The sequence below is a fragment of the Pelophylax lessonae genome (assembly GCF_965119305.1).
Source record: "Pelophylax lessonae genome assembly, chromosome: 5".
Lineage (NCBI taxonomy): Eukaryota > Metazoa > Chordata > Amphibia > Anura > Ranidae > Pelophylax > Pelophylax lessonae.
Window position 1 is genome coordinate 225,208,417 of NC_138772.1, and position 144,179 is coordinate 225,352,595.

Genomic DNA, 144,179 nt, shown 5'->3' on the forward strand with positions numbered 1-144,179 from the left:
TGTGAAGCCAGGAGCCTGCATGGATGTCCTCTGTAAGTTGTAAGCTGTAGTTGCTGTTTTGTAGCAAAACTGTGAAGTTTTCCAAATGTAGGGAGAGGATTTGGGACGGGAGAAAACCTTTGTACTGGGGGGTACATAGCACACCCCTCAACCCTGCACTCCGTGCACAGTGCACACCCTCACCCCTGCAATCCTGGTATATAACGATGCCTCACTGTTAGTGCAGTTTAGCCACAATCCCACATCAAACCTACAATTTCATGCAGAGGTAATGATGTGCAGTAACCTCTAGAAACCAATCAGTGAGCGGCAAGGATGTGTAGTAATCTCTAGCAACCAATCAGTAAGCAGTAATGATGTGCAGTAACCTCTAGTACCCACTCCAGAAGCAGAAATGATGTGCAGTAATCTCTAGCAACCAGTGTGCGGCAATGATATGCTGCAACCTCTAGCAACCAATCGCAATCGCTGCCTGATCTGCTGCAGTAAACTGATTTCAGGCTAATTATTATATGTCTCAGGAGTGGGGGGGGTCAAGAAAAGGTTTACCCAGGGTCCAATCAATATTAGAGACAGCCCTGACTGAGTGTAGGATTATGTATATGAAGGTTTTCTATTTTTGTGTTTTCTTCTATTGGTTGAACTAGATGGACTTGTGTTTTCTTCAGCTTTTGTAACAACATACCGTACTGTATAAGTGAAAAAAATATATAACTAAATCGGTGCAACCCCAAGCTACACTGTATAAATGCAATGGCAGCTTACCTAAATTGTTTTTCACCGAACACAGAAATCCAATTAAATATCATAAAATGCAGCACCAATAACTCAGTGAAAAATGAGCGTATGATAAGTAATAAATAACCAAAATATATTCTGGTGCATTAAATGAGTAAATAATCTCACAATAATGTTAATAACCAATCCATATAATTTAGTGCATTAAATAAATCTCACAATACTGAATATCTGTATAGATAAAAATCATATAATTGTGTCATTAAAATTGATCATGTACATAATTAATCAAAAAATAAAGTCCATAAAAATAAGTGCCAAGAAGCATATATCTTGAACGAAATCCCACCGTGCCGTGCCAATAAACAAGAATTGTGCTGGTGCATCAACCCACATGAAAAAGGTGACAAAGTGCACTCCAATCTGTGCTCACACACAGCTCACCTTAATATTTGACTCATATATTCCAATAAGTCAACACACACTTTACATCTAGGAGGTGTTAATTAGATCAATCGCCACTCCTCTCCTTTCCTCCAGGATATAATTGCCCATTATGTATCCGAGAATATGGAGAGAAAAAAAAAAAAAAGGGGCAGATACCTCTAGTGCTCGCAGTATAATAGTTTATTGAACATATAGTGCATGAAATGACACTCACATACACGGTACTTCAGCAGTGCGGGCTTAAACAGACTCCTCTCATGGACTTCTGTAGGCTGATCAGGATGTGGCGTCCGTGCGCAGGCTCTACCTCCGTACGCGTTACGTCAACCAATGAATTAGTCAGCAGGGGCGGCATGCATCCCACATCATTGGAATATATGAGTCAAACATTAAGGTGAGAAGCATGTGAGCACAGATTTGAGTGCACTTTGTCACCTTTTCATGTGGATTGATGCACCAGCACAATTATGTTTTATTGGCAGGGCCCGGTGGGATTTCGTTCAAGATTTATGCTTCTTGGCACATTTTTTTTTATGCACATTTTTAGGGACTTTATTTTTTGATTAATTTATTATGCACATGATCAATTTCAATGACACAATTATATGAATTTCATCTGTACAGATATATTTACTATTGTGAGATTATTTTTAAATTAAAAACGCACTAAATTATAGTGATTGGTTATTAACATTATTGTGAGATGATTTACTAATTTAATGCCCCAGAATATATTTTGGTTATTTATCATGCACTAATTTTTCACTGAGTTATTGGCGCTGCATTTTATGATATTTAAATACCGTACTGTATAACAGTTGCATTTAGGCCTATGTCAAACTTTTGATCCTGTTGCTGACAGTAACATGCCAGCAACAAGATCACTAGGAGAACAAAGAAACCACTTACCTGCTTCTACTCATGCTATTCTTTCAGTGGAAAGCAAGGTCCTAAAGCTTTTGGGCCAAGAAGGAAGCAACACCATATTAATGCATCATCCCCGTGGCTGGCAAGGTGCCACTAATAATAGTATTGCTAGTCTGGCAAGAACATTAGAAGCAAAACACAGGAAGTATTTTTTTTTTTTTCTATATCTATTATTCACATAAATAGTAACGTAACCACACAGGTCTTGTGATGTAAAGCAGCCAAACTAGAATCTCTTGGATATATACACTTGATCTTTTGTGAGTCATCTAGCCCTATACCTGATGTCACAAAATTCCCTAAAGCTAAACTCCAGGCCAGATACACGGCAAAATACACAGCTCAAATACATATATGTGAACTGCTTTACCTGCAAACTAATTTGAATTAGGATAATCAGTTTTTGATCTAGGCAATTAGCAGTCTATGCCAGACAGCATAACCATGGCCTGTCCTCCCATGTAAGCAACGCAGCCTGGCCCAGGATCAAATCTAGACTGTGATTGGCCAATAAAACAGTACATTAGTAAAAAAATATTGATTCCCTCCGCTGCTCTCAGCTCAGCCAGCGTTAGACTGGCAGCATTTCGTACAGCAATAAATACCTGATAGGCGGGAAGTGCTCAATAATAGGCTCAACATAGACGTTAAAACCAGACTATACAATCTACTTTAGATCTACCAAAACTTTTCTTTTCCTTTATTAACTTCCTAAACTATTTAAACAATTTGTATCCAGGCAGGCCCTCCCATTACAAATGTGCTGGCATATGTAAAGGAGATTGTACAAACAGATTGTAATGTCTGTGGCGAGTCATAATGCACAGGGAATTACAGACAGATATCAAGTCTGGGTAGCACAGTGGCTAAGTGGTTAGTAATTTTGCCTAGCAGTACTCGGGTCATTCGTTTGAATCCCAATCACAGCACTACCTGCATGAAGTTTGCATATTTTCCCTGTACCTGTGTGGGTTTCCTCCCATACTCAAAAAACATGCTGGTAGGCTTACTGGCTTGTGTCCAAACTTGCCCTAGTATATGTATGAATGGGAATTAGGGACCTTAGATTGTAAGCTCCATGAAGACAGGGACTGATGTGAATGTACACTATATATGTAAAGTGCTGTATAAATTGACAGTGCTATATAAGTATCTGTAATAAAGAAGATTCATTTAGGCAATATACTGATTCTATGTGAAAATACACCTCATTATTTTAATAAATTTGTAACTGGATTAAATAGTGACTTTTATATATTTGCCTGGAGTTCAGCTTCAAAATATACAGTGGCAGTATCCTGTATTATGGTTAACTAACCAGATCTGTCAATAATGATGAGGATGAATGATAATTAGCTGGTGTACCAGTTTTTAAAGTAACATGCTGTTAATACATCAGATCACTGTTGATAGAGCAGTCTAACTGTCGATCAAAACTTTTTTCATTTCCTACTGAACTGGCTAAAAGAGAAATAAATCTAGTGCTTCCAGATTAACTATTAAGAAATGTTCCAAATATGCGATTATTTGTGCTTTTGTAGCAATGCAGTAGGCAAACTATGAAAAACAGGAATGTTGTCGATTCTTCATACATTCTTTCAGCCAAAATCTGAAAAACACAAAATATCAAAAGAAATAAATGGATTATAAAATGAAAGTAATTAATCGGATTTATATATTTAAAAATGTTGTTTGTTATATTAAAAGAGACAGTGACAGAGGGGTTTACTGAGAGGGCAACATTAGTCACAATGCTGTAGAGTAGTGGTCCTCAACTCCGGTCCTCGGGGCCCACTAACAGGCCAGATTTTAAGTATTACCTTGGGGAGATGCAGACTAGAATACTGCAATCACTGAGCAACAAATTATATCACCTGGGATGTATTTCAGTTATCCTGCAAACCTGGCTGTTAGTGGGCCCTGAGGACCAGGGTTGAGGACCACTGCTGTAGATAAACCAATCAGCTTTCAGGTTTTATTGCTAAGGCCTAATTAAACAAGCTGAGGTTAAAAGCTGATTGGTTTCTCTGCAGAACTGTGACTAATTTTCCCCACTCTAGCTTTAGTAAATAAACCTTGGAGTTTCTTTATAGTACAGCCTCCTCACCTTCCCTGTGCTTCCTCAGGGGTGTGTTCCTCTACAGTTCTAACCCTATATAAGCTCTCTGTGTGGGATGGGGGTCACCTCCTACCTCTCAAGACATTTCCCAGGCCTGATAATTGGCTGCCCTATTCCTACAAGTCGCCTTAATCGGAGAAGAATGTAAGTAGATCTTGGTTTGAGGGATGGGCATTAAAGAGTTTGTCACTTTGCCCTAAATATGCAGACCTTTCAGGTAGGGCTATTCCCAGCTAACCTAAAGCCTAAAAACTTTTGAAAATTTTCCCTAAATTTTTTTTTTTCTGTTTGGATCCTCTGATTTTCAGCTTTAATTAAATTTAAACAAAAAGAAAATTCTAATAATAAAGTTGGTTATAGAAGCCATAGCATAATTTACTGAATAGTAATACTAGTATTATGCTGGATAGCTAAGGGATGTGACCACTATGCAAGGTTGAATGGTTCTGGCCCATGTGGTCCTTTACGAGCCTATGTGTTTGGCTAATTGGAAAGAAAAGCTTTCCTTAGGATTCAATGAAAGGACCTTTGGTATTTATGAACACTATGGGGCTGTTACAATTACTTCTGTATAGGAATCCTAGTGGACCCTCACCCCTTAGGAAGAATAAAAAGTTTGAAACGTGTTGAGTTAAGCCCCGTACACACGTACTGATCGTCGGCCGAACGATCGGCCGTCTTTTGTCCAGGGCTGTTGTGTCTGTTGAAAACTGCAAAAGACTGCACACGAATTTTGTCGGCCAACAACAGCCGACTGCAGAAGTGATGTCATGTGATGGTTAACTTTCCTTGTCTTTTTTCTTTTCTGAGCATGCCCAGTCTTGCAAATCTGCTGTCTGTCGGCCAAAATCTGTACTGACTGGCGAACAATCGGCCGTTCTGGTGACGGCCAACAAAAATTTTAATGCCTGCACGACAGATTCTGTTCAGCCGAAAATGCGCTGTCGGAAGCATCGTACTAACAAGCCTACAATCGGCCGATCGGTCGCCGGCCGAATATTTACGGCCAACAATCGGTACGGGGCTTTACCCAGCACACAGACTTTTTGTTTACGATCCTAGTGACTACAGGCTAGAAGTCTGATCTGGGTTGGAGTGTAAACCCCACAAATAAATAGTGTGTTCAGCCATCTATTACTTGGTTGCCTTAAGGCTGGGTTCACACTATGTGCAGAGCGGCTCACAACAGGGGTCTGGTGCTTCCCTTTTCACCGTTTTGGGTCCCAATTTTTGGCTGAATTCTGACCAGAAGACGCACAGGACCCTTCTGCAAACGGCTCCGTAGCCATCTCAGGTCTGTATGAACCGGTCACAGTCTCCTGACATGCAAATTGAATGCAGGGAAACCCTCATCCAATTCGCACCAGTGTGAACACTGATAGAAGTTATCAGTTGGAATTACTTCACCTGGTAATTCTGCAAGCAATACACTTCCTGTCCTAGGGGGGGGGAACAACACTTTCTGAACTATCTATGGAGGAGCAGCCTCGTTACCTCAGGCTGTTCTCCTGGCCTGAGCTGCAAGCACCTCCCCCTCTCTGTATCATAGGGAGGTGGTGTTATTTCACAAAAAGATAGCTGAGAAAGCCAATTCTGTACTTGCAAAACATATACTTAGCCTGAAAAGGAAAACAAATGTAGCCACCAACATCTAAGGAATGGTAAGCTTTCAACTTTTAGAACTTTTTGTTCTTCAGTTTAGACATAATTAAGTTCTAGGACACTTACTTTTGAATGTCTTGGACTTCGGTGTAGCCTTTGCCTCTTGATCATCGTGATGACGAAACCAATCATCCCCATAACCATTGCTAAGCAACTTGTTAAAATTTGTGTCGTTTTTATTTCCTGGCCTTTAGCATGAACAAGAAAATAAAAAAGAAAAGAAATTATTGCACTAACCATACGAAAGCTGCTGCACAAAACAACTGGCAAAAAGATTGTGGTAACAAGATAATCTATACAAGTGCAGCGCTAGTGAGCAATACATGTATTGAAATGATAAAGAACACATGAAAGTGATTAATCAAAACATATATACATATAAATAAAAAAATAAATAATGAATAGGGAGTCCCAAAATAACAAATCCAAAAGGAGTTGAGGTGAATGTGAAATCAACAATCCCAAGTGTAAAGTGACATAAATGTCCACTGCGGTGATAATCAATTGCTCACTGGGTTCCAACACCAACAAGATGTGGAGATATATTAAGCTCACCAGAACCGTAGGACTCAGAGTGCCATATAGCACCTGGGTCAAACCAGCTTGTTAAACTATGGATGGATGATCCGAAACAGGTAGGCAAACCACGGATGTTGAGGTGAAGATGTTAAAGCAGATAAACCGTCACACTAGAAAGGCTCCTACTCTGCTGACAGCCTACCATTTGCATCTTTATACGCTTCTTATCACAAGATGTTTGTAAGGGCTCTTTCACACGGCCGCTTCGTGTGAAAGCTCCGCTGCGGGACTTTTTTTTTTTCACGGAGCGGATGACATTTGTGTCATCCGCTCCGTAAGTCCGCATATCATCCCATCCGTTTGCGGATGATATGCGGACATAATGCAAGTCTATGGGGATTGCGGATGTCAGCGGATGACACCGCTGACATCCGATTTTCCTTCCTTTCCGTTTTTTGAACGGAGGAAAAATAGGGTTCTGTTAAGTTGCAAAAAAACAGAACAGAACTGAAAGGAGGAAAATCGGATGTCAGCGGATGGTATTACGCTGACATCCGCAATACCATAGACTTACACTATGTCCGCAAAAAAATAGGATGATTTGCGGACACAGGGCTCTTTCACACGGCCGCTCCGTGTGTCCGCAAATCATCCTATTTTTTTGCGGATGATTTGCGGACATAATGTAAGTCTATGGTATTGCGGATGTCAGCGGAATACCATCCGCTGACATCCGATTTTCCTCCTTTCAGTTCTGTTCCGTTTTTTGGAACGGAACAGAACCCTATTTTTCCTCCGTTCAAAAAACGGAAAGGAAGGAAAATCGGATGTCAGCGGTGTCATCCGCTGACATCCGCAATCCCCATAGACTTACATTATGTCCGCATATCATCCGCAAAGTGCCAATACTGCCGGTTTGTTATGGGGAGCTAGGAATTTAGTTAGTTTTGATTGTTTTATGCTTAGAATTTGCTGTACAAATCTTACCTGCATTGAAACACATACTGCGTAATAGCTAAAAAGTCCAACTCTACTCCAGCTCAAACACTATTATAGTTAGAATGGGAAAAGGTTCAATTAAGAACATGGTTTTATTTAGGTTTTCACAGTGGGGAAAAAAAAAAGAAGAAGGAGGTAAACTCTCCCCAGTAGGGTTTACAGCAGGGGTGGGGAACCTGCGGCCCGCAAAGTCATCTGATCCGGCCCCCTGTACTTGGGTGACCAGATGTCCCCAGACTGAAGACACTGTCCCCGCTTTGCATGGCCGATCCTGGGTGGGGGCGCCCAGGATCGGCCCTACCATCAGTGGCGTAGCGTGGGGGGGTGCGGTGCAAAATTTAGGGGGGCGAAATCCCACGCCGCCGTGTCATCCCGAGCCGCTATGTCTCCGCACTCCAGGCCGCCATGTCCCCGGTCAGGCTGCGCCCTGTTATTGGGCGAATAGGGTCATGTGCAGCAGCAGGGGGGCCTGGCCTGTCTCAGATCCTGCTCCTGGAGTCCCACCTCCGCATCTGTAAACCGCGAACGTCTCTTCTCCTCCTCAAGCCTGGATCTCCGGTAAGTCAGCAGCCACACAGAGTGAGTTAGGGGAGAGCAGTTTCGGTCACGCTGTGTAGTTCAGTATAGGAATATTGTAGGTTGGGCAGTGTAGTGTAGTGCAGTGGGCAGTGTAGTGCAGTGGGCAGTGTAGTGTAGTGTAGTGCAGTGGGCAGTGTAGTGTAGTGTAGTGCAGTGGGCAGTGTAGTGTAGGGGGGGGGGCACCAATCACTCTGCATTAAGGGGGGGGGCACCAATCACTCTGCATTAAGGGGGGCCATTAAGCACTCTGCATTAAGGGGGGCCATTAAGCACTCTGCATTAAGGGGGGGGGGCACCAATCACTCTGCATTAAGGGGGGCCATTAAGCACTCTGCATTAAGGGGGGCCATTAAGCACTCTGCATTAAGGGGGGCCATTAAGCACTCTGCATTAAGGGGGGCCATTAAGCACTCTGCATTAAGGGGGGCCATTAAGCACTCTGCATTAAGGGGGGCCATTAAGCACTCTGCATTAAAGGGGGGAGGGCACCAATCACTCTGCATTAAGGGGGGCCATTAAGCACTCTGCATTAAGGGGGGCCATTAAGCACTCTGCATTAAGGGGGGCCATTAAGCACTCTGCATTAAGGGGGGCCATTAAGCACTCTGCATTAAGGGGGGCCATTAAGCACTCTGCATTAAGGGGGGCCATTAAGCACTCTGCATTAAGGGGGGCCATTAAGCACTCTGCATTAAGGGGGGCCATTAAGCACTCTGCATTAAGGGGGGCCATTAAGCACTCTGCATTAAGGGGGGGGCGCCAATCACTCTGCATTAAGGGGGGAGGGCACCAATCACTCTGCATTAAGGGGGGCACTAATCACTCTGCATTAAGGGGGGGCACCAAACACTCTGCATTAAGGGGGGGCACCAATCAATCTGATTTAAGGGGGCACCAAGATCCAGCAGTACCAGCCAGAGCCAGCAGTACCCACATCAGTACCAGCCAGAGTCAGCAGCACCCACAACAGTACCAGCCAGCAGCACCCACAGCAGTACATACAGCACACTATCAGCCAGCAGAACCAGCCTGAGCCAGCAGTACCCACAGCAATATTAGCCAGCAGTACTAGCCTGAGCCAGAAGTAGCCACAGCAGTACCTACAGCACAGTAGCAGCCTGAGTCAGCAGTAACCACAGCAGTACCAGCCTGAGCCAGCAGTACCCCCAGCACAGTACCAGCAGTACCCACAGCATTACCAGCCAGCAGTTCTTTTCAAAACTTACCACCATAAAGAGTCGACTGCGCTCAAGACTGACTAACGCAAACCTGGAAAACCAGTTGCCAGTAGCAACATCATCAATACCAGTTAACATCACACACCTCACCAAAGAGAGGCAGTTGCAGCCATTACATTAGGGGTGAGTTAATTAAATGTTTGACAAAATATAATAGGCGCATTTTTAAGTTGATAATTTTGTGCGGCCCCCGAATGATTTTATAAATACCAAAATGGCCCTTGGCAGAAAAAAAGTTCCCCACCCCTGGTTTACAGCATTAAAAAAAAAAAAATGAACAGACGTTTTCGTTTTTTCCTGCTCTATTCCAATTCTAGTCTAGGGTTGGGTTTCAAGGCGCACACACACACACACGGCAAAAAAGAAACCATGTCTGTCCCCATTACATAAATTATGTACATTGCCGGCACTATACAAGTACCAGTAATAAATAAAATATCCCTGTGACTTCCAATTACCCAATCCTTGTCCTCATCTAATAAGTTGTTACTACTTGCACTATGGCATTCACTGGATGAATATCATACCAAGATTCATTCATTTTCATCTCCAGTTAAGGCTCATTCACACCAGCCGACACACACTAAAACAATACAGGGCTGGTGTCTATTGTGTAGGGGCGATGTGATGAGTTATTGCAGACAGGAAAAAAACCACACAAAGATGAATGACCAGTACCCAGTCCTGGCACATGGCCTATTTCGGTCCCTAGTTCAATTTCAAACTAATAATAAAGAAGGTTAATGAATAGTTCCACACAAAAGAAAGAATTACATTTTTACTACATTTTTACTACAATAATGTGTGTCATTTCCCCTTTTTTTTTTTTTTTTTATAAAAACACAAAGGCCAAAATACCGGGACAATTCCAAATATACAAGTCCAAAGATATTTCATGTGCCAAAAATGTAATTTTACTGTTATTAATTAGCTAGCATTTGTTACAATGGCAACAAGAATAACGCACCATAAATTTTTTGTAAAATGTGCTTCATGTTAATCTTTTTTCCATATCTACACGGACATCAAGATTTTGGTAATTATGCACATCAAGTAAAAGCTAAAATGCATCTAAAATACTTACATTGGTGGAAAGAAACATTTTTTCCCAGGCCTATCATGCCCGGTTTTTGTGGGAGGAGGTCCTTTACCAGATGCAGTCACATTGTTGTCATGCTTTATTGCTGGCAGCGTCACCTAAAGAATGACATTTATAAAATGTAAAAAGTGAGTTGAATGGCTAGGCAAACTTTTTTTAAATGTATGAATGGTCTGACTGGTATCCAATATTAATAAGCAAGCTCTGCCTACCAACCTCAAGTAGAAGCAACCAAGCCGTGCTGATGGGGAAGGAGTCAAGCAGCTCTCTGTTACATGCACAAAAGCAGATTTCTGATCCCAGGGTAATTAAAATCTTTGTAGCCAGACGTACACATTTTGACACATTTGTACACAGTGGTTTGCTCAGCACAAAAAATACATTTTTTTTTTAACACATTTAATCTTTTGGTAATTCGTTTTAAAAATAACCCTATTTTTTTTTTCAAATAAGCAGAAAAAAAAAAAAAAAAAAAAAAAAAAAAAAAAAAACAGAAAAAATGTAAATAAAAGAAAAAAAAAAAAAAATGTATGTACAATTAAATAATGTGGGTGGCATTACCTATTTTGTATAATTATTTCCAAAATATTTCCTAAAATTATTTTCTCATTTATTAACCTGAGTACCATGACCCCAAATAAGTGCAAGTTTTGATAAAATGGCTGTAATTCACTTACTGGTCTGAGTTAATGTTAAAGATAAGAACTAAAATCGAAGCTAAAAGTTGTGAAAAACAAGTACCCAAAGTTATAAATGAAGATGCTGACCATCAATTTAGTGTTAAACTAAAATGACAGCCTGACATTATCATATCTCTCTGTGGTAATGCATAACAAGTGTGTAAGTCTACATTTTATTTTTTGTTTATTACATTAGCCGCCTGTTATAATAGTGACAGGAACTCTGGAACTTCTATTAGACCTTTAAGGTCTTCCATGTCACTAGTAAAAACAGAAGACCCTTGAGGTCCTCCATGTCACTAGTAAAAACAGAAGACCCTTGAGGTCCTCCATGTCACTGGTAAAAACAGAAGACCATTGAGGTCCTCCATGTCACTAGTAAAAACAGAAGACCCTTGGAGGTCCCCCATGTCACTAGTAAAAACAGAAGACCCTTGAGGTCCTCCGTGTCACTAGTAAAAACAGAAGACCATTGAGGTCCTCCGTGTCACTGGTAAAAACAGAAGACCCTTGGAGGTCCTCCATGTCACTGGTAAAAACAGAAGACCCTTGGAGGTCCTCCATGTCACTGGTAAAAACAGAAGACCCTTGAGGTCCTCCATGTCACTAGTAAAAACAGAAGACCCTTGAGGTCCTCCATGTCACTAGTAAAAACAGAAGACCCTTGGAGGTCCCCCATGTCACTAGTAAAAACAGAAGACCATTGAGGTCCTCCATGTCAATAGTAAAAACAGAAGACCATTGAGGTCCTCCATGTCACTAGTAAAAACAGAAGACCATTGAGGTCCTCCATGTCACTAGTAAAAACAGAAGACCCTTGAGGTCCTCCATGTCACTAGTAAAAACAGAAGACCCTTGGAGGTCCCCCATGTCACTAGTAAAAACAGAAGACCCTTGAGGTCCTCCATGTCACTAGTAAAAACAGAAGACCATTGAGGTCCTCCATGTCACTAGTAAAAACAGATTGGGACAGAGTCCTAGTCTACTTGTACACTCTATATCTGTGCTGGTAGTTTGAGATCTCTGACCTATACAGTAAGTGCCTACAGCTGAGCACTTCTGGGTTCAGTCATAGCAGAATATCAGGAGTGAACACTATCATTATCATAGGGTTTAATTTTGCCCTTTCATTGCATTTAGACCAGCAAACAACCAGAGTGATAATACATAAAATGTCTCAGAGCCCCTCCTTCCCCACACTGTCTGCAGCCCCCACCTGGAGATTACAGTGATCTCCTTGGGGTGCTGCTGTTGTAAACACAGGACTGTAATTATTAGCCTACAGGCACTAATTACTTCTTGCATGTACATTAATTTACAGTAGGGGTCAGGAAGGGCTTAATGACTTGAAGGCAACAAATTGGTAGATTATATTGGAATTCATTTAATTAGCGCTGAGCAGAGAAGGGTTAGAAGCTCTGTGGTTTTGATGGTCATGTGCACATTGGAGAGTCCTTTGACAATCGGACAGAAAGTAAGAAAATCTAGAACTATGCAGATGTCACAGAGTCAATAGGAATAGGAGAAATCTCTGAAGGGGATACATATTTTGTTGAAAGCTTATAAAGGCGATACTTTCTCTCACCTGGTGTCTCAGGGACATGAAATTATGGAAAGCTCAGGCAGCAATCACGACAGGGTCTAGTCTAGTATATTATATAAGAACTTTATTTAGAATAAAAGATAAACTTTAGCAAATGGTATTTTTTCCAAGACATTATTATGGTTATTCTAGATGACATTAACCAATTATTTAATTCAAAAAGGATCTATTAACCACTTCAGCTCCGGAAGATTTACCTCCTTTAGCCTTTTAGAATCAGGCCAATTTTTGCGATATGGCACTGCATTACTTTAACTGACAATTGCGTGGTTGTGCACTACTGTACCCAAATAAAAAGCATGTCCTTTTTTCTCCACAAATAGAGCTTTATTTTGGTGGTATTTGATCACCTCTGCGTTTTTTTACTTTTTGCGCTATAAACAAAAAACGGCCAAAAAAAAAAATAAAAAATATACACATATACATACACACATGTGTGTGTGTGTGTGTGTGTGTGTGTGTGTGTGTGTGTGTGTGTGTGTGTGTGTATATATATATATATATATATATATATATATATATATATATATATATATATATATATATATATATATATATATATATATATATATATATATATATATATATATATATATATATATATATATATATATATATATACACACATATATATATATACACACACACACACAGTATTTTTCAATACTCCAATAAGCGCATATTGATTGGTTTGCGCAAAAGTTATAGTGCCTACAAACTATGGGATACAGTTACATTTAATAAAAATGGAGTTTATTTTCTTACTAGTAATGGCGGCGGCAATCAGCGGGACTGCGATATAAAAAAAAAAAAAAAAAAAAAAAAAAAAAAAAAAAAATCGGAAATTAGCACTTTTTGGGGAATCAGTGACACAAATACAGCGATCAGTGCTAAAAATATGCACTGTCACTGTACTAATGACACTGACTGGGAAGGGGGTTAGACATCAGGGGTGATCAAAGGGTTAACTGTGTGCCTAGTGTTTTAGTGTAGTAGGGGGAAGGTACTTTTACTTGTGGAAGCCATGAATCGGGGGTTCCTGCTTTACACTGGCAGCGTACACTCGTGCCCGCTACCCAGAAGTGCAGGATCACGTATATATATACACATACATACACACACAATCCTGCGCAACTGTAAAATTGCTATAGGATGGTCTGCAAGTGGCTAAAGAGCAATTTTGGCGAGACTTCTCTTGTGGGTCACAGAGGTGCACTTACTTTTGCTCTCTTGTAAGTTAGAGTCAGCTAATAGCGGGCTATTGCCTGTCATCAGCTGATATGGCAGAGCAGCTTCAGGATCTACAAGGAGTGGACAGTATTCCCGGGTTCCACCCAGATGCCTGATCAGAAGCTAGCTCAGCCCATCGCTGCAAACTAGGGCCAGCTGCTCCCTCCCTCTGCAGCCTGGCTTCAGTAAGCACTGGAGAAGCAGGGCAAAGAGTGATGAATGACACTCACTCTCTCGGCACTATGCATACCAAGAACGAAGCAATCAGTGATCATGTGGTCGCTCAGTTATCAGCATTAGAGCCAACGTGGGATAGCTGCAGCATCACACAGATGTTGCAGCATGGAGGTAAGTATGCATGTTTGTTTTTATCAAATCCCACACTGCTTTAAAAAAGAAAGAAAGGGGAAAAGGGTTGTACAGAGGAACTGTTGCAAAAAAAAAAAAAAAATAATAATATCCACAATATGCAGAGAACAACCTGGGCCTGAAATAATAATGTAAAGGATATAAAAAAAAAAAAAAAAAAAGGGCGATTCATTTTGAAAGAAAAGAAGAAGAAAAAAAAATAGATACTAGTGGAAGATTATAAGGAGAATCTTGAATTTAAAGTACTTAGAATTAACTCAAGTCAACACTGCATATCCATATTAGAGACTGTCAGCCAAGCTGTCCACCCACACTATTTAGTGTGTAAAATACGGTTCGTTAAACCCTGACACTGATGATTTTGTAGAACAAGCCTGAGCTGATTAACTGACAGGAAAAATAAGCCCTTTGTTTAATATTTGTACCTAGAATTATGCGGTAAAGATGTCAATGGTACACTGTGTAGCATGCAAATATCACCAGTATAAGAAGAAGTTAGAATTGGCTGATAGCTCTGTACCACATTATCAGACATGTTCTGTTTTATAAGAATTAACTTTATATAATCCATTTTAAGTTTGCATATTAGTTTTCACAAAAACATCCAATATTTAACCGTTACATCAATTCTTCTGAGTGTAATAGAAATAATAACCGCGCTAATGGAAAAAATATAAAAAGCTGCAACTTCAAGTGTGACCACACCCCAGTGAAACAAATTATAACTCAAGTCGCGCTAAAGCAATGAAAATGGAACAACTTAAAGTCCATATAAAGTCCATAAATTCGTACAATCCTTGATTCTCAAATTAGGCTCCTCATGGATGTATGCTTACCAGAGAGGTAAAATTTGAAAGCAGGTTCTCTATAACAGAATCTTTATCCACTTGATGGAAAACTGGAACCAGTAACCCTCCAGAACGGTTCTTGTGGCCTGAAAGCTGCGGACGTGCAGAGGATCAGATCCGGCTAGGTGTGATTATTAGAGCCCGAGGGAGACTGGGAGGACCAGGGCATGTGAAGGACATCGGCGGGGACAGGTGACAACACACGCAGCAGACGCCTCCAACACTGAGCGTGATCATCTTGGGGTTATTTCCTGGAGGAATCTGGGTCGGAACTTGGGGTCATCTCCTGGAGGAATCTGGGTCAGAACTTGTCTCTAACTAGAAGAATTAGATACCACTGTTCCTATTTGGAGTCTGATCTACCCGCAGGCGTATTTATTACCTTTGTTCGGTAAGAGGCGACCTCTTCTGGTGAAGGATAGCACTGTTGGGTGTTATAAGTGATTGCCTTGATATACTTTGGTAAGGAGTACCTTAAGGTGCCTGTCTATATGGGATTTACGGTTCTTCATTAATCTTTTTTTTTTGCACGCCTATTTTATACACATTTTTAATTTTTTAAGCAGTTTAATTGGTGGTGGTCACACCATTTCTATTATTTTTGAGCACCTTTTCTGTGTCAACCACCGAAAATCACATTGGTGTCCACAGTCACAATTTATCGTTTGTTGTTGGGTTTTATGCTATTGCGGTTTTTAATTTTTTCATGACCCAACGACCAATTCTCCATCACGAGTCTACTGGTTACAATTCTTCTGAGTGCCTCCATTAAATTTGAACTCCAAGCAAACTGCTAGATGCATGTATGAATTACATAAATGGGAGCGGTTTACCTTCCAAAAAAAGTTTACATTGCTGTTTATTCCTTCTTGAGATTTACAGCTGTTTGGCATCTTCTGCAGCCTGTGGATTGTGAAAGACCCGTGTAAAGGTGGATACAACCTATTTCCACATGGCTGTCAAGTGTGGGTGGGATCCTCATATATATATATATATATATATATATATATATATATATATATATATATATATATATATATATTTTACACACACACACACACACACACACACACACACACACACGTTGCAGGGCGTCATAAATTATTAATTTCAAACCATATACAGTCACATGCACAAATGAAAGGCCTAGACCTATCTCCCAATTCTCCTGGTCACTTCACCATTAACCCCTTCCTGCATGGAGTACTCACGCATACAGGCTTATTGTGACGGTACTCACCACCACTGGGAGTGAAAGACAGATACTTAATGGACGCTGAGAATATGGTGTGGTTGCGTCAAAATCGGTTGCGTTTACACTTATAATAATGTGTATTGTACTTCAATGTCAGAGACAGACAAATCTGTCACTGGCGGTCACTTCCTATTGTCTGTGTATTGAGGTGTGATGTGTGTTCTGTTAAGCCTCTCTGTCCAATTGTTAATGGACTCACATATTGTCTGTCCAGATGGCTAGATAATTAGTTCAGATTATATTTCTGTATACAATTTCATCTGCATATGATAATGTAATCAGACAACTCCTGACCAGATGGGGGTAATCTGATCAGGAGGGGAAATGTCCATGCTGTATATAAACTGTGTGTCTCAATAAAGGAGAAGGTTCCAGCACAAGCTAAGTTGTTGGCTAGCTTTGTATGGGGGGGGCGGCTGGAATATTTGATATATATGTTCAAGACTGAAGGAACCCGTATACTGACGGAAGTACACAAGCATAGTGAGGGTCGCGGATCCGTTACATTGGTGGCAATGGTGGGATGCTTCCTGCAGTCTGGGACATCCAAACCTCCACCGGGATCCAAGGTCCGGATAGCAGAAGAGGGTGCTTTTGGGGAGACGCAAAAGGAATGGAAAGCTGAGTTAAGCAGGCTGGTCCAGGTGGAGATGCAGTTGGACGAGAGCTACAGAGCCCTCCGCTGGTATTTAACCCAAATGTGCCCATGGACAGCGGACGACAGCCCAACGGAAGGCTTTTGCTACGGTGGCCCCGGGCTGTTATTAGAGAGGCTGTCCAAGGACCCCGACATTGGAAGGGATTTGGAGTGGCAGTTAGAGGACATTGAGGACTACAGAGAAGAGATCCTGAACATCTCAGAAGTGTTCTGGGCACTGGAAGATTTGGAATTTCTAGCCAATCAGGAATGGGAGCTGGAGATCGCCTACAGACGACTAATAGACTCTGCTCAGCGATGGGCCTGGGCTCCCCTTGCCTGGAAATATCCAGAAGTACCAGCTGACAGTCCAGAAATCCTGACTGAAGAATCGACAATGTGGCACTGTACTACTGTGCTTTGCTCACCTGCACCCACGGTTTTGGATGCAGAGGTCTTATGGTGGATGCAGCAAGTGCTGACTCAGCTTGACGAACCTGTTTCTGCACAGGATGAGCTTGGATGGAGGAATGCATCTGTTCAGCCGCTGGATAAAAGGTATGGGAAAAGAGGAAGCCATCTTCATTCCCCAACCACGGATGGATGATCTGATAAATCACCCGCCAAAGTGTCAGCATTGGGCCTGAGTGCCACCAGCCTGTGCTCTGGACTTTTAGCATTTCCAGAGGCTGGGGATTTAATAGACTTTTTTGCTGAGGAGGAACATCCAAGTGAGCCTACAGCAGAAGAGCGGCATCCAGGCATAGTGCTGCTGACCACTGCCTGCAACAATTGGTGACCCAGGAAGATGTGTGCAAGGCCACTGACTTTTTAGTTTACTTTCCTGCAGAACAGCTGGCATCAGGGCCCAACATCACTGAGCGCTGTCCAACACCAACAGCAGCTTCAGCCTTCCTGAGAGAAAAGAGGCAGCTGGCCTTTCTCCTACACTACTGACATGGACATGGGATTTCCTGCCAGCAGCATCTGTGGAGTTACAATAAACTTCTCCAGCTCAACAGAGGGCCCAAGACCTCTGCCCCACACCTGTGGCAGTTCCAGAGGCCCAGGGTGAGAAGGTGTTGATCATTCCCCAACAGCAGCTACACAGTTCGAAGAAGGTGGTCATACTTCCTCCCCCAGCGAGAGATCCACAGTCTTCCTCCCCAACATTTAGCCGGAGCGGATTATGTGGAGTCCCCAGCAGAAGTGCTGGCAACAGGGCAGAGTGTTACCAACCTCTGCCCAGCATCCGCAACAGCTACAGAGTTCCAGGAAGCTGGGAAAAAAAAAAAAAAATTCGGCCCCTTGCCCCAGCGACAAGCTGATAAGTGAAGCAGTTCCGGAGGCCCAGGGTGAGAAGGTTGTGGTCCTCCCTCCCCAACAGTCAGTCAGAGCGGAGGAAACTGTCTTCCCTCAGCAGCCAGGATCTGTACATCTGGGAGACAGTACCAGAGAAAGGTTATCCCAACTGCCAGATGAGGGCAAGGAAGATGGAGCAGCTGACTCCCCTTCCCAGCAGCAGACGGTGCCCCAGAATGAGGACACCAACCCAGCAGAAGAGCTGGCAACAGAGCAGAGTGCAGCTGGCCTCTGCCCTCAACGTACAAAAGATGGAGTTCTTGTGGTAGTGGATGGGACTGTGGTCTTCACCTCTATATCCCAGGGATGCTGGGCAGTCAGCCCAGGTCCCCAACATATTGGTATTTATGTTCAAGACTGAAGGAAGCCGTATACTGATTGAAGTCCACAAGCACAGTGTGGGTCGTGGTTCTGTTACACTTATGTTTGACAGAAGCTCCAGAAATGCAGCTGACCCATGAAGCCACCTGAGGCTTGCTGCATAACGGGGTTCTCTCTCACTTTCAGGCAGGGGACTTTCCTCCGCCACCATCCACTCCAGACCCAGCCAGGAATGTACCAGTAAAAGGATATTACTTATCTTTCTCTGCCCAAAGTACTGACTGAACTTAAAAAGAAGTTCCGCCTTCCCCTAACAAAAATTAAGTCAGCAGCTACACATACTGTAGTACTGGAGTCCAGCGGTGTTGGCACCCGAATCCAATTTTGGTATCGGCTCGCCACCATTCTGGGAAAGGGAGCGCGCTTCACATTCCTATTGGGTCAGTGGCGGGGGGGGGCAAGGAGGAGGGGGCCGAACTTCCGTAGCACTGCACCGCGGAGAGGGGGAGGGGAACCTGTCAAAAACGGGTACCCGTTCCCCCCTCCCCCCTGAAAGGTGCCAAATGTGGCATCGGGGGGGGGGGGGGGGGGGGGGGGGTGAAGCAAAATAGCGTAAGTTCCAATTTTGGGTAAAACTCCGCTTTAAAGTGGTTGTTAAGGCAGAAGGTTTGTTATCTTTATGCATGAAGATAATAAAAAAAAAAACACACACACACACACACACACACACACACACACACACACACACACACACACACACACACACACACACACACACACACACACACACACACACACACACACACACACACACACACACACACACACACACACACACACACACACACACACACACACACACACACACACACACACACACACACACACACACACACACACACACACACACACACACACACACACACACACACACACACACACACACACACACACACACACACACCTTTTATAATCACGCCCCTCTGTTTAGTATTTCATGTTTGCAAGGGCCCTTACTGCACAGAGGTAAGAAAGTATGTATTGCAAAGAATATAGTGCTCAAGAGTGTACCATGGAGAGGGCAGGAGTCAGAAGCGTGTGTGTAATTCGCAGAAAGCCGGGAGTGCATAATGCAGTGTCCAGGAATCAGGAGTGCGTAAGGTACAAACAACAGGTCAGTAATGTGTAAATTACAGACAGTAGGGATCAGGAGTGTGTAACACCCGAGTGCAAGAGGTCTAGAGTGCATAAGAATGTAGAATGTGGGGGGGGGTGGTCAGAAACACACAGGCCAGTGTACAACTCCCAATACAAATCACTTACCCGCCCACTTCCTCACAATCGCCAAGTACAGATTCCCACCCCCCATATCTCTCCTAGCATAAATCTCCCACAACCCCCGTATTTCTGCCCAATACACATCCGTATTCCCCCCCCCCCCTTCAAATTACCCACAGTGCAATGCCCCCAATTGCCCCCTTAGTACAGCCTACCCCCCCCCCCATATCAAGATCTACCCTACCTCCCCAGTATAGAGATCCATGCCATGCACATCAGAATTGTGGAAGGAGCTTCGCTGTACTTCCACAGTATCTGCAGTCTGAAAGGCAGAAGCAAGCAACTGTAATGCAGCGACACCCATGGCTGCAGTATAATAACTCTTACAGTGTGTGACTAGACAGAAAAGAACAAAACAATACTCTGATGAGCGCCTCCCCCCCACAGTTAGAAAGCACAATTTAGGAACACACTTAACCCCTTCCCTGCCTGTGTCATTTATACAGTAATAATGCGTATTATTTAGCACTAATCACTGTATTGGTGTCACTGGTCCCCAAAAAGCGTCACTTAATGTCAGATTTGTGCGCTGCAATGTTGCAGTCCCGAGATTGGGGGGGGGGGGGGGAAACACCATGCTGATCGCCGCCATTACTAATAAAAACAAAAAAATAAAAGCCCAAAAATCTATCCCATAGTTTGTAAATGCTATAACTTTTGTGCAAACCAATATACACTTTTTAAGATTTTTTTTTTTTTACCAAAAATATGTAGCCGAATACATATTGGCCTAAATTGATAATTCGATTTTTTAAATTTTTTTTATTGGGAATGTTTTAAAGCAGAAAGCAAAAAATATATTTTTTTCAAAAGTGTCGCTATTTTTTTGTTTATAGCGCAAAATCTAAAAACCGCAGAGGTGATCAAATACCACCAAAAGAAAGCTCCATTTGTGGGGAAAAACAAAAAAAGGACAACAATTGTACATGGGTACAGCATCAGCACGACTGCGCAACTGTCTGTTAAAGTAACGCAGTGCCGTATCGCAAAAAAAAAATAAAAAAAAAAATGGCCTGGTCATTAAGGGGGGTAAAACCTTCAGGGGCTGAAGTGGTTAATGAATTGCATTTATTTTCACATTATACAACTGCCTAGAACTCCCCTTTGGGAGGCTTGTTCTCTTTTCTCTCTGGGAATGTGAAAATTCTTCAGGTATTTTATGCTGAAAAATATATTTCACTGCAAGTGTGTGTTGTTTCTGGTTTTCAGTCTTTTGTCATCTACCATCAATACTAGTGCTAGGAATCTGTTGAATCACTAGCAGAAATCACACATTATATATATATATATATATATATATTTATTATAAAATATAAATATTTATTAATAAATATAGTATATAAATAATACAATTTATAATATTTGATATTTTTCTGATACTAAGGTGATACAGTGTAATCCTCTTAGATTACACTGTATCACCACCTTTTTTTGAGTGTGTGTGTTTTGTGCAACATTTGAATTTCCTGAATTGCTGCTGCAGGGAACGGAACCAGGAAGTCAGAGCGACGAACGAGTGGCGGGGATCTCGGCAGCGATCACAGCAATGGGAGATCATCGCTGGATCGCCAGGAGAAGGTAAGGAACCCAGCTGCAGGCTCTGCACATCTACCCCGAGCGTGACTCGGGGATACCGATAGTAGCATGAAAAAACCACCCCGAGTCATGCTCGGGGTTACCGCTAAGGGAGTTAATGGCACTCTCAGTCTTCGTTCGTAGGGTTCAATATGGAGTTGGCCCACCCTTTGCAGCTATAACAGCTTCAACTCTTCTGGGAAGGCTGTCAACAAGGTTTAGGAGTGTGACTATGGAAACGTTTGCCCATTCTTCTAGAAGTACATTTGTGAGGTCAGGCACTGACATTGGAAAGAAGGCCTGGTTCACAGTCTGCATTCTAGTTCATCCCAATGGTGTTGTCAAGTTGAGGTCAGGACTCTGTGCAGGCCAGTCAAGTTTCTCCACCCCAAACTCGCTCATCCATGTCTTTATGGACCTTGCTTTGTGCACTGGTCCAAATCATTGGGTGGGTATGGTGTGGGGTTGGGCTTGGCCCCTTAGTTCTAGTGAAGGGAACACTTAAGGCGTCAGCATACCAAGACATTTTGAAAATTTTTATGCACCCAACTTTGTGGGAACAGTTTGGGTCTGGCCCCCTACCTGTTCAAACATGACTGCGCACCAGTGCACAGGTCAAGGTCCATAAAAGACATGGATGAACGAGTTTGGGGGTGGAGGAACTTGACTGGCCTACAGAGTCCTGACCTCAACTTGATAGAACACCTTTGGGGTGAATTGGAGCGGAGACTGCGAGCCAGGCCTTCTCCTCCACGTCAGTGTCTGACCTCACAAATGCTCTTCTGGAAGAAAACATTCCCAAAGACACACTCCTAAACCTTGTGGACTTCTTTTCCAAGAAGAGTTACAGCTGTTATAGCTGCAAAGGGTGGGCCAAATCAATATTGAGTCTTGATAGTATTGTTTCAATTTCTTTACAAAAAGTTGTACCAAAGCAGTGAAAGTGCAAACTTGCAAATAAGTGTTTGAAATCTGATGTATATTAAACTTAACAGATAGCCATTTTACTTTAAAAGTAGTATTAGGCCTTTAATTTTAAAATGAAGCACCTTTTTGTTAGGATTCTCTTTTTCGGTTTCCTCAGATTCACGTTGCCAAATGGTTTTCTGATCAAAATCAAATGGGCCTTTTCTTGCCTCATATGTCTGCTCACTTTCTTCCTTGTCAAATTCTTCATGGATCATGTAGTCTGGCACATTTCTCAGGGGCGCACTGTCATGGCAAGATGCAATAAAAATACCAACATATGGATTATTGCTATACGTTTAAAAAAGAATATTCAAGCAATCACAAATTAAATCTTAATGTATTCAACTTTTTGGGCAAAAGAACATGAATTATACTTTTTTTTTTAGGGTAAAGCCTCCATCAGATTTATATTGCAGTTTTTTCCACATTAGAGAGAGCCCCCCCTTCCTGTTCTAGCGATGTCAGTGGAGCAAAAACAACCTTAGCAGATTGATCAGAACTGGATGAACTGTCTGGAGGATCCTTCAAGGTTACCACTCTGTTCTACATGGAACAAAATTATAAAAACGCAACACTTTTTTTTTATGCCCCATTTTTCATGAGCTGAACTTAAAGATCCAAGACTTTTTCTATGTATACAAAAGAGCTATTTCTCTCAAATATTGTTCACAAATCTGGCTAAATCTGTGTTAGTGAGCACTTCTCCTTTGCCGAGATAATCCATCCACCTTACAGGTGTGGCATATCAAGATGCTGATAGGACAGCATGATTATTGCACAGGTGTGCCTTAGGCTGGCCACAATAAAGGCCACTCTAAAATGTGCAGTTTTACTGTATTAGGGGAGGGGAGTCTGAAAACCAGTCAGTATCTGGTGTGACCACCATTTGCCTCAGGCAGTGCAACACATCTCCTTCGCATAGAGTTGATCAGGCTGTTGATTGTGGTCTGTGGAATGTTGGTCTACACCTCTTCAATGGCTGTGTGAAGTTGCTGCATATTGGCAGGACCTGGAACACGCAGTTGTATACGCCATTACGGTGCATCCCAAACATGCTCAATGGGCGACATGTTCGGTGACTGGTCATGCAAGACCTGGGATGTTTTCGGCTTCCAGGAATTGTGTACAGATCCTTGCAACATGGGGCTGTGCATTGCCATGCTGCAACATGAGGCGATGGTCGTGGATGAATGGCACAACAATGGGCCTTAGGATCTCGTCACGCTATCTCTGTGCATTCAAAATGCCATCAATAAAATGCACCTGTGTTCGTTGTCCATACCATACGTCTGCCCATACCATAACCCTACAGCCACCATGGGCCACACGCCATCATACACGCTGTCTGCCATCTGCCCTGTACAGTGAAAACCGGGATTCATCCATGAAGAGAACACCTCTCCAAAGTGCCAGACACCATAGAAAGTGAGCATTTGCCCACTCAAGTCGGTTACGACAACGAACTGAAGTCAGGTCGAGACCCCCGATGAGTAAGATGAGCATGCAGATGAGCTTGCCTGAGATGGTTTCTGAGAGTTTGTGCAGAAATTCTTTGGCTATGCAAACCAATTGTTGCAGCAACTGTCTGGGTGGGTGGTCTCAGACAATCTTGGGAGGTCCTGGGCTGGTGTGGTTACACGTGGTCTGCGGTTGTGAGGCCGGTTGGATGTACAACCAAATTCTCTGAAACGCCTTTGGAGACAGCTTATGGTAGAGAAATGAACATTCAATTCATGGGCAACAGTTCTGGTGGACATTCCTGCAGTCAGCATGCTCCCTCAAAAAACTTGCCAGATCTGTGGCTTTGTGCTGTGTGATAAAACTGCACATTTTAGAATGGCCTTTTATTGTGGCCAGCCTAAGGCTCACCTGTGCAATAATCATGCTGTCTAATCAGTATCTTGATATGCCACACCTGTGAGGTGGATGGATTATCTCAGCAAAGAAGAAATGCTCCTATTCAAAAACCCTGTTCAGCAGCATTGTCTCCTGAATACATGTCAGCAATGCCTGCAAAGCTCTCTGAAAAGCAATCCCTTGTAAAATTTCAATGCAAATCTATTAAAAAAAATAAAATAAAAATAAACTTACGTAGTTGGTTCAGGTGGGGGAGATGAATCCTCATAGGTGTACCAGTCAGGTGCTGCATAGGACGCTGGGGGATTCTTCTTTGGTACAGGTGTCATGTGCTTTAACAGGTCTTATAGGTTTGGAAAATATTTGTCAAGAAAAAAAAAAAAAAAAAAAAAAAAAAAAAAAAAAAAGAATTTACACAATTTTATTATGTAGTTTTAAATTTAGAATCTGATATGTAAATCACACAACCGATTATTTTCAACATTAAAAGCAAATCAATCTTTCAAATGTTTTACTACTGTAATATCTGTAATTTTGGCAATGAATAGTTAAAACTGCAATAAGTTATTAGTAACCCCAACCCATTTTACTGCCCATGGCTCAGCCTTACTACAACAGTATTTTTATTTCCCGTTTTTTTCTTAAGACATATATTGCCAATTACGGGATTGGGCCCCTTTCCCACTTGTGTGACTTGTCCTGCGATTTGGGACTGCAAATTCGCATGACAAGTCGAAATCTATGATTTTCAATGAGAACCGTTCATATCTGTGTGACTTCAAGTCCCTGCACTACTTTGGGCTTTGAGGTCCATAGACATAGGCATTGCTTCAAATCCAGTCAAAAAAAATCGTGTGACTTTTAGGTCGCATAAGTGTGAAAGGGGCCTTAAACTGCTACACAACCTGCTCATTACATTTGATACAGTTAAATTACCCATGTGAACAAATGCAGATTTATAGCCAATCTTCTGTTCTCCAAGCATTTTAAAACATAAGGATGTGGCTCCCACTCATCTTCCTCATATATCAAAAATCTGCATAATAATATGTCAGTGGAATATAGACCCATCTGTACACAGCCTAGACATGTAAAAGATAATTCACTTTCATACACACAATTCATAAATACAGTCATCAGATATTATACAAACCTTTTTTTACTCACAGCAAAAAATAAAAAAAAAGTCTCTACCACTGATTGGCAGACTTTCTGACCTTGATAACCTTATATTATGGTTGTGTATGTCAACCGTCTCCCCCATTACATTACAGTCCCCTATGACATCAGAGATCCCCCCATCTAAGAATCCTCTCATCACATCAGATGCCCACCCTTTCTATCAGAGTATAACCAACACATCAGAGCCTACCCCCCCAAATACATGATTCCCTCATTACAGAGTCCCCTGTTCCCATCAGAGCTCTATCTTATGGCTCCAATAGCATGGCAGAGGCCGGGAGACAGAGCAGGTCTGGTCAGAGGTGCACTTCTATCCTCTCCTGATTGCGATCTGCCCTGGATCAGTGTTACGTGTTGCCATGGTTCGGGTGGAATGCCATGCATCCAGGCCCTGGGCCCAGAGCTTTATATATTGTTATGGTGCTGGTGGATGGCCAGCTTGCATCGTCACAATGCATGATGCTGATCCAAGGCCAACTGTGTCCCATTTTCATAGCAACCTGGGAGAACCCAAAAAGCACCCCAGGGCACCATGCCTACTGATTGATGTGATATTCCTATAATGCACTGTATATAGTAACTATATAAAGACTAAACTATGGGATTAGATATTTTGATCATGTTCCTAACATCACTATAAGCCCAAATGTGGTCCTTACCTGGTCGACCTCCTTGCTTGGCTAGTTTGACATAGTCAGAATCAGTATCTCTGATCCATTTTTTGCGGCTTCCAGTCATTAAATCATTATGAGGTTCCGCAAGGTCACTCAAACCGGGTATTTGGGAAGTAGGGGGATGTGGAACTTCACTTTTCTTCTCATGTGTCGAAGGCCCATGGTAATACCAATCTATGAACATGAATCATGTGAGGTGTTAATCAGATTCTACAAACGAACAATGTTTTGGCACGCACACACACACTTTTTCAAAAAGAGCATTTTTGTAACGGCTATTAGAGAATATTTTTTTCCAAAAACTTTTTAATTTTTTGGAGGGAAAAAAAAAAAAAAAGTTCAAAATGTACAACATAATAAAGTAAAGTATACAGCGTACAAGAAAACATTCTTCTGGTATACAAATGTTGGGGTCTTTAGAAATACAACTAATGAACCAAAGAAGAATAATGAACTGCTAGATACATTGTATAGTGATGTAGCTCATGGAAACTATGGATGGGGGTTTTGAGATCCTAAAGGGGATACTGTAGTATGTTGGAGTAAGATAGGATCTTCTAAACAGGGAAACTGATGTAACTTTGAGCAAGTATATTAGTACCCCCTCTGTCATTACGATGCAGTTCTACCTGCTTAACGAGTCTTGGGTCCCCGGAAGAGAATTTTAGACAGGAGCGTAGTACAGTATGGTGAATTATAGGTCTCTGCAGGGGACATGTCTCGAAGAGTGGATAGGAAGGAGTGGCTGTTCTTTTGTTTTTAGACAGCTGTAAAATTATGTTGCTGTGAAATGTCTACAACATTAATTCAGCTATACCTTTGGCAATCATTTTAAGTATTTGTTGACGAAGGCTTGATTGGGGTTAAGGAATGAGGGGGGGAGGGAAGGGAAAAGAGAGAAATACAAAAAAAAAAAAAAAAAAAAAAAAAAAAAAAAAAAGGGGGGGGGGGGGGGCGCGAAATTGTAATCTCCTGCTAAGTTCACTTTTATATTAAAACCTAACAATAGCTCTACCTTGGCCTCAGCATTGTCAAGTGTAATATACTAGTGAAGAGCTGGACAGTTGACTGGAGAAACTAGGACGACTGGGTGATTGAGAGCCATTGCTAACCAAAAGAAACACAAACAATCATATACATCAAAGCATAAATGATAAAGTCCGTGATGTGACGATAAATGGATGCTGGTGCCAAAGTGTAAGTTGCACAATAATGGAACAAGTGTAAATCAATACATTTGAACAGAAAAAACAACCGTGTATCTCAAACAATAATGTCCATCCAGGTAAGTGTCAAAAACAGTCCAAATGGAATGGGAGCGTTGAATCAAAAATTTAAATCCAAAACTCTCCGGTGAAGAAACAGGAAAACTGAAAATGTGCAGACCACGTGAATAAAGGTTCAGCGTCCCACCACCAGCTTTACTCTTACCAAAAGGTTGGAGTTTTAAGGGCATAAAGAAAGAAACTCTGCTCCAGAGATCATGCAGCAAAACGGGAAAGCTCCACGTAAATTAGGTTAACACTGTTCCCCGAAGAGAGTAGCTAGACTCTTACCAGAAGGGATGTTAACTTGAGCCTTGAGTAATCTTATAATCCTGTCCTGCACGAAATCAGTATGAAATGGTTCTCTGGTATAATCTCATATATCTTGTCCTCCTTGCTGCTATTGCCTCTATCTTGCCACCCTTCACATGTGGTGTTTGGCTTCTCAGCACACCTGATTTTTAATTTACCCATTATATTATTTACTACTCTAAGGTAGCAGCTTACCTACACTTAATACCAGCACACTTTTTTCATACACATTTCACGATTGAGAGCCATTGCCAGTGGGGAACCAGGCACTCTGTTGTCACTTTTGGGAGCTACTGCTACTCATCTTGCGGTCCATAACACTGTGGGGATGTGCAGCTTGGTGTGGAGTTAACATGCAGAGTCTGATTGGAGAGAACAGAACTTAATGCAGAATGCAGAAGTTCACAACAAACCCAGTGGGGAGGCACCCAACTGAAAACCCTCACAGTAATATCAGCAATGTGTATCAGAGCTGATCTTGGATGTGCTGACAGCATCTGTCTTGAGGGGTGAAATGCAGCCTTGCCAGTCCAAGCCCACATCTGGGAGGTCCCCAGAAGGAATAGCCTTTCCCTACCTGTCTGAAACCTCTCCGTGCCATTAATCACTGTCCCTGTCAGACAGGTGACCTGTTCCTTCACTGCCCACATGCAAAAAGCGAGCCAAGCCTGGGAGCCAGGGCCTTAAATAGCCTCTGCCTGAACCAAGATGGCTGCTATGGTAACATGGGGGGGGGTGACAGCATCCAGTTTGATAGCTTCCCCAGTGACCCAGGAAAACCATAGAGGAACCATGTTCCTCTCCCCCTGCAGGTGAGCGCCACCTGCAGTGCAGAAAATAGACTGCACCTGCCTACAAGTCTACATCAACAAAACGAGAACACAACTTCTTCTTTCAAGTATCATTAGTCCCAGCAAAACTAAAGGAAAGAGAAGGCCAAGTTCAGCCAGGAAGCTTTATTGCAAGTGCGTCTAACACAGTGGCACCACATGGCTCAGCCAGGTGTGGTGCATTCTCCCATGTGTGTCCAACATCCAAACAGGTTCTACCCATTATCCAACATGGAGGTGGAGGCACCAGTGGAGCACCGGCTTATCTGGGAATTTGTCATTTTATGCTGTTGCATTAATGTGAACGTTGCATGGTTGGAAACCAGTGGAACTTCCTTTCCAGTAGGTAGTATTGTAGAGATTCTAAGGTTCACTTAATGACCAAACATTCCTACTGTACCACTGAAGTTAAAAGGATAAGTTCCTAAAAAAAAAAAAAAAAAAAAAAATGTGCTCTTATTTTTTTCTAAGAGGCCTGCAGAGCATTGCACCCGTGAACAGCAGATAACAGGTGCAATCTCAGTCTTCTGCAGACTCTCAGTGTAACTGTATGCCATACTTTGTACGGGCAGGCAGTAACCTGAGAGAAGGAAGATCAATGGACTATGAGCCACGCATCGGCCGCGCAGTTTTTAAATAGTGACAGAGGATGCGGGGAAAAGATCATTGGCCTGCTGTCACAGGGGAGGGGGGTTGGAGGGATGGGACATGTAACATGTTCCAAAAGTGAACTCATCCTTAAATTTCCAACTAAGAAATAAAATGAGGTTGCTCATTATCAGGGATGTTCAGTGAGAAAACAGCTCCAAGTCCCAAATAAGACGCATCCATTTGAACAACAAAATCCTTTGAGAAATTTGAAGCTACAAGGACAGGATGTTGGCACAGTGCCGCCTTGAGTTTCAGGGATGCATTTGAGTTTCAGGGATGCATTTTCTACATCTGTGTTTCATTCAACCAAAGACTCTAAATTAGGTAAGGCTCCCAGAAGCTTTTACTAAACCAAATCAGACTGGCTCATCCAAAATGCTGGCCCATAACCTCTGAACACTCACAAAAATAGTCTAATGGCCACAGATGCATTCATAAGAAAGTTACATAGGTCCCAGTGTGAGATATATAGGAAATACATTTATTGTACAAAAAAGTTAGAAAAAACATCCACAACAATATAAAAATGACGCTGCCACTCTAAAAACAGCATGGATGTCCAGACCACACTGACTACAAAAACGGAATTTTTGTAAAATCTTACCTGTAAAATTCCTTTCTCTGAGTCCTCCGACAGTCGCCGCCTCTTCATATTCGTCACATATGGGGTATTAGACTTTGCTCCGAAGGAGTAGCTAGGCAACAGAATATGTGAACATTAAAGCTTTTAACATATCCCACCCTCAAGGGGTGGTCCCCTCAGTCAATACCCTCCTACTTCCTGCAACCATATCTCAGTTTTAGTGGAATAGCAGTAGAGTATACAACCAAACCCCAAAAGAGGGGCGGGGGCGGCGACTGTCGGAGGACTCAGAGAAAGGAATTTTACAGGTAAGATTTTACAAAAATTCCGTTTTCTCTTACGTCCTCCGACAGTCGCCGCCTCTTCATATTCGTCACATATGGGGACGTCCCAAAGCAGTGCAAACATGAGGGGTGGGAAACGCATCCGCGCCGAAAAGGCAACGCAGTCTCCGCATCAAAGAAAGGAACCTTACCAAAAGAAGGAAACCAGCTGGGCAACAGGAAAAACAAGTGCTCAACAGGAGCAACAACCCAGGAAAAGACAAATAACCAGGAGATAAAAAAAACTTATCCCAACAGCCAGTGGTCCCCAATAAGGGACCCTAGGGAATTGCCGCACTAAGAACCTTGCGGCCAAAGGAAGCATCCGCCGATGCCTGAACATCTACTTTGTAGAATTTTGTGAAAGTGTGTACGGTCGACCAAGTCGCCGCCTTACACACCTGGGCTACAGAAGCCCCATGACGACAGGCCCAAGACGTACTCAGAGATCTAGTAGAGTGCGCCTTCACAGGCACAGGGGGAACCTTCCCCTGCAAGGCATAGGCCTGTTCAATGGTCTGCCTGATCCATTTGGCGATGGTAGAGGCCGACGCCGCCATGCCCTTCCGAGGACCCTCTGGAAGAACAAACAAGGAGTCCATCTTTCGAAAAGACTCAGTCGAATTAAGGTAAACCCTTATCGCCCGAGCAACATCCAGAGAATGTAATCTCACCTCCTTTGAATGTTTAGGCTTCGCGCACAGCGAAGGCAAGACAATATCCTCATTAAGATGGAATTCCGAAACTCGTTTCGGAAGAAAAGAAGGATTAGGTCGCAAGACCACCTTATCCAAATGAACAACCAGATACGGAGACTTGCAGGACAAAGCTGCCAGCTCCGACACTCTGCGAGCCGAAGTGATCGCCACCAAAAAGGCGACCTTTTTGGACAACATAGACAACGAGATCTCCCTGATCTGTTCAAAAGGAGCACGTTGCAACACAGACAGAACGAGATTCAAGTCCCAAGGGGGCAAAGGATCCCTCCTAGGAGGAACCAGATGCCGCACACCCTGAACAAAAGTGCCAACCAAGGAGTTGGAAGCCACGGGACGTTGAAACAGAACGGCCAGCGCAGACACCTGACCCTTTATCGTAGCCAGCGCCAAACGCTGATCGACACCCGTTTGAAGGAAGGACAGCACTCGGGAAACCGAGTACGTGCGGGGTGAAAACCCCCTGGACTCACACCAGGCAAAATAGGCCTTCCAAGTACGGTAATAAACCTTCCCCGAGGAAGACTTCCTCGCGTTGATCAAAGTATGAACGACCTCTGGGGAGAGACCCTTCTCCTTCAGGACCTCGGTCTCAACAGCCAGGCCGTCAAAGCCAGCGACTGTAAAGCAGGATGGAATATTGGTCCTTGAGACAGGAGATCGTCTCGAAGAGGCAGACGCCACGGGGCGTCGACCGCCAGATTCACGAGGTCTGCGTACCAGGACCGGCGAGGCCAGTCCGGTGCCACAAGAATCACCGTGCTGCGTTCCGAGTGTAACCTGCGAAGGAACCTGGACAGCAACTGAATCGGTGGAAATGCGTACATCAGCCTGTACTGATGCCACGGGGCCACTAACGCGTCCGACGCGTCTGCCCGAGGATCGCGCGTCCTTGCCACGAACCTTCTCACCTTGTTGTTGAGACGAGACGCGAACAGGTCCACATCTGGAAGACCCCACTTCGCGCACAACATCTGGAAGACAGCCGGGTGGAGAGACCATTCCCCCTGATCCAGGGTCTGGCGACTCAGATAGTCCGCCTGCCAGTTCTCCACCCCAGGAATGTGAACCGCCGTTAATCGCCGGGACATGAGTCTCGGCCCAAGACAGAATGTCGGCCACTTCTCGAGCCGCTCGGGCACTCCTGGTGCCCCCTTGGTGGTTGATGTAGGCCACCGCCGTGGCATTGTCCGTCTGCACCCGAACCGGGCAGCCCTGCAGCCGGTCCGTCCAGCGATGAAGACAGAGATTTATCGCACGCAATTCCAGAATGTTGATCGGAAGGGAAGACTCCCCCTCTGACCAAGTTCCCTGGGCGGACAGAACGCCCAGAACACCACCCCAGCCCGACAGGCTGGCATCCGTGGTGATCACCGTCCACGAGATAGGACGAAACGACCTGCCCCCGGACACCATCGGGGACTGGAGCCACCACAGAAGGTCTCTTCTGGTGCGATGACTCAACGAGATTTGAAGATCCAGAGATTGAGGTCGCCCGTCCCACATGGACAGGATCTCCGCTTGGAGACCCCGCATGTGAAACTGGGCGAAGGGAATCGCCTCGAAGGCCGAGACCATCAATCCCAGACATCTCATGCACGTCCGCAGAGACGAGTGCGGAACGTCCCTGAGGGACCTGACTTCCTCCTGAAGAGTTCTGAGTTTGTCTTCCGGCAGGAAGACCTTCGCCTGCACCGAGTCCAGAATCATTCCCAGGTAGGGAAGATGAACCGACAGACTCAGTGTCGACTTTGGAAAATTTATCGTCCAACCAAACTCCTGCAGAGTTTGCATCGTGACAGACAGGTCCTTCTCCAGACCCTGGCTGGTCGCAGACCGAACCAGAATGTCGTCCAGATACCCCAGGACAGAAATGCCCTGGGCCCTCAATAATGCCAGAACCGGTGCGAGCACCTTGGTGAAGACCCGCGGAGCCGAGGCGAGACCAAAAGGCAACGCCACGAACTGGTAGTGATCCTCCGCAATGGCAAATCGAAGGAACCTCTGGTGACCCTCGAAAATGGGGATGTGAAGATACGCATCCTTCAAATCGATGGAGGCCATGAATTCCCCCGGAACCAGGGCAGCCACCACCGACCGCAGGGATTCCATGCGGAACTTGCGAACCCGCACAGAGCGGTTCAGAGCCTTCAAGTCCAGAATTGGACGAACCTTGCCCTCCTTTCTGGGCACGGTGAACAGATTGGAATAAAACCCCCGAAACCTGTCCCGATGAGGCACCGGAACTACCACTCCCTGAGCCCTCAGGTCCCGCACCGCCAGGTGCAGGTCCCGTAAACGCTCTGGAGACAGCTGAAGATTTGAGGGAAAAAATCTGCTCTCCGGCCGAGAGAGAAACTCGATCTTGTAACCAGATCGAACGATCTCCTGAACCCATCTGTCCCGCATGCGGGTCAACCAGGGCTGAAGAAAACCGAGCAAACGTCCCCCCACCCCAAAACTGGGTGAGGGCGCCCCTTCAGGCCGCACTGTTATGGGCTGCGGATCCGGATTGACCGGACTTCTGTTTTCCAGACCAGGGCTTCTTCTGAGAGCCTTGACCTTTGAACGGTTTGCCCTTGTAGTGCGACCGAAAGGCACAAAGGGACCCCTGAGGGGGCCGAAAATTAGCATGCTTCTTCCCAGAAGCCCCCTTAGCCTTGGGGAAATGGGGCAAGAGAGTGCTCTTACCTCCGGTGATCCCCTAATCAACACATCCAAGGACTCCCCAAAAAGGCGAGACCCATTATAAGGCAGATTGGCTAAGGTCTTACGCGAAGACTGGTCCACCGACCAACATTTCAACCAAACCAGGCGGCGAGACAACACCGCCACGCTGTGCACACGTGCAGCCAACGGGACTAGGTCCAAGTCCGCATCACACAGATACATGACACCCTGGTGGATTTGATCCACCATATCCAGGGTCGCCGGCGAGGCCGAATCGGCCACTAGGACGCGCCTAAGCATCTGCGTCCAACTTGCGACCGCCTGGGCCGCCATGAGAGAGGCAAACAGAGCCTTAAGCATAGAACCCGTAACAGAATAAGTATGACGGGCAAGAGACTCCAATCTCCTATCCGTGGCATCACGGAACACAGGGGAATCCTCTGCAGGAATCGCAGTGGATTTGTTTAAAACCGCAATAGCGTGATCCACCGCGGGTGGCACACACCACCTTTCATCAGTGGAAGGCGAGAAAGGATAACGCAGCTTGAACCTACTTGGTACAGCAAAAGGTTTGCGTAGATTGCGCCATTGTTCCTTAACAGCGCGCTGAAAATCATCAGCGCGTCCTGCGTTTTCTCTGCGTCCCATAAGCCGCCAAGGCAGCGGGGGGACACACTTCATCCTGCAAACGCAGCGTTTGTTTTATGGAAGCAATCAATTCATCCATGATTGCAAGCTCTTCAGGCGAGCCAGGGGGAGAATTATCAACCCCTTCAACTTCAGCCTCCACCTCGGACCCCACTAGATCCAGGGAGGAGCGGGACCCCGATAAGGAGGCCCCCACCATAACAACCCCATCACCTTCACCCTCAGAATCAGAGGAAAGAGCAACTCTGGGTCTTTTAGTAGATTGAGCAGCCACCAGCATCTGCACCTGAGCAGCAAGGCCAGCCACAATAGTGGCTAAATCCCCCCCTGGGGGGGAAACAGCGGTCCCCTGGCTTTTCACCAAGGCGGTAGGAAATTTGCCCTCCTGAGAATCCATTGCCCCTATAACAAATGCCGGATAATAAAGGGTTAACTGCCCCTTTAACAAGCGCGGCGAGCGCAGCCCACCGCACCACACACAAGCACAATGAGACCCCCACAGGGACAATAAAACTGACACAGGCAATGGATAGGAAGGATATAACCTGAGGAGACCCTCGCCGCTGCTGCTGCCTCGATCGGTGTTCCTGGAGAAGAGGAAGTGATGCTGCCAGGGCGCTCTATGAACGCCTATGGGAGGCTACAAGAAAATGGCCGCCATGCATGTAGAACATGCGGCCGGAGCGAGTGTAGGCAAAATGGCGCCGTTTGGCACCGAAACCGCCGCTCCACAGTACAGTAATGCACACATGTCAGATCGCCGCAGCGATCGCTGTATAATGCCCAAACATGCCCCACAGCACACAGCTTTACACACTGACAAGGCTGACACACACAGTGTCACACAGCTCCCCCCCCCCCCTTGCAGCCCACAGCATGCAGCCGAGAGATAGGGAGACAAACAGTGTGAACAGAGGCAGGTTACACAGTCCCAGACTGACACCCCCCCAGACAGACAGGTCCCCACATAAATACACTTACCTCACAGTGGCGTGGGGGACCCGCACAGGCAAACAAGCCGCTGCACATGAGGCAGGGAGAGTCGCATACAAGACGCACAGAATGGGGGTTAAGAAACCGCACAGCGTCCAGTGAGGTAGCCACCTCACCAATCATCCCTGCACCGAACAGGGATGGGTCGTTCACTGTGCCAGGAGCGTTACCTGGCTGAACGCTCGATGGCAGGCTGGGAAGCCACTGACCCACGACCTGCGACCAGGGGGATCAGCCCGAGACCCAGCCCGCATGATCCTCTTCATCCGAAGAACTAACTAATGCTGACAAAAAGAACAGCTAAGTAAAGGTAGAGAGAAAACTCAAACAAAAAATCAAAAAAGAAGAAAGAGTCTGGGGCACAAAGCCCCAGCACAGAGAGAGCCAGCCACTCCTGACAAGCTAGACATTAAAACTGAGATATGGTTGCAGGAAGTAGGAGGGTATTGACTGAGGGGACCACCCCTTGAGGGTGGGATATGTTAAAAGCTTTAATGTTAACATATTCTGTTGCCTAGCTACTCCTTCGGAGCAAAGTCTAATACCCCATATGTGACGAATATGAAGAGGCGGCGACTGTCGGAGGACGTAAGAGAAACAGGCTTTCCATTTGCACCATTATACTAATATAAAATCTATAAAAAAATCAAGATGCCCAGAGATCACTGCCAGTAAAATGCCTAAACTTGATCTCATATCCTGACAGTCACGTTGAATCTCCTTTCAGGTTCCAAAGGCAACGTTGGGTTCCATGCATTTTCCGGTCTTTATTTGTATAGACACACACACCTACATACAGCAGTTTAACACCAGGGAACACACAGTATGCAGATTAAATTTAACACAGGCACCCTCCATCACCAGATCTGTCTTATTATTGCATAAGAGTCCTAATATTCATTAATATTACAGCTCTGATGATGAATTGTGGCAGCAGGTAGAGGTGGCGATTTCAATCTACATACTCTGCAGTTGAACTGGTATGTGGATAGATAGATGGATAGAGAGACATGAAAATGCATGGAACTCAACCCAATGTTGCCTTTAACCACTTCAATACCGGCACTTTTCCCTCTTTCCGCCCAGGCCAATTTATAGCTTTTAGCGCTGTTGCATTTTGAATGACAATTGCGCGGTCATGCAACACTGTACCTAAAACAAATTTATGTCATTTTTCCCCACAAATAGATATAGCTTTCTTTTGATGGTATTTGATCACTGCAAGGTTTTTTCTTTTTTGCTAAACAAATAAAAAAAGAGCAAAAAGTTTGAAAAAAAAAAAAAAAAAAAAAAAAAAAAAAAAAAAAGTTTTATTTAGGTTATACAATTTTGTAAATAGAAACGTTTTTTCATGCACTGATGAGCACTGATGTGGCTGCACTGACAGGAACTGATGAGGAGACACTGATAGGCAGCATTGATGGGCACTGATAGGCAGCATTGATGGGCACTATTGATAGATGGCAATGATGGGCACTGATGGTGAGGGCACTGGCGGGCTCCCTGAGCCCTGATTGCCATCCCTGCTGGCCATGGTGGGCATCCCTGGGGTCATGGGTGGGCATCCCTGGTGGTTCTAGTGGCACCCCCCCCCCCCAAGGGTCTACACTGGTAATCAATGCTCTGATTACCAGTGCAGACCCCCCCCCCTCTGTCAGGAGATCGCCTCTACTCTACTCGTTCCTGTTAGGCATGAACTGAGGAAAGACGATCAACGGCACTTCCTATTACTATGTGACCAGCTGTGATTGGACACAGCTGGTAACATGGTAAAGAGCCTACGTCAGATCGGAGATGCGGTGTGTCAGAGTGACACTCCGCATCACCAATCGGGGGGCACGCAGAGCGCATTATCCTGCCGCCATCATATGACGTCCGGTCAGGATAATGTAACTACCTTCCCACCGTCATTTGCCTATAGGGCGGGCGGGAAGTGGTTAAAGTAGAACTATAAGCAAAAATGTTTACCCCCCCCCCCCCCCCATCTGTCCCATTGTGGAGATTTCCCTTCACTTCCTGTCCAATAGCCAAACAGGAAAGGAGAGGAAATCCCTGAAAGTTATAGGAATTTCTTGGGGACCCAAAGGCCATCAGAACTAGGGTCCATATTGGAAAATGTATCCCATATTACTTTTCTGGGGATAACCCAAAATTCGGGGGATTTTCTTTTACTTTCAATGATGATAGTAAACAGGACAAATAAAGAGGGTAATCTCCAGAACAGGGGCACAGACAGCAATAAAAACTGACACTATCCAAACCTAAAGAATCCTGCAAGGAGATGAACAGAATATTCTATGCAGCTATGAGGATATGAACTCAAACATTACCCAGATTTTGAAAATAAATCCTGCTGAAACCTAACTAGGATATTGGTCAGCCTGAAGGCAATGACTGAACTGAAACAGACCAATATGGACTATGAATACAGTCTTGTGTCTATCATTTTGTGCCCCACGGGTTTGCCATCAGCCAAAACCATAGAGTGGAAACGGGTTTGCCATCAGCCAAAAACCATAGAGTGGAAGTACTGCACCTTGCACTTCCTCAATTTGTTGCAGCGTATATATATATATATATATATATATATATATATATATATATATATCTATATCCTTCATAGAGTCTACATTTAAATTGAAGTAATCCACTGGTGATCACAGAGAAACCTACAGATTTCTTTTAATACAGGATTCGTTTGAAGGGTAGCTCCTTTCCAATGGAAAGTAACAAATGCCTGTCTTCCATAAAGCGGTAGTATACTCCACTTTTTACCTACAGGTAAGCCCTGTTGGGCAGATTTAAAAACACAAATCATGGCAAAAAAAAAGAAGAAAATTTGCAATATTTGCACTTTGGATGCAGGTCCATTGAAGTCTATTATATGCAAAAGGCTGCATTTTGCAGGGGGGGGGGGGGGGGGGGGGGAAAGTCCCTCACCCTTTCCGAAAATGCAGAGGCACAAAAAAAAAAAAAAAATGCATTGATGTGAACATGTTCCATGGGAACCTGTGTTAAAAAAAAATGAAATGCATTTCTACAAAAAAACATGAAAAAACACAGTAGTGTGAATCCAGCCTAAAACAAATACTAAGATAACTGTGCAATGGTTGAGAGGGGTAACTGCATATCATATCTGTGCCTAATAACATTTTTAATGATGGTGTGCTGTATTTTAAAAAACCCTACTCCAGCCACAGACAAACATATAACATGATGCAGCACTTACCTTCCATTGCAAAAAAAACCTTTAGACCTAATTGACACGGGTCAAAAAACACTCCTGTGGCTATTATATGGTGAAAACTTGTGACCAGGATCCCAGGTGTTCCAATCATCATCATTCAGTTGTACACGCCGCCAATGATCCTGACTGCAGGAATCCTCAGCAGGGCACATTTCTCCCAAATGAATGAGACCTTTGTGTTTTATGTGCAGGTTGCCTATGTAGCCTGTAATCCATTGTTTAATACAGCCTTGACACTCATAAAGAGAGCCTAAAGCTGGATACACACTATCCAACTTTTGTGGTTAGATTTCCTTCAGATTTACCTTTTCTATGTAGTGCAAGGGCCTGCCAGATTGCATACAAATTGAAAGTGTTTAGGTTTGACCTCATATTATATGGTTTTGGTAAGTCTAAAGGAAAAAGTCTTCAGAAAATCTTATAGTGTGTATGGCCCATTATTCCTGTTCAGGGGACCAGTATCCCCGGCCAGCTACCGGTGAGCAGGATGCCCAATCACCGTAATACCCCCACTGTCTCAAAGTTAGGAGGAAAGCTACATTTATAAAGGTAAAGTCTCTCCTATCCCTGCTCAGCTTCTCCCTATAATCTATGCTGTAGCAGTGTGAGTAGGCAGTAGTAAGCAGGGGGGAACATGACTTATTTCAAGTTTCAGAAAGTAAAAAGCTACAGCAACGCGGGGCCTGAACAGAAGAGGTTAATGAGAAAAAGACATCGTGGTGTTGATTTACTTAAACTGGAGAGTGAAAAATCTGGTGCAGATCTGCCTTGAAACCAAACAGCTCCCAGGTTTATTTGTTAAAGCTTAATTGAACAAGCTGAGATTAGAAGCCGATTGGCTACCATGCACAGCTGCACCAGATTTTGCACTCTTCTGTTTTAGGGCCCTTTGGCCTCTTTCACATGGTCCGCCTCCGTAGGCGGATCCGTGTTGCTCAGCTGGGATCGATCCGCGATCCCCACTGAGCCGGCGGATGACAGCTCCGTCTCCGCTTGCAGAGCGGAGAGGGAGGTGTCTCAGCCCCCGCTGCCCTCTATGGGGGATCGGATGAGAGCGGACCGCCTGTCCGCTCTCATCCGATCTGATTCCTGAACGGATCCGTCCAGATTTCACGGACAGGATCGGATACGGATGTCAGCGGAGGTGTCTCCGCTGACATCGGCTGCCCCATAGAGCTGCATGGAGGAAAGGGCCCTTTCACAGTTCAGTTCATCAGTTCAGTCAAGTCAAAATGTACCAGTTTTTCATCCGTTTTTCGTCAGTTGTCATCTGTTTTTCGTCAGTTGTTATCTGTTTTTCGTCAGTTTTCATCCGTTTTTCATCCGTTGTCATCCGTTTTTCGTCCGATCCGTTTTTTTGACGGATGAAAAATAGGGCATTAATCCGTTCAAAAAAAACGGACATTGACGGAAGCGGATGAAAACGGATGTTAATGGATGATCATCCGTTGTCATCCGTTTTTACATAGAGATACATTGATGTCCGTTTTTCATCCGTCAACGGATGGATGAAAAACGGACATACGGACCGTATGTGTGAAAGGGGCCTATGTAAATCAACCCCTGTTTGTCATTTGAGAACTGCTGTAAAGCTGGATACACACTATACCATTTTTTTTAGATTTTTTCCTTTAGGCCTCTTTCACACATGCGGACCGTTCAGATCCGCTTGTCAGTTTTCCAGGTCGATCTGAACGGATGACTCATGCATCTCTATGGGGCATCAGATGTCAGCGGAGACATGTCCGCTGACATCCGATCCGATCCAGTCCACCAAATCCGGACAGATGGAAACCCTATTTTCCATCCGTCTGGCGGATCGGATGGGAACGGACAGGCAGTCCGTTCTCATCCTATTCCCCCATAGAGAAGAGTGGGGACCTGGCAGCTCTGTCTCCGCACACAGCGCGGAGACAGAGCTGCCATCCGCCTGCTCAGCGGATCGATCCCCCGCTGAGAAAAACAGAGTCTGCCGACGGATCGTCAGGTGTGAAAGGGGCCTTAGGCCCCTTTCACACATGCTGTCCATTTGTCCGTTTTTCATCCATCCGTTGACGGATGAAAAACGGACATCAATGTATCTCTATGTAAAAACGGATGATCATCAGTTTTCATCCGCTTCCGTCAATGTCCATTTTTTTTAACGGATGAATGCCCTATTTTTCATCCATCAAAAAAATGGATCGGACGAAAAACGGATGACAACGGATGAAAAACGGATGACAGCGGATGAAAAACCGATAACAACAGACGAAAAACGGATGAAAAATGGATGGAAAACTGATACATTTTGACGACTGAACTGATGAACTGAACGGACCGTATGTGTGAAAACTTTCACACAGGCGGAATGTTCAGATCCGCCTATTAGTTTTTTGGCGGATCTGAACGGTCCCCCCATGCATTCCTATGGGGCATCGGATGTCAGCGGAGACATGTCCGCTGACATCCGACCCGATCCGTCAAATCTGGATGGATGGAAACCCTATTTGCCATCTGTCCAGCGGATCGGATCGGATGAGAATGGACCGGCGGTCAGTTCCCATCCGATTTCCCCCATAGAGATGCATGGGGAACTGACAGCTGTGTCTCCGCAATCAGGCAGGCCCTTGCACTACATAGTTGAAGGTAAATGGAAATCTACCAACAAAAGTTGGATAGTCTGTATCCAGCTTAAAGTCTTCAGAAAATCTTATAGTGTGTATGGCCCATAAGGCTCGGTTCAAACTGGGGTGGCTTCAAAGTCGCCCAACTCTGAAGCCGCCCCGTGCAGTGTGACTTCAGCGGGGCTTGCAAACTACTTTTCTAATAGAAGTCAATGCAAGTCGCCCCCAAAGTAGTGCAGGAACCTTTTTCTATGTTGGAGCAACTTGAGTTGCCCCGCCTAACAAGTTGCCCCAGTGTGAACTGGGACTAACAGCAGAGGAAAAATGCACTTTATCCCCCTCATTAGCAGATCTGCTATGGTGGGGGGGATGTATACACCAGAGAGAGAAGAAAATAAAACCTTTAGCCTGCGTTCACACTGAACCGGGGTTAGAAATAGAGTTCCGCTGAACTTGCACAATTTCAGTGTGAGTTTGGAGGAGATTTGAATGATATCTGTGCAGGTTCATGCACAGATGTATATTGAAATTGCCCCTGAAGTCGCCAAAAGTAGTGCAGGAACTACTTTTGGAAATCCGTGTGGCACCGCAAAGTCGGCCTTGCACTGACTGGGACAGCGCTGTTGCCGGCAATAGGCTGTGATCTGACATGTCAAATAACGCCAATGTGAACGGGGGCTTAAAGGGAGAGTAAATAATGAATCTTCCCAAGTACAGTAAGGGCTCTTTCACACGGTCCGCCTCCGTAGGCGGATCTGTGCTGCTCAGCGGGGATCGATCCGCCGATCCCCGCTGAGGCGGCGGATGACAGCTCCGTCTCCGCTTGCAGTGCGGTGAGGGAGGTGTCACAGCTCCCGCTGCTCTCTATGGGGGATCGGATGAGAGCGGACCGTCTGTCCGCTCTCATCCGATCCGATCCCTAAATGGATGGAAAAGTAGGGTTTCCATCCAGATTTCACGGACAGGATCGGATGCCGATGGCAGCGGGTGTCAGCGGAGGTGTCTCCGCTGACATCCGCTGCCCCATAGAGCTGCATGGAGGATCCGATCAGATCCACCTAAAAAACTGACAGGCGGATCTGATCGGACCGCCCGTGTGAAAGAGCCCTAATTCTGCATGCTGTCCTGAGTTCCAAAAGATAAAAATGTATTCTTCCATTAGCAAACAGTAAACACAAGACAAAGTCCTGTAACAGATTTCTGCTTCCTGCATATGGATGCTGATAGTCTAAAGTACAAGCTATTGGGAATTGAGCACAGGTATATCTTGTCTCTGTTGAAATGCAGGTCAGTGACCAGAACTAAACCGGGTGGTTCTCCCCCACCTTCTGTCTGTATGCCCATGTTGGCATTGTGTCCACTGTAGCACTTGCATTACTTTCACATAGTTGTCTGGCTTAAACATGTATTGCATATGTTTTTTATAGCATAGTTTGCTGGAAAGGGTGTATAGCGGTGTGCAGAAGGTTTATCCAGAATTTGTAGTGTTAACATGCGGTCACACCGCTTTAGCACCTGATAGTTTAATGTATAAACTATTGGGATTTGAGCACAGGTTTAGGGCTCTTTCACACAGGCGGACCGTTCAGATCCGCCTGTCCGTTTTTTTGGCGGATCTGAACGGTCCCCCTATACATCCCTATGGGGCATCGGATGTCAGCGGAGACATGTCCGCTGACACCCAATCCGATCCGTCAAATCTGGACGGATGGAAACCCTATTTTCCAACCGACCAGCGGATGGGATCGGATGAGAACGGACTGACGGTCTGTTCCCATCCCATTTCCCCATAGAGATGTATTGGGGAACTGACAGCTGTGTCTCCGCACACAGAGCGGAGAACAGCTGTCATCCTCCTGCTCAGCGGGAGATGGGCGATCCCCTGCTGAGATAAACGGAGTCCGTCTGACGGACGGACAGTGTGAAAGGGGTCTTAGGCCCCTTTCACACATGCTTTCTGATCAGGTCCGCCTGTTGCTCCATGCACATCTATGGAGCAGCAGATGTCAGTGGTGATATCTCTGCTGACACTGTACTGGCGACCCTAGCATAAGGAACAAACTATTCAGAGAAAGGAGATACAATAAGACTCGTGGCCACTCACTAAAACTAGAGGAAAGGCGGTTTAACCTTAAAGTGCGTAAGGGGTTCTTCACTGTAAGAGCGGTAAGGATGTGGAATTCTCTTCCACAAGCAGTCGTATCAGCGGGGAGCATTGATAGTTTCAAAAAACTATTGGATGGACACCTTAAAGACCACAACATACAGGGGTACACAATGTACGGTTAAAAGCAAACACACACACACATCATAGGTTGAACTGGATGGACTTATGTCTTTTTTCAACCTCACTAACTATGTAACTATGTAACTATGTAACTATGACACCCGCTGCGATCTGATCCTGTCCATGAAATCCAGATGGATGAAAACCCTATTTTCCATCCGTCTGGAGGATCGCATCGGATAGGATTGGATGAAAACAGACAGGCGGTCTGTTTTTCATCCGATCTCCCATAGAGGAGAGCTGGGATCTGACAGGTTGGTCTCAGCGCAGAGAGCAAAACGGAGTCCAACGGATGGAAAGCCTGTGTGAAAGGACCCTTATCTTTTCTCTCTGCATATGAATAGAGATTAGGTCCATGCAAAAGGCAAACTTGTTACTAAACCCAGGACCCTGCATTCACTATATCTGTTCTCCCACAGTACGCACAACATGGAATTTCAATTATTATAGTAAATATAAACTGCCTTTTCTTATCAGAGACACAGCTGTCAGAGCCCCATACATCTCTATGGGGGACCGTCGGTCCATTCTCATCCGATTCCGATAGACGGATGGAAAATAGGGTTTCCATCCGTCCAGATTTGACGGATCGGATGTCAGCGGACATGTCTCCGCTGACATCCGATGCCCCATAGGGATGCATGGGGGAACTGTTCAGATCCGCCAAAAAAAACGGACAGGCGGATCTGAACGGTCCGCCTGTGTGAAAGGGTCCTAACAGCTAAAACACAAAAGTTAATCCACTCAGACATTGTGCAGAGATGCACAAATTTGAATGACTGCCAAAATAGGACAAACAGATGTACCAGAAAGCTCAAACTGATACCTTAGGACAGAGTCTAAGTAGAAATCAGTGAAAACCTCTTTGGTTATATGTTTAAGGTGGGATACTGGATCGCCCACAGTAAGCAGAAGCCACTGGTCAATAAATTCTCCTTGGAAAGAGAAAAACCTACTCTAGATCAGGGGTCCCCAAACTTTCTAAGCAAAGGGCCAGTTTACTGTCCTTCAGACCTTAGGGGGGCTGAATTGCTGCCAGTTGAATATCCCCCGGCATCAGTGGGAATAGACATGTGGTTTGTAGGAGGAGGGATAATACATTGGCATAGTGGAAGAAATAGCGCCCCATCATTGGTGTCAGTGAAGTAAAATAATGACCCACTACTGGGAGTCAGTGGAAGGAATTGTGCCTCAACCAGGTTGACAGTGGGAGGAATGGTGACTTAAGGGCCAAATAAAGGCAAGCAAAGGGCCAGATCCGGCCTGCGGGCCGCAGTTTGGAGACCACTGCTCTAGATTACCTACTTTAGTACCACTAGATCATCAGTTATCAATTCTAAGATACTTTGACTTACAATTACTAGGTAATGCAACTCCAGTGTTAATTTCGTCGACTAAAATATTTTCATCTACTAAATTAACACTATTTTAGTCTACTAAAATACGACTACAACAATTCAGATGACATTTTAGTCAAAAGACTGTGACTAAAACTAAAAATTTGACGTCAAATTTAACACTGCAACACTGTATCCAAATTACATTTTATTTCCTTTTTTATTGACAGAGTTTTCTTTTGGTGGTATTGAATAACCACTTTTTTTTTATTCAGGTTTACTATAAAAAAAGGGAGAAAAAAAAAAACTTTGGAAAAACGGATTTACTTACACCAGAGCGGATGTGCCATTGCTCTGGATTTGGAGACTATGCTTTGTGGATAACTGACACAGAAATTAAAGTACTGTACGGAAAGTGTCATAAGGCAGAGATCACTGTCAAAGATGCCCTACCAGGTTTATCTTGGTCACACCCAAAGTTTCACTCACAAAGCGAGATTTGTAGGGACCGGGCACACCAGCAGTTATGCCATTGCACTGGAATTAGAGACTATGCTCTGTGGCTAAACCACATATCTGGAAAGCACCACAATGCAGAGCATAGTGCCTGAATATCACTTACTATGATCACCGGGAGGCACATTGGTGTAGTGGTTAGCACTTTTGCCTAGCAGCAAAAGGGTCACTGATTCGAATCCCAACCATGACACTACCTGCCAGGAAATTGCATGTTCTCCCTGTGCATGTGTGGGTCACCTCCGGGTACTCAGGTCTCCTTCCACACTCCAAGGACATGCTGGTAGGTTAATTGGATCCTGTCTAAATTGGCCCTATTATGTGTGTAGCACTGCCCCCTAGAGTGCTGCTGAGAATTGCACTTTCTGGATTCCCCTGGGTTACCCGTAGCAACAGTCTGTAGAACTTATCCCTTTAGACACTTGGCTCAGACAAACAACAGTCCAGGGGATTTGATTTTCGTGTTTTATATAGAGTTGGAATGGGAGAAGGGATGAGTGGGATACTCCAACTATGAACTATCCACAAATCTAAAAGCACAACTGACTGTAGTGTGTGCGGCAAGGCCGCTGCTTCACCTTTGCCACTGAATTGAAGATAATGAATATGATCCTGATTTTAGTTTCTCTTCAGGGTCCTAACTTGGCACCCCCTTTCTCACTTGCTGTGCATGCTAGCCCCTGTCCAGTGACTCTCCACTGGAGTGGTCCCCTCCCTGGGCAGACCCCTGGCAAGCTTCCCGGTACTCACGGACACGGTTTTTCCCAAGGTTGCTCTGCCTTCAGTTCAATCCCTCAGCATACACTGGACCTCCTGGCTCAGCACCGCACTTCTGACTCACTAGGCCGACCGACTGTGACCACCTTCCATACAGACTGGCGGAGAGACAGCCGTCATACCCCCTCCTGGGACCTGGCTTCCTGCCCAAAGACACCCTGTCACATGTGCCCTTGGCTTTTATAACATATCCCAGGATGCACCACTGTCTGTGCCAACCCACTGGGATAGTTACAAAAGCCTGTGTGTCACTGGCTGGGTTTCCTTCACTGTCCAACAGGCTCCCCTATTGGATACAGTGGGGACACTCCCTCAGCCCAGATGAATCACAGATGGACACATGCAACAGACATAACTATTGATCAGGCTCCCCTGATAAGCAGGCAGAGCAAAACTATCCTCCCTATGTAGCACCTATCTAGGAGGGTGCTACATGTGTATGTATGAATGTGAGTTAGGGACTTTAGATTGTAAGCTCTTTGAGGGCAGGGACTGATGTGAAAGTGCAAATGTACAGTGGGTACGGAAAGTATTCAGACCCCCTTAAATTTTTCACTCTTTGTTATATTGCAGCCATTTGCTAAAATCATTTAAGTTCATTCTTCTTCCTCATGAATGTACACATAGCACCCCATACTGACAGAAAAACACAGAATTGTTGACATTGTTGCAGATTTATTAAAAAAGAAAAACTGAAATATCACATGGTCCTAAGTATTCAGACCCTTTGCTCAGTATTTAGTAGAAGCCCCCTTTTGATCTAATACAGCCAGGAGTCTTTTTGGGAAAGATGCAACAAGTCTTTCACACCTGGATTTGGGGATCCTCTGCCATTCCTCCTTGCAGATCCTCTCCAGTTCTGTCAGGTTGGATGGTAAATGTTGGTGGACAGCCATTTTTAGGTCTCTCCAGAGATGCTCAATTGGGTTTAAGTCAGGGCTCTGGCTGGGCCATTCAAGAACAGTCACGGAGTTGTTGTGAAGCCACTCCTTCGTTATTTTAGCTGTGTGCTTAGGGTCATTGTCTTGTTGGAAGGTAAACCTTCGGCCCAGTCTGAGGTCCAGAGCACTCTGGAGAAGGTTTTTGTCCAGGATATCCCTGTACTTGGCCACATTCATCTTTCCCTCGATTGCAACCAGTCGTCCTGTCCCTGCAGCTGAAAAACACCCCCACAGCATGATGCTGCCACCACCATGCTTCACTGTTGGGACTGTATTGGACAGGTGATGAGCAGTGCCTGGTTTTCTCCACACATACCGCTTAGACTTAAGGCCAAAAAGTTCTATTTTGGTCTCATCAGACCAGAGAATCTTATTTCTCACCATCTTGGAGTCCTTCAGGTGTTTTTTAGCAAACTCCATGCAGGCTTTCATGTGTCTTACACTGAGGAGAGGCTTCCGTCGGGCCACTCTGCCATAAAGCCCCGACTGGTGGAGGGCTGCAGTGATGGTTGACTTTCTACAACTTTCTCCCATCTCCTGACTGAATCTCTGGAGCTCAGCCACAGTGATCTTTGGGTTCTTCTTTACCACTCACCAAGGCTCTTCTCCCCCAATAGCTCAGTTTGGCCGGACGGCCAGCTCTAGGAAGGGTTCTGGTCATCCCAAACGTCTTCCATTTGAGGATTATGGAGGCCACTGTGCTCTTAGGAACCTTAAGTGCAGCAGAAATCTTTTTGTAACCTTGGCCAGATCTGTGCCTTGCCACAATTCTGTCTCTGAGCTCTTCAGGCAGTTCCTTTGACCTCATGATTCTCATTTGCTCTGACATGCATTGTGATCTGAAAGGTCTTATATAGACAGGTGTGTGGCTTTCCTAATCAAGTCCAATCAGTATAATCAAACACAGCTGGACTCAAATGAAGGTGTAGAACCATCTCAAGGATGATCAGAAGAAATGGAAAGCACCTGAGTTAAATATATGAGTGTCACAGCAAAGGGTCTGAATACTTAGGACCATGTGATATTTCAGTTTTTCTTTTTTAATAAATCTGCAACAATGTCAACAATTCTGTGTTTTTCTGTCAGTATGGGGTGCTATGTGTACATTCATGAGGAAGAAGAATGAACTTAAATGATTTTAGCAAATGGCTGCAATATAACAAAGAGTGAAAAATTTAAGGGGGTCTGAATACTTTCCGTACCCACTGTATATGTAAAGTGCTGCATAAATTGACAGCGCTATATAAGTACATGAAATAAATAAATAAATACTAGTTTTATCTGCCTAATGGTTTTTGTATTAGCGTCCAAATCATCCAAGGGCAGCAGAAGAATGTTTTCAAATCCCTCAACCGACTTTAAAAAAAAATTGCATTTACAATAAGGCCAAACATGCTTGTCCTACCTATGAAAATTAAAAATCTAGATTAAGGGTTTAATTATGTTTTTATTTGTGTAGGAAGTGTGACCCCAAAACAGGTCGCTTCTGATAAACCCCTCTTTTGAAATCCCTTAGTAAAAACACCTGTTTGTTAATTGGGTCCATAAACATTCTACATTTAAATATATTTGCTTCATATGAAAAAAAAAAAGTAAGACTATTACAACAAAATGAAAATCCATAAAACAGACAAGGAAGAGTTAAAAAATGAATGTAAGAAATTCTGAAAGTAAGATCATGCTATAAATGAAAAATACATGTGAATTATGAAGCCGGAATTAAAGGCATTTAATGATGTGAAAGGAAACCCAGTAATCGGGCAGAAAGGGAACGATACAGCGAGTGTATTAATGCATTGAAGATAATGAACTGTGCAAACTTAAGTCATCTTAATTATTTATGCCTGTGAAATAATTGTGCAGTATGCATCAAGATATTTTTAGCTGTAAAAGTTCAAATTCCCACACTACTGACTAGTTGCTAGAGACAGATATTTAAACTCTATGGTGAGTTTTCCCTGTGCATGATATCCCTAGAGAATGGCCTATTCTGTTTACCACAATGAATCCAGGCAACCGAGAATCCTTAATTTTTTATATTTATATTTTTCCAGTGCGGATATTCTTTATTTCCAGGTTATTCCTTCTTTAAAATATATATTTTGTAGTGTAACATTGCACAATGAGTGCATCTGAAGAAAAATAATTGATGGGCCTAATATGATCACTGTATTTTATTTTCTTACTTCAATAAAAGTATGAAATGTCCGCAGCACAGTATGTTGTGTTCATTGATTGCTGTTTCCCACACCCAAATTCTGAATGACACTCTTATCCTCAATGCAACTCTGTCCCTACATCCAAAACACGCCACAGGCGACTTTACAGTGCGTTTACTCTGCGCTTGCGGTACATTTCAATGGAAGTGAATGCAGGCCGTTGCAAAGAATCAATGTCTTCCAAACTGTGCAGGCAGCATTATTTTTTCCTCACCTCTATGCGAGGTAATACAAATGTCGCTCAAAATTGTTAAAATAGGGAGCGGATGGAGGTGTTCACACTGCAGCATTTGTATTACTCCAAACAAAATGTGGTGAATGAACCACCTTTCTCCTGCGCTCAGAAAACGAGGCTTCCCCAACTGCTTTTCCGACTGGACTTTATAAGTGGCGTCTCGGATGGCTAAGGTCTTGCTGCCCTAAAGGACTGGGGCAGTCCATCAATACTGCAAACAAAACACAAAAAAAGGGCGCACCGACCTAGCGCATTATCCTCAATATAGGCTTTATTATTAAAACCTAAAAATGGTTAAAAAAAAAAAGTAGATCATGCCACAGTGGCCTGGAGGAAGAGGCATATGCCTCGAAACGTGTCAGCCGTTACCTAATGAGACTATGGACACCTGTATAGACTACTTCTGATACTCAAGTTCATGAGTCTGATGTGATTGATTTTCACCTGCGTTTGTGAGTAGCCATTTTTATGTTTTAATAATACAGCCTATATTGAGGATAATGCGCTAGGTCGGTGCGCCCTTTTTTTGTGTTTTTGTTTGCAGTATTGTTGGAATGCCCCAGTCCTTTAGGGCAGCAAGACTTTAGCCATCAGAGACGCCATTTATAAAGTCCAGTCGGAAAAGCAGTTGGGGAAGCCTCGTTTTCTGAGCGCAGGAGAAAAGTGGTTCATTCACCACATTTTGTTTGGAGTAATACAAATGCTGGAGTGTGAACACCTCCATCCGCTCCCTATTTTAACAATTTTGAGCGACATTAACCACTTAAGCCCCAGAGGATTTGGCTGCTAAACGACCAGAGGGTATTTTGCGATTCGGCACTGCGTGACTTTAACGGACAATTGCGCGGTCGTGCGACGCTGTACCTAAACGAATTTGGCGTCCTTTTTTTCCCACAAACAGAGCTTTCTTTTGGTGGTATTTGATCACCTGTGCGATTTTTTGATCACGCGCTATAAACAAAAAAAGAGCGTAAATTTTGCAAAAATAGCAATATTTTTCCCTTTTTTTTATATGAAATTCCCCCCAAAAAAAATGTAAAAATCAAAATTTTTTAATATTTTCGGCCAATTTGTTTTATGCTACCTATGTTTGGTAAAAAAAAATCGCAAAAAGCGTATTTTGATTGGTTTGCGCAAAAGTTATTGCGTTTACTAACAAAGGGAAAGATTTTTGTCATTTTTGTTGTTTTTTTTTTAACGCGTAATGGCGGCGATCTGCGATTTTTTTTGCGGTACTGCGACATTGCGGCGGACAGATCGGACCCTTGACTGACATTTTTGACACTTTTGGGGTTACCAGTGACATTTCTACAGTAATCAGTGCTATATATATGCACTGTTACTGTAAAAATACACTGGTAGTGAAGGGGTTAACTTTATTTGAGAGGGAGGGGCTGTGTGTGTCCCTAGGGGCGTGATTCTAACTGTGATTGGCTGTGGCTTCAACTGTATGCAGAGTGATCAATGGATCTACATAGTAGATCCATGTGATCATCTCTCATACAGAGAGGAGAATGACAGGCAGCTTGTTTACACAAGCTGCCTGACTTTCTTCCTCTCCCCCGCCAATCGCAGAGTGGCCGGCGGCGATCGGGTCCGCCGGTCACACGCGCGGGGGGGTCCGTGACCACGCGGGAGCGCGCCTCCGGCAGCGCGCGCTCGCTCCCTAAACCCTCACAGGCGAGCGACGTAGACCTACGTCACTTTGCCTGTGAGGGGCTGACCGCCGCCGTAGATAGTCGTGCGGCGGTCGGCAAGTGGTTAATAGGTGTTGGGGAAGCATTAAAAACACAACCCAGCTGCCTATTTTTAATGCCTGTGTGAAAGAGCCCTTAAAGTGGTAGTAAACTGCCACTTGTACCTACAGGTAAGCTTATAATAAGGCTCACCTGTAGGTACTGTGAATATCTCCTAAACTTGCACAGTTTAGGAGATATTCAGAGTGCATGCAGCCGATGACATTATCCGTGAATGCGCTCTAAAGGTCCGGCTTACAGTGCCAGACATTCAGAGCCCGTGCCAGAAACGGCAGCTCCTGCACGCATGTGGGAAAGTGACGTCATCGCGGCTCTGGCCAATCACATAGCCAGAGCTTGTGAACCCGGAAGACAGACAGGGGGAACATGTCAGCCCTCTCAGCGGTGACTTTAAGGTGCTGGAGAGGGCTTCATTCCAAGGTGAGTATTTTATAATATTCTATTATGTTGGCTGTCAATCACAGCCAGTGAGCCAATCAGGAGATGGAGGGGGCAGGGCTGAACCAAGGCTCCGTGTGTGAATGGACAGACAGAGCCGCAGGTCAGGAGTGCTCCTGCTTGGGTGCCCCCACAGCAAGCTTATTGCTGTGGGGGCACCCGGCAAGAGGGAAGAGCCAAGAGCGATCAGCAAGGATTCAGAGAAGAAGAGGATCGGGGCTGCTCTGCAAAACCACTGCACAGAGCAGATAAGTAACACATGTTTGTTATTTGAAAAAATAAAAAACAAGGCTTTAGTATCACTTTAAATCTAGAAGCTGATTGGTTACTATGCACAGCTGTACCAGATTCTGTTTGCAACAGTTTTAGTAAATCTCCCCCACTGTCTGCTATGTGCTATGTGCTGTTGTGGTCTGGATGACAACCCCCAGTGGATAAAGTTCTTGACAGGAGCTTTACACCTTATCAAATGTGAGTTTTTTTTTTTTTTTGTTTTTTGTTTTTTGCCCTTAGATGCTCCCTTCTCTGTTCCTTTTTGTTTTAGAGGAGTTATTGTTTGACAGCTTGTGCCACAATATAGTGTGTTTAACCAAGGCAAATCTGACAGGGCACTCAAGTAGTTCTTGGAGAAATCCAAACTGTAACCAGGACACCTGATAGCTATACAGGAGGGCTGGTCCAAGACATTGTGCTGCCTGGGTCCAAGAATAAAATGCTGCCCCCCCCCCCAAAAAAAAAAAAAGGCCCCCACATCCATTATTTTATATCATGATAATTAAAACCTAAAATTAAATTTATTAGGAAGTCAGATTTACATGCGCACACCACGATCACGCGATTGACGTTCCCTGAAGGAGACGCTCCACCTCCTCATACTTATCACTTTGCACTATGGGTGGCAGTATGAGATGGGGAAATGCCTCCCGTAACGTGCCGTAAAAAAAAAAAAAATCTTGGGCTTCAATTTGTCGCCCCTCTCAAAGTGCTACCTGGGGCAAATGGACCCAGTGGGACCGATGGCAGGGCCTGCCCTGCTATACAGTATCTTCTCCAGCATTTTCTGAGAATGCCCAGAGCTTACAATCAGTGGAACAGTTTAGACAGAAGCAGCATCACCTAAAGGGATCACTCCTCCTAGTTTACATAAACTAACTGCAAAGTTCTCCCAAACAAAACAAAAATTTGAGATTTTCAGTGTTGAATAATCTGGGATCCTAAACTGATTTACCCCATGTATAAAGGGCGTTCAACATTTTGCTGCTAACGAAGCAGAAACCTTTGCCTGGAGGTAGCCCTTGCTTATTCCCTGAAAAGGGATCTGTATTTATTCGCTTTTAACGGGGCAGTTGATCGGCCTCACCACCTGTTTTAACCCCCGAAAATCATGCACCAGCACACCGCAACCCCATACATTGCATGCAGTTGCAGGGAGAATGTTGAAGCTGCCCCATTCACTTGAATGGACTGCGTTCAGTGGGTGTACTGCCTGCCAAATGTAACAGGGGGTATCATTTTTGCTATGGCATGTTTACAACCTCCTTTAAAATGTAAAACCGCGACTCATATGCATATGTTTAAAGCCCTCCGGCCATATGCGTGGCTGGGTCTATACAGTATACTATTATATATTGTCTATAAAATATGTGGCAAAAACACTATGTCTTTTAGAACCCATTCACACTGTGTGCAGTTACCTGAGATGAAACATAGAAAAGAATAGTTTTCTATGTGTCACAGTCACACAACGCTGTGTTTCTCTTATAGCAGTGCCATTTTATGTAACGTGTGCAAAATATTGCAGCATAATGCACAGGAATGCAGGCAAATGTGTGTAAAACACGTCAAAATGCACCTCAATGCAACCCTCACCTACTGTAGGAAACATGACTTTGAAAAGTGCAGAAAAACATGCATGGAGACGCATGTAAACACACCAAATTACAATGCACTGAAGGAAGTATATTTGGAGGAGGAGGGTAGTATACCTCCTGCAGGGTGCATATTTATGTTCATTGTAGTGTTTATTGGCCCTTACACTATCAAACATACAGTACTTTGTGTTCCCTAGAGCTAGTGTAAGCAATTTACCAAATATAACATCGCTACAGGAAAAAAAGTTTTGGAGAGTGGTGAAGGGATAGAGGCCACTGTCAGGATTTATTGCTGTCTGTATCCCCACTGGGGAGCTTCACCCACTCTATTTGTCCCCGTCACCATTGCGACTGGGAATGAAAGTGATGGGAAATCCAAAATTTTGAGTCGTCTCCATAACAGGATGGTAAAAACTTCCACTGGGGTCATTTTTTTTTGTTGACAGCTGTCAGAGGGGATACGTCTCACATTGAAGACATTTCTTCTCACTTTATGTCTAAAGGTCAGGAAGCGAATGAAAATCTCCCCCTTGGGACACAGACGGCAAGAAAAAAAAAAACTCAACCATTCCCTATTCTATCCAAGATAAAAAAAATGATGGCTTTAGATATAAAGTACTTATCCAATATATAAAAATGAATAAATGTGCATAATAAAAGGTAAAAAGAAATCCGGCATTTCTTTACTCCTCCAGGATTGTGCATCACTTGGCTTACATAATTTTGGAGGTTTGGCCAACAGATAGTTGAAGATGCGATTTCAGCAATTTCTTTTGTCTGTCTTAAATCCAAAATATAAGGTAATTTCAAGGAGAGCATCTTAACTTATTGCTGCAATATCTGTATAATTTTTTTGGTTGCCTGTGCCCTATGAGCAAAGATTCACTATACTCCGTGCCCCAGAGGCACAACAGGAATTGAAGAAAAATTTGTCACTGGAGCAGGTAACCCCCAATGGAAACTTCATGCTTGTTCTGGTAACAACCGTAAGATGCTAGATTTCCAATAACTTGCTGTTCAAATATCAGTAAGGGTCCATTCACACGTGGGCGTTCCGGAATTACAGGAAGAATTGAGCGATTCTGACCGCGATTCCTAAAACACGGAGCACATTTGCGAAGCCATTACTTCTTAATGGCACCCCAACAGCAGTGCAATTTTGCAGTGGTTGGGATGATAAATGACGCTGCAATTGCAGCAAAATCGCAACGTGCGAAGACTGTCGCTCAAAAAGGAGCAGTAGCTTCTTTTGGGCAACAGCGGCACGCGTTGCAATTTGCCGCGATTGCAGTGCAATTTATCACACGTCAACCACGGCAAAATAGCACCGCGATTGGGGTGTCATTAAAAAGTAATGGCATCAAAACATGTCTATCGTTTTGCCGCAATTCTGGAACGTCCAGGAATGAATAGAGCCTAAAATAGAGAGAATCTCCCCTTTCTTTAGCAATAAAAACCTGACAGGGATTTCAACACTTCCCCCAAACTGTCCAAAGCTAGAAGAGAAAATGTTTTGGCTTTAGATATATTTCAAAGTTTATGCTCATACTTCATATCGCTTTCACATTTTCAAATGCTTGATCTCTCATGTTGTTTTTCTTTACATTTAAGGCTCCATTCACACCCGGGCGTTTTAGAATCGCGGCAAAATGCGGGATGTGTTTGCGATGCCATTACTTCTTAATAGCACCTCAATTGCGGTGCTATTTTGCCAAAGTTGTCTTGTGATAAATCACACTGCAATTGCACCAAATCGCAACGCGTGCCACGGTTGTCCAAAAGAAGCTCCTACTTCTTTTTGAGCGATAAGCTTTGTGCGTTGCTAAATTGCCGCAATTGCAGCGTGACTTATCGCGTGACAATGGCAGCAAAATAGCACCGCGATTGGGGTGCCAATAAAGGGATTTTAAAGTCTTGTTTTTTTTTTTTAAATAACAAACATATTATACTTCCCTCCTCTGTTCAGCCTGGACCCTCCTCGTCTCTGGCCCCTTGTTGCTGCTCCTAGCCCCTTGCTCCTATGGAGTGCCCCCCACAGCAAGCAGCTTGCTATGGGGGCACCCGAGCCAAGCTGCAGCTCCATATGTCCATTCAGATTTGGGGCTGCCGATTGGCCCCTCCCCATCTCACTCCTGATTGGCTAACTGACTTTAATTGACAGCCATGGGAGCCAATGGTGCAGCGGCTGTATCCCAGCCAATCAGGAGGGACATTGCTGGAGAGAGATGGGGCTCAGGTAAGTATTAGGGGGGTGCTAGGGAGGCTGATACACCCAGAAGGTTTTTTTATCCTAATGCAAAAAGCATTAAGATAAAAAAAACCTTCTGACTTTACAACTCCTTTAAGAAGTAATGGCATCACAAACACATCCCATGGTTTGCTGCGATTCTGGAATCAAAGGCAGAATCGCCCAATTCTGCCTGCGATTCTGGAACGCCCAGGTGTGAATGGAGCCTTGTAGATAAGCTGCCTCAGGGAGCAAGCATTACATGTGCAGAAGATTTCATCCACACAGGGAGTGCATTGTTTTTAATGAGTTATCTAGTACACAGACTGCATTGTGAAACGGAGCAGTAAAGGACAAGCTTTATGTGGCAGTGAAAATTAGGAAACAGAACCTGCATTTGTAGTGAGAAAATATGGCTGTACCGATGTACCAGGGGAATAGCTACAGGGATTCAGTCATCCCCCTGTACACTTGGAACTGGGAGTTGGTGGAATATATGCAATATTGTTTGGGGAGAATTTTGGCTTGAAGATGGAATTTATGTATGACGGAATGTTTGTGTCCACTAATAATGATTGTCATGTATTTTTTGTGAAAATATAGTTTTGACGTTTTTGTAAGGGGGAGGGGTAGGGTGGTGGTGGCAGCTCCTGGGGGGGGGGGGGGTGGTGTCCGAGAGGGCGGGGGGCGTCAGGTAGGCTGTACAGGGCCCTGTGATTTCTAACAGCTGCCCTGCATGTACTGTACATATACTTTGATCAGCCATAACTTTATGACCACCCACCTAATACTAAGTAGGTCCCTTTTTGCTGCCAAAACAGCACTGACTCTTCAAGGCAGGGATGTCACTAGACCTCCAAAGATATGCAGTGGTATCTGGCATGAAGCCATCACTAGCAGATCCTTTGGGCCCTTTCACACCTATGAGCTTTTGCCACGCTAGAAGGCATATTTCCAGTGCGACACAATCGCATCAAACGCATTTCGCATGAAATCCTATGTAACGTTTCACGCTGCTGCTCTGCGTTTGCGATGTGGTTTGAAAAGTCCTGCATACAGCATATTTGATGCACTTTTCAAAAACACACCAAACATGCACCCTCTATTAAGTCAATGGGAAATGCACTAAAAAGGAACCAAAAATGCACCAGGGTGTTTTTAAGTGTGTTTTTGGGTTCACATAGCACGAAGATGCTGGTTGTTAAGGAGCGGGCACCCGCCAGGGTCCTTAACAACCAGTAAATATCTGATTGTAAACAATCAGCAGATATGTAAACAATGCCGCCCCCCCCCCCCCGCACTCCCCCCATCCCCTGCCAGAGTAGTGTGGGAGTTCTGCAGCTCCTCCAGTCTGCCCGCCCCCTCTCCTACTCTCACATTCTCCTAACTAACTCTCCCGCTGTCTTTCTGGCTCCTTCCCCTAAATGGGGTAGCACGGCTCCTGCACAAGAGGAACTGGAGCATGCTGACCACCAAGGAAGTACTGGGGGAGGCAATAACACTGGTTGTTAAGAATGAAGACGGGTTCTGGTTCCTTAACAACCACCTGTTGGCATCCTTGACAACCAATGAATAGCCAGTTGTTAAGAAGTGGGCACCTGACTGTGTCCTTAACAACCAGGTATTCACGCATATGTACTGTAGTGCAACGCTATTAAAACTTGCTATGTGTTTTTTTTTTTAAAACCCATAGTGCTTTTAAGAAGCGCTGCTATGTGAAAGCAACTGAGCTGTGGTGTGTAAAGGCCCTTTCAGTCCTGGAGGTTGCAATCAGATTTTTTTCCCAGAACATCCCACAGATACTTGATTCGATTGAGATCTAGAAAATTTGGAGATCAACTCTACACCTCAAACTCCTTGGTGCGTTCCTCAAACCATTCTTGAACCATTTTTGCAGTGTGGCAGGGTGCATTATCCTGCTGAAAGAGGCCATTACCATCAGAGAATTCTGTTTCCAGTGTACTTAGTCAGCGACAATGTTTAGGTAGGTGGTACATGCCAAGTAAAATCAACATGAATGGCAGGACCCAAGGTTTCCCAGCAGAACTTTGTCCAAAACATTATACTGCCTCTGTTGGCTTGCCTTCTTCCCATGCTGCATCCTGGTGCCATCTCTTCCCCAGGTAAGCGATACACATGCACCCGGTAATCCATATGATGTAAATGAAAACGTGGTTCCTCAAGCCTGGCCACCATCTACTATTGCTCCAGAGTTCAGTTCTACTACTCAGGTGTCCATTATGGCACTTTTAGCTGTTGACACGGGTAAGCATGGGCACCCTGACTGTGACTACGCAACAAAAAACAAACTGCAATGCCCATTTTATCTCTTTTCAGTACATCAACTTTAGAGACAATATGTTTACTTGCTGCCTTATGTATCCCACCCACTTTCAGATGCCATGTTAACAAGATAGTTTGTGTTATTCACTTTACCTATCAATGGCCATAATATTATGGCTGATCTGTGTATATTCCTAATAAACAGTACCTCTGCAAAAGAAGACCACTCTGCCAATAAGAGTTATTGCTTCTTCTCAGAGGGTCGAAGATATCATCAATGCTACATAGTTATAGTACATAGTTAGTCTGGTTAAAAAAAGACACAAATCCATCCAGTTCAACCAATAATGAACTTACCCTTACTTGCTAGCTATTGTAGATTAAACAAGACTTTTCCATTGAAATGACTTACCACAAGTAGCAAATCTGCTGGGGGGAGCAGATGGTTCCTTTGGTCGCATTGCGTCTTTTCCTGAACAAACTAGATTAAAAATAGACAATGAATAACGTAAATAGGAGGACAAGATTGGAGAAAGCTTACAGCATATAGTGAAAAAACAAGCATAGACAACAGGAAAAATCAACGGAGTCAATCCACACTTGCACTGAGATCAGATGGTCAGGGGGACTGTTTTTCAGATGGTCAGGGGGACTGTTTTTCATTTTTAACAATTAGTTACAATTGTTTCACAATCTTAGAAGAACAGTGCACCATTATATTTTTTTAGACAAAGTAGAAAATGCCCTGGCATCAATGTGAGTAAACTTTGCTCTATCATTGGCATTGGTGGGAAGAATAATGCCCCATTGTTGGTATCAGGGGAAGGAAAAGTGCCTCTTCATTGGTGTCAGTGGCAGGAATAGTGCCTGCCCAAGGGCCAAATAAAAGAAAGCTAAGGACTGCATCTGGCTCCTGGGCCGCAGTCTGGAGACCACTGCTCTATAGGATCAATAGTTAGGGGAAACACCTACCTCTGTCCTTGAACAACTTTATTGAGCACCAGGATGAAGTGTGATAACCTGGTAGCAATACACGTGTGGTTCTCTAAAGTAAAAGGTCTTGACTACATGCAGGTAACAATGTGCATTGCTTTCTTTTTTTTGAGCTGTCTACGACCAGCAGGCTCTACTTTAGATATTGCAAAATGTTTAAAGCTGAAATTTATCTAAAATATGTTTTTTCTTTACAGCTTTAGTTATATTGCTTATCTGTAATTAAGTATGTCCTACTATGTACGGGCTTCTGAACTCTCTAGAAATCTTCACTGCAGAGCTGCCCTGTCCTCTTCTTGCTGTGAATGGGGGAGAGGATCCTGTGACTCATCAGACTCTCCCCCATTCACATCACAAATGTGTTACAGGCAGGTATCAGTGAAAGAATTTGTAGAAAAGGATAGGAGGGGGATGTATCCCCGTCAGATCATCTTTACTGCAGCTGGCCCGGGGACCCAAAAAAGTTATTAGCTCCCAGAGTGCCAGAAGTATGTAATGTAACTAAATTTAGTAGAGAATACTGTAAACGTTTTTTTTTTTTTTTTAAAAAAACAACTTTAGTTTTAATTGTATTAAACACGCAAACATTTTTTTTATTCTCATCTATTCATAGACGGTTGGGTTATCCTACTGGCTACTAGGGATGATCGAACGGTTCGGGTCGACCATCGGTTCGATCCGAACATTGACTGTTCGAGTTTTGGCCAAATTTAGAACTTTTTGCTGAAAAAGTTCAGAATTCGGCAACCAGAACCGACCAAAATGCAATGGGACAGGAAATGGGCTTTAAAAGCCCATGATTTGACCAGAACCATTAGCCAAAAGCCAATTGAGGGGGCAGGAGAATGCTAGGAATTTGATTGGAGTGACTAGGGGGTCCAGAGGCCAATCATTAGTGAATACGCCCCCCCAGTATATAAGATAGCCCCGCCAAATTCCTAGCATTTTAATACAGAGACATGGAAGAGAGTGGAAGCAGTTTTGTTACTTCTGCTTCAAAAGTGTCATTTAGCAATTATTAGTGTGAGGAAAGGGATATCTAGTGTAGTTAGGGTGCTATTTTCCACTTTAGTTAGCTTCAAAAATCTAGTTTCTGTAGGGAAAGTGTTAAATGCCAGGGTGACCGTAGTGTAGTGTAGGGTGAACTGACACTGACTGCTATGGCAGGGTGACAAAACCCTTCCATGTCAGGGTGACCGCTATAGAGAAAAGATTGTTTCTCTTATGTGACTTACAGAGCAGCGATATGGCTTCTCGCCGGTCAGCCTGCTTTTTGCTGCAGGCGTTTATAGGGCTTTTTTGAGGACATGTTTGGAGTCAGGCATAACATCTGAACTTGTGTATAGGGGTATATATACACACACATGTATGTATATATACACCTACACATATATAGGTGTGAAAAGAGCAGAACACTATGCTTGCGCTAATGAAATAATTAACAGGCATATGTCTCCGCTCCTATCACACCTATATGGTTGTATGTGTATAAATACATATAAGTGTGTGTATATATATACCCCTATACACAAGTTCAGATGTCATGCCTGACTCCAAAGACCCCCAAAAAATGGCCAAAAAAATGCCTGCGCCAAAAAAAAAAGCCCAGGTGTGTTATTGCAGGCGTTTTTATGGGCATTTTTTTGGGGTCTTTGGAGTCAGGCATGACATCTGAACTTGTGTATAGGGGTATATATACACACACACACTTATATGTATTATACACATACACACATATAGGTGTGATAGGAGCGGAGCCATATGCCTGTTAATTATTTCATTAGAGCAAGCATAGTGTTCTGCTCTTTTCACACCTATATATGTGTAGGTGTATATATACATACATGTGTGTGTATATATACCCCTATACACAAGTTCAGATGTCATGCCTGACTCCAAAGACCCCAAAAAAATGCCCAAAAAAAAACGCCTGCAATAACACACCTGGGCATTTTTTTGGGGTCTTTGGAGGCAGGCAAAACATCTGAACTTCTGTATAGGGGTATATATACACACACACTTATATGTATATATACACATATATAGGTGTGATAGTAGCAGAACACTATGCTTGCGCTAATGAAATAATTAACAGGCATATGGCTCCGCTCCTTTCACACCTATATATGTGTATAAATACATATACAGTAATCCCCCGCTCCATCGCGGTTCAGTTTTTGCGGTCCCGGTAATTCACTTTTTTTTGTAATGTTATTTTACTATATAAATCATTAAAAATGAAATATTTTTTGTGTTTTCCATAGCTCTTGCTATGTCTCTTAGTATCTTTTATGTGTTTAAATGAGTTTCTATTGTTTTAAAAGTGTGTTTAAAGACCTTAAAATGCTTCTACGCATACAGTGACAGTAAAATAAACATGCCTACAATGCATTTTAATAGGGTTTTTCTATTTCGCGGAATTTCACTTTTCGCGGCTGGGTCCGGAACGTAACCCCCGCAATGGAGGGGGGTTTACTGTAAGTGTGTGTGTATATGTATATATATATATATATATATATATATACCCCTATACAGAAGTTCAGATGTTTTGCCTGCCTCCAAAGACCCACAAAAAATGCCCAAAAAAACCCCTGCGCCAAAAAAAAAAACTCCCAGGTGTGTTATTGCAGGCGTTTTTTTTGGGCATTTTTGTGGGTCTTTGGAGGCAGGCAAAACATCTGAACTTCTGTATATATATATACACACACAATTATATGTATTTATACACATATATAGGTGTGAAAGGAGAGAAGCCATATGGGTGTTAATTATTTCATTAGCGCAAGCATAGTGTTCTGCTACTTTCACACCTATATATGTGTATGTGTATATATACATATAAGTGTGTGTGTATATATATACCCCTACACAGAAGTTCTGATGTTATGCCTGCCTCCAATAACCCCCAAACAATGCCCAAAAAAACGCTTGCTACAAAACCGGCAAGGTGTGAAAATAGCGGAGCCATATCCCTGTTCTATAAGTGACCTAATAGAATTGAGTTTTTTGATTATCGAAGTTCGGGTCCCATTGGTTTCAATGGGGTTCTGAAATCCGGGCCGAACTTTTTGGAAGTTCTGGTGTTCTGGTCGAACCGAACTTTTGAAAAGTTCGATCATCCCTACTGGCTACATGAGAAATGAACACTGGCAACACAAAAAAGTTGGCCAGCACAGGATAACCTCAGTACCATCATGCCTCAGTTTTTTGCTAGTGTCCTCAGGCAAGTGCGTGTGTTTTGCTCAGCTCTACCGTTCTCTGTTATTTGGAAGATTTTTCCACTATCAATAGCTGCTGGTAGATTCATGCTGGATATTGAAATACTTCAGGTTTCTCCATTCAGCCATCGAATGCAGGTAGATCCATGCTGGATAAGTGAAATCCTGGAAGTCTCCCCTGTCAACCACTAAGTGCAGGGTATGCTCCATGACAGCCCTGAATTAATGGAAACTTCTCCAGTCATCTACAGCATGGATTCCCAAATCATTATTTATGCTGGTGTTGTCTTTGTGACAGTCATGTGGTCAGCATTGACTACCCGTTTATGTTACAATTCACATAGGGCTCTACTATTCAGGTCAGGCCAGTTTGTCTGAGGATTGCTTATGGAGTTATCAGTCTAGAGTGGAGGCAGTTTTCTTGTCCCTATCTCTGCAACTCACTGCTGTGAATTTCTATCAAGCTTAAGCTAGATTAGGGTTCCTCTTAAAATTCTGAGGCTACCTATTTGGTATTTTCTACAGTAACATCTGTAGTTATTTAGCCATTTTGTGAGAGGGGAGTTAATGGGGCTGACTTATTAAAAGAAAAAACAGACCCGAATCAACCCTCCTTTTTGCGGCAGTCAGCTCTACCCTCCTATTAGTGCTAATAATGGCTCTTGCTTTTATTTGGACCTTGTTAAACCATGGCTACCTGGATAAATTCCCCTTAGTGAGATTTTTCCACTACTGCAACTGATCTCTTGCTTATAGCATGCATTGATAAATGTCTGAAATGTTTTTATTTCAGCTGTGCTAGTCTGCTAAAGCTTCCCGGTCTTATTATCCCATGGTTCTCCTAATGAGTGTGCTCTTTGGTCAAGGTGCTCATTTGAGGAATTCTTGCACAAGTAAATTTTGATCTACATAGTCTTAGGGGGACAATGTCTCCTCAGATTGATTCTAGATATTAGTTACCCAGGACACTACCACAAGCAAGGGAATCTATCTTCCTCAACACAAGAAGCCCAAGGAATAGACTGATGAGTATTCCCTCTCTCTTACTGTTTGCAAACATTCCTATGTTTCTCTACTTTTCTAGCCTAGTTTCAGCTCAGCCGGCAAGGTCTGGCACTTAAAGACTGCCAAAGTCACTATAAACATTCCCCAGCATGCAGGTGTGGTGGCCCCACTTTCTAGAAACAACTTGCTTCTTTACTGCATGGGTGCAGGAGGGTTGCAAACGAGAGTTTTACTCCCTGCCTTCACCTTATTTTTCCCACCTCCAACCATCCAGTATAACTGCACAGATTAGCAGATCTCCATAAAACTCTTGTGTCTTCTAGGCCAGGGTGTTATTGCCTCAGTTCCTGTGGTGGAATGGTTTAGGGGGATTTACTTTACCTTGTTAACCATTTCCATAAACTAAGGGGAATTTTCCCCCATTTTGTTCTGAATGTCCTCATTTGAATCCAGGAATTCTACATGAAATCCATCCGTCATCTCCTCCCTTCACCAGGGAGATTTTCTGACTTTTGTGGACATCAATAAAGCATACCAGATTGTCCTCTTCTTTCCGGCACATCTACATTTTCTACATTTTATGGCAGGATCTCTACACTACCAATTCATGGCCATGACTTCTTGTCTGCCTCTTGGGTGTGTACCAAAGTGCTAGCTTTTCTTCCACAGCATTGCCATTTTGGGACAAATTGTTTGGAGTATCAGGGTCTAGTCCTGGACACAGTTCAGGCCAGAATATTTCTCAATGGGAGAACATTTACACTCCTCAGTCCCAGATTAGAGCATTTCAGATAAGGACTCGCTAGACTCTCTGCTTTTGTAAAAGAGCCCTGGGCCTTATGGTAGCCTCCTTTGAGGCAGTTTCCTTTACCTCTACAATGAAATGTTCTATTAATCAGGTCCCTGGACACATTAATCAGTTTGGCACGGAGGACCAGGTTGTCCCTTGCCTGTTGGCTCATGACAAATGTCAGCCTATCAGGCTGGGGAGGAGAGGAGTCCATGCAGAAGATGTCTTGTCTCCTGATCAATGTACTGGAACTTTGCGTGATTTGGCTTTCTCTGCAGCATTGGATTATCCTGCTGGAAGGTCATCTGTACATCTCCCATCTTAGAGGAAGCTCAAGACATTTAGTTTCGATCCTGTCCTGAGAAGAACTTCACATTGCTGCTTTTTATGCCACTTACATCCCAAGAATAGATAATTATCAGGCAGATTTCCTCACCCAGAAGGGGAGTAATTAGGGGAGTAGTCCCCATACCCCAGGGTGTTCCAGAATCTGTGTCGCAGGTTGCCTTTCCAATTTATGGTGAAGGGAAACACACCAGATGTTGACCTCCTGGCTTCCAGGTTCAAGAACAAACTGGACAGGTTTGTATCCAGGTACATGAATTCTCTAGGGCAGTGATGGCGAACCTATGGCATGCATGCCACAGCTGGCACGCAGAGCCCTCTCTGTGTGCATTCCAGCAATACTGGGAAGCTGCCGCCACTGCTACCTGCGCTCTCTAATCCTCCCTACCCCACACGGCGGTGGTGCTGTGACAAGGGGAAAAGCGAGCGCGGGCTGTCTGTATTTCCCTCGCTCGTCCCCCTTCTGTCAAGCAGCGCTGGACAGGGACAGAGTGGCACTTTCGGAGATCGCCGCCCACTGTGATTCCTCCTGCCTCCCCATTGGCTGCAGCCAGGGACCAATGAGGAGCTTGACAAGAGCACCATGGGACATGTAATCCTGGAAGACCATGGGTCTATTTTAATGTCCAGCCCAGCTCCACCCGCACAGCAAAGCTGCTGGAGTTTGAAGTGCAGCGGCGCTGTGACAAGGGGAGAAGCAAGTGTGGGCTGTCAGTGTATTTTCCCCGCTCGCCGCCCTTCTTCTGTCAAGCAGAGCTGGACAGGGACAGAGCGGGGCTTGCAGAGATCGCTGCCCGCTCTGATTCTCCTGCCTCCCCATTGGCTGCAGCAAGGGACCAATGAGAAGGTTGACAAGTGCATCATGGGACATTTAGTCCCAGAAGACTATGGGTCCATTTTAATGTGCAGCCGAATATCACCACCAGGAGAGAGAGGAGTCATTGCTGCAAGGGAGAGAGACTGGAGCAGCACACTGTGAGCCAGGGGACAGAGAGGCTGCAAGGATACTGCCCCTGCAGTGTCAGTTGCGGGCGTCGCCACGGGCAACCGAGAGTGAGTGGACATCTATTCGGAGGAAGCGTTGTTGCTGTGTCGCTGGAATTGGTGAGAGGCCCTTGCAGCCATTATCTGTGGCTGTTACCAATTGCAGTGTTGGCACTTTAAAAAAATAAGTTGGTTTTGTGTGGCAGTTTTGACATTCGGGCTCAAAAAGTTTTGCCATCGCTGCTCTAGGGGAAGCACTGTAAGCTTTGGCGGCTTTGTGGGACCAGTACACCCCGATCTATGCCTTTCTTGTATGTACAAAAAAATTACAATTCAACTGATGCTGTGTTAAAAAGCCTAAATAAGCACAAATATAATAGCAAAATAACATACAGTAACTATGCAATAACAGGATCTAGACTTCAGTCTCTAGAAAGGTGGATATTAATGGCTGTGTTGAGTTATTTTGAGGGGGCAGCAAATGTACACTGTTATACAAGCTGTACACTCACTACTTTACATTGTAGCAAAGTGTCATTTCTTCAGTGTTGTCACATGAAAAGATATAATAAAATATTTACAAAAATGTGAGGGGTGTACTCACTTTTGTGATATACTGTATATGGTTTAGCAGTATTATGGCATGCAATCTTTCGTTCCTTTCATGTTCCCTGGATGTCTGCCCGCCAAGAGAAATGAGCGGCTGTGAGGAGTTCACTATTGTGAAGCAGCCGATTCCTATCATGAGAGTTCAGCGCTCTGTATGTCGATCTTGAGAAAGATAGGCATTTTGTAATGATGAGTGGCTGTCCAATTTATGGTGAAGGGAAACACTGAAAACGTGGAGACACTTTTCAGTATGAAGAAACACAGAGGCTCCATTAGCACTTCACAATATGGAATCGAGTGTGGAATCGCTGTGATTCTGCCCGTTTGGGTACCATTCATTCTAAATGCAGTGTGATTTTAGCGTGGCTGTCGCATAGCAGAATCGCACTGTAATCACAGCAAAACAAGACTTAAAAAATTGCGTAAAGTGTGTCGCCCAAAAAAAGGAGTAGAAGCAGGAGCTTCTTTTGGGCGACAAAGGTGCATAGGGCAGGCCATTGAAGTGAAGTGAACTAGACCATTACTAGCAAATAAATAAATAAACATAAATTCCAGTATATATCCCCTTGTTTGTAGACGCTATAACTTTACTTTTGCGCAAACCAATAAATATATGTTTAAGGGCTCTTTCACACGGGCGGTCTGATCAGATTCGCCTGTCACTTTTTTAGGCGGATCTGATCGGATGCCCCATTCAGCCCTATGGAGCAGCGGATGTCAGCGGTGACATGTCTGCTGACACCCGCTGCCATCCGCATCCGATCCTGTCCGTGAAATCCGGACGGATGGAAACCCTATTTTCCATCCGTCCTGGGGATCGAATCGGATGGGATCGGATGAGAGCGGACGGGCGGTCCGCTCTCATCCGATTCCCCATAGAGAGCAGCGGGGGCTGTGACACCTCCCTCTCCGCACTGCAAGCGGAGACGGAGCTGTCACCCGCCGGCTCAGCGGGGATCGGCGGATCGATCCCCGCTGAACAGCACGGATCCGCCTACGGAGGCGGACTGTGTGGAAGAGCTCTAATAGGATTTTTTTTTTTTTTTTATACCAAAAACATGTAGCAAAGTACATATTGGCCTAAATTTATCAAGAAACTAGATGTTTTACATTTTTTTTAATTGGATATGTTTTATAGCAAATAATAAAAAAGATTGTTTTTTTTTTTTTTTTTCCAAATTGTCGGTTTTGTTTTTTTTTGTTTATAGCGCACAAGAATAAAAAATGCAGAGGTGATAAAATACCACCAAAAGAAAGCTATTTTTGGGAAAAAAAAGACATAAATGTTATTTTGGTACAGCGTCGCACAACTGTGCAACTGGCCCCTTTTGCAGGTATAGCTATAAGAAACATTTAAGTGACTGCCTATACTGTAAAAAATCCAGGGAAACTCTGTCTCACCCTGTTCTCTACATGCTCAGTTTCTCTTGGCACTGTACCAAAAATCAGAGCTACTAGAGGCTGATCTGCTGGCAGCCTAAAGATTTACTTCTGCTCAGGGGCTCTTAGCTTCAGCAAAGTAGTACAGTCAGAAGGTTTTTTTATCTTAATACATTAAGATAAAAAACCTTCTGTGTGTAGCAGCCCCCCTCGGCCCCTCCTAACACTTACCTGAGGTCCGTCTCTGTCCAACAATGTCCACGAGTGTCTCAGCCGCCTGAAATTCTCCCTTCTGATTGGCTGAGACACAGCGGCGGCACCATTGGCTGCTGCTGCTGTCAATCAAAGTCAGCTAGCCAATCAGGAGAGAGAGGGGACGGGGCTCTGTGTCTGAATGGACACAGGGAGCTGTGACTTGGCTCGGGTGCCCCCATTGCAAGCTGCTCGCTGTGGGGGCACTCAACAGGATGGAGGGGCCAGGATCACCAAAGAGGGACCGGAGAAGAGGAGGATCCGGGCTGCTCTGTGCAAATCCAATGCAACAGATCAGGTAAGTATAACATGTTTGTTATTTTTATAGGAAAAAAACCATACATTTTTTCTTACCATAAAATCCTTTTCTCTGGTGTTCATTAACGAACACAGCTTCATATCTTCTTTGACAAATGGGTTATGCTGCTCTTCCTAGGAGTAGGACATGTCAAAGAAGATATGAAGCGGTGTCCGTCAATGAATGAAAGAGAAAACTGGATTTTTGTCTTACTGTAAAATCCTTTTCTCTGATGTTCATTGACGGACACAGCTTCATATCTTCTTAGACACGTCCTACTCCTAGGAGGAGCAGCATAACCCATCTGTCAAAGAAGATATGAAGCTGTGTCCGTCAATGAACGAAAGACGAGACTTTACAATCGCTTTATTGAGGAATGTTTGGTACTTGCTAAAGAAAATTATTTTTTATCAAGTTGTTATAGGGGAAGTTCCCCTTAAAGGGGGCAGTTTAGGGCGTGGTATAACTGCAGCCCAACTGATTATTTTTTCACCTCCTGACCGCAAATGTAAACAAGTCCTAAAAAAAAATTAAAATACTGACAAAAATGAAGGTTTTAAAACAAAACTATGTGAAACTTTCACGCAGATGGAGAGGTGCAGGGTTGTGTTGCGCATGCATGCATCTTTCTGTACATCCACATACGTTCATTCGTCTATATAAGTATGGAGGTTCCAAAAATAAATACTCAAACATACCTTGCTTTTTCTGCTCTCGGCAACAAGGCATATAGATTTTTTTTAAACCTGCTACTTTCCATAATGAATACAATAAATACATACATTTCAAATAAAACTATTATTATACAGGATTTATAAAGTGCAATCAGTTTTCGCAGCGCTTTACAATTTGAGGGAAGACAATACAGTTACAATACAATTCAATCAGGGGCTGACTGGCAACGTTCAGCCCAGGGGGCAAGTACAAACCAGAGGCCCGTGGTGCAGTGACTCAGCCCTCCTCACTCTCCCTTTTCCCAGCCTCCTACTGACCCCCATTCCAGGCTGAAGCTTTGCTCCAGGTACTCTCTACTCACTGGGTTCCCAACCTGGTCAGCAGGGGGCAGTTGGGTGGAGCTGGGACAGCTCGGCCAGGGCTGCCTGGGCGAGGAGAGTGTCCAGTGGGGCATGGAACCGGCCTCTGCTCAGACACAGTTTACACCATCCATGCTTAGGGGGAGTCCTGCTCTCTGTCCTTGTCTTCATCCCGCACTATGTAGGTCAGAAGTGGGGACTTTTTACTTCTCTTCACCAGGAAACCTTCAGGCATGTCTGTGGCAGAAGCGGTGCAGCCTTTTTACGGAGCATCCGAGTGGCCCGGGGGGCATTTGCCCCTCTGCCCCTGGCTCAGTCCTCCCCTGAAATCAATGCAGGAGGAATTAGAGGGCCTTGCTCGTTAGAGCTTACAATCTGGAAGAAAAATGTTGATGCATGCCACTGTGCACTATTTTGGAAAAGAGGGCACAAAAGCAGCAATATTTTGATGCATTGAATGGTAAAATCGGTTCAGGGATTGCGAATGCTGTGCATGCATGCTCGTGCGGACCGGCAATGCAAGTGTATTGCATTTTTCCCTGTTTAGTAAATTAGGCCTACTATATTTAACCACATCCCGCCCACCCTATAGGCGTTTGACGTTGGGAATGTGGCTGCATTATCCTGACCGGACGTCATATGACATCTCCGATCTCTAACGTAGGCTCTTTACCATGTGATCAGCCGTGTCCAATCACGGCTAGTCACATAGTAAAGACGTTGATCAGCTTTCCTCAGTACGTGCCTGACAGGCACGAGTAAAGGAGCGCCGGTCGGCGGCTCCTCTGACAGGGGGGGGGGGTCGGCACTGGTAATCAGATCATTGATTACCAGTGCAGACCCTCGGGGGGGGGGGGGTGCCACTAGAACCACCACGGATGCCCACCCATGACCCCAGGGATGCCCAACCATGACCCCAGGGATGCCCACTATGGCCACCAGGGATGGCAATCAGGGCTCAGCCCCCCATTGCCCTCCCCATCAGTGCTGCCCGCCAGTGCCCTCCCCATCAGTGCTGCCCACAAGTGCCCATCATTGCCATCTATCATTGCCGCCCACCAGTGCCCATTATTGCCCACCAGTGCCGCCTATCAGTGCCCATTAGTGCCCATCAGTGCCGCCTGTCAGTGCTGCCTATCAGTGCCCACCAGTGCCGCCTATCAGTGCCCATCAGTGCCACCTATCAGTGCCCAGCACCAATGCTGCATGTCAGTGCTACCTATCAGTGCCACATATCAGTGCCGCCTATCAGTGCCACCCCATCAGTGCCTCCTCATCAGTGCCTGTCAGTGCAGTCTCATCAGTGCTCATCAGTGCAGGAAAAAACTTATTTATTTACAAAATTGTATAACATAAACAAAAAAAACTTTTTTTTTTTCAAACTTTTCTGTCTTTTTTTTATTTGTTTAGCAAAAAAGAAAAAAATTTTTGCAGTGATCAAATACCACCAAAAGAAAGCTCTATTTGTGGGGGGAAAATGACATAAATTTGGTTCAGGTACAGTGTTGCATGACCGCGCAATTGCCATTCAAAATGCAACAGCGCTAATAGGGGAAAATTGGCCTGGGCAGGAAGGGGATGAAAGTGCCCGGTATTGAAGTGGTTAAGACCCAACTTGTTAATCAGTACAAAAGGGGGGTTGATCCGAAATAAAAAAAAGGAGAAAAGACAATGTGAACAAAAACAATGTATTAAAGGCAATCCGCATTTATTTCATACAATGAAAAAAACGAAACAATTACATAATGGTTATGGGCAACAACTCCTATTTTCATGTCTGCAGTTTTAATGAATCAACCACCAAACAGCTTCTTTTAATAAGTGACTGATTACAAAGGTTGTTTTCCTGATTAAAGTGAGAGTCTGCATAGAACATGGAGTACAGAAGGGTTTGATTGACAGACAGCGTTCTTTGCTGCCTGTTCCCCCTTAAGTAAATAACCACTCACCTTTTTTCTCAGTGACACCCAGGGCATTGTAGTGAACACCCCCCCCCCCCGACCTTTCCCTGCTTTGACGTGCATTTGCTATATATTGCTATGGATGACAGTGGCACGGTTACTGATCCCTAGTGAATAAAGTACCCCAGAGGAAGCTCATCTCATAACAATGTCTTGGTTGTCACAGGAACAGGAAGTGAGGGGCAGAAATAGACCAGATGAAAGATCTAATGGAGGATCCACTTTAACATCAAAGAAAAGAACATGACTAAATTCTCTGTAATTTTCGGATGCCAGTACATAAAGGGATTTGGTGGCAACCCTTGTTGTAAACAATTAAAGTATTTGTACTAAACAATACAGCTGGGATTTTAAACTTGTAAACAATGTTTTCTGGTTCATCCCCTGTGACTTCCTAAATAAAAATCTTTTTTTTTGTTTATGTATTCTGTTGCTTGTGCTAGTCTAGATCAACAAAATAAAACGCCAAAAAATAAACTGTATATATAAAAGTGATTGTAACAATCACCTTGTAAAACAACCCATTCCGATTAAAATAGAAATTAATGGCAAAACATTTTTGTATGGATAAAAAAAAAAAAAAAAGAAAACACTATATAGTAAATACCTTTTTTTTTTTTTATAAAGGATCACATTCCCTCTATTCTCAGCTGCATAAGAGCTGGAGGAGGAGAAGCAACAGCACACTGAGCTTCCCTGTGAAAGGCTGTGCAAGGGGGGGGGGGGTGTCAGGACAGGTTTGATCATTGAAGGAGAGCATGATGAGTTCCCAGCAGAGCTAGAGAACTGACCACGATATGTTCTCCTGGTTAGTGTGGTCAGTTTTTGATAGGAAAGCAGAGGGACTGGCGGGAACACCCAGGATTTCACATGAAGAAAGCAAAACAAAGAGAACAGGATACTTTTTTATACAGATACTGTACATGGCACAGCAGGCACATATCAGGAATATGAGATGTTGGCGTAACAAACTCTTTAACAAGATTTCAAAAGCGGATCACCACAAAAACAAGCGTCTCACAGACAGAAGTCTAAAGAAAGGATTTCGATTTGAAAATTTGTTCAACTAAGAAAAACTCCTCGTAAAACATTTTTGGCTGTTGGCTCACCTTTCCATTTAAAGTGACCACGCAACACAAAGGGCCCCAGAAGGTGGAAAAAACTGATCAGATTGCATAGAATGCATTAAGATAAAAAAAACCCTCTGCGTTTAGAATGACTTTAAATTGTATTGTAACTGTACTGTCTTTCCTGTATAATAATGATAATAATTGTGGGATGTTGCTCCGCTCATCAGCTATCTGCTGTGTGGGAAGGATTAGCTGTGCTAAGTGTGCTGTCAGCAGTGTCAGTGCCTATTATAGATGCCAAGGACCAGAGGCGTCTGTTACACAGTGACAATGAGAGATGCAGGAGGATGGAATGGAGGGGCAGTGCTGGGGTTTTCCAGCCAGGGCAGTTTGCATTTTTTGCTGCCTTTAAGGGCCAGTTCACACCATAGAAACGCAGCCTGAATGCTTTTCTGCATGTGCATTTTTAATGTGTTCCAGTCTGTTTTTGATGCCTTTTTGGTGCGTTGATGCATTTCAGTGCATTTTTTCTCCCTCTTTTTTTCTTACCTTAAATAACCATGTGTTCCAGTGTGTTTCTGATGTGTTTTACTGTCTTCCAGTACAGTCCAGTGCAGAAAAAATGCAGCACGTTCTACTTTTTATTTCTGGAACTGACCACACTGGTGTGAACTATGCCATTGAAAACCATATAACCTATTATCCATGCGTTTTTGATGCAGAAAAAAAGCACTGGACTGCATATGGTGTGAACTGGCCTTCAGAGTTTTAACCCTGTCCATAAACATTGGCTGCCTCTCCACTAGCAATTACCACTTCACCTGCAAATACAGCAGACGGGATTTACTTTCCCAGGCTGTAATGTGCAGTGTGTTCATACATGCCGGCTCGCCCTCCAGCACTGTGCATTGGCATGGCTTAGGACAGTATTGTGAAACGCTCATCCTCCAGCACTGTGCATTGGCATGGCTTAGGACAGTATTGTGAAACGCTCATCCTCCAGCACTGTGCATTGGCATGGCTTAGGACAGTATTGTGAAACGCTCATCCTCCAGCACTGTGCATTGGCATGGCTTAGGACAGTATTGTGAAACGCTCGTACTCCAGCACTGTGCATTGGCATGGCTTAGGACAGTATTGTGAAACGCTCGCCCTCCAGCACTCTGCATTGGCATGGCTTAGGACAGTATTGTGAAACGCTCGTCCTCCAGCACTGTGCATTGGCATGGCTTAGGACAGTATTGTGAAACGCTCGCCCTCCAGCACTCTGCATTGGCATGGCTTAGGACAGTATTGTGAAACGCTCGCCCTCCAGCACTCTGCATTGGCATGGCTTAGGACAGTATTGTGAAACGCTCGTCCTCCAGCACTGTGCATTGGCATGGCTTAGGACAGTATTGTGAAACGCTCGTCCTCCAGCACTGTGCATTGGCATGGCTTAGGACAGTATTGTGAAACGCTCGCCCTCCAGCACTCTGCATTGGCATGGCTTAGGACAGTATTGTGAAACGCTCGTCCTCCAGCACTGTGCATTGGCATGGCTTAGGACAGTATTGTGAAACGCTCGTCCTCCAGCACTGTGCATTGGCATGGCTTAGGACAGTATTGTGAAACGCTCGTCCTCCAGCACTGTGCATTGGCATGGCTTAGGACAGTATTGTGAAACAAACTCCCTCCTCTCTTACTTTTCCTTATATACACAGACCTGACCCTGGTAAAGCAGATGACCCTCTCCTTCCACACAGTTTATTGCAGGTAAACATACTGTGGGCTGCTGTGCTGCGTTAACTACTGTATGTCAGTGACTGTCATCTCTGTGTATTATACATAGAAAATTATTTATAGGGGATGCTACAGAAACATAGAAACTACCTACCGTACACCTTTTCTGGTTTAAAAAAAATACCAGTATTATGATTCATTCACACATGTGGTGCCCTCTGAAGAGCAACTTGCATTGGATCACTTTTCAGGGGACACCTGACAGGCGTGAGAAGCCCATTTGTCACCTAATCACCGCCTGATTTAACCCAATAAATGGCACACTACCGTGCTGCATGAACTGTAGGCGATTGTGGCACGGCCCCATATACTTGCATTACTTGTGTTCAGTAAGAGCAACAATCCTTGCCTTGGTTGCGAAGCACCACATTACAGTCATGAGCAACTGCATGTCAATATTCAAAAGAGTGGTTGGGGGGGTGGTAAAACTGTGACTCAAGCACTAGGTTTTACTGCACGTGTGAACGAAGCCTTGTTGTTTTTTTGTGTTTCGGTTACTTTTATAACTGACTTTTATGGCTCGTTTCCACTGAGCTTTCTGGTACGGTTCGGTTCGGTACGGTACGCTATTTATGCTGTTTACATCATGAATGGTACCCTAATTCCGAACCGTACCGTACCACTTTTTGGTACCCTTTCATTGGGGTACCAAGCACATTAGTACCGTACCAACAGGGTGGAGCTACACTCTGCAGAACTTGATTGGTTGACAGAGAATCGTCGATCACAGCTTTCTTGCTACACCACGCCTATCATGAAAGGGTACTATTGGCAGTGAAAACGCAAGGTGTACCGTTCCACTGCATGGTACCGCATGGTACGGTGTTGGAACGGTTCGGTACGGTTTGGTATGGTTTGCTTTTCCACTAAAGTAGTACTAAAGTAAGTGGGTGGGATAACAACGATTCTCTGACCAATCAGTGGCTAGTAGTGACTGCATGCAAAGGATTGTGGGATATGGTACCAGTATGGTACCTCTTGGAACCACAATCGAGGTGGTACTGTTTTAGAGAGCCGTACCGTTTGGTTCCATGTAGTGGAAAAGCGCCGCCGTACCGTACCGTTCCAACACCATACCATGCGGTACCATCAGTGGAAAAGCACAAAAGCGAGCCGAACCGTTCGGTTCCATGCAGTGGAAAAGCCCCATTAGTGACTGTAAACATAGCTCTAAACTGTCCCTTATTTGGAACCAAATCCTTCTGACCCTCTTTCCTCTGTTCCAGGAGGACTGGAATTTGGAGAGACAGAAAAGTGGAAGGAGAGGGGCTGGGCTTTGGAGAGACAGAAAAGTGTGGGGGGGGGGGGGTCTGGACTTTGGGGAGATAGAAAAATGGGGGGGCTGGACTTTGGAGCGACAGGAAAAAAGGTGGCGCTGGACATTGGAGAGACAGAAAAAAAGGGAAGGAGGACTGGAATTTGGGGAGACAAAAAAAAGGGGGGGGGGGGCTGGACTTAGGAGAGGCAGAAAAATAAGGGGTGCTGGACTTTGAGGGAAAAAGAAAAATGGGGGCTTGACTTTGGAAAGAGGAGAAGGGACACTGGAGTTTGGGGAGACAGAAAAAATGGTGGGGAAGGGGGACTGGTGCTTTAAGGAGACAGAAAAGTTGATGACGGGGGGGCTGGATGTTGGAGAGACAGAAAAATTAGAGGAGGGGGTTAAACTTTAGGGAGATAGAAAAATGAGGGTCTGGACTTTGGAGCGACAGGAAAAAACAAAAGGAAGGTGGACTGAAATTTGGGGAGACATAAAAGGGGGGGGGGGGTGCTGGACTTAAGAGAGACCGAAAAATAAGGGGTGCTGGACTTTGGGGGAAAAAGAAAAATGAGGGCTTGACTTTGGAAAGACAGAAAAAAAAGGGGGAATAGCCATTGGAGGGGCAGAAAAATGAGGGGAAGGAACACTGGAGTTTGGGGAGAAAGAAAAATGGTGGGGAAGGGGGACTGGAGTTTTCAGGAGACAGAAAAGTTGATGACGGGGGGCTGGATATTAGAGAGACAGGGGGTTAAAATTATGGGGAGAACGAAAAATGAGGGGCTTGACTATGGAGAAACAAAAAAAGGAAGGGGCTGGACATTAAAGAAACGGACAATAAGGGGAAGGAGCACTGGAATTTGGGGAGCCATAAAAGGGGGGTGGGTGCTAGACTTTGGAGAGACAAAAAAAAAGGGTGCTGGACTTTGGGGGGAAGAAAAAATGGGGGGGAAGGAGGACTGGATTTTGGGAAGACAGAAAAATGGGGGGATGGGGGGGGCTGGGCTTTGGAGAGACAGAAAAACGAGGGGAGGGGTTGAACTTTGGGGAGATAGAAACACAAGGGGCTGGACTTTGGAGAAACAGAAAAAGGAAGGGGCTGGACATTGAAGAGACAGAAAAAAAGGGTTGCTGGACTTTGGAGGAGATAAGGGAAGGAAGGGGGCCTGGAATTTGGAAAGACAGAAAAGTGGATGGAGGGGGGGGGGGGCTGGATGTTAGAGAGACCTAAAAATGAGAGGAGGGGGTTGGACTTTGGGGGAGATAGAAAAATGGGGGGTTGGACTTTGGGGGAGATAGAAAAATGGGGGGTTGGACTTTGGGGGAGATAGAAAAATGGGGGGTTGGACTTTGGGGGAGATAGAAAAATGGGGGGTTGGACTTTGGGGGAGATAGAAAAATGGGGGGCTGGACTTTGGAGAGAAATAGAAAAAGGAAGGGGCTGGAGATTGGAGGGAAGGGAGGCTGGAATTCGAGGAGATAGTAAAATGGAGAGAAGAGGGTTAGACTTTGGGGAGATAGAAATAATGGGGAGCTGGATTTTGGAGAGATAGAAAAATGGGAGGGGGCAGAGGGTTGGGTAGAATGACGGGAATTCCGTGCACGCCTTCTAGTGCGCTTTGTTTGGCTAATGTTACCTAACTCATTGCGTTGGAAGATTACATTGGACGTTCTTGTGTATGATTATTTTAGTATGCATAGCAGGCACGGCAGCCCCTGACCCAATTTCTAACACAAGCTCCCAGTCCACTGCTTCTCAGCTGGAGAATGTGCCGGAGTTCCCATCCACCCGTTGGCAGTCCCCTTGTTTATTTTTCTATTTTTTTGTACTTTAACCCCAGATCAGACAGGCTGGATCTGGCCCTGATATGTACATTTTTTTTATCATAGTTTATTGCCCCTTCATGAGGTTTTTTTTTTTTAATCTTGGTATATTTGCTATGTATTTACTTACCACAATCCCACATATTTATATTTTACAAAAAGAGAAAAAAAAATCTATTTGAGTGTAGTTTTTACTAAAAAAAAAAAAAAAAAAAAATCTTTTTTTTTTTCTTTTTTTTCTATTGGTCCTCTGCTTTTAGAAATTTTACCATCATTTTCTGAAAGTCAATTTCCCAGTCAATAAATTATAAATAAACAAAATATGCATTTTAACATGATCGTAAATAAATTGGTCTACTAGTAAAAAGGTTACAGTGTCATGGAGGCTGCCATTGCTGGCTTCCATCTGAAAATGTCAGTTGCCTGACTGTGTCCCAAACCTAGCACACGTTTATAGCAGAAGTGTCCGAGGTCCTTTTGTAAGCAGATGTCTCAGCCTTTCGCAGGTTACACTCGTTTTTCTACATTTAGTGCCGGTTCACATATATGCGATGGGGGAACCCTGCGAATCCATTGCGGGTTCCCGCATCACATTCAAATCGCAGGCGGTTCACACTGCCATGTGCGAATCACTGGGGATGTCAATACAAATTTAGCGACATGCCCAGATCAGTTTGCACATTAAACGGATTGCATAGGTGTAAACCACCATGCGATCCGATTCTGCTGTGGACTCAAAAAAGGGTCCTGTGCCTGTTATGTCCGAATCCGATGTGAATTCAGCCATACAATCTGTATGGCTGAATTCGCATCGCACAGACATTGCATGTGATTTGCAGAGCAGTGCGCTCCGAATCACATGTGATGTCTGTCATCGCACTGATGTGAACCGGGACTCACTGTGCATTAAAAAATTCCCTGAGGCCGAGTTCACATATGTGCGAATTGGAGGTGGTATTCAGCGCATCCAATCCGCATGACATGCGAGTGTGACTGGCTCCTAATGGAGCTGGTTCACACGTCTGCCCGCGGTGTGGATTCCAAAAGGGTCCTGTGCCTTTTCAGGTCTGGTTCAGGTTCGAATGAAGACAGAAATTCACACCTGAAACGCATCTGAATCTGTGAACAGAAACATACCGGACCCCAGGCCGCACATATGTGAACCCGGCCTGAAACAGGGGAAGATTAAAAAAACAGAGCAGACAGAATCTGGAGTAACCAGTTAGCATCTAGCTTGTGCAGCTGGCCATACACTATACAATCTGATTGTACAATCTCCTTTAGATTTACCAAAACTATTTACATGAAGAGCAACCTAAAAAATCCTTTTAATTAGTATCGAACCAGGCAGGTTCTTACTTCAGATGTCAAGAGCCCCCCCCACCATTAGAAGTCAAGAGTCCCCAAATCTCCCTTACATCACAGTGCACCCCCCTTATCTTATGCTGCTGTCGGGAAGAGGCTAGGGGTGGAGCTGCAAAGAATAAAGTGTATGGTCTGGAGGAGGACCAGAGAAGGACTGGAGTCTGCTGAATGCTGAGACCAGGGAAGATGGAGACGAGGGGTTGCTGCACAGAGGGGTGGAGGATCTCTAGGAGAAGTTCTGTACTCCTCTCTGCTGCCAACTGCTGAGATTGGGGGAGGGGCAGAGAAAATCTTCTCTGCACCCAGGGATCCTCAAACTATGCCCCTCCAGCTGTTGCGTAACTACACATCCCATGAGTCATTATAAAACTCTGACATTCACAGACATGACTAGGCATGATGGGAATTGTAGTTCCTGAACAACTGGAGGGCCATAGTTTGAAGACCTCTGACCTACACAGAGAGGCACAGGACCTGGAGAAGGAGTTCTGTCCTCCTTTCTGCTGCTGACTGCTGAGAAAAGGTGGAGGCAGAAACAAGGGGCGTGCTGCAATGGCAAGAGAGGTGCGAGGGCCACATGAAATGGCCTGGAGGGCCGGTGTTCTGCCGAAAACTCCAACTTGCCAGAATCTCCAACCACGTCACTTCCAGTGACTCTCCAGCGGCTATAATTGGAGATTTCCACGAGTTGGTGTTTTGACAGAACACCGGCAGCGTATACATTACGGTACATGAAGAGTTGGCTGTTTTGACAGAATACCATGTAAGAAGGAAAAAAGTTGTCGCCGCCTTGGAGGCGGCCATGTTGTTGGTTACTAGCAGGCGGACTAACAATGCCCACTGATTATATCGTGTACCGTAGTGTACACGCTGAGGGTGTTCTGTGAAAACAGCCAACTCGTCGAAATCTCCAATTATTGCCCCTGAAGAGTCACATGAAGTGACGTGGTTAGCTCGCGCGCAGAAGCGAACGCATACGCAAGTCGCACCCACATATGTAAACGGTGTTCGCTGCGATCGTTAGAGCGAGAGCAATAATTTGAGCCCTAGACTTCCTCTGTAACTCTAAATTGGTAACCTGTAGAAATTTTTAAAATGTCGCCTATGGGGATTTGTAAGTACCAATGTTTGTCGCCATTCCACGAGCGTGCGCAATTTTGAAGCATGACATTTTGGGTATCAATTTACTCGGCGTAACATTATCTTTCACATTATATAACAAAATTGGGCTAACTTTACTGTTTTCTTATTTTTTAATTCAAAAAAGTGTATTTTTCCCAAAAAATTGCGTTTGTAAGACCGCTGCACAAATACGGCGTGATAAAAAATATTTGCAACAATCTCCATTTTATTCTTTAGGATCTCTGCTAAAAATAAATAGATAATGTTTGGGGGTTCTAAGTAATTTTCCGGCACAAAAAAAATTATTTTAACTTGTAAACAACAAGTGTGAGAAAAAGGCCCGGTCCTTATGTGGTTAATGGAGCCAGTTCACACATGTCCGGCCACGGGGCAGATTCTAAAAGGGTCCTGTGCGTTTTTGGGTCTGGTTCAGGTTTGAATGCAGGCAGAAATTCAGACCTGAATCGCACCTGAATTGGTGAACCGAAACACACCAGACCCCAGGCCGCACATATGTGAATCTGGCCTGAAACAGGGGAAAATTACAGAAATGATGGGATTCCATCTTACCTCACCTCTATTAGATAACCATTTATAGCCATATATTGGCTTTATACCTTACTATTTTACCTATTTGGATGACTGGTTGAGGTATTGGTGATCCCCATATGAGGACTCATATCATTCACGCAGTTTTCACGTACCTACCTGATGGGTGCAGGCATTGCTCCCTCGGCTCCTGTGTCAGATACACCCTCATATAACGTGCAACCTTACACATTCTGGAGTAACGATTGGAGCCCATTTGTGAGTTACATTTGTATAAGGGTCTGGATCTACAAAGTTGTTTATTAGCTGGATACAGGTTCTTATATATATATATTTTTTTTTTTGTTTTTTTGTTTTTTTTGTTCTAGATACATGAATTGTACCTGCTCCTGATGAAGTGATTACTCACGAAACGCGTTGAGCCCCCTAGGAAGCAATTTCATAATACCATTCCTTATCCTATTACTGTATGTACTTAATTGCATTACTGTTCCAATTATCTTTGTGTTATATGTACACTTATGTCTATACTCATCATGAATATATGTACATTATTATTGATTCATTAGCGCCTTTGTTCCTATTGTATCATCCATGTACAATCCATACCCTCTTACCCAACCCCAGGGGAGGACAGGGTCAGGGGGCAGGGGGGCAATTGCCCCCATAAAAAGGCTGCACTGCTTCTGCCAGAGACATGCCTAAATAATTCCTGGTGAAGAGAAGTAAAAAGTCCCCACTGCTGACCTACTGAGTTTGGGATGAAGACAAGGACGGAGCGCAGGCCTCCCCCCCAGCATGGATGGTGTAAACTATGTATGAGCTGAGGCTGGTTCCTTGCCCCACTGGAGACTCTCCTCCCCTGGCCAGCCCCAACCAAGCTGTCCCAGCTCCACCCTGGTGGCCAGGTCAGGAACCTGGATTCGGCCAGTGAGTAGAGAGTACCTGGAGTGGAGCTTCAGCCTGGAATGGGGATCAGGAGGAGGCCAGGAAGAGGCACCATGGGCCTCTGACTTGTACTTGCCCCCTGGGCCGAACGTTGCCAGTAAGCCCCTGCCCAACCCTTCCATGTATAATGGTATCACCATTTATTTATCTGATGGTCCAATTAAACTATGGTTTTACATTGACAGTTCTCTTTTCTTATATTTTGCATGTGTCTATAACCATTTTAGTCACAGAGGGATGGATTGTGTAAGCTGTGTCTGAGCTGAGGCCGGTTTGATGCCCCACTAGAGACTCTCCTCCCCTGGCCAGCCCCGACCGAGCTGTCCCAGCTCCACCCTGGTGGCCAGATCAGGAACCTGGATTCAGCCAGTGAGTAGAGAGTACCTGGAGCGGAGCTTCAGCCTGGAATGGGGGTCAGAAGGAGGCCAGATAGAGGGAGAGTGGGAAGAGGCACCATGGGCCTCTGGCTTGTTCTTGCCCCCCAGGCCAAAAGTTGCCAGTAAGCCCCTGCCCAACCCTTCCATGTATAATGGTATCACCATTTATTTATCTGATGGTCCAATTAAACTATGGTTTTACATTGACCCAGTTCTCTTTTCCTATATTTTGCATGTGTCTATGAGCATTTTAGTCACAGAGGGTCACACACCTCACTCAAAGTCCAAAACTTTATCTTTATTTCAATTACAAAAATGGAGCAGACAGAATCTGGAGCAACTCTGCATAGTAACCAGTTAGTATAAAGCAGAACACCGGATTCGGCCCGCGGGTCTTGTGTTTGACACGTGTTCTAGTGCATGGTCAGCTTTAGTCCCCCAGTCACACCAAATCTGACTTTGAAGCCGTGAGACTTCACGTGATCGTATGATTTCGAAGCTGCATGTCAGTGGCGACTTGGCTGACATCTGTGCGATTACGTTCACAGATGTCTATGCAAATTGTCCCCTGAAATCGCCAGACGTACTGTTACTTCTTCAAATGTGTGCTGCACCACCAAGCCGGAATGCACGATTTGAACAGTTCCATTGCCAACAATAGGGTGCGACTTGTCATGCGATTTGGACCTGTCAGATCACATGACAGGTCGCACCGGTGTGATTGAGTGCTTAGTAACTTCCCTATTAACCTAAAGAAAGTATAGGTTAAACATGATTAGGGTCTATTTATCAATGTTTTCACGCACAATTCACCCAGCTTTTACTAAAGATTCGCTCATTTTTCTTATACAATTCCATTAAAAAAATAAGTGAATCTTGGGTGAAAGTTGTGTGACTCTTGGATGATAAAAACCCAAGGATTCTGTTGTATCTATTTTTTATAGATATTTTTTTTGTGAAAGTATTAGATACTATAACACAATTTAGTCATTTCCAATGCTATTAAACAACATATTTAGCAATTAGTAGACGTTACAGCATAGTATAAGACAATCGGGTGTAATAGAGTGCTGATCTGAGCTATTTACCTGGAGAAAAATATCTTCCCTGGTTCCTGCAGCCGCTCGATCGTTGGAAGTGAAGTACAACACAGATCAGTGACTGTAGCAGTTTCTGGTTCCCATAGCAACACCCAACACACACATGGCCCTGGGCACGCAGTGACGTTTGGAGTGCTGCTGATAGGAATATACAGAACTGCAAACAGTCTGCTGCACAGGGGAATGGCGGCCATTTTTCTGACTACCACAACAACAGCCATTTCTACAGGAATGACAGTCTGAACAAATGCAGAGGTTTCTGGGTCACCTAGCTTTGTGACTGAATGGAGTCAATTATCTATCCATGCATGGCTACTATCACTGAATCTAAGGGCAGTCCTTGCAAGTCCCATGTTGTATTAATATTAAGTTTGTATTAATAAAAATAGTTTTTACTTACATATTATCTATTATTCCTTTGGTGTCAGTAAAGTCCCACCCATAGGGGATTCTACGTATTGCTTAAGCCCCGGAAGATTTTACCCCCTTCCTGACCAGGGGGTATTTTGCGATTCGGCACTGCGTAACTTTAACGGACAATTGCGCAGTCGTGCGACGCCAAACCTAAACGAATTTGACGTCCTTTTTTTCCCCACAAACAGAGCTTTCTTTTGGTGGTATGTGATCACCTGTGCGATTTTTACTTTTTGCGCCATTAACAAAAAAACAGCGTCAATTTTGCAAAAATAGCAATATTTTTCACATTTTTTTTTATATGAAATTCCCCCCCCAAAAAAAGTAAAAATCTAAATTTTTTAACATTTTGGGCCAATATGTTTGGTTAAAAAAAAAAAAAAAAATCGCAAAAAGCTTATTTTGATTGGTTTGCGCAAAAGTTATTGCGTTTACTAACAAAGGGAAAGATTTTTGTCATTTTTGGTTTTTTTTTTAACGCGTAATGGCGGCAATCTGCGATTTTTTTTGCGGGACTGCGACATTGCGGCGGACAGATCGGACCCTTGACTGACATTTTTGACACTTTTGGGGTTACCAGTGACATTACTACAGTAATCAGTGCTATACATATGCACTGTTACTGTAAAATTACACTGGCAGTGAAGGGGTTAACTTTTTTTGAGAGGGAGGGGTTATGTGTATCCCTAGGGGCGTGGTTCTAACTGTGATTGGCTGTGGCTTGAGCTGTAGGAACAGTGATCAACGGTCCTACATAGTAGAACCGTATGATCACTATTCCTACACAGGGGAGAATGACAGGCGGCTTGTTTACATCAGCCGCCTGCCTTTCTCCCTCTCCACCCGACAATCGCCGCGTGACCGGCGGACATCGGGTTCGCCGGTCACACGCGCGGGGGTCCGTGACCACGTGGGAGCGGGAGCGCGCCTCCAGCGGCGCGCGCTCGCTCCCTAGACCCTCACAGGCTAGCGACGTATCCCTACGTCGCTCTGCCTGTGAGGGGCTGACTGACGACGTAAATAGTCGTGCGGCAGTCGGCAAGTGGTTAAAAAACAAAATAATAAAGAAAAACAAAACCTGCTCACCATACATGTTGCCATCCGATCTTACAATCTCTTTTAGAGCCGGTTCACACCGCGGCGACTCAAAGTCTCCCCGACTTTGAGCCGCCCCGTGCAGCACGACTTCATCGCGGCTTGCAAACGACCTCTATAATAGAAGTCAATGCAAGCCGCTCCGATGTCGCCCCGAAGTAGTGCAGGAACCTTTTTCTAAAACTATTAGAACGGTTCCATTGCACAGAATGGAGCACGACTTTTCAGGCAAAGTCGCCTGACAAGTCGTGGCAGTGTGAACCGGGTCTTAGATCTACCAATAACTATGCAGTGAAATTGCTGCCTCATTGGATACAGATTGATTGGATGGATTAACCACTTGACCTGCAGAAGATTTACCCCCCCCCCTTATGACCAGGCCGTTTTTTGCAATACTGCACTGCGTTACTTTAACTGACTAGTTTGATGGTATTTGATCACCTCCTGGGTTTTTTTATTTTTTGAGCTATACACGGAAAAAGGCCAAGAAAATAAAAAAATTAATTAATTAAGAAAAAAAAACATTTTTTTACATTCTGCTATAAAAATGTATCCAACAACAAAATTATAAAAAATTAATTTCTTTACCGATTTAGGCCAATATGTATTCTGCTACATATTTTTAGTAAAAACAAAAACCCAATAGGTGTATATTGATTGGTTTGCACAAATGTTATAGTGTCTACAAACTAGGGGATATTTTTATTTATTAATTTATTTACTAGTTATGGCAGCAATTAGTGACTTATAGTGGGACTGTGATATTGCGGCGGACATTCTGACTCTGACAGTTTTGACACTTTTTGAGACTTATAATGGGACTGTGATATTGCAGGGGACTTTCTGACTCGGACACTTTTGACACTTTTTGGGACTTACAGTGGGACTGTGATATTGCGGTGGACATTCTGACTCTGACACTTTTTGGGACTTATAGTGGGACTGTGATATTGCAGAGGACATTCTGACTCTGACACTTTGTGGGACTTCTAGTGGGACTGTGATATTGCAGCGGACATTCTGACTCTGACACTTTTGACACTTTTTGGGACTTACAGTGGGACTGTGATATTGAAGCGGACATTCTGACTCTGACACTTTGTGGGACTTCTAGTGGGACTATGATATTGCGGCGGACATTCTGACTCTGACACTTCGTGGGACTTATAGTGGGACTGTGATATTGTGGCAAACATTCTGACTCTGACACTTTTGACACTTTTTGGGACTTATAGTGGGACTGTGATATTGCAGCGGACCAGTGTCACTAATACACTGATCAGTACTAAAAATATGCTCTGTCACTGTGCTAGTGACACTGGCTGGGAAGGGGTTAACATCAGGGCAATCAAAGGGTTAACTGTGTGCCTAGCCAGTGTTTTACTAAACTGTGGGAGGTGCTTTTACTAGGTGAAGACATGGATCCTAGTCCCTACTTTGCAGAGACACAGGATCCATATGCCTTCCCTCCTGTCAGAACATCAATTTGCCTTGTTTACATAGGTAGATTGCAGTTCTGTCTCTCTGGCTGATGATTGGCAGGTGCGAGCTGGGTGCGGGTAATCACAGTGGAAGGAAGTCGCTGGCAGTGTGCATTCGCGTCCCCTACCCGGAGGTGCAGGATTATATGTATATATAAGTGATCCAGAGCACACCTGCCGCCCTGTAGCAGTAAAACTGCTATAGGGCGATTGCTAAGTGGTTAAGTAGATCTTCATGTTATATTGTTTTGGTAAATCAAAAGTTGATTGTACAAAGATTGTAAGGTCAGATTGTAATGTGGGTATTGATCAATGCTGGACCAATCTTTGTAACAGAAAGAGAGAAGAAAGGTGGGCTTTAACTCACAGCCATTGCACATATGCGTTCATGCTTGAAAGCGGTTGTATGCTGACAGCTCTTAGTCAAGGCTGTGAGAGCCAATCACAGCAGTCCCATCATACAGAAACCATAACGATTCCTAGGTGTTCAAGCCCACCTAAGGGGTTGGCTCACCTTTAAAGTGGTTCTAAAGACAGAATGTGTTTTATCTTAATACATTACGCATTAAGATAAAAAGTTTTCTGTGTGCATCAGCCCCCTTCAGCCCCCCTAATACTTATCTGTGCCCATCTAGATCCAGTGACGTTGCACAAGAACCTTGGTTGTCTGGGACTCTCCCTCCTGATTGGCCGAGACACAACAACGGGTGCCATTGGCTTTCATTGCTGTCAATCAAAGTCAGTGAGCCAATTATGAGAGGGTGGGGCCGAGCAGTGGCTCCGTGTCTGAATGGACACACAGAGCAGCAGCTCAGCTCGGGTGCCCCCATTGGCAATCTGCTTGGTGTGGGGGGCACTTGGCAGGAGGGAGGGACCAGGATTGCTGGCAAGGGACCCAAGAAAAGGAGAATCGTGGCTGCTCTGTGCAAAACCCCTGCACAGAGCAGGTAAATATAACAGGTTTATTTTTAAACAAAAAGAAACAGACTTTAATATCACTTTAACAAAAAGCTGCCTATGCAAATAAAGGGCATCTGTAGATGAAAACAAGCTGTGCAGCTTTGATCAAAATTGAATAATGTTCTTGTTATAGGCGTAGGCTATTTACATACTGTCATGCTTACCTGTACGGCAGATGGTCAGACACTATAGCTAGCTTGTGTGTTCTTCACCTATATCAGGCCCCTTTCCTATAAGGCAAGCAGGTCTACCAGTACTTGGTTGCCCCCAGAACTTACACACAATACTATAGTGCCTGGCTACCACAGGCGAGAAACTGAGAAAAGCAAACAGGTACTTGTGGTTGGCAGACAGGCAGAGTGGTTCAAAGACAGTCCAGGTACAAGGCAGGCAAGGTTCTGAATAGTCAGGATCAATCCATAGTCAAAAGGAGTTTCGAGAATAGTCGATATCTGATCCAAGGTTGTCAACAAGGGAATTCAATCTAGCAGAGCAGGACAGACAACAGGGAGCCTGGAACACATATTAATTGCACACACTATCACAAGCATGAAACTGCAGGCTTGGCTGGCTTAATTAAATCAGATTTGGTCTCCACCCAGAGAATGGCCAATTAATCACTCTGCAGGTGGACAGACAGACAGGGATGCATCATAGCAAAAAACTGAATGCTGGAATGAGACCAGCAACTATTAAAGAACAGGAGCATTTACACACTCCTGACATAAACCTCATGATCCCTGATCTGAAAACTCCCAGTATGTTGCTAGGACACTGCTAAGCAATGCCTAGCTTTGACTGTTCATCTTCACCATCACAGGAGCTTTTTTCCCCTAATTTAAACCTGCCTACATGCGCTTTCTCTCCCTGATGCTGTAGCATACCTCACAACTTTCTGTTGGAAATGAGATGGCAATGAGGGACACCTATTAGAAAAAGTATGTAGGCATGGGACACACACCCCTGCCATGCCCCTTAAAGGGGAATTATACAAAAAAAAAAGATTGGTTAAACCCACAAGTGCTTTTTTACCACTACTATTCCTTTATACTGGCTTTGGAAATTAACAAATGCCAGTTGCGGTTTGGCTACAAAAAGGATACACCCTTCCTCGAGGAGACAGGATGCAAATTCAGATTCATACCTCAGGGCAGTCACCTAATGAGGCAGAGAAAACTCCAATTTCAGGGGAGTTTAATCAAAAGAAGTGATCACTCTTACTGTGGGCAAAACGTTTGGAGAGCTTAGAGAAATTCTCAGACTACATTCTCCAAAACAGCCAAATGTTCAATCTGTACAAGACAAGAGACACTAAAGACCTTTTAAAATTCTTTTCACCCAGATTCGCCACATGGGCTCTAGGCTTGCTGAATTCCAGTGGGTCTGGGTGGCAAACATAGGAGATAGATTTAAAGGTGTTGTATGGTGATGTTTTTAAAATTAAAACAATAAACGTGTTATACTTACTGTGTAATGGTATTGCACAGAGCAGCCCTAAACCTCCTTTTCTTGGGTCCCTGCTAGTGCTTTTGGCTTCTCCTCTTCTGTTTGTGCCCCAATAGAAAGCTACTTCCAAGCTGGGTGTGACAGAACCGTCCCACACTCCAGCTTGAGTGCTTCCGGCAGTATACTGCTTCCTCCAGTCTGAACATAGATATCAGATTTTATAGCCGCATATTGCAAACAAGAACTAGACAGGACTAGTCTAGCTGCAAACCTGGAACTGTTTATTGAACAAACTCACACAGAATATATATCCCACAGGAGGACAGTCCCCTCCTGATCATATTACGCCAACAATACAAACTATATGTAATATATTTTCCATAGTTAAACAAAAGCCAAGATATATTATAAACATTGAGTTGAATAAACAACTAGCCACCTGGACACTCAGAGGTCTCATTTCAGGTCAAACAATCAAGTTCAAAAAGTACAATACACATTATTACAAGTATAAACACATTCCCCCAAAGAAGTTTGCTAGCAGACAATAGGCATGTTAATTAGCACACTTAACAATGCAAACAGTGATATCCCCGCTCCTCAGACTAGTAGGCAACATGCTATAGCAGGAGATCTACTTACAATAAAGTCTAGGGACCCAAATGGTTTGAGCAAATTACATTAACATCTAAAGTGATTGCTGATTTGAGACATAGAGGCCCCAAATACAGAGTCTGTGTATTTTGTGGAGACCTGATCCCCCAGGCATACACCTTCCAAAGAGTAGTGTTCCCTTAAATCCCAGAGCCCATATCCATTGGGTAAGAGGCTTGCTCCCGGTCCTCTCCAAAAGCCCCTGTCCCGGAAAGGTCTGTCACACTGGGCTGTGTGCATCCAGACACATACAGACCCATCCTCAGCTCCCTCCCCACGGTATTTGATTGACAGAGGGAGCTAATGCCTCCTGTATTCATAGAGAATTTCAAAGTCCTTAGCTAAAATCGCCCTCTGTAGCCAAATGCTTAAAGATAATATTGCAATGGTTTCCACAATACCAACGGTGATGTGGGCTCAGTGAATTTTGTGGCCCTTCTAGAAGGGTTTCTTGGACCAATGGTGGTGGGAAGCCTGACACAAGGATTATGATCTCCCCATATATGAGAAGGAGCCTTTAGTGGTGGAGGAACAGAGAGAATCTCCTGAACTGTTATTTTCTAATTCCCACAGTTGATTATAAGCAGGTTGGATGCTAGTGAGATGTAGAGCTCTTTGGGAGAATCAGTTCAAGGAGTTTGGTTTCCTTCCTTGAGGAGACTTGTGTCAAACATTCTAAAACTGAAGGCAGCCCCTTAGGCTTGCTAGTGTTTCAGCAATTGATTAGAGGCAAGTCAGTACTGAGAACAATGGACAACACCACAGCAATGTCTCATATAAGAGGACAAAGTCAAGGTAATAGCACTGGCCTACAAATATAAGGGCTTGGAGACATAAGAAGGTGTTGTGGCTCACTCCACTTGTAGTATGTCAACATCTTGGGCAGTGGCTGGTAGAATATCTCCAGAGATAATACGTCAGGTGACATCCTTGTCTTTGATTCATACACAGCACTCATGTCCCACTGAACCAACCACTCTTACAGATGCAACCTTTGTTCAGAAGGTGCTTTCCTCAGCTACCTCTGTCAATTAATTTGTTAAACACCCCTTCCCTGTGTTGTTTATGTGTGCCCCTCCCTCCCTCAATATGCTGACATGGAGTTGTCAGGAAACTTGGAAAATGTCATTGCATAGTTATCATCATTTTTTGGAGGGAGGTGGAAATGAAGAGGTTAATGTGCAGGAAAAGCAAGGTGAAGGGTTAATATACAGGTGACAGAGACAGGCTAGAGATCATATGTATAGAAAAGTAGGTTGGCATGAAAGGGTTAAAATCAGTCACAGTCAAGGGTAATGAATAAATGGATCAGCAGTTGCTGCTGCAGATCCAATTATTTATTTCACATTCATAACTTACAACTATTCTTCTCCTTCCTCTGTTGTGTGAGGAAGAGGAGAGATCTCCAATGGAGATAATAGCGATTAGTGGAATTTCTGCCTGAGCTGTTATAATAATTATATGTTCGGTGTTTATAAACGATGGTGGTGAAATTACGGACTACCAATCCACTGTTTATAAACATATGATGGTAGAAAACAGGTTAGTAACATTATTTACATTTTCTTTCTGGGGGAGGAAAGGGGCCCTTGCCCCCCAACATTGATGCAAGCTGCATTGCAGGGTGTGTGTAGAATTACTGCCTCTCCACCCCTCATAAGGTACCCTTCCAGTGTTTAAATACATGTTTCCTGGCATGGTGCAGAAAGTCAGGCCTCAGGCTTGCTGCTTTCCCTTTCCTGGCCACTCAGAAAAGGGAGGACAGCAATCATGTGCCCACCTCTTCCTGTACCATACCATGCCAAATACCTCTGAACATGGGTAGTGTAGGGATAAAGCCCCCCCCCCCCCTACATGGCTACTTGTAAAGGGGGTGACTTTGGGGGAGAAGGCCCTTTTCTCACATCTGGTCCATCAAAAAGAATGTGGGGGTTTGTGGAGGGGTTGGGGGAACTTATAAGAATCTGTAAGCCCCCTTTTTAATCAGGATATCACAGATATCTGCCCCCTCTCAGTATAATGGGTAAAAGTACAATGTTACCCCTTATTACTATATTATTAATGTATTGTCAGTGATGCCACCCAGAATCCCTACCACTGTGTTTACATTTGTTTGTTGTCCTGGTGAAGCTAAAGTAGATACTCCCATTGACGAAACACCTTGACGCGGTGCCGCCATTCTTGGGCATTTGCAGATGTACCCACAGGGCTCTGCTTGGTCTTTTGTCCTGGCAGAGCCCGTCAACATATTTGTGAGCATGCTGTGGAAGTGCTGCAAGTGCGCAAAAACAGAGAAGGTTTCCAGCTCTCCTATTAGCTGTCTTTGTGCATGCATGGCAAAACCTGTGTGCATGTAGATACTGGGTTCCCTCGGTGCATGCAGAAACAGTGGCGGCTGGTGAAGTTTTAAGATGGGGGGGCGCAAGACCCCGCCCTTCTATTTTGGCCCCTCCCATTTCTCAGAAGCCACACCCCTTATAGACCCCACCCATTTTGTCCCCTGTATTTTGCTTGCGTGAACCAATTCTCCCAATATATCACATATTAAGGGCTCCATCAGTACTAGTATATCCCATAATAGGGAGCAGGGGCCCTATTATGGGATACACTGACAGAGTGGCACAAACCCCACAGTACAGGCCCCTTGTACAAACCCCACAGTACAGACCCCCTAGCACAGACCACACAGTACATGCCCCCTTTCAATGCAGTGACCAGCGTACATGCCCCCTTTCAATGCAGTGACCAGTATACATGCCCCCTTTCAATGCAGTGACCAGCATACATGCCCCCTTTCAATGTAGTGACCAGTATACATGCCCCCTTTCAATGCAGTGACCAGCGTACATGTCCCCTTTCAATGTAGTGACCAGCGTGCGTGCCCCCTTTCAATGTAGTGACCAGCGTACATGCCCCCTTTCAATGCAGTGACCAGCGTACATGCCCCCTTTCAATGTAGTGACCAGTATACAGGCCCCCTTTCAATGTAGTGACCAGCGTACATGCCCCCTTTCAATGCAGTGACCAGCGTACATGCCCCCTTTCAATGTAGTGACCAGTATACAGGCCCCCTTTCAATGTAGTGACCAGTATACAGGCCCCCTTTCAATGTAGTGACCAGCGTACATGCCCCCTGCAGAGGTATGCCAGTGGGAGAGATGGGATCAGGCAAAGGGATGGCGGTGGGATGGATGGTCATGGGATGAGGCAGAGCAGAGGGGGATGGCGGTGGAAAGGCTGGATGGATGGATGGATGGATGGATGGTCATGGCCCATGATGACCATCCATACAGCCTTTCCACCGCCATCCCCCTCTGCTCTGCCTCATCCCATGACCATCCATCCATCCAGCCTTTCCACCGCCATCCCCCTCTGCTCTGCCTCATCCCATGACTCATGGGATGAGGCAGAGCATAGGGGGATGGCGGTGGAAAAGCTGGATGGATGGTCATGGAGGACTGACAGGAGGACCACGAGGACTCACCGGTGGTGATGTCTTCTTCCAGCAGATGACCTCCGGTGGTCTGGTCTCCTCTCCGGTGCCGCCGTCACTCCCGTCCGGTGTCCACCCGACTCCATCGCCCGCGGTCCGGTCCACTGCTGCGAGTGACGTCAGCGGGGTCAGCGTTGGATGTCCTGGATGCTGTGATTGGTCCAGGCTGGAGGCTGGACCAATCACAGCCAGGAATCCACGAAGTGGGGGTTTCCAAGGAATCTGCCTTGCGCCCAGGTTACGCCCCCCACGCCCCCCAGAAGGCAGCCAATCGGCGCCTCTTCTGGGTGGTAACCCCACCCCCCCACCCCCTCCACATCGGCTGGCGGCGGCGGCGGCGAACGCAATTTTTTTTTTTTTTCAAACTTTATTGCTCGTTTTGCAATCTTTTTTTTTTTTTTTATCTTTTTTTTTTTTCTTCCTTTTTTCAGGGGGGGCGGCGCCCTAGCGCCCCCTATGCACCGGCCGCCACTGTGCAGAAATGTGCTGCAGGTCTCTCTAGGGACCTGAGCCCTGCGGCACATCTACACACGCCCCAGGGGTGGTGACAAAGTCTTGCCTAGGCAAGCAGAGCAGAAGTGCAGCTTTGCAGGACAAATAGAGTCCCTAAAAAAAAAAAGGAATGTTAATTAGTAAAAAAATTGCACAATGTTTTCCTACTGCACATCTTCAGGGATCTCTAGCTGTTTGTTTATATGTGGGTGTACTGGCTAATGTGGGCCAAACATTTCACCCAGTCTGTGAATAACATACGTGGGTTCAACATGAACCTCATCTATTGTAACTGGCCAGTAGACAACCTAAAAACAGTAAGTATGAAAAAAAAAAAATTCGGGGACGTCCAGAGGGCACAAAGTAGGGGCATGGGGGTTTAATAGTTTTCATTTTTTTTGTTTAACAAGCGGGTTGAATGAAAAAACATCAGCCAATTCCCATGGAAATTCTTTCCTCTGAGCTTCTGTATTCTGACAGCAGAGAGCCTTCAGAATACAATGATCAGTGTTGCTGGCTATTGATCATTCAGGAAAAACCCGACAGACTGGTTGTACACAGGTCGATAGATAGATAGATAGATAGATAGATAGATAGATAGATAGATAGATAGATAGATAGATAGATAGATAGATAGATAGATAGATAGATAGATAGATAGATAGATAGATAGATAGATAGATAGATAGATAGATAGATAGATAGATAGATAGATAGATCAACTTGGGTACAACCACCCTGCCCATACATGGATAGGTCGAATTTTGATCCAAGTATGGCTGGCTTAGGTATTAATCTTCTATGCTTTCATTTTTTCTGAAATAAAATTTTGGCAGGCAACTGCCAAGAAATTAATTACACAAATCTATACAATCCTGGGTAAAATGATGTTGTTTTAAACTATACTTTCAAAATGTTTTAATCATTTGTCCACTAGATAGCGATATCATCCTGCTTTGGACTATAACCGATAACTAAGGTTTTAAACTAACTTTAGGATAGTGACATTCCATTCATTTTTAGGAAATATATGTTATTATGATAAATAAATGTGTGATTTCAAAACAAGCTTTCTTTTTTTTTTTTTTTGCAATACTCTTTCGTAGTTTTCCAAAATGTGGCTTGTAAAAAAATGTCCTTTCATTTTTTCATATTATGTGTCATATGCCAAGATCCATTGTTCATATCTGACTTTAATCAAGCCAAATAACTATATTCACAGTTAAATGACATACATAACCTGCCAAAATATTTGTAATTTGGTTAAGCTAATCTTGTGAGTCATACCAGGCACACTAAAAAGCCACCAAAATGGTGATACCTCTATTAACTATTACAGCTTTTTTTGTCTGCCTTGAGTATGTAGGCATACTGTAGGTGTAAAGTATTTAGGCATACAAAAGTATATAAAAAAAAATGAGTTAAACCCACAAATGCTTTTTTTTTTTTTAACACTACTATTTCTTTATACTGAGTTTTGAATTTTCAAATGCAGCAATTTAGAAATTGGATGAAAGGTTTAGCACTGTGAAACACCGTTTGAAAGATAACTAGTGCATTTTATGTACAACTATATAGATCAGATCAAAATAAGGGACAAATGAGGAAGAAAGAGAGACAGAATTCCAAATCAGGGCGCCACCAACAAAAACACCCTTGTCTAGAGCAGAAGGAATTGCATCTGAGATGCACAAGGGGGTACAGCAACTATGCCTCTAAAATTATTAGTGCTGGTGCGCCACCAACAAAAACACCCACTCCTGGAGCTGAAGGAATAGCATCTGAGATGCATAAGGGGGTACAGCAATTATTCTCTAAATATTATTAGTGCTGGTGCGCAACAAAAAAAATTTAATAATTGCTGCTGACGCAGAAGGACGCACTAGCACCTGCGACAAAGAAGGTGGAGAACTAATATTTCAGCAACAGAACCTGATGCTGCTAAAAAAAAAAAAAATTCAAAAGAAAAAAAAATATACAGTATCTCACAAAAGTAAATACACCCCTCCCATTTTTGTAAATATTTTATTCTATCTTTTCATGTGACAACATTGAAGAAATGACACTTTGCTACAATGTAAAGTAGTGAGTGTACAGCGTTTATATCAGTGTAAATTTACTGTCCCCTCAAAATAACTCAACACACAGCCATTAATGTCTAAACCGCTGAATACAAAAGTGAGTAAACCCCTACGTGAAAATGTCCAAATTGGGCCCAATTAGCCATTTTCCCTCCCCGGTGTCATGTGACTCGTTAGTGTTACAAGGTCTCAGGTGTGAATGGGGAGTAGGCGTGTTAAATTTGGTGTTATCGCTCTCACTCTCTCACACTGGTCACTGGAAGTTCAACATGGCAACTCCTCTCTGAGAATCTGAAAAAAAATGTTTTCTACATAAAGATGGCCTAGGCTATAAGAAGATTGCCAAGACCCTGAAACTGAGCTGCAGCACGGTGGGCAAGACCATCAAGTGGTTTAACAGGACAGGTTCCACTCAGAACAGGCCTCAGCTTGGTCGACCAAAGAAGTTGAATGCACGTGCTCAGCATCATATCCAGAGGTTGTCTTTGCGAAATAGACATATGAGTGCTGCCAGCATTGCTGCAGAGGTTCGAGGGATGGGGGGTCAGCCTGTCAGTGCTCAGTCCATACGCCGCACACTGCATGAAATTGGTCTGCATGGCCAAGATATATGTATTTCCTTCAAATGGTGTCCAGCGTGTGTGGCGGCAACCAGGTGAGGAGTACAAAACAAGTGTGTTTTGCCTACAGTCAAGCATGGTGGTGGGAGTGTCATGGTCTGGGGCTGCATGAGTGCTGCCAGCATTGGGGAGCTACAGTTCATTGAGGGAACCATGAATGCCAACATGTACTGTGACTTACTAAAGCAGAGCATGATCCCCTCCTTTCAGAGACTGGTCCGCAGGGCAGTGTTCCAACATAACAACCAGAAACACACCTCCAAGATGATCACTGCCTTGCTAAAGAAGCTGAGGGTAAAGGTGATGGACTTGCCAAGCGTGTCTTCAGACCTAATCAATAGAGCATCTGTGGGGCACCCTCAAACAGAAGGTGGAGGAGCACAAGGTCTCCAAGATCCACCAGCTCCGTGATGTTGTCATGGAGGAGTGGAAGAGGACTCCAGTGGCAACCTGTGAATTTCTGGTGAACTTCATGCCCAAGAGGGTTAAGGCAGTGCTGGAAATGAATGGTGGGCACACAAAATATTGACGCTTTGGGACAAATTTGGACATTTCCACTTAAGGGTGTACTCACTTTTGTTGCCAGTGGTTTAGACATTAATGGCTGTGTGTTGAGTTTTTTTGAGGGGACAGCAAATGTACACTGTTATACAAGCTGTACATCACTACTTTACATTGTAGCAAAGTGTAATTTCTTCAGTGTTGTCACATGAATAGATATAATAAAATATTTACAAAAATGTGAGGGGTGTACTCACTTTTGTGAGATACTGTATATTTATCAATGAAATAAAAAAAGGGATCAGTGGGTGACACAGACATGTTGTATACTAAACACTTCAGTGGCCCCACTACAATCACATCACAGCACTAAAATGACTGCAGTACACTTTGTAACATAAGAATCAGCCCTACACTACATTACACTGAAATGATTAATAGATATATACTGCACTGGCGGATATATACACTGGACTTGGCTGATATATATACTGCAATGGTTGATATATATCCTGCAATAGCTGATAAATATATATACTGCACTATCTGATATATCCTGCAATAGCTAATAAATATATATACTGCACAAGCTGATATATCTTGCAATAGTTGATATATGTATATACTGTATACTGCACTATCTGATATATCCTGCAATAGCTGATAGTGATACATATATTTATCTAATATATCCTCCAATAGCTGATATATGCAGTATCTAACAAAAGTGAGTACACCCCTCACGTTTTTGTAAATATTTTATTATATCTTTTCATGTGACAACATTGAAGAAATGACACTTTGCTACAATGTAAAGTAGTGTACGTACAGCTTGTATAACAGTGTAAATTTGCTGTCCCCTCAAAATAACTCAACACACAGCCATTAATGTCTTAACAGCTGGCAACACAAGTGAGTACACCCCGAAGTCAATATGTCCAAATTGGGCCCAAAGTGTCAATATTTTGTGTGGCCACCATTATTTTCCAGCACTGCCTTAACCCTCTTGGGCATGGAGTTCCCCAGAGCTTCACAGGTTGCCACTGGAGTCCTCTTCCACTCCTCCATGACGATATCATGGAGCTGGTGGATGTTCGAGAACTTGCACTGCTCCACCTTCCGTTTGAAGATGCCCCACAGATGCTTAATAGGGTTTAGGTCTGGAGATATGCTTGGCCAGTCCATCACCTTTACCCTCAGCTTCTTTAGCAAGGCAGTGGTCGTCATGGAGGTGTGTTTGGGGTTGTTAGCATGTTGGAATGCTTCCCTGCGGATCAGTCTCCTATGGGAGGGGATCATGCTCTGTTTTAGTATGTCACAGTACATGTTGGCATTCACAGTTCCCTCAATGAACTGTAGCTCCCCAGTACCGGCAGCACTCATGCAGCCCCAGACAATGACACTCCCACCACCATGCTTGACTGTAGGCAAGACACACTTGTCTTTGTACTCCTCACCTGGTTGCAGCTACACACGCTTGATTCCATCTGAACCAAATAAGTTTATCTTGGTCTCATCAGACCACAGGACATGGTTCCAGTAATCCATGTCCTTAGTCTGCTTGTCTTCAGCAAACTGTTTGCAGGCTTTCTTGTGCATCATCTTTAACCACTTTACCACTAGAGCATTTTGCTGTCTTACGTCTGGGCTACTTTTTGCGATTCGGCGCTGTGCGACTTTAACTGACAGTTGCGCGGTCATGCGACGCCGTACCCAAACGAAATTTACGTCCTTTTTTCCCCATAAAAAGAGCTTTCTTTTGGTGGTATTTGATCACCTGTGCGATTTTTACATTTTGCGCTATAAACAAGAAAAGAGCGTTTATTTTGAAAAAATAACAATATTTTTAACATCTTTTTTATATGAAATTCCCCCCAAAAAAGATGTAAAAAACTATTTTTTTTTTAGTTTTTGGCCAATTTGTTTTCTGCTACCCATGTTTGGTAAACAAAAATCACAATAAGCGCATTTTGATTGGTTTGCGCAAAAGTTATTGCGTTTACTAACTAAGGGAAAGATTTATGTCATTTTTGGTGTTTTTTTTTTAACGCGTAATGGCGGCGATCTGTGATTTTTTTTGCGGGACTGCGACATTGCGGCGGACAGATCGGACCCTTGACTGACATTTTTGACACTTTTGGGGGTACCAGTGACATTACTGCAGTAATCAGTGCTATATATATGCACTGTTACTGTAAAAATGACACTGGCAGCGAAGGGGTTAATTTTATTGGAGAGGGAGGGGTTAATGTATGCCTGGTGCTTACTGACGTGTGGAGGGGAGGTGACTGAGTGACACAAGGACAGATCCAGGGTTCAGCTATGCTGAACCCTGAAATCTGACCCTGCCTGTCACTTAGGGGATCCGCCCGCTCTGTTTACACAGGCGGGCGGATCTCCAAACTAGATTCCCTGACGATCGGGGAAGAGCAGCGGCGATCGCTGCCGCTCCTCCCCTGGCCCGACTCCCGCTGTAACTGAAAACAGCGGGAGCGAGGGGAATGTCTGGTGTGGTAGACCTACGTCGCCAGACGATAACGAGCCACTGTGCTGCAGTAGCAGCACAGTGACCAGTGGTAAAGCGGTTAAAAGAGGCTTCCTTCTAGGACGACAGCCACATAGACCAATTTGATGCAGTGTGCGGCGTAAGGTCTGAGCACTGACAGGCTGACCCCCCACCCCTTCAACCTCTGGAGCAATGCTGGCAGCACTCATACATCAATTTCCCAAAGACAACCCCTGGATATGACACTGAGCATGTGCACTCGACTTCTTTGGTTGACCATGGCGAGGCCTATTTTGAGTGGCACCTGACCTGTTAAACCACCACCGTGTCTTGGCCACTGTGCTTCAGCTCAGTTTTAGGGTATTGGCAAACTTCCTATAGCCTAGGCCATCTTTATGTAGAGCAACAATTCTTTTTTCAGATACTCAGAAAGTTCTTTGCCATGTGGTGCCATGTTGCACTTTCAGTTACCAGTATGAGAGAGTGAGAGCGATAACACCAAATTGAACACACCTGCTCCCCATTTACACCTGAGACCTTGCAACACTAACAAGTCACAAAACACCAGGGAGGGAAAATGGCTAATTGGGCCCAGTTTGGACATTTTCACTTAGGGGTGCACTAACTTTTGTTGCCAGTGGTTTAGACAATAATGGTTGTGTGTTGAGTTATTTTGAGGGGACATCAAATTTACACTGTTATATAAGCTGTGCACTCACTACTTTACATTATAGCAAAGTATAATTTCTTCAGTGTTGTCACAAGAAAAGATATAATAAAATATTTACAAAAATGTGAGGCGTGTACTCACTTTTGTCAGTTACTGTATATATACTGCACTATCTGAAATATCCTGCAATAGCTAATAAATATATATATATATATATATATATATATATATATATATATATATATATATATACTACACTGGCTGACCTATTAATATATGAAATGCACAACCAACTAACTACCTGTCTAATCTCACTCCTATCTCGTCCTCTAACACACTACACACGGCTGCCATTTAAGCAGCCTTATATAGTGTAGGGCGTGGACCTCTGAGCCATGATTGGGTAAAGGCACCCTGCCTTTGGCAAATCATGGCTCTGACAGGACATTGTGTTGTGATTGGCCAAAGCATACAGGTCAAGGTGCATGATTTGGCCAATCACAAGCACTTAATGCACTACAATTGCACAGTGCATTATGGCTGGCGAATTTCCCGCAAACAGCCACGTTTGTTCGTGTGTTCAGTGAACGCACGAACACCCGATGTTCAAGTCGAACTTACGTTCAACTCAAACTCGAAGCTCATCCCTAGTGAGCAGTAATGGCTAGGAGTGTATCAGCAACATCCTAGCAACAAGGCAGAATGGGATTATGCCATCTCTGAAAGTTTTTTGACCAGGCTTTGGGAGGTACGTAAAAAGCACAAAATTGCTGGTGAAATTACAGCTCCCAGTCACTTTTTTCTATTTGTAAAAAAATGGGCAGGGGTTCCATTCATCTATATCAGACACTTATCCTAGATTGAGGTCTGCTATAGATGGTAATGGGGGACCCACGCACAAAAAAATCAGAGTAATAGACACCTACAGAAACAAAATTGCCCCATTAATGATAGCAGGCCCTTTACGTCTGGTATGAATGTTAAGGGGGCCCCACACAATAGAAAAAAGGCATGAGATCCCACCAAAATCCATACCATTTGGACATGACCATATTTGGGCAATGACATCAAAGACAGTGACCCACTGTCGTCCACGGGAGTTGTCAGAAGTGGGGGAGGAGTTGTGGAGCTAGCATTGTGTTGGTATGCAGTGGGTTCTTTTTCTTTCAGCGCATTGGCAGGTGTTGAGTGTTGGCTGCCCACATGGTTGGGCCTGAGGATTCCCTTCATGTATATCAGATCCTTATGCTAGATGAGGGTCTGATAAAGAAGTTAATGGGGGTTCCCCACATAGAAAACAAATCATAGTGGGGGTTCCCAACAATTTACTTTAGGGCCTTCAGGACAAAAGTTTGGGCATTAGTTTGAATGCCCGAATGGCCAAAACTGTTGAAACTGTTAGCTAATCCCTAATGACTATCAAGAGGTAGGATATCCAGTGCACTAAAAGCTATTAGCCCCAATAGCTGGATGAATAAACACAACAACAAACAGTCATGTAGAAGGGGAGTCCAATGTGCTAACTCAGTGGCAGCCGCTTTAGAGGAGCTAGAAGTGATCCGGTCGTACACAGTGGGGACTCTTATTCTTTTGATGAGCGTTTACATATCATTATCTTGTGAGTTGTTTACTTATTGTGGCTATTAAAGTCTCATACTGGTACTCTTAGATGGCGCTGCCTCTCTTCTTGTCATCCTTAATGACGAATCTATTCAAGAAACACCTTTGGGCACTGTAGCTATTACTACTGCCTCTGCTAACAAAATCAAAAAATAAATTGAATCCTGTTTTATGACTACGGTATTAGCCATGAAGTGTCCTTAATTGATGATTATATTGTCCATGGATCTCTTTGCTTACTAGTACCAGAGATCTTGAGAGAGCACCGTATACAGTTTGCACAAGAGAGCCACCAGGGAATTGTGAGAACAAAGTAAAGACTATACGGACTATATTGGTGGTCAGGCATGGTTGCCCAAGTACTAACTACCATTCAATCTTGTTTACTTGTCATGACAAATCTGCTGTTACACACACTCCACGTCTCTAGTCGATGCCAATTCCTAATTCTGCTTGTGGAAAAACCTACTGCTGGTATTGTAGGTCCTTTTTATAGGAGTACCTGAAGAGTGCTGATTTGCTATAATATTAATAGATTATTAGAGTATATGGTTAGAAATAACCCTTTGTCTCAGATATAACATCTGCTACTTTAATTTCTCTTCACAATGTTCAGAAGAGAAGTCAAATCAAAGGAGATAGTATCGAACAATGGACTACAATTTGTTTGATGAGAGTCCTTCCTGAGAAAGAAAAAAATAATGTACATATGAGTTCCTTAGTTTATAACCCCCAATCAAATGGAGAAATTTAGAGATTCGAAATAAGCCTTAACAAAGCTCTTTATATTACAAATCTTACAGGGAAATCCTAAAAAGTCATACTAGTTCATACGAGTTTTCACATATTTCCAGTGTGACTAAAAATGCAACTACTCAAGCCTCAACTCATGAGAAATGTGGTCCAAGAGAAATTTATGTTCATCCTGGACCTCTAGTTACAGTTAAGAAACCTGGCTTAAAGTGACTGCAAAGGCTTTAAAAAAAAAATCCAAACATGACATACTTACCTGCTCTGTGCAATGTGTTTGCACAGAGCAGCCCTGATCCTCCTCTTCTGGGGTCTCCTGCTGGTGCTCTTGACTCCTCCTCTTCTCTGAGTGCCCCCATAACAAGCCACTTGCTATGGAGCCACCTGTGCTGGCTTGATCCCAAGCCGTGCTGTTTGCATCTACAGACACACACATCATGGAGCGTCCCCGGCCCCCTCATCCTCTTCACAGGCGTTGACTGACAGCAGCAAGAGCCAATGGCTCCTGCTACTGCCAAGTCTCCTAAAGGAGATAGAGAGGGGAGAAGAGTTGCTGCAGACAGGCACAGTGTTGGATCAGGCTCAGGTAAATGTTTAAGGGGGTGATGGAGGAGCAGTTTTTGAAAGGTTAGTTTACCTAATGCAAATAATGTATTCAGGTAAAAACCTTTTACTTTTACAACCAATTTAATGAAACCATTACAATACACAATTCCCAATTTTTTGTCAAGTAGCAAGAACTTACACCTATGAACTGTGTGATTCCTACGGATAACGAGCAAGCTGGAGATCAGAAACCAAACCCCCCTAGACATATTTAAAGCATCGGAAAGCTTCCTGTGTGAACCAAGGACTATGTCACGTAATAAAATTCATAGTACTATTTTGTGATATACTGTAATTCTTTACATTGTTGTCTTCTGTATATTTCAATATTAAAGTAGAAGTCCACCCTAACACTAAAATCCCTGCATCTATAGACCTCCACGATCTAACACTAACCTATCTAGACCTGTAAAGAAAAAAAAAAAGTATACATACCTTTTTTGAAGCCGATCCGACCTGATCCCAAGATGAGCTGTCATCTGCTGCTTTGCTGTGGAGGTGGGTGCAGAGGACACATCTGACAACGGAAGCCCCATAGTAAGTTTATGGGTGATGTTTCTCCCTATTCATTTCACAGCCCTTGTTGGTTGTGTCCTCTGCAGAGCTTCTGCCGCTGGAGACCAAAAAAGGTATGTATACTGATTTCTTCTTTACAGGGCTAGATAGGTTAGTGTTAGATTTATGTCTTAAAGCCTGCTTTTATTAACTTGTTACTTGTGGGTATAATAGTTGTGGTAATAAGTTACTTTATAAGAATTTATTACACTATGTGAGACTTTCATTTCTGTGGGCGATTCATCCTCGTTTGTAGCCTGGGACAGCTATCTGCATCTATCAGAGAAGGATTTTGTCAGAGACTGCTCAAAGTGGTTCTAAAGCCTCATCAAGATAAAAAAAAAACCTTCTCTACTGCAAGTTATGTGTAAATGTGCATACACCCCAATCATTGTAGTAGTATGCACTTATACAAATCTAGATCCTGAGAGATCTTACACAAAAAAAAGGTAGTTCCATCCGCAATACACATTTATTGAAAGGGATACATAATATATACAAATTACACACTGAACAGTATTTACAACACATTAACAGTATAGATCCCCTGGCTTATATGATATTTACAAATTACCCACAATAGCCATATTTAGAATACAATGTATGTATAAGCAGGGAGTCAGTTTACCTTTCCACTTCAGGTTGGGGCATGGTGCCTGCCATGTGTTCAAAAACTAAAAAAAGAGATATAGCTTGGTGACCAAGCTTTCTATCCCCCCTCCTTTCTGTTACTGTGGCTCACATAACTCTCCCTAATTGGTCACTGTACCTAGCAAATGTATATTGGGCACAGCCTGATTGGATGAGTCAAAGAAGGCTGCTGTTTACTACATGTAGTGATCAGGGTAAACAAAAGGCCAACCTTTGAACTGGAACTTGCTTCTCATCCATTTCCTTCTAACTGAAATATATTTCTAATTACAATAATATTTATAGCTTTTGATGGAGATTTCGCAAAAAACCTGTTATGTAACAGACCCCACTCCAATAAATCTTTGCTCTGAGCCAGAGGCCACTTTCCGGAACTAGCCTACTCATTACTCTGGGAGGGAACTCCTGCTGCCATGGAGTCCATCAGGAAAGGAAAACTGACAGGATTTGTAAACCAAAAATTAACAGAAGATAAAGCGGTCGGCTCTACACAATAATGAGCCATACATGTATTGATCAGGGACCACAAGGTTGCCCTACCGATTACATTGGGAACCACATGCTGCAAAGCCGTCCAGGATGTGGGCACACTTCTGGTCGAGTGAGTGGTCACCATCACCAAAGGAGCCAAGCCCTTGACTCTATGAGCCTGTTGGGTGGCCCAGACTATCTCTGCCACAATAATTCTAGATGAGGCATGTTTCCCTTTGTCCTTTCTGGCAAAAAGAATAAACAGGCGTTCTGAAGCCTGAAAGAAGCTCTAGCTTGTAGATATAACTTCACAATATCTGAGAGATTCCTAGAACCAAAGAAAGGCACTGCTAAGAGTCAAACCTGTTTACTAGACATGCAATTTAACCAACTAAGCCACAGGGCGACCTCTCCCACGTCCAAAGGATGCAAGTTAGTACTCCAAAGGCTGGCAGAACAATTTCTTGGTTCTCATAAAAGACTGATGTACCCTTGGAAACTTAGTCAAGCATAGGTAAAAGCACCACTCGAACTGTTTGACATGGATGTACAAACGCAGAAGGTGACAGAAGGTCTGGCCTGATGAGAAGGGGCACTGGGTTCCAGTAGCCAAACAGTGCAAGACAAGGGGAACCATTGCCTAATTGGCCAACAAGGCATCACTGCCACTACCCCCACAACTTCTGTTCAGAGTTCTCGTAGAAACCTGGGGATGACCAGGACTTGAAGAAACGCACAGGACCCGCTGCATTTCCAATGATCTGTTAGGTCATCTGCGCCTGAAAAACCTTCACATGTAGAGACCATTCCTTTTTGTCCAACTGGACTCTGGAAAGAAAGTCTGTTCGAATATTTTGGACTCCGGGGAAATAAGCCTCTAAGATGTAGACTCAATTCTTCTGAACCCAAGGTATCATTGGCTCTGCTTCCTGTAATAGAGAACAGGCTGTGAGTCTCCCCTTGTCTTTTAACATGCAGTTTTGACTAGCTTAAGAGCACTGACACTTAGACACACAGGAGCAAAGCCCATGCCACTATACGGACAATGTCAATTTGAGCTCCACCATGGAAACCGACACCAGATCCGGCACTACTGAGTTTCCGAAAACACTCTTGAATACTGCGTCCACATTCTCCTTCCAGGTTTCCATCACTTTAAACATGGCCACAAGAGCCCAGGCCGACTTTCAGGCCATTCACTACATCTTCCAAGGAAAAGCAACATGCTTGCTTGCCTCATCAAGGCCTCAACAACTAGAGAGACTTTAGATGCTTCACATCCTAATCTCTGAATGGATAGAGCTTGGCCATCTTGCTCAGAAGGGAGGTATATCTCGCGACCTTGCTCCACTCATCCAAAATTATGTCGCTTATTTCCGTTAGGAATGGGAAATTAGAACACTCTCTCTAGAGGTGCTTAAAGAACTTTCTCCTGCTTTGCAGGAGACTCCCCAGGTTCTACTTCTGTAAATACCCCCTTCATTGCCTTGACCAAGGCGTCACAAGAGCAAATGGACTCATCTATGCCTCACTTTCTGAGGTCTTCATAGATGGATGGCTTGGCTAGGACGGTTCCAGTTCTTCCTAGGCGTCCCTAGTGGGAGAACACGTCGTAACAGCTGTTGGACTTTGCGTGTGGCTTTTACCCCACTCTTTAAGGGTTTTCTGCACTACACGCCTCACTAGAGATTCTATTTGCTGGAAATAACCATCCCCTTTTCCAACTGCCTGGGCTTAGTATAGTGCACACAGAGACTTGCCCTCTAGGGACCTAAGTCCTGCATCCCCAGCAGGCACCTTCCTTGCATCGGCTGACATGGCGATGGATGTGGTGCCTAAAGGAGGATTCAGAGCTTCTGCTATGAAGGCTGGACCTTAACAATGACCAATGGCAACTAAATCTGAAAGAAGAATGTTGATGTAGTGACCTAATGAGGTCTTTATCATCTCGTGCTGTGCATTGTCAATCTTACCTAGAAGGACTTAAAAACCTAAAGAGAAAACAAAATAAGATAGAAAGGAAAAGGGTTAAAAACCCAAAAGGAGTGCCCAGGCAAGCAAGGAAAGGGTTAAACACACCCTCTCATCCCCGCTACACAAGGGCTGGCCACAAGGGGGGGTGTAGTGATACATCTGTAGTATGGAAACTGCACAGACAGCCAACCTGCACAAGGTATAGAACAATTAGGATCACACACACACAGGCAGCACACAAAGGGTGTTAATGCAGAGCATATGCCTGTGATGATTGCACACAGCATTTAGGGAAGCTGCTGCAAGCTGCCCACAGAGAAATACCAATATCAACAGAACTGACGGGTGATTGAATTTCTCCACTGTAATGACACCACCGCTGCCCACGCACGCATGTGCTGAGTCCCTGGGCAGGAGTAACCCAGAGACGCTAGGCCGGAAGAAAGAGCGGCGGCTTGGAACGCAAATGCGCTCCAGCCATCATAGGCTAGAAGACATTAGAGCCAGGGAAGAAAACCAAACAAACACACACAACTGCTGCCATGGAATATGCAAAATAAAATAAAAAAGTAATGCTTAGAGGAGTATATGTAGGGCCGAAATGGGCTGGATTTATCGTCTTAAATCCTATACCCCTCTAGGTCTCAATATAGAGTGGGACATCAACTGTTTTATTAATAACAACTAGTATCAATTATGGTCTCAACCCTGATTAGATGTCACCCCTAAAGACTTTTTATTTTATTTCATTTTATTTTAGTTTATATATTATATATACTTTTTCAGTATTGCAAATGTGTGCATATGTCTTAATATCATGAATTTTGGCATATTATAATAATAATAATAATCAACCATTTGTTTTCTTTATATATTTTTTTTTAAATTCCTATAATCACAATTTTGGGCTTGAACTGCTTTCTATTAGCTAAATTACCAATCAAATTTTTATGTGCTAGTTATACCTACGGTTCTGGATTATTTCCTTATCCATCTATGAGAATTGACAACTATTCTATTTTCCCCCTGTTTAACCACAAGATGTCAGTGGTGAGTAAATTGTCCTCTTTTATTATGTTTACATGAGGTTGGAGATTGTAATTCCACTCTCATGACAAATATTTATATCTCCACAAGATGGCAGTGATGAGGCAATCTTCTTCCTTAGTCTAAAAACCGGTAGGGCAGGATGTACGCACACCACTGCACATGCACTGTTGCGAGTCGGCCATTTTACTTCTGGATAAAGGGGGTTTTAGCATTTGATATGCCAATCAATGCCTGTATTTATGCTGAAAATGTGAGTGCACCCACAATTGTTTTAATAAATTTCTAGTCTATACAATATTACGCTATGTTGGCAATCTTTTTTTTTTTTTTAATGTTATGATTTTTCTGGATTTGATCATGCCGCATGGAAGTACTTCCAGGTTTTATCTGACGTTGACCTTCTCTTACCACTGTGGCTGGTGAGCCGGTATACACACAGGTGTTTGTTGACCACTCTAAAAGGGGGTCACACGAGATCTGGTAAGCAGGATTTGAGTGTGTGAAGTGTCACTAGGTTTACATCAGGATCTCTTATCCTCTCTCCACAATGGTTGTGGGACAATCATCTTCACTGGATTTTGGGGCTTTTACATATGAATATTGGATAATTTTTTCACAGCGCTGCACTAATTTTTTTCTTTATATTTGTTGTGTTTTTGTATCATGAACACAATGTTCAGCAGCTTTTTGAGTTTTATACTGGCGCAGATTTGTTTTTGCTTCATTTTTGTATATATATATACAGTGGGTACGGAAAGTATTCAGACCCCCTTAAATTTTTCACTCTTTGTTATATTGCAGCCATTTGCTAAAATCATTTAAGTTCATTCTTCTTCCTCATGAATGTACACATAGCACCCCATACTGACAGAAAAACACAGAATTGTTGACATTGTTGCAGATTTATTAAAAAAGAAAAACTGAAATATCACATGGTCCTAAGTATTCAGACCCTTTGCTGTGACACTCATATATTTAACTCAGGTGCTTTCCATTTCTTCTGATCATCCTTGAGATAGTTCTACACCTTCATTTGAGTCCAGCTGTGTTTGATTATACTGATTGGACTTGATTAGGAAAGCCACACACCTGTCTATATAAGACCTTCCAGATCACAATGCATGTCAGAGCAAATGAGAATCATGAGGTCAAAGGAACTGCCTAAAAGAGCTCAGAGACAGAATTGTGGCAAGGCATAGATCTGGCCAAGGTTACAAAAAGATTTCTGCTGCACTTAAGGTTCCTAAGAGCAGAGTGGCCTCCATAATCCTCAAATGGAAGACGTTTGGGACGACCAGAACCCTTCCTAGAGCTGGCCGTCCGGCCAAACTGAGCTATCGGGGGAGAAGAGCCTTGGTGAGAGAGGTAAAGAAGAACCCAAAGATCACTGTGGCTGAGCTCCAGAGATGCAGTCAGGAGATGGGAGAAAGTTGTAGAAAGTCAACCATCACTGCAGCCCTCCACCAGTCGGGGCTTTATGGCAGAGTGGCCCGACGGAAGCCTCTCCTCAGTGTAAGACACATGAAAGCCCGCATGGAGTTTGCTAAAAAAACACCTGAAGGACTCCAAGATGGTGAGAAATAAGATTCTCTGGTCTGATGAGACCAAAATAGAACTTTTTGGCCTTAATTCTAAGTGGTATGTGTGGAGAAAACCAGGCACTGCTCATCACCTGTCCAATACAGTCCCAACAGTGAAGCATGGTGGTGGCAGCATCATGCTGTGGGGGTGTTTTTCAGCTGCAGGGACAGGACGACTGGTTGCAATCGAGGGAAAGATGAATGCGGCCAAGTACAGGGATATCCTGGACAAAAACCTTCTCCAGAGTGCTCTGGACCTCAGACTGGGCCGAAGGTTTACCTTCCAACAAGACAATGACCCTAAGCACACAGCTAAAATAACGAAGGAGTGGCTTCACAACAACTCCGTGACTGTTCTTGAATGGCCCAGCCAGAGCCCTGACTTAAACCCAATTGAGCATCTCTGGAGAGACCTAAAAACGGCTGTCCACCAATGTTTACCATCCAACCTGACAGAACTGGAGAGGATCTGCAAGGAGGAATGGCAGAGGATCCCCAAATCCAGGTGTGAAAGACTTGTTGCATCTTTCCCAAAAAGACTCCTGGCTGTATTAGATCAAAAGGGGGCTTCTACTAAATACTGAGCAAAGGGTCTGAATACTTAGGACCATGTGATATTTCAGTTTTTCTTTTTTAATAAATCTGCAACAATGTCAACAATTCTGTGTTTTTCTGTCAGTATGGGGTGCTATGTGTACATTCATGAGGAAGAAGAATGAACTTAAATGATTTTAGCAAATGGCTGCAATATAACAAAGAGTGAAAAATTTAAGGGGGTCTGAATACTTTCCGTACCCACTGTATATATGTATATACACACATATATATATATATATATATATATATAATGTGCAGGACACTGTGAATCTGTCCTGGATGGTAGGTATATTCCTCTGATATTTGAGTTGTGGTCCCTTATAGGGGGACAGTTGCAGTGACATTGCTATACTCAGGGGTTCTCACCCATGCAGGATGAGGTGTCCCGGGTTAAATTTGGCTCTAACTAACGCGGCAATACCTCGCATTTGTGATTAGAACACTGTTTACATATGCAGGTGTGATGTATGTGTTCACTTCTGCTGCGAGCACAGGGGGACAGGGTGCTTTAAATGTTTTGTTCCCTATTTATTTTACTTTTTATTTTTACACTGTCCCTTTATTTTTATTTTTTAATTGTTATAACTTTTATTTCTATTACTAGGAATGTAAACATCCCTTGTAATAGAAATAAGCATGACAGGTCCTCTTTATTGAGAGATCTGGAGTCAAAAAGCAAAAAGAAAAATTACACCGTAAAAAAAAAAAAAAATCACATCTTCAAGCCTGCGGTGAATCAGCCACTGGGACCACTTTTAACCAATGCTGGATAGCCCACAGAACAACAATTTTACCAGGGTTATGACAGCTAGCTGCTACCACAACAGGAGGTATCTAACGTCAAAGTCATGACGTAAATGTACTGTGGACAGTTGAAGTCCAATAAATAGCATGGTTTTCCCTCACAGGGGTTTTTCAGCATTTCTCAGCCACAAAACAATTGAAAATTAGCCTCCTGGCTTACATATGCATTGCTGATGCTCAGACCTCACACTTCAGGTCCCTTTGTCTGAATCCTCCTTGTACATGTGCATGCATCTGGCAGTTCCTTGCTGCACTGGTTCCCGCCTGTCTCCTTGTTGAAGCCCTCCTGATTCCTGGGCAAAGACCTCCACTGTCTGCCAGGGTGGAGCCTTGAACCATAGTCATGACTATACTAAAAGCCCTGCACACACCTTCCTAATTAGTGTGCTGGTTGTTCGCACAATCTAGACCCAGGATTGGAGTCTCCATCCCTCCCAAATCTCTATTAAGCCTTCAAACTCCAGGTCCCAAATCAGGTTTTACTAACCAAAGAGGAAACGTAATAAACAAGCACCCTGCAGCCCCTCAACCTGCCTGGATGAGAATCCTGGGTGATCGAAAACCCTTTTTGCACTGTTGCAGGGCACAGCATGGTCACAGGGTTTAGTAACTTTTGCAATGGAAGCTGGTTGCAAGTGTTTGAAATTATCTTAAATTTGCAATGTGTGACCAGCATACAGTAAGTTCATTCATTTTGTTGTCATTATCTTTTTTTTTTTTTATCTTTCTCTTTCTCTGCCACAACAGGGTTTAGAATTAAATAAAAGCTCCTGTATGCATCTACTTTGATTTGCCAAACACCACCTTTAGCCCCGTCTTACTCCAATCTTTAGGATTAGTACACACGTGTAGTTTGACTGGTTTATATAATGCAATCATGCTGCTTATCCATGTTGTGTCACTATCTCCATTTTTGCGGGTTGAATCCTTTAGGTTTCTATTATATCTCTGGATAGTATTATTTCTTGGTACTAGTGTATCCACCTCTAAGTGGAATTTTTCATCCACCTCTGTGATGTTCTCCTGTTTAAATGGTACAGTATGATAGTTTAGAGCAGTGATGGTGCACCCCAGATGTTTTAGAACTACATTTCCCATGATGCTCACCTACACTGCAGAGCGCATGAGCATCATGGGAAATATAGTTTCAAAACAACTGTGGTCCCAAGGTTTGCCATCACTGTTATAGAGTATGCTAATATAGAGCTTTAAGGTATGCTCTGCCTTTTGATTATTTAAAATAAAAATTATTCTAATTTGTCTATTATATGTATTTCTTATTTTACACTGTCCTATAGTTATTATCATGTAGGTGTCATGGCTAGAGTACCCCAGATGTATAAACCCAAAACATAATTACCCTAAACCTCCCAAACATATACCCTGAACACATAACTCATGACACCGTTCTTGAGAAAATGTGGCCAGTTGGCCATTTATTAGCAAATTAACCTAATTAATATTTTCTTAAACAGAAATAATCCAGTACCCGTAGAATAATGGTTTCCGGTCTTGGGAGGCACCAAAGAACCAAATTCAGATTGTGTATCAGCGTTAATGGCCCCCAGCTGAGCAACACTGGCTTGGGGACAAACACACTTCACCACAGATACCTCCTTGTTACCACTTCCCTGGTAATACACCAATAACTGGGATCCCATAGAGGATGCCATACCTTAGATTGGTCACCCTATGAACTGTTCCAAAAATGTAACCGCCTCCAAAGACCCCAACCGCCACAGCGCACAGGTGTAAAACCTTACACCTGTGGGCCTCTCCACAAACCTAATGCCCTCTGAACACCATCTTGGACGCCCAGAAACCACAAGTCTGTCCCTTAGGCATTCAAGTGGACCCCATGACTCCGCAGATAACGTCAGGTATCTACCTCCAGATCATGGTGCCTGACCACGAAACCAACATTGCGCATAAGAAAAACGAACTTCCTTGTTGACCTTGATATGTGCCTTGTTCAGCTTTTGACCTAGCCAAACGCCAAGAAGTGCAGCCGATAATATCTGACCAAACCACTATCATGTCCGGTAAAGTTGTACGCAGTCAGAGAAATCCCAATATCAACAGCACTGACGGGTGATTGAATTTCTCCACTGTAATGACACCACTGCTGCCCACAGCACGCATGCGCTGAGTCCCTGGGCAGGAGTAACCCAGGGACGCCAGGCCGGAAGAGAGAGCGGCGGCTTGGAACGCAAATGCGCTCCAGCCATCATAGGCTAGAAGACATTAGAGCCAGGGAAGAAAAACAAACAAACACACACAACTGCTGCCATGGAATATGCAAAATAAAATAAAAAAAGTAATGCTAACAGGAGTATATGTAGGGCCGAAATGGGTTGGATTTATTGTCCTAAATCCTATACCCCCCTAGGACTCAATATAGAGTGGGACATCAACTGTTTTATTAATAACAACTAGTATCAATTATTGTCTCAACCCTGATTAGATGTCACCCCTAAAGACTGCTTTCTATTAGCTAAATTACCAATCAAATTTGTATGTGCTAGTTATACCTAGGGTTCTGGATTATTTCCTTATCCATCTATGAGAATTGACAACTATTCTATTTTCCCCCTGTTTAACCACAAGATGTCAGTGGCGAGTAAATCGTCCTCTTTTATTATGTTTACATGTGGTTGGAGATTGGAATTCCACTCTCATGTCAAATATTTATATCTCCACAAGATGGCAGTGATGAGGCAATCATCTTCCTAAGGGATCTTTCAAACGGACGTTCCGTATGTCCGTATATCACCCCATCCGTTTGCGGGTGATATACGGACATAATGCTTGTCAGTGGGATTGCGGATGTCAACGGATGACCATCCGCTGACATCTGATTTGTGTCCTTTCAGTTCTGTTCCGTTTTTTGGAACAGAACAGAACCCTATTTTTCCTCCGTTAAAAAAAAACGGAACTGATGCAAAATCGGATGCCAGCGGTGTTATCCGCTGACATCCGCAATCCCCATAGACTAACATTATGTCTGTATATCATCCGCAAACGGATGGGATGATATGCGGACATACAGAGCGGATGACACAAGTGTCATCCGTGTCCGTGAAGGAAAAAAAAAAAGTGCCGCAGCGGAGATAAAAAACTGAGCGGCCGTGTGAAAGAGCCCTTAGTCTAAAAACCGGTAGGGCAGGATGTACGCACACCACTGCACATGCACTGTTGCGAGTCGGCAATTTTACTTCTGGATAAAGGGGGTTTTAGCATTTGATATGCCAATCAATGCCTGTATTTATGCTGAAAATGTGAGTGCACCCACAATTGTTTTAATACATTTCTAGTTTATACGATATTACGCTATGTTGGCAATCTTTTTTTTTTTTTTAATGTTATGATTTTTCTGGATTTGATCATGCCGCATGGAAGTACTTCCAGATTTTATCTGACGTTGACCTTCTCTTACCACTGTGGCTGGTGAGCCGGTATACACACAGGCGTTTGTTGACCACTCTAACAGGGGGTCACACGAGATCTGGTAAGCAGAATTTGTATAAATATGATATAATTATGATATAAATCATAATTAATATCTCGGATGAGGTGATGCATGGACTGCACGCCCAGGTCATTTCCACGCACGTGCAGCACCAATATCTCTGATGCCCTTTCCAGCCGGGCGAAACGGTGCACTTCCGGAAGGGCCCTACACCACAATAATCCCGGAATACCTATCCACCTTATAGTGGCATCCATCCTGGGAAAACCTAGCTGACGACCACTGGGTCATACCTCTGCCTGCTTAGTACCCCACGACACAAAAGTGTGTCCCAAGATCCACACAAAGCAATCTGCAGAACCTGTAAAAGAATTGACAGAAAAGAAAACATGGTAGAAATTGATCCACCCACAACCAGTATGAACAAAAAGACAAACAAACATAAAAGCATACTAGATCAATTCAGGACGCACATATATCTTAAAAAGATCGGATTCCTATCTGCCAAGGCTCTTTAAAACAGACTTATCCAAACCCCAAAGAGCAGCTTTCATGGCTGCCCCGATTCAAACAGATGAAGTATAACAACAGAGAGCAAAATTCCATACTGACTGTCTCAACTACCACCTGCACCAAAAGATCCTGCCATTCCTTCCATACCTTGGAATACACCGACCAGGTGGCCACACTCAAGGATTTCCGTAACAAGCTGGAGGCGACCCCAACGCAATTTGCCTAAGCCCCTGAAAGCACCTCAATAAAAGCGTATGTGTCCATGCATCCATAGGCTTTTAGAGGAGTTTAGGAGCAGCAGAGTTTAGAGGCAGGAGCTTTTGTGTATAAAAAATGGCAAATGCAGCTAAACACGTCTAGGCGCGCCCAATCGCCAGAATAATTTCAAGTAACATTAAAGTCTTGTTTTTTTGTTTTGTTTTTGTTTAAAAATAACAAATACTTATACTTATACTTAGCTGCTTTGTGCAGTGGTTTTGCACAGAGCATCCCAGATCCTCCTTTTCTTGGGTTCCCCGCCGGCACTTCTAGGCCCTCTCTTCTGCCGAGTGCCCCCCGAGCAAGCAGCTTGCTATGGGGGCACCCGAGCTGCTGCTCTGTGTGTCCATTCAGACATGGAGCAGTGGGTCAGCCCCACCAATGGAGCCCACTGCTGTGTCTCAGCCATTCAGGAGAGAGAGTCCCAGGCAGCCGAAGCTCTCATGCAACATCGCTGGATTGAGATGGGGCTCAGGTAAGTATTAGGGGGGCTGCTGCACACAGAAGGTTTTTCTTTTAATTTGTAGAATGCATTAGGATAAAAAAACCTTCTGCCTTTAGAACCACTCAAAAAGTCTGAAATAAATAAATGACCAAACATGCTGCTAAACTCTCCTAAACTGGTTTTAAAAAAATGCAGCTTAGGTACGTTTTTAACGCTGATTTTCTCCTGTTAGGAGTAACAGCGTTTACAATAAACTAGTGTGCATGAGGCAATGTTTTAAGATATTTACATCTAATTTGTTCACCTTTATTAAACTGTGCTTTTAGTTTTGCCTTGTGTTCCATTCTAGGACCTGCTTTTCTAGCTTCCATCTTTGCCGTCCTGTCTAGCATTGTTTGACTTTGTTGCTCTGTAAGCTCCTGACTTCTGCATGTCTAAAGTTTTTGTAAGTTCAGCTCTAGCACATAGTATTCTCTTCCCTGCAGTGACATGATTTGATCCCAGCACTATTCTATCTCTAATTAGTTAATCAATACCTCATATCTACAAGTTGCAGCTAGCTGTCTCACCTTTGCGACATATTGATCCTTAGAATCTAAATGGCCTTGCTATGTAGCAATAAATGTTTAATTTATTTCAAAACAGGCATATAATGGCTATGTGAATATTCCTTTTGCAAAGTGAAAATACACCTAACTTAGTGAATTAGGGGAAGTTGTGTTGAATTTGATCATACAATCAGATCCATTGAGAGACATGGGAATTGTAGATGATCTTGGACAAATGGATTACACTGCTGCCTTCAGGAGGTTGACACTGGCAAACAAAAAAACATTAAACCCTCGGTTTAACCCTGCCTCCTAATGTTATTCCTCAGTTTTGTGAGCAAGAAGTACATGAAGTCAGTAACAAAGAGGGGCAGGACCTGTATAACTCAATGAATTTGATTTAAAAAAGTTTGCATTAAGTACAAAAATCTTATTTTCTTTCATTGAGGGACACATGCATTATACGATAATCTTAGACAAAGGGGATGTCCAAAAATTAGTCCAATAGAGGGGCAATGCCTGAATAGAAGATTATATGGAAAAGAGGCAACCAAAATTGGAAGGCTACTGCTAAGGAAAGAACACTGTGGTAGAACCTGAGGAGCAAAATGCACCTCAAAAGTGAAATAACTGTTCCTAAATACTATGGGCCTTAAACATTTGAAATTAATTACTAAGAAAAAACAGATCATTACATATAGATGGAACAGTAAAACACCTTTAGGAACAGGAGAGATAAACCATGTAGCAACATGTAGCAGGAAAATAGAAGATTTTTCCAACAATGCTGTCAATGAAAAGCCAGTGACGAAGGAGCGGGTGGTGGGGCAGAGCCCCACTGTCTGTGTCTATAGATGTATAACACATATGTTTGCACTGGGGATGTCGTCGGCATATTATGCGGGGGCTTTGTGTGCAGCATGTGATGGGATATCAAGTCTTTATGCTGATTTTATGCGGGACGTAGCATAACCTTTATTGTGTTATGTTTATTTAATTTATTTTTAATGTTTGTATTTGGCTGGATGTACACCTATGTTGTTGCATACATATGCGTGGTCCTATAAGCACATCCTGGCCATCATATTTTTATTAGGTGAGGATCAAGTATGTCCAACTAACACCTTTTTATTTATTCAGCGTGTTTGAGATGTATACGCCATTATTTGGAATAGATTTGAATGTGTTCATGTATGCCTCCATTAAGTAATGCATCAAAATTAACTGTTCTTACCAGTTTTCTGACATTTATTATAAGTTGAGGCAGGTGGAATAGAGTTTTTTTCAGTTTCCCCTGCTTTTTGATATGTTACCATTATCGCAGCTAACTATAGCTATATAGTGTGGAGCGCAAGCTTTTTTGCTGGTGGTTTCTTATGTGGGGCCTTCCGGATAGCTCCGTTCTGACGTTCTGGGTCAAGGTTTATTTACGTTTAGACTGGATGACTCATACAGGCAAGTCTCTCTCTCTCAGCAAGGAGGGTCATTCTCCATACTTAAGGGAGTTTGGCCAATGCCCAAGCATGTGGGCCTGGCAGGGTGGTGAAGCCAGCCCTTAAATATGGATGAGTCATGCTGGCAAGGGAGAGTCCGATGGAAGATGGAGTGCTGAGGGGTCTGTCAGTGAACTTGAGGAGCCCTCTAGGTCTAGGGGGGCACTACAGGCTGGAGGCTTTGGCTGGCTCAGGAAGGATCTCGTCTGCAGCGTGGTGTGATTGGGAACCTGGGGAGTAGTGGGAGCAAGGAGAGGACAGAGAGTATATCAGAACCCTCAGGGATACTACAAGGGGAAAGTCTGCCATATGTAGTCAGCTTTCTAGAGGGAGAGCGATGTGCCTCATCCATTCTCAAGCAGTTACCTCAAATTTGTGCTACTTTACAGAAGAGCCTAGGGCCCGTAGTCTGTAATGGACTTTTTGCTATTAACCTACAAAGGACTGAGTTTTCACAGAAGGAAACAGTTCAGGGCTTTTGTACGTAGAGATGAAGATTGTCCCCAAGTTTTGCTGTGTTCGTCATCTGCTGGGCATCCAATAAACCTCTTCACCCTATCTAAGTTGCTATCCCCTAATAAAATCAACAAAAAAAGTTCTTGTGTCTGATTGCAAGAGGTAAAAATGCAAGTTGCCTAGCTGTGCAGGAATAGGAGAGTCAGTTGCCAGTAGCCCTTACAGTGGTAGTGCTACATTTGGGGTGCTTGTCCAGGATATTTCTATGGTAACCTGCAGGGCCCTTGCCCATAGCAACTGTCAACCAGCAAGCCAAAACCAACTGCAAAACTGTCCATATGTTATCGAACAAGCTGGAAAGAGATGTTGTGTGAAAGCTTATGAATTCAGGAATAGTTTGTTGAAAGTACTGTTCATATGCTGTTGCCCATAGCAACCATGCCGGGCCTGCTCAAATCGGGAGTGCAAGGGTCCAGCTATCTGATCGTAGCTGGGAAAAGTGACTGTGTGCTAATGTATCCTGCTAATCACAGTACAAGCTGCATGGATTATTCTGCTGGTGCTCAGAGCAACCGAGGCTAATCATTTTTTCTGCAATGTCGTATCTCTCAGTTGTCCAACTACGCCTAAAGTTAGACTGTTTCACTCTTGCTAAACTTAGTTGGGCATGTGTCATGTTTTCTACCATTGCCCATAGCAACTATAATGGGCCTTTACAACTATCTGCACCCAGTTGTCAAACCACAACTGGGATCAAGGGGCATGTCCTAAAAAGTCCTGCAAATGTCAGCTCGTGTAAAGTAACGTGAAGTGTATGTTAAAGTGTATATCATGAAAGAGTTACAGAGAGTGCAAGAACAAGCCTGCTTATCAGAGTTGCTGGTGCCACCTTGTCTGGAAACTGGAGGGAAGAGCCATGCCCCAGAGGAAGCCCAGCTTACCCAGCACCTGAGAGTGGAGAAGTGCATCATAGTTACATAGTTTGTGAGGTTGAAAAAAGACATCAGTCCATCCAGTTCAACCTATGATGTGTTTGTGTTTGCTGTTAACCGTACATTGTATACCCCTGTATGTTGTGGTCTTTAAGGTGCCCATCTAATAGTTTTTTGAAACTATCGATGCTCCCTGCTGATACGACTGCTTGTGGAAGAGAATTCCACATCCTTACTGCTCTGACAGTGAAGAACCCCTTATGTATTTTAAGGTTAAACCGTTTTCCCTCCAGTTTTAGTGAGTGGCCACGTGTCTTATTGTATTCCCTTTCTCTGAAAAGTTTGTTCCTTATGCTAGGGTCGCCAGTACAGTATTTGTACATTGATATCATATCCCCCCTCAATCGTCTCTTCTCCAGAGAGAATAAGTTCAGTGCTTTCCTCATAGCTGATGTTCTCCATTCCCCTAATTATTTTTGTTGCCCTTCTCTGGATTCTCTCCAGTTCCAGCACATCCTTCCTGAGGACCGGTGACCAGAACTGGACAGCATACTCCAGATGTGGCCGGACCAGAGTCTTGTAGAGTGGGAGAATAATCTCTTTATTTCTGGAGTGAATGCTCTTTTTTATACATGCCAGTATTCTGTTGGCTTTGCTTGCAGCGGCTCGGCATTGCATGCCACTGCCAAGCCTGTTGTCTACTAGTACCCCCAGGTCCTTTTCCATCCTAGACTCACCCAGAGGTTCCCCCCCCCCCCCCACCCAGTGAGTAGCTTGCTTTCGTGTTTCTGATGCCCAAGTGCATTACTTTACATTTTTCAACATTAAACCTCATCTGCCATGTAGTTCAGATCTGCTTGTAAGGTTTCCACATCCTGCATAGAAGATATTGGCATGCTTAGTTTAGTGTCATCTGCAAATACTGAGATTGTACTCGATATTTCTCCTCTAGATCATTTATGAATAAATTAAACAGGATTGGACCCAGGACAGAACCTTGGGGGACCCCACTTTCCACACCCACCTAATCTGAGTACTCCCCATTAATCACCACCCTCTGGACTCTCCCATGGAGCCAGTTCTCTATCCAGGTACTCACCCTATGGTCCATACTTACCTTCCTTAGTTTGTACAGTACACGTTTGTGGGGAACGGTGTCAAAGGCCTTTGCAAAGTCCAGATACACCACATCCACCGGCTTAGCTTTATCTAGGTGGCAGCTCACTTCATCATAGAAGGTTAATAGATTGGTTTGGCAAGAACGATTTTTCATGAATCCATGCTGATTACTACTAATAATACCGTTTTCATTATTAAAGTCTTGTATGTGGTCCCTTAACATCCCTTCCAAAATCTTGCAGACTACTGATGTTAGGCTAACCAGCCTATAGTTACCCGGGATATATCTCGGCCCTTTTTTAAATATTGGTATCACGTTGGCTTTTTTCCAATCAGCTGGCACCATACCCGTCTGTAAACTATCCTTAAAGATCAAAAATAATGGTCTGGCAATCACCTGGCTGAGCTCTTTAAGAACCCTCGGGTGCAAGCCATCCGGTCCCGGTGATTTATTTATCATGGTGGGTTACCTGCCTGAAGTGTGGGCACTATGAAGAGCAACTAATGTAGTTAGTGTGGAGTGGAGAGAGGAATCCCGGTCGAACAAAGGAAGTCGGGAGGTGTGTGGTGTGCAGGCCTGCAGTTGGTTTAGCATCCACCACTACTCCTGTGGGAGAGGCCGGAGAATAGCAGCAGTTTAAAGTTCAGGGAAGAAAGAGCCAAGGAAAGAGGTGAAAGATGCCAGCCCAGCTCAAGTCATCCCATCGGAGAAGCCGGCTGCTGAAGTCTACCCAGTTAGCCCCACCTGGAAGGAGCCAGCTTGTGACAACCATGTGTCATCAGGTGAGTCAGCGTCTCCGTCCAAAGCTCTAAGTGTTGTTTCTCATCGGTGAAAAGCACAGGGCGGCAGTGGCAAACCTGCCAATTCTGGTGTTTAATGGTAAATGGACAAACAAGCTCCATAGTGCACTAGAGGATGTCAGGCCCTCAGGCCATCCTCACGTAGTGTATTTCTGACTGTTTGGTCAGTGATGTTTACACCAGTGGCCTGCTGGAGGCAATTTTGTAGGGCGCTGGCAGTGCTCATCCTGTTCCTTTTCACACAAAAGAGCAGATACCGGTCTTGCTGATGGGTTAAGGACCTTTTTATTGCCTTGTCCAGCTTTCCCAGAGCAACTCCCTTACTTCTGGAATCTCTTCAATGCTCTTGAGACTGTGCTGGGAGACGCAGCAAACCTTCTGGCAATGGCACGTATTGATGTGCCATCCTTGAGGAGTTGGACTTCCTGTGCAATCTCTATAGAGTCCAGGTCTCGTGCTACCAGTAGTGACACTGACCCTAGCCAAATGCAAAACTAGTGAAAAACTGTCATAAAAATTAGTAGGGAAAAAAAAATGTCAGTGGCCCCCAATCCTGTTGTGGAGGTTGTCTCATTGTTGCCCATCTAGTGCACCTGTTGTTAATTTCATTAAAGGGGATGTACAGCCAAAGCTCATTTGGCTGTACTTCTATGGATTACAATTCCTTTTGCACTCCTGTGACCCATTTTCAGCAGAGAGCAGGCTGAAGTCCGCAGCCGACTCACAGAAGTCAGTCCAGGCATTGCGTCATCACGAGAGTGGACTGACACCTGGCTCAGCCTCTCAGTGAGCCGTTGAGAGCCTGAGCTGGCTACTCCCTGCCCCTCCACAGCCCAGCGCTCCAGTGAACGAGGAAGGGGCAGAGCGGAGAGCTGCTGACTGACAGTCAGTAGCTCTCTGCTCAGGGAGCTGTCAGAACTGAGCGATTGGTGGAGTTTGATCACTCGGTTCTCAGTGCAGAGTTGCCGGGGGACAGATGCAGCATTGGATCGATGCTGTATCCACCTACATTAGGTAAGTATAATTCTAAAATTAATAAAGCAAAGCCATACATCTCTTTTAACACCAAAGCAGCTGAAACTGATTAACAACCCCCACTGCTACTTAACTGACCAGATCACTATCCCAGGAGTTTACTTGACTTGATGCTATACTCTGATTAAACAATGTTAAGTTAATTTTTTTAAGCAGTGTATAATATGTGAAAATGGGGGGAAAACTGGCTAGCTACAGTTAGTAATATGTCAGGGTGAGAACAGTACCCAGGTAAAGAAGGGAATCAACCTAAAATGAAAAATTGTTTCGAGGAGAAGGGAATCCCTCATTGCTATAGATTTTGCTTGATTAATATTAAGGCCCAAATAGATACATAAGCATTTCAATGAAGTAGGAGGTTAGACAAAAAGGTATATGGGGAAGTAAATAACAATTTATGTGTAATGCCTATCTGTTCTACTCCTTAAATGTCCACATTATTAATAATGCTATTATCATTATACAGGAGTTATATAGCGCCAACAGTTTGTGCAGCGCTTTACAACATGAGGGCAAACAGTACAGTTACAATATACTTAAATACTGGAAGAATTGGGGGACCCTGCTTGTTAGAGCATACAATCCAAGAGGGAGGGTCAAATAATACAAAAGGGTAATAACTCTGGGGGATAAGCTGATGGAAAAAAATAAAAGTGCAATTGTTAGGTGGGGGCGGGATAGGTGTCTCTGAGGAGAAGGGGTTTCAGGGATCATCTTAAAATGGACAGAGTAGGAGATAGTCAGACAGATTGGAGTATGGAGTTTCATAGGATGGGAGAAGCATGGGTAAAGTCCTGGAGGCGGGCATGAAAGGAGATGACAAGGGAAGTAGAGAGCAGATCTTAGGAGGAACAAAGATTATCATTTGGTTAGTATTCTGAGACTACATTAGTGATGTAGCTGAGGGCCTGAGTGGTGGATGGCTTGGTAGGTTGTTGTTATATATATTATATAAAGTGCTGCGAAAAAGTATTTGTCTCCTTCCTGATTTCTCATTTTTTTTGCATATTTGTCACACTTAAATGATTCAAACCATCAAACTAATTTTAATATTACATAAAGATAACCAGAGTAAATACAAAATGCAGGTTTAAATTATGATTTAATTTATTAATGGAAAACAATCTGTCCAAAGCTGCCTGACCCTATGTGAAAAAGTAATTCCCCCCCACCCCCTTGCTAAATCATTAATGAACTGTAATTCACCACATTTTTTGGAAAGCCGAGTTAAATTTAACTTTCCATACCCTGGCCTGATTACTGCCAGGCCTGTTGAATAAAAAAAAAAAACACTTAAATAGAAGCTGTCTGACAAAGTGAAGCACGCTAAAAGATCGAAAAAAGCAACACATTATGCGGCGATCTAAAGAAATTCAAGAACAGATGAGAAACAAATCATTGACATGTATCAGTCTGGAAAGAGTTACAAAGTCATTTTTAAGGCTTTGGGACTCCAGAAAATGATGAGAGCCATTATCCACAAATAGAGAAAACAGTGGTGAACCTTCCCAGTATTGGCAAACCTGCCAAAATTACTCCAAGAGCACAACAAAGACTCATCTAGGAGGTCATAAAAGAATGCAGAACATCCAAAGAACTGCAGGCTTAACTTGCCTCAGTTGAGGTCATTGTTCTTGTTTCAACAATCAGAAAGAGGCATCCATTGGAGATTTCCAAAGTGAAGGCCACTGCTGACCAAAAAGAATACAAAGGTTCATCTCATTTGCCAAAAACAATTTGATTATCCCCAAGACTTTTGGGTAAATATTCTGTGGACTGATAGGATAAAAGTTGACATTTTTGGAAGGTGTGAGTCCTGTTACATCTGACGTAAATAAACCACAGCATGTCATAAAAAGAAAATAACACCAACAGTCAAACATGGTGATGGTAGTGTGATGATCTGGGGCTGCTTTGCAGCTTCAGGACCTGGTTGACTTGCCATAATTGATGGAACCATGAATTCTGCGCTCTATCAGAAAATTCTGAAGGAGAATATCCAGCCATCAGTTTGTGACCCCAAGCTCCAGTGCACTTAGGTTATGCAGCAGGACAATGATCCAAGGTACACCAGCAAGTCCACCTCTGAATGGCTCACAAAAAAACAAAATGAAAGTTTTGGAGTGGCCTGGTCAAAGACCTAAATCCGACTGAGATTCTGTAGCATGACCTTAAATAGGCCATTTTTGCTTGAAAACTCTCCAATATGGCTGAATTAAAAAAAATTTGCCAAGAAGAGTGAGGCAAAATGGAGACCATACATGCATATCAGCTGCCCAATTGGCTGCCTTGCGTACACCACTAAGGTGCACGTGCAAGCAGCCAAAATGGCCATCACAGATGTGCCATGCGGCAAAAATGTCCCATGTCTGTGAAGAGCATAAGTCAAGTTCCACTCAAAACGCCTGAGCCAGGGCAGAGAGCCGCTAAGGCATCCTTCCCCACTCTGACAGGGACAAGGGAGGCATTTTGTATTTACTCGGGTTATCTTTGTGCAGAATTAAATTTGGTTGAGGATCTTACATATTTAAGTGTGACAAATATGCAAGCAGCCAGAAGCAGGACAGTTTTGCATTAAAAAAAGCAAAGAGAGACACAGCGAACTACTGTCCAAATACTATCTGTCAATTAAGTCAGACCTATTACTGTTTGATGAAAAAACATGTATTGCTGCTAAAGTTACCTGAAAAAAATGATTATTTTTAGCCTGAAACAAGATTAGGGGGCTGCTACTGTATGTAAGCAAAGCTAATTGTAAAAGAAATAAATAAATAAATTCCAAATATGTGCTGCCAGTGTACTGAGACTGTCTGTGAAAATAGTCCTGTTCCACAACAACACATGCAGCTTTGAGGCATTCCCAAGAATGCTATTTAAGTTTGAAAAGAAAATGTGTGCAACAGTCTAAATGAAAAGCTGCCCTTTCTCTGAAGCTAGCTTAAAGAAAAGCTTTATTAAAAAATGACTTAGCAACCAGCAACTGTTGCGACAAGAAACACATTTATGTAAGTGTTTTATGTAAAACACAATGTGTAGAGTGCAGCTGTCAGAAATATACGTAATAATGGCTCCGATATTACTGATCAGCAAGAGGAAAAGTTGACCAGCGTCTGTGGTCAGTGGGAGGAAAAAAAATGGCTGGCTTTGGTGGCCAATGATATAAAAAAGAAAAAGCCTGGCATTAATGGTGAGGAAAATGTCTGACTTAGGCAGAAGAGTAAAAAAATAGTATTAGTGATCAGCTGGAGGAAAAGAGTCTAGCCTCAGTGGGAGAAAGAAATGTCTGGCATTAGTGGTTAATAGGGGTCATTGTCTGTGCCCCCATACATTGGTGCTCAGAGACTGAAGCCCCATACACTGGCAGTTAATGTCTGTGTCCTTAACCTTTGGTGGTCAGTGTCTGTGCCCCTTAAATTGGCAGTCAGTGTCATTACCGTGTCCCCATTAATAGTGGTCAGCATCTCTGCCTTCTTACATTGGTGGTCGGTGTACCCCCTTATATTGGTGGTCATTAGGGTTGCCACCTTGTTCCTTTAACCACTTAAGCCCCGGAAGATTTTACCCCCATTCCGACCAGGGGGTATTTTGCGATTCGGCACTGCGTGACTTTAACGGACAATTGCGCGGTCGTGCGACGCTGTACCTAAACGAATTTGGCGTCCTTTTTTTCCCACAAACAGAGCTTTCTTTTGGTGGTATTTGATCACCTGTGCGATTTTTTGATCACGCGCTATAAACAAAAAAAGAGCGTCAATTTTGCAAAAATAGCAATATTTTTCACATTTTTTTATATGAAATTCCCCCAAAAAAAAATTTAAAAATCAAAATTTTTTTACTTTTTCGGCCAATTTGTTTTATGCTACCTATGTTTGGTAAAAAAAATCGCAAAAAGCGTATTTTGATTGGTTTGCACAAAAGTTATCGCGTTTACTAACAAAGGGAAAGATTTCTGTCATTTTTGTTGTTTTTTTTTTTAACGTGTAATGGCGGCGATCTGCGATTTTTTTTTTGCGGTACTGCGACATTGGGGCGGACAGATCGGACCCTTGACTGACATTTTTGACACTTTTGGGGTTACCAGTGACATTTCTACAGTAATCAGTGCTATATATATGCACTGTTACTGTAAAAATACACTGGTAGTGAAGGGGTTAACTTTATTTGGGAGGGAGGGGCTGTGTGTATCCCTAGGGGCGTGCTTTCTACTGTGATTGGCTGGGGCTTGAGCTGTATGGACACTGATCAACGGATCTACATACTAGATCCGAGTGATCAGTATCCTAACAGCAAGGAGAATGACAGGTGGCTTGTTTACACAAGCTGCCTGACATTCTCCCTCTCCCCCGCCGATCGCCGAGTGACCGACGGACATCGGGTCCGCCGGTCACACGCGCGGGGGGTCCGTGACCACGCGGGAGCGGGAGCGCGCCTCCGGGGGCGCGCGCTCGCTCCCTAGACCCTCACAAGCTAGTGACGTAGCCCTACGTCACTTTGCCTGTGAGGGGCTGACTGCCGACGTAGATCGGCGTTAGGCAGTCGGCAAGTGGTTAAACCAGGTTCTGAGGCTGATATAATGCACATAAGGTACCAAGTGAGTTTAATTACCACCTTAATCAGCCACAGAACCTGTGTAATTAATGTGTGTCCTAGTTTAAAGGGATGAGGTAGCAACCCTAGTGGCCATATGCCTCCATACATTGGTGATCCATGGGAGCCATAATCTATGTAGAAGTGTTGTCAGAGGTGGAAGGAAGAGGCTGGTGGCAGAGGAGGGAGGGGAAGGTTCTCCAGTGTAAACAAAAGCAGATTACAAGGCATGGAGCCACTTTGATTGGATCCGAGCCTTTTCTTATGATCTGCACTGTCTAATAATAGTACAGATAGTAGGCAATGTGTGGGTACTCACAACCAGGTCCGCTGTTAGAAATCATGGGGCCCCATACAGCCTACCTGACAGGGCCCCCACTTTCCCGCCCTCGACCACACCCCTAGCCCCACCTCAAAACAGATTTGTTGCCGTTTACATATGCAAGCGGGACCAACATGTGTGATGGACGCATAAGCACAGGGTTTACATTTTTTTCTTACATTTTATTTTTTATTTGTTTTAAATTACGCTGTATCTTTAACATTTTTTTTGTCCATCTCTTTTATTGCTATCAGAAGGGCTGAGCAACATCCCTTGTAATAGCAGGGGCCATGACAGGTCCTCTTTATGGAGAGATCTAGGGTCTATTAGACCCAAGATCTCTTCTCTGGCCTCCAAAAGCATCTGATCAAACCATGATCAGTTTGACCAGGCGCTTGTTCTGGCCAGTAATGGTTTCTGACATTACACAGTGGGAGGAACAACGTAAGTTCCTCTCTCTGTGTCCCAGGAACCGAGTGCCACCGATCAGTTGGAAGTTCCCGGTAAAAGTGGGGGAGGGACAGGGCTGATTGATAATGTTAACCTACCTTGCTGTGTGTTAGCATAAGTGAGACACAGTGAGGATGCTATCTTTTAATTTTAATAATTAACTGTGTGCAGTGAAGCCACACTGTCCTCCTGCTGCTCCTTGTCAGCCGCTGAGCCGCCTGCGGCGTCACATGATTCTCGGTACCTGAGGACCTTAGCGGAGAATCATAGTATCACTCCACCGGAAAGGCAGTGGGTAGCGGAAGCGAACCGTCTGGGACTACTTGAGCAGCAGAGCAATATGCGGGGAGGCATTATATACATGCACCCCGAAAAATGAAGGAAAGGTCCCTCCAATGCTCTCATCTCCTGGGCCCCTCCTGTTGAGCTGATGGGGCACAGGAAAAAGTAATTACACCCACCCTAAGCAAGTAGGAGCGAGATAAAATTTAGAAAGCCCTATTTTTTTCTTATGCAGAAACAAACTGTATGTCAGGATTCAGCAGCAGCTAGGGAGACCAGATACATGTAGCTACACATGGAAACTGACACCGAACAATGTAGATAGCCTTAAAGTGAGATTTATTTACAATGAAACATACAAACAAGCATACACAGCAACCAGTGAACATAGGTATTACTAGCAAACAAAAACCAACCCAAAAACAAAAATAACTAATGAACCAAACAACTAACAATCTAAAAATATCTACAATATAAGGGACGGGGTAACAGGGAATACAGGGATGCAAGGAAGAAGGGGGTACAAGGGCAGAGAGCAGGAGCAAGGCACAGGGGTACAGGATAGATAAGGCTAAGAATCAGGATCGCAGGAATAAGGCTCTGGCAACAAGAAGGCAATCAGTATAGTGACGCACTTGGGAAAGGGAGGAGCTTCTGGGAGAAACTTGCTGGTGGACACTGGAACTGCAGCATTTAGCCCAGGACAACACAGTGCCACCAGAAGGTGAACTCAATCGTAACACTGTAATTCTGCTTGGGCCCTCCTGTGGAGCTGATGAGTCTGGGCCCAGTACAACAGGACTAGTTGTACTGCTTTATCAGCAGCCCTGTTCACAACACCCAGCGCACCCTGCGAAAGATGAGGGACATCCCCTGGGTGCCCACCACTAGCTCTAAAAGAATAGGCATAAAGTGATCTGAGCAATAATACTCCAAATATACAACTATATGACCTCTACAGCCCCGTGCAACCGCAGAAATCTCAATAATCCCCAAACATAACTATTAAAGTAAGAAAAACAGTGCTGTCTATAATGATAATGTGATAAATTAATTGTTAGGGGTTTCCAATTGAAGCGGCACAAATAGCTTCTCAGCAGTACTTCAAAATGTAACAGAGTGTGGGGGAGTGGGTCATAAGACATGACCCCCTACTTTGCAGCCATTACATGTGACACTGAAACAGCACCTGGGCAAACTGGAGATCTAAGCCTCAGCTAAGTGGTAGTTTATTTTAAGCATTAATATAGCGCAGATAGCAAATGCAGCTCCCTACATATATATTGTACATTCACATCAGTCGGTGCCCTCAATAAGCTTACACCCTAAGGTCCATAAATCACATTTATGCATACACATTCAAGGACCAATTTAGACAGGGGCCAGTTAACCTACCAACATGATTTTGGAGTGTGGGAGGAAACCAAAGTAGCTGGAGGTAACCCACACAGGCACGAGGTAAACGCGCAGATTCCTTGCAGGTAGTGCTGTGATTTGAATTCAAACTGATAACCCTAGTGATGCTAGGCTGCCCAACAATAAGCATCTTGGAGTTCCTAACTCTTTAGTGTCTCTACATAAAAGGCCTGTAGCTTGAAAGGGGGACACCCTCCCAGGAATACCTTGTCCTAAGGGTTTATCATTTACATACTCTTGCATCTATAAAGAAATGTAGGTTCAGACATGAATGCAGATAGAAGAGGACAAAGGAGTCAGAATATCCCAAGACTCACGCAGGGCTCCAAGGGTTCCTACATTTCCCTGTCTAGCAGGCAATTATTCTATCAATGAATAGAAAGCCAGCTCCGATTAGCTGAGTCAGAGAGAGTAACATCATCCGCCCGCCTATCTCACTCCGCCAATCCAAGCTGGCTTTGTATTCAATAATAGAATTAGGGGACTATCAAACACTGAGCAGGAAGCCTGTGGGAGTGAGGAAAAGGGTACTTATTTCATCCTTATTCCTTGCTCCCTACAGAAATAAGCAGTTTGGGTGCAAGAGAGAGAGCTGCAGCCGGTAAAGTGGGGAGGTGAGGAGGTAAGAGTTGCAGCTTTAAAGAAGACCTTCACTCACTTTTACATTGCCAATTTTTTTTTTTTTGTGGGGAGATTGCCTTTTTTTATAGAGTGCAGCCTATGCTTTTTTCCTTTTCCACCTACGTGAGCATGACAAGCTGCAGCCGGTAAAGTGGGGAGGTGAGGAGGTAAGAGTAGCAGCTTTAAAGCAGACCTTCACTCACTTTTACATTGCCAATTTTTTTTTTTTTTTTTTGTGGGGAGATTGCCTTTTTTTATAGAGTGCAGCCCATGCTTTTGCCTTTTCCACCTAGGTGAGCATGACAAGCTTGAAGCCTTATGGGATACCCATGCCATGCAACCCAGGAGGGTTCAGGGCTATTTGGAATATATTTCACTTGCACAGCAGAGCTTCATCCAGTGAGCTGGCTGCTAATGATAGCAGGATAGAGCTGAACATGTGAGCATGGTATTTCAGTGCAAACCAGTGGACAAAGTTGGAAGGGATTAAGATTAAAATTGACCCCGGGAGGGAGTGAAGTTCCTCTTTAAAGTGGTTGTAAACCACAGACATGAAATATGAACAAAGTATATCCTTCTATAGTGTGTACTTGTCTCAATCTATCTCTCTACCTCTTAGCTCAACCCATCAGTTTCCTCACGCATCACTGATTTACTAACAGACAACATATTAGTCTGGATGTCACACCACGTCCTCAAACTCAATCTATCCAAAGCCAAGCTCATAATATTTCCTACCCTCAAGTGTCCCTTCACCTGACTTCTCTGTCAAGATCCATGGCACAACTATCAGTTTGTCCCTGCATGCCAGGGTGGTAGGGGTAACAGTGGACTTTGGAGAGTCCACATTTAATCCCTGTCTAAATCATGCTGCCTCAACCTCTGCAACATCTCCAGAATTTGCCCTTTTTTAACCAATGACACCACAAAGCTTCTAATTCACTCCCTGGTTATCTCTCGCTTCGACTACTGCAACACTCTCCTCATTGGATTACCTTTACATAGGTTATTCCCTCCTTCAGTCCATTATAAATGCTGCTGCCAGACTTATCCACCCTACCAACCATTCAGTGTTTAGTACCCCCCTCTGCCAATCCCTCCACTAGCTTCTGCTCACCCAACGAATAAAATTCAATGTACTAACAACAACTTAGAAAGCCATCCAGAACCCTGCCACCAGCTACATCACTAACCTGATCTCAAAAGAACAACCAAACCACTCTCTTTGATTCTCCCAAGAGCTCCTTCTCTCTAGCTCCCTTGTCACCTCCTCCCATGCTCCCCTCTAGGACTTCTTCCAAAATTCTCCCATACTCCCTACCCCAATCTGTCTGAAATTCTCCTTATCTATCCATCTTTAGACGATCCCTAAAAACCATTCTCTTCAAAAGAATTCTATCCTGCTTCTAACTAATACACTAATACACTGTGTTTTTACCTTCTCCATCACAGTTATTACCTTTTGTACCACTTGACTCTCCCTCTTAGACCCCATTCACACTAGTGCGACTTGTCAGGGGACTTGGTCGCCTGACAATTCGAGGTCGGTCGCCTGCCATTGATTAGCACAGGACCCATTCTAATAGGAGCGACACAAGTCGCTCCGACTTAGAAAAAGGGTCCTGTACTACTTTGGGGCGACCTGGAGGCGACTTGCATTGACTTCAATTATATGAAGTCCGTGCAAGTCGCGCCAAGGTCGCGGTGCACGCTGTGCACCGCGACTTCACAGGTCGCCCCAGCAAGTTGTGTCGCCCCTGTCTGAACGGGGTCTTAGATTGAAAGCTCTAACTAGCAGGGCCCTCTAATTCTTCCTGTACCAAGTTGTATTGTAACTGTAATGTCTGCCTTCATTTTGTAAAGTGCTGCCCAAACTCTTGGCACCATATACATCATGTATAATAATAATAATAATAATAATATTAATCCAGAGCACTAAGACTGGCCATACATTATATACTCATATTCAAATTCCTTAAGATCAATCTTCAACTATGTAGTGTAAATGCCTGTCTTATTGCATACAAATTGAAAGTGTTTAGATTTGACCTCCTATTATATGACCTTGGTAAATTTAAAGGAAAATTTTACAAGAAAATTGTATAATGTATGGCTAGCCTAAGTGTCATGCTGCTTCATTCCTCTGCTATCTGTATAATTCACTTCTGACAAGTTTTCCTGACATAAAGAAAAAAAAAAATGACAAGGGAGGGAACACCAGCTGATTGACAGCCTCTGCCCCTACGGACTTAGACTGGGATGCCATTAAAGTTAATGCACGTGTAAAGGCAGGTGTCCCAAAACTTTTGACAATAGTGTATTTAAGGTTTGGCCTGTTGGGTATCTTTTTACTTGGTGCAACCTTCTCTTTTATATTCTACCAAAAAGGTGTGTAATTTATTACGTTTTGGTTGCCCTAAAATTCACTTAAGTGTGTTTTTTACTGAAATTTAGCATTTCCTAGACCTTTCCCTAGGTAATGCAAAAAAAAAAAAATGGAATTACCACTATTTTATTTTCTAGGGTGTCTGCTTTCAGAAAATATATAATGTTTGGGAGTTTTGTGTAATCTTCAGGCCCAAATGATTTTTTTAAATGTTCGCAAAAAAATGCAAAAATGGCTCTGGGAGTGCAAAAATTAAAGTGTAACTCCACTTTCGTGGGGAAAACATAGCAAATAAAAAAAATTATATAGCATATACAATTGCGACACAAATCATATTGTAATTGAATGCTATTAAACATTACCTTTCCTTTGCAATCTGCAGCACTGTAATTTTCAGTAAAATACAATGCAATATGGCTGCCTGCAGAATGTATACAGAACGCCCCCCATAAACATAACTTCCTGCTTGTGTGATTGACTCACTGATTTTCTCAGAAGTCTGCACTAAGACACAAGTCAGATGCAACCCCTGCAACAAAAATGGCATTAGATACTCCCAATAGGAAATCATGTCTAAAGGGATGCAGACCCTGAAACTTTCCCCAGAGCCCTGCAAGTGCAACAGCTGATTGATAATTATGAAACCACTCCCATACAGATTCATTTTCCACATAGACGCAGACAAACAAACAAACAGTGATTTTCTTCAGAATAACAAAAGGTAGGAATCTGCAACAATGTTTGTTAACCTCTTCACGTCCGTGCTATAGCCGGTTACAGCATGGTTGCACTTTGCTGGGAGGCTGTCATATGATGTCCTCCCATGCGGCGGCGCTCATCAGCAGTGGTCTGTGATCACTGTGTCCTTTGAATGCAGCTGATCACAAATCGGGGTAAAGAGACAATCACTATGGCTCTTTACCACATGATCAGTTGCATCCAATCACAGCTGATCACAATGTAAACAGTATTTGCCGGTTATCGGCAATCCTCTTCTCACTCTGACAGTGCGTGAGGAGATGAGAGTCGATAACCAGCAAATCCACACAGGGGACATCTACACTAATAATTAATCAGTGTCCTGATTATTATTGCTGCACCAGCAGTGCCCACCAGTCCTGCCAATCAGTGCCCACCAGTGATGCCTGTCAGTGCCCATCAGTGCCGCCTATCAGTGCCCATCAGTTCCACCTCATCAGTTCAGCATATCATTGTCCATCAGTGCAGCTTCATCATAGTCAATTGGTGAAGGAGCAAAATTACTTATTTACAAAGTTTTATGACAAAAACTAAGAAAAGCTTTTTTTTTTTTTTGTAACATTTTCAGTTTTTAAAAAACAAAAAACCCCAGTGGTGATAAATTACAACAAAAAGAAAGCTCTATCTAAAAAAAATGCAAAAAATGTTGTTTGGGTACAGTGTTGCATAACCGTACAATTCTCATTCAAAGTGCGACACCACTGAAAGCTAAAGATTTGCCTGGGAAGGAAAAGGGTAAAAGTGACCAGTAGGCAAGTGCTTAAAATCCCTGCAATGTACATTGATCACCCAGGGAATATTTTTTTCTCAACAAAAGTGGAGTTGGTCATGTTCATTTTTACTATTGCCATTGCGCATTACTGTATGATGATTCTGTTTAGTATGATTGATTGCATAGCTATTGATGCCATTATTGCATCAGTGTGATCAAGCGAGTAACAATGTTTAAAGCCTTCTATGAAATCAATGAATTCCAATTGTATATATGTGATAATGATAATTGCTTATGCCTTGCATTAGTTTATTCTATTTATTTTTAGACTTTCTCTTTAATAGAACCCTAATTGTGTTTTCAGGATTGCCTAAATGACATGATTATGACTGTATAGAATAAAGCACGTTAAGTGCAAAAATACATTTACAATAAATTTTACATGGCCTTATAGCATGTAGCTAGCTGATCTTGCATATCATCATCCTATTTAAGGTAAATTTAGTGATGTATTTCATGTAGACAGTTATGTATTCACAAGTCCTTACAAATGAAGAACATAGACATTTCAAAATGCAGGAAATTACAGGAACAGTGTGAATAAAGAACATTTATGCAGAAAGGTTTGCAATGGACGTCGCCCTGTGCGTCTATTCATAAAAAATATAATAATATATGAAAATAACAGCTCTCAAGCTTTATACACAATGCAAAGATATTAAAGGAAATGAAAAAAAAACACCTTTTTTACTGCAGAGTTAAAAAAAAAAGTATATATATAAATATATATACACACACACACACACCGGTATACACAATATACTGAAAATATAGATACAGTATAATATAATATGATGGCCCCACTGTGAACAGTGTGAACTCTTTAAACCAGTGCTCATGCTCTTAAAACAGGAAGTAGAAAGTGTTCCACTCAAAATGTGCTCCAAATACCCCAACATTAAGTACCAGTGATCCTGGAGGCAGCTGTATTGGGCTCCTACGCTGAACTCAGTAACCTTGTATACAGGGGGCTGACATCCAATCCAGCTATTGCAACCCCTATGAGGATGACCCTGAGGGTTTGGAAACAGGCTGGGGTCCAGTATGGTACGAATTCCACTAGTTCTTCCTATACACTGCTATGGGGCGACCCTACACTAACTCACCTTCTCACTGTGCCGGATCCAGTGATAAGGGCTAGATATGGCATAAAAATACTGCGAAATATAATACCACAGGGGAATCGCTTACCCTATGATGAACCTAAACATATCCACAACCTACCTAATAAGATGTTCTTCTGTTTTCTACAACTGCGGCACGCGGTTCCTGCTCAATTTCCAACTATTCCAACCATTAAGACTGACCCTTTGGAAAGTTTGTTAATAGAAGAGGATCTACCTAAACCTCTGCTCTCTTTTTACTCCCTACTATCTTCCATATCCACTCCCAGAATAGACTCCCTTTAAAATAAATGGCATATAGACATTCCATCCCTCTCGGAAGACGGCTGGGAGGACTGCCTATTGCAATATGTCCCTGTCATAAAACTAAATTTATCCAACTAAAGTGTATCCATAGAGTGTAATAAACTCCTCAGCGACTGGCTGCAATTTATCCTGGCAGATAAGCGGCTTGCCCTTGTTGTGATATGGCCGAGGGCACGTGTGCTCACATGTTTTGGTCTTATTCCAGTTTATGTACTTTCTGGGCAGAAGTATAGCATACCATTAACACAGTTGGTAACCTGCCTGCCCCCATGAACCCCTTGGTGCTGCTGCTAGGACTCACTTATTTTGTGGAGGCCTCTAAACATGTAAAACTATTTTATTTTCAACCTATTATGCTAGAAGGGGAATCCTGCTGAAATGGAAACAGCCTACTCTGCCCATGGTTTCTGGCTTGAAGGCCGCAGTCAACGGGGCTATTCCCCTATATAAGCTTAAGTACATCAACTGAAACTGTCCTGCTTTATTTGACAAAATTTGGGCTGGCTGGATAGAGGCACAGGGCATTACTATTTAGGTGTTGATATTACACTGTACATACCTGAGGGCTATATATTGTACCTTGTGTATAATACCCTACCTACCCTCATTGCTTCTTTCCCACCGTCTTCCCCCTCTCCCCTCTTCATACCTCCCTCCCCTCCTTTTTTTTCCTCTCCTTATCCCCCTTCTTTCTTTTCCTCTTGCTTACCATACCCTTCGATTCTCCCTGTCCCTCTTCTTTTAGCTCTGACCCTATCCACAGTAATGTCAGGATCTTGGTTGCCACATTTTCCTAGGCTGTTTCTTAGACTAATCACAGAATGGTTTTGGATTAATGATTGCACGACACCTGCGACCATTTATCTATATTTATTTTGTTGTTTATTGACCGCTTGATTTGCTTTAAGTGTACCTTTACTTGTTCCTGCTGCTGAACATGTTTAATAAATGCAACTGTTAAAAAAAAAAAATAAGTAAAAAATACCCCCACATGGACAGACACTCACCACATGATATTGACCCACTATTGCTAGTTAGGTCACTAGGTGCCTTTTGGGTATGCCCTGAAGTTATCTGAGGGAAATACCCCAAAGGAGTCTAGTGACCTAGCTAGCATTAATATTAATATTGTGATGTTACTCACCATCACTGGGAGTGAAAGACAGATACTTAATGGTTTGGATTGCTTCAAATGGTTTCTATGTTTACTTATGATAATATGTATTGAACTTCAATGTCAAAGACAGGCTCTCCCTATTGTCTGGGTATTGAGGTGAGACGTGTATTCTGTTAAGCCTGTCTGTTCCATAGTTAAATGTTAATGAACTCACATTGTTTCTGTCTAGATGGCTAGATAATTAGTTCAGGTTATTTTTATTTCTGTATACAATAATGTAATCAGGCAACCCCTGACCTGTGTGTGGTAATCTGATCAGGAGGGGGATGTGATCATGTTTGTGTAAATTGAGTGTGAAACTGTTGAATAAAGGAGAAGATTCCAGTACAAACTAAGTTGTCGGCTAGCTTTGTATGGGGGCGGCTGGGAAAATCTGATATCTATTTTCACGATTGGGAGGAAGCTATATAATGACGGAAGTGGTGGGATGCTTCCTGCAGTCTGGGACATTCAAACCTCCACCAGGATCCAAGGTCCGGATAGCAGAAGAGGAGAGGAACAGATATCAGCCAACATGGTAGAGGAATTCGGAAGGAGGTTGCGAAAGATGCGGATACAGCACAGGGGACCAGTGTCAGAGAAGGTCCTGCTGGGATGGTATGAATTAATCCGCTGGGAACTTTGGAAGGAAGCGCTAGCTCGTGAGCAGCAACACCAGGGAAAAATCCTCCCCTCCTTCCAGGAAAGGTACTGGTCGCAGTACGAAGTTTGAATGGTGTTTTTAGGGAGACAACCTCACAAGGAATAGAAAGCTGAGTTAAGCAGGCTGGTCCAGGTGGAGATACGGTTGGACGAGAGCTACAGAGCCCTCCGCTGGTATGTAACTCAAATGTGCCCATGGACAGCAGACGCCCAACGGAAGGCTTTTGCTACGGCGGCCGGGGCTGTTATTAGAGAGGCTCTCCAAGGACCCCTAATTTGGGAGCGATTTGGAGTTGTGGTTAGAGGAAATTGAGGATTACAATTGAGCTGGAATTTCTATCACTGTTGAGTAACGTGGCAAAGCTCGGGCCAGTTATCATATTGGGGGACTTCAATTTTCCCGACATTGTCTGGGAAGAGGGGACTGCACACTCACTAAAGGCCCGTCTCTTCATGAATATCTTACAGGACAACTACATGTCTCAGTGGGTGGATTCTCCTACTCGAAAGAATGCAGTGCTAGATCTATTAATTACTAATGACCCAGATCTAATCTCAGATGTAGGAGTCCAGGACAACTTGGGTTCTAGCCATCACAGGATGATCACATTTAACATAAATCACAAGATAGCAAGGCAAGAGGGAATATAAGAACCCTAAACTTCAGAAGGGCAAACTTTCCCAAACTGTGCTCAATGATAGAGAAAATAAACTGGGAACAAACCCTAGAAACACTGACCACGGAGGAAAAATGGGAATGCTTTAGGAACATATTAAACAAAAGCATCTCACAGTGCATTCCTATGGGAAATACATTTAGAAGAGCCAAGGCCAAACCAGGGTGGCTAAACTGTAATGTAAAAAAACTTATTAGGGAAAAAGGCCTTTAAGAGATATAAATCGGAGGGGACTTTATCGGCTTTCCACCAATACAAGGAATCAAATAAGAAATGTAAATCTGAAATCAAGAAGGCTTCGAGAGACATATAGCAGAGGAAAGTAAAAGGAAAAAATCTTCTCCTCAGTCTTTACACAGGAAAAGGAGGGGTATACTGACAATGACTGTATGGTTAGTAGTACTTTACAGGACTTGCTGCTATGACTAACAGAGGGTGAAATCATGAAAAGGCTTGATAACATTAACACAAATAAATCACCAGGATGGATGGCATGCATCCGAGAGTACTCAAAGAACTCAGTAAGGTTATATCTAGACTACTGCTCCTGATCTTTGCAGATAGTATTTTGACAGGAACTGTACCAGGTGACTGGAGGAAAGCTAACGTGATACCAATATTCGAAAAAGGGCAGAGGCATATCCCGGTCAATTATAGGCCGGTCAGCCTGACGTCAATAGTATGTAAATTACTGGAAGGGATGATAAGGGACTATAGCCAAGAATTTGCTAAAGTCAACAGTACCATCAGCATTAATCACCACAGGTTTTCAAAAGGATGTTCTTGTCAGACCAATCTGTTAACATTCCATGAGGAGCTGAGCTGTGAGCTAAATAGGGGGAGACCTGTGGATGTGATGTATCTGGATTTTGCTAAGGCATTCGATACAATCCCCCACAAACGATTCGTTTACAAAATAAGGTCTGCAGGCTTAGACCACAAGGTTTGTTCTTGGATAGAAAACTGGTTACATGGGCATGTCCAAAGGGTGGTAATAAATAATGCATACTCAGACTGGTCTGGAGTGATAAGTGGGGTGCCCCAAGGCTCAGTCCTGGGACCAATTTTGTTCAATCTATTCTTAAACAGCATCGAGGACGGGATTGTTAGCTCAATCTCAGTTTTTGCAGATGACACAAAATTAAGCAGGGCAATAACTTCACATCATGACGCAGAAATCTTGCAGAATGACCTGCACAAAATAACAGTGGGCAACTACGTGGCAAATAAGGTTTAATGTGCAGAAGTGTAAGTTTTGTATTTGGGGACTTAAAACATAAACGCAAAATACGCGTTAGGGGAACCTCTGGGGGAATCAAGAATGGAGAAAGGTTACGCAAAGGGTTTTTTACAGTAATGGCAATACGATTGGGGAACTCCCTTCCACAAATGGTAGTAACTGCGGGGAGTATGGCTACATTTAAAAGACTCTTGGACATACATCTCCAAGATCAAAACATTCAGGGGTATGGGAAATGAATACGTCCACACACACCTACACAGGTTGAACTGGATGGACTATTGTCTTTATTCAACCTCAACTACTATGTAACTATAAATATATGAAATATTAAGCGTTTCATACTTTGACATCCTATTTTCGCCATTCTATAGGTTTCCTAAGCATTCTATACAATGCCTAATTTCACACATTGATGGTAACATATACATATTGTACATGGTTGGACCAGCCAGATAACCGTTTCTGCAACTGAGAAGGGCCTCTGCTTTATATTCTTTCTTGTATGCTTGTAGGTTTTGGTGACCATGACTTAATACTGGCTAAGAGATAGATAGTGTATACTAACTGTTGCAGCACTACTGCCATAGGAGGTAGTGAAGTAAGGGTTCCCCAGTGCTGCACAGCCAGTCACATAGCATTTTACTTTATTCATTCCAACAAAGAAAACAGTCCTTGGCTTGTTTTTGTTGTTTTTTTTAGGGGATAACTTGGATGGGGATGGGAATTATGGGATGCCCAACTTGAAAATGTTCAAGCACAGAACTAGGGACAACTTCCAATATACAAAGTCCTCTTCCTCCTTCCACCTGTACAAACCTGGTTTTCACATTACAGCACCTGCTGCTCACTTCTGTTGGAACTAAGAGTTTGTTGCTAGTTCAGCAAGGGCCCATTACAGGCAGGCACACTCAGTCCCATGACAAAAGTAGCACAATTAGAATGAACAGCATGACATTTCTCTTTCCACTTGCTTGCAGAAATGATAGTTCACTTGGCTCCCATCTGCCACTCCTGGCTGATCTTCCTCCCAGTCCTCCCGACTGACCTTCTGCCCCAGCCCTGCCCTATTGGCACACACGTGGAGACCTCCTAGGGCAAGGTTAGATGAAAACAAAGAAAATGGCCTCTGCCTCCACCTATAACTGGCCTTCATAGCAAAGAACACATGGAAGGGGAACGCACATGAAACAAACACAAATACAATTCCCAGTCTGCTTACCAACCAAATTAACCTGTCTAACAGTTTGCGTCAAATCAGGGGTTTAGCACACATTTGCAAACGCATGTGAAAGCTGCAGGGCCACTTCACGGCTCCCTGTGTTACCTGCAGTCCTAGCTCTAATGAATTTATAAGAGTCTTCACAGTGGAAGCACATGCAAGCTAATGGATAGATAGGGGGCAGGTGAGCCTGGAGGTGGCCCATCCCTCCTGAAAGGTAATTGGGGGCATAATGGAAGCCCAGCTGATAGTATTACAGCAAAGGCATCCAGTATGTCCACTCACCAGTTGTACTTTACTTTTTTAAGTTATTAAATATTTGCATTTTCTCAAGATGTGTTAAAGCAAAATTAATTTTCCTGTTATGTTTCTAACACCACAGTCACTTAAAACACCTCAGTGTGTTCTGATTTTTAGGACACTGGCTGTTTAACAATGGAAAAACTTAACATGTTTTAGTGACTGTGGTGTTGAAACATGACCGGAAGAAGGATTTTGAGCTGTTAGGGCATTCAAAGTGTATATTTAATATGCCAAGAAAAAAGCACTAAGCAGTTTTGTTAATGTTGAAAATAAAGCAAAACCTTTCCTGACCACTGATTTTTAACTGATTTAAAACGGAGTTCCGGCCTCAAAAACGACTTCGGGCCATCTGCTTGCTAACATTCACCTGCAAAAGAAATGGATAGTCCTGATTTTTTTTTCTTTACTTACTTTGTTATTGAAGAAAATATACTTACCTTCCTTCCACTTCCTCCCTCTGCAGCCGCAGCCCACGCCGTCACTTCCTGCTTACTTTGACTCCTGGGAGCTGAACATCATCGCTCCCAGGAGTCAATGCGCCAGCACCTGCACCATTCCCTGCTTAACAGCTTCCGGGCATGCCCAGAAGCTGTGCAGGAATGACGCGCCTGCACCGAAACTGACGAGCGAGGCCAGTGCAGGCGCATTCTGGGACGAAGTGGACAGGGAAGAGGACACCAAATTCAGCTGCCCACACCTAAGATGGTAGCGCTGGACAATAAATTTTCAAGATAAGTATTTCTTCTAAAAGATAAGTGCAACCTGGGACAGTTCAGAGGCTATCCATTGTGGAATGTACTAGCCCTGACTGTCCCCGGGGTATTTTTATTGAAAAAACGTTTCCGAAGCCGAAACTCCGCTTTAAAGGTGAAAATTGGGGTAGATCAGTATTTTGACTTGATTTGTGACTTGACCAAAATAAATGACTTGACTTGACTTGCTTGACTTCTAGCAGTGACTCGACTTGGCTTGCTTGCTTTTCGCCACAGTAACTTGGGACTTGCTTGAGACTTGAAGGTTAAGACTTGAGACTTGCTTGTGACTTGCACATGTGTGACTTACTCCCATGTCTGCTTATTGCCCTAGCAGAAGTTTACGAAACTGCAGGATCAGGTTCAGCAACTTCAATCCCAATGCCAGTCTTCCCTGCAGAGCCGCATGTAAGTGCTGGGATTTATGGTTCCATTTGAGCAATTTGTGCAATTCTAGAGCTTTGCAATAAAACATTCTTGCATCATGGAACAAACTCAGTGTTTCATTGGTCAAGATGAGATGATTACATCCTCATACTGGGATGACTCTGTTATGGTAGCTTATATCCCAGTTTTGTCGTAGGGCCATTTTTTTCCCCTTACAACTGAAAGCTGTCACAACAGATTCCAGTCATCTAGGTTGGGGCAGAGTTCTGGGCCCTTTTTACTTTTAGGGTTTTTGATCAACGCTCAACTGGCAGACTGGCACTCCTCTTTAAAGACAAGGTTGTTTTGAGACCAAAAACTTTGTTTGCATAAAGTGGTTTCTGCCTTTCACCTTAATGAGGATATTGTGATACCTTCCCTGTGTCTAGCACTAGTTTACCCAAGGAGATTGTTCTCTATTGTCTGTTTTGTGGTTATGTTTCTGCCACTGCTTCTTTTAGGCAGACTGATTCCCCTTCTTTCATTCCAGAAGGACCTAAAAGACATTCTCTGGCTTCCAGATCCATTTTATTTTTGTAATACATTCATCAAGTTATTGTGTGGGTCTATGAGTTGTGCAATAAAGTGCCTCCTTTTTTTGGAGATTTTTGTCATAGTTTGCCTTAAGGTATCAGTACAGCAGGGCCGTCTTTTCCACTGGGCATACCCGGCGGTTGCCCGGGGGCCCCACTTGCCAAGGGGCCCCACGCCCCACATGGATGGTGGCACTGGCAATTACTGTCCCTGGTGGTCTAGGGCCCCCCGTTCCGTTGTCCGCCCGCCGGCGGCGGCCGTGGTTCGAGTCTGCACTGCACAAACACTGGTTGCTAAGGCCAGCCCGATTGGCATCTAGCAACCAGTGACGTTAGCAGAGCAGACCCAGGGCTGAACGCCGTTCCCATTAGCTGCCGATCCCTGCAAGACTGACCTTTGTCCTCCCCTCCCTCGGTCTTCCTCCTCCTCCATCGGCTGCTATAGCAAAGTCCCGCCTCCTAGACTGGCTCCAGTGATAGGCGGAACACTGATCCAATGCCGGCAAATTGAATCAGTGTGACGTGTATTGTAGGAGCCGGTCTAGGAGGCGGGACTTTGTCACAGCAGCCGATGGAGGAGGAGGAAGACCGAGGGAGAGGAGGATGGGCGCGCCGGGACATTCAAAGTCAGACTCTAAAAGCATGATCACTGTTGGATCGGCAGGAAGCCAGCCAGGGTCAGTAATAACAGCCTACACTTCTCACAACAGCTATTTTTTTTTTTTTTACTAGGCATTGGCTTTACATAGCAGGACTTAACAGATATATGTCCCATTATATTTACATCAGCTTTTCTGTAGGTGAAAGGCAGAGGGGGTGTTCCAGCATTACAAAAATACATGGCTGGCTGTGTTCCTCTCTGCATTTAAAGACATTATTTTAATTTTTGATTGGAGAGTGATTGAGAACTTTTAAAGGATACTAACTTATTTTTATTACCTTCAAAACCATTTTGTCTGCATCTAATGCTTCACAGTGCTAGTAAAATGTCAATGTAAACAGGTTTTAAGAAATGTTTTGTGATATACTGTGTGTGTGTATATGTATGTGTGTGTGTGTGTGTGTATATATATATATACACACACACACACACACTTTTTTCTTTTTTTGAGGTGGGGGGGGCAGAATCTTGGGTGAGTTCCCACACTTTTTTTCTCAGGACTTGACCCCTGAGCAGACCCATGATGCACAACGGAGGAGGATCCTCCTCCTCGTCGGCTCGTCATCCTCTCCTCCGTCTCCGCGCCTAGAAGACTGGCTCCGCCTCCACCCACCTTCTCCCATGTGCAGCCGTTGTGAAAAAGTTAAGGCAGCCAGCCAAGCTGCCAGGCTGCTTGATATTGTTTTTTTTAACTCTCTCCATGGCATGATGATGATCGACACAAGAGACAACTACCTGTCCTGGACGATATACCTTACTATATATTGGTCCCTGTAATATGTATATAGTAAGGTATATACTCCAGGTAGTAGTTGTACTCTCTTGTAGTATATAGTGTTCCCTGTAATATGTATATAGTAAGGTATATACTCCAGGTAGTAGTTGTACTCTCTTGTAGTATAGTGTTCCGTGTAATGTGTATATAGTCTATATACATATTACAGGGAACACTATACTACAAGAGAGTACAACTACTGCCTGGAGTATATACCTTACTATATACATATTACAGGGAACACTATATACTACAAGAGACAACTACCTGGAGGATATACCTTACTATATACATATTACAGAGAACAATATATACTACAAGAGACAACTACCTGGAGGATATACCTTACTATATAAATATTACAGGGAACACTATATACTACAAGAGACTCTTGTAGTATATAGTGTCCCCTGTAGTGTTCCCTGTAATATGTATATAGTAAGGTATATACTCCAGGTAGTTGTGCTCTCTTGCCATGATGAATGCATGTCCTCACTCACCTCCTCCGGACTCCTCTCCACCCTGCCATTTTTATTCTCGTGGGTGATTGTGTAGGCAGGGGGCCCCAGTGCACTGCATTGCCCAGGGGCCTATAAGGCTCTTAAGATGGCACTGCAGTACAGGATAAAGGAAAGAGGTTCTTTCTACCCACAGCCCGATCCATCCCATCACCTGGGCTGACAGCCGGAAATAGCAAGGAGTGGTGAGTTGCGGGAGTTTACCCCACTCTGTATGTTGATAAGCCTGACATTCTGGTTGTATTGTGAGTGAAGTTTTTATAGATATAATAAAGATATTGGGAAAATTTTAATACAGACAGCACTATCAGTTTATTATTTTGTATTGCTTTGGATATCATGTGATTTTTGGAGCTGTTGTCATTGGAGTGAGTGCCAGCCACCAACTGCTGATCCTGGCTCTAAAAGTGGAACAAGCTTGTGGGAGCTTTGTATTTAAAGGTAGAGAAGGCTCGGGCGTGTTTGATTTCCCACGTTCCAGAGCCTGCCAGGAAGCCGACACTGCACTCCCCTAATCACAGGCACTGAGACATTTCCTGATCTGTGCAGGTGCAGATCGGGCAATGTCTCACTGCCTGTGATTAGCAGAGTGCAGTGTTGGCTTCCTGGCGAGATTGGGCACACGGGAACTTGAACACACCCGAGCCCATCTCTATTTAAAGGGGCCATATTTTAAGGTGAGCGTACATCTTTTATCTGTTTGGTGTTGGAATCCCACTTTGATTGTTCCCCATGGGATTCAAGCAGAATATTTGATAGAAGATTTCTGTTCACTTTAATGTTGTTCAATGTGTAATATGGACTCACACATGGGCGAACTGTATATTTATTCTTTCACAGAAACTTGTCACTATAGTGGTTCTAAAGGCTCAAGTTTGTTTTATCTTCATGAATTCTATGCATGAAGGTAAAAAACCTTCTGTGTGCAGCAGCCTCCTCAGCCCCCCCATACCTACCTAAGCCCGGTCGTGATCCAGCAATGTGCACAAGAGTCTTGGCTCTCCGGGAACTCTCCCTCTTCATTGGCTGAGACAGCAGCGGGAGCTATTTGCTCCCACTGCTGTCAATCACGGCCAGTGAGCCAATGAGAAGGGGCAGGGCAGGGTTGAGCCGCGGCTCCATGTCTAAATGGACACTGAGAGCAGCAGCTTGGGAGGGAGCCTGCTCAGGTGCCCCCCATAGCAGCTGTTTTCTCTGGGGGTACTAGGCAGGAGGGTGGAGCCAGGAGTGAAGGCAGGGGACCCGAAAAAAGGAGGATCGAGGCTGCTCTGTTCAAAACCATTGCATAGAGCAGATAAGTATAACATGTTTGTTATTTTTTTTTTTTTAAAACTTGACTTTAGTATCACTTTAATATCAACTTACTAGTAGCATTTAATTTGTATATGTGTATTTGTAAAAATGTATTTTAATTATTTTGAATTGGTTGTGTTACACATTTTTGAATTCATGCTGCATTTTTGCATTTTACAGATCCTTGGAAGTTGTGCTGCAGTTTTTTTCTTATTCATTTAGATTTTCTTCCACACAGAGAGGTTCAGTTATTTTTGCACAAGTGGAGTGAACGCAAAAAGAATCCTTGATCTCTTGCTGTATGAATCTTTAATCTCTTGCTGTATGTGTTTTTTCTATATAACCCATTAGGTAGGTTTTTATAAACTATTATTATTATATATTTTCTAATAATAATATTGAATTTAAAAATATATATTCTTTGCTTTTAAGAATGTTGCAGGATAACTCTTTATCTATTTCTTCTCAAAGCTTATTGCCTAAGGCCTTTACATTTATAAAAATGCCACAGTAGTAAGAAAAATGTGGATTACTGACCTAATCATATTTAATGAAGTGAAGATCGATCGGTAGCT

The 144,179-nt window shown here is 43.7% G+C and overlaps 1 protein-coding gene across 1 annotated transcript; it reads right to left on the bottom strand.

The window, feature by feature from the left end:
- Window positions 1–3,615: 3,615 nt before the first annotated feature.
- Window positions 3,616–82,354, bottom strand: LOC309556017 (uncharacterized protein C7orf57 homolog). The gene is made up of 8 exons (XM_082258284.1): window positions 82,209–82,354; window positions 58,372–58,440; window positions 26,213–26,401; window positions 24,606–24,714; window positions 22,595–22,757; window positions 10,313–10,425; window positions 5,960–6,081; window positions 3,616–3,721 (listed from the first exon to the last, which is right to left on the bottom strand). The coding sequence occupies exons 2-8, from the start codon at window positions 58,418–58,420 to the stop codon at window positions 3,711–3,713; spliced, it is 756 nt and encodes a 251-aa protein (XP_082114410.1). The 5' UTR covers window positions 58,421–58,440; window positions 82,209–82,354; the 3' UTR covers window positions 3,616–3,710.
- Window positions 82,355–144,179: the final 61,825 nt, after the last annotated feature.

What these genes read in the sequence shown, in the direction of transcription:
- LOC309556017 (XM_082258284.1), bottom strand. Translation starts at nt 58,420, where the DNA reads ATGCGACCAAAGGAACCATCTGCTCCCCCCAGCAGATTTGCTACTTGT. An exon ending in AAGAGAATCCTAACAAAAAG is followed by an intron (nt 10,426 to 22,594) that starts GTGCTTCATTTT and finishes GTCATTCTTTAG; the next exon opens with GTGACGCTGCCAGCAATAAA. An exon ending in AAATGTTTCTTTCCACCAAT is followed by an intron (nt 6,082 to 10,312) that starts GTAAGTATTTTA and finishes TTCATGCTAAAG; the next exon opens with GCCAGGAAATAAAAACGACA.